The 121,896-nt window shown below is 38.5% G+C and overlaps 5 protein-coding genes across 7 annotated transcripts; 1 reads left to right on the plus strand and 4 right to left on the minus strand.

Moving 5' to 3' along the window:
* Nucleotides 1-28,506: 28,506 nt before the first annotated feature.
* Nucleotides 28,507-68,284, minus strand: LRRC49 (leucine rich repeat containing 49). Of its 3 annotated transcripts, none has more exons than XM_030228290.2 (16): nt 68,046-68,284; nt 67,507-67,569; nt 67,070-67,157; nt 64,956-65,055; nt 64,181-64,384; nt 62,823-62,889; nt 59,879-60,022; nt 55,935-55,996; nt 49,991-50,138; nt 43,103-43,186; nt 40,221-40,372; nt 38,038-38,275; nt 36,634-36,819; nt 32,664-32,773; nt 31,846-31,999; nt 28,507-29,864 (listed from the first exon to the last, which is right to left on the minus strand). In XM_030228290.2, the coding sequence occupies exons 1-16, from the start codon at nt 68,097-68,099 to the stop codon at nt 29,658-29,660; spliced, it is 2,061 nt and encodes a 686-aa protein (XP_030084150.1). In that variant the 5' UTR covers nt 68,100-68,284; the 3' UTR covers nt 28,507-29,657. The 3 variants fall into 3 exon arrangements, with proteins under 3 accessions (XP_030084150.1, XP_018769328.1, XP_050834417.1); XM_018913783.3 differs by lacking the exon at nt 68,046-68,284 and adding an exon at nt 66,571-66,659 and having other exon boundaries at nt 67,507-68,015; XM_050978460.1 differs by lacking the exon at nt 68,046-68,284 and adding an exon at nt 66,571-66,663 and having other exon boundaries at nt 67,507-68,015.
* A 2,605-nt stretch (nt 68,285-70,889) lies between these two features.
* Nucleotides 70,890-78,259, plus strand: LARP6 (La ribonucleoprotein 6, translational regulator). Its single transcript, XM_009090116.4, has 3 exons — nt 70,890-71,089; nt 75,020-75,212; nt 76,270-78,259. Exons 1-3 carry the CDS (start codon nt 70,890-70,892, stop codon nt 77,335-77,337), a joined length of 1,461 nt encoding a protein of 486 aa, XP_009088364.1. The 3' UTR covers nt 77,338-78,259.
* Nucleotides 78,260-79,107: 848 nt separating this feature from the next.
* On the minus strand, nt 79,108-87,184 carry ADAL (adenosine deaminase like). Its single transcript, XM_009089872.4, has 10 exons — nt 87,031-87,184; nt 85,469-85,599; nt 84,893-84,953; nt 84,453-84,540; nt 83,783-83,864; nt 82,951-83,077; nt 82,206-82,286; nt 81,469-81,607; nt 80,928-81,028; nt 79,108-80,032 (listed from the first exon to the last, which is right to left on the minus strand). The coding sequence occupies exons 1-10, from the start codon at nt 87,088-87,090 to the stop codon at nt 79,841-79,843; spliced, it is 1,062 nt and encodes a 353-aa protein (XP_009088120.1). The 5' UTR covers nt 87,091-87,184; the 3' UTR covers nt 79,108-79,840.
* An 850-nt stretch (nt 87,185-88,034) lies between these two features.
* TM2D3 (TM2 domain containing 3) lies at nt 88,035-92,105 on the minus strand. Its single transcript, XM_009089870.4, has 6 exons — nt 91,972-92,105; nt 90,959-91,057; nt 90,025-90,182; nt 89,332-89,506; nt 88,667-88,742; nt 88,035-88,388 (listed from the first exon to the last, which is right to left on the minus strand). The coding sequence occupies exons 1-6, from the start codon at nt 92,057-92,059 to the stop codon at nt 88,223-88,225; spliced, it is 762 nt and encodes a 253-aa protein (XP_009088118.1). The 5' UTR covers nt 92,060-92,105; the 3' UTR covers nt 88,035-88,222.
* A 744-nt stretch (nt 92,106-92,849) lies between these two features.
* Nucleotides 92,850-107,669, minus strand: LOC103816167 (threonine--tRNA ligase 1, cytoplasmic-like). Its single transcript, XM_030228523.2, has 19 exons — nt 107,384-107,669; nt 106,601-106,693; nt 105,640-105,830; nt 104,988-105,111; nt 103,757-103,878; nt 102,827-102,944; nt 102,166-102,230; nt 101,394-101,472; nt 100,023-100,169; nt 99,317-99,415; nt 98,814-98,980; nt 98,191-98,353; nt 97,433-97,570; nt 96,923-97,000; nt 96,723-96,823; nt 95,499-95,603; nt 94,662-94,734; nt 93,831-93,945; nt 92,850-93,715 (listed from the first exon to the last, which is right to left on the minus strand). The coding sequence occupies exons 1-19, from the start codon at nt 107,636-107,638 to the stop codon at nt 93,567-93,569; spliced, it is 2,382 nt and encodes a 793-aa protein (XP_030084383.2). The 5' UTR covers nt 107,639-107,669; the 3' UTR covers nt 92,850-93,566.
* Nucleotides 107,670-121,896: the final 14,227 nt, after the last annotated feature.

Consider the following 121,896-nt stretch of genomic DNA (forward strand, 5'->3'; position numbering starts at 1 on the left):
AAAGCTTCTAACAATATTCTGGTTGAGTTGGTGGTTTTTTTCTTTCTTATCCCTCCCAAGTGGGTTCCCAGAGTTAATTTACTTAAGGCAACATACATGACACAAGAATAAGCCCTTTGAATAGTGATGCAATTGCTTGGTCATGAAATTAAAAAAATCTGGATTTTGATTGATAGTTGAATTCATGCTGTTTGTTTGATTTACTCCAGATTCTTTGTCACCTCAGTGCTATTCCTGCCAACACATGTCAGAACACAACTGATTATGAGCTGAAATGATGTTTTAAAGGTTTTTTTGTAATTTCAGACTTATCAGTTTTCCTTCCCCTTTCCTTAGGAGCAATGTAAATTTAGCCATGATTTTTTTTCTTCAAGAAATCTCAGCTGCAATTAGCCTCATGCAATACCTCCTTCTTTTCTCATCTGCAGCAGTACAAAAATTAAAACAGCATAATTTAGTTCTGTAAAGTCATTCCTCTGCAGTACATTAGAAGTAGGTCTAATATACTTTAGGCAAGTACTATTATTTTTCTCTCTGTGGCATGACTGCAATTGCTCTAATACACTGCTGTGCCAGTTGGCAGTCAGAACTGTCACCAAATGAGCACCAGCACACATTTCTCTTAGAGCTATGCACAGGAAAGCCCTGATCCAGTACAAAAGTGTAAGGATGCTACCTGTCAGTGAAGGTAAGTACATGGAGGAAGTGATTGTTTCCTTGCTTTGGAGAAAAAATCAGACAATTCTTCCACTAGAAAAGCTCTTCAATGTTAAATACTCCAATGTGCTAGCCTGAATCAGGCCCCAGTTTGTATCTTTTATTCTCAACAGAACAGGGTGGGAGAAGAACCAAGAAAATAGTGAGGGTAGACTGTAACTACCTCTGAGAAGACAGGAGCTTAAAGACAGTTTAATGCACTTTGCTATACTCTCCCTTGGCAGTGGCAGGTAGAGCTTGGTAGACTCCAGCAATATTTCCAGGAATGAAAGTCAAGTATTTATATCTAAGTTTTATTCATTATTTCTTGCCCCTTTACTCCAGTTTGCACCACTGCCCCTATGTCAGACATCCATGCACAGACTGAACTCACACATATAGCTTGGAATAGAGGTGGTTTCCAGACAGCTTTTCTCTTTAACATTACCTTCTTTCCTGATTTACTGATTCTTGGCTGAACTTAAAATTACCTGAAAACCACTGCCCCTGAGAAAATCTTTACTCAAGTACTTGCTGAAAGTGTAACCTGAAGAACAACATGCAGAGATCCAGACTCTGTGCTATGGCTCTGATCAGACACTTGAAAGCAAGTCATTGGCAGGAACACTCCTATCAGCTTCTTGTCATGCTGTCTGCTGGCAACTTGATGTTAATAGCTTAACATTTGTATCAGCAACTCAATCAGGATATTAATTTGAAGCAGAAGAGTGTTGTTTACCAAAAAAAAAAAAAAAAATAAAAGGCCTATGGATTATCTAAGTACTGAGCTATGAGGTTTCTCTTTTTGTGCAGCAAACATGCCTAGATGCTTTTCCCCTGATTCATGGAAACAGTTGGATCACAGGCAACCTGTATGCTGATCTGCAGGCAAATCTTGTTTCAGAACATTGGTCTACACTGAGAACATTTCCAATGCATGTGGAACAGCATGAAAAAAACCCATTGTGGTGGCTCCCTCTCCTGCACCCCCTGAAAATTATTAGATCTGCATCATCGTTACTCTCCCTGGAGGATGTGAGTCCTATAGAGTAAAGATTTCCATTCTGCACTGAAAAGAATAAAAATACATTTGAACATCACGTACTGACTGAATTATTAGGTTATTAATGAGAGAAAAAGACAGGACAGTGGAAAATGAACGTGTTCAATTCCCCTTTCTGAAAAGAAGGGTTTTTAGGATGAGGCACACAGTATTTCAGGAGGAGTATGTATAAGTTAGCCTTTTACATAAATGGTCATGGCCAAGACTATCCAGCTGCTCTGTAACACACTTTCTACACCATGAAAAGTCATCTTTACAGCCAACCCCCTATGAGTACAACCCGAGCAGGATTTCACCCTGTCTTCCACAGAAACAAGGAGTTATTCTGGGGCAAGAAACTAAGACATATTCAACATAAGTCAGAAACAATTCCCTCATCTAATAAGCCTAGCCTAAGGCTTCTTCTTGAAAAGTTTATCAGCAGAGAATTTGGAAAAAAATCCTAACAGATTTGAATATCATTTCTATGCTAGATATTCACACTATAAATTCAGCATTATATAATCTAACAGCTACAAGAGGCACAATTTCTAACTGTCTAATATTCAACAGTTTAATTTGGTCTGATTAACCACAACTGCCAGACTTACTGTAAAAAACCCACACTCTTCCTTTTATTTCACTATGGGCTCATAAAAAGCATTAAGATGCAGTGAATGTTTTAAATCCTGTCTTTTCCCCCCTCTTTATTTACCCCTACTTAAAGTTATAAAATAGATTGTCAGAATAGCCTTCTTCCTGACTTCCTCCAAACACCTGACACAAGCAACAGGTATTTCACAGCAGGAAGAGTCTTTTCCCCGGGGTGATCCAGCACTGAGAATTGCTGAGCTGCATTAAGAGTGTCGGGTGGCACAGCCCATGCAGCCTTCCTCTGTTTCTCTCCCCAGGCTATGCAGAGCCAACTCTCTCCTGGCTGCTCCCTGGCCAGGCTCAGCACAAGGGCTGCTGTCAGCAGGAAGCCTGGCCCAGGCTTCCTGCTGACAGCCACGGCCAAATCCCCACAGCCAAAGGCTTAGTCCCAGTGTAATCCCTCCCACCAGGCACTTGTGCTGCAGCAGCTGCCTGTTCTCTACCTGCCCTCTGAAGTAGCACATTCTGGCCTCTCAAAAAAGCTGTTGATTCTAAAACTTGAATCAAATTTAACTTATTTGTCACAGTGAAATAAAGGGAGGAACAAAGCTGGTAGAGAGAAGTGGTAGGATGCTCTATTTAATTTAGAGATTAACATGAGGATAGTATTGTAAACTAGATTTCATATGTTGCCTTTCTTTGTGCATGATGTAAGCAGAGCTCAGTTCACTTCAAGCAGATGGTCCACAGACTCCAAGCACGTAAAATAAGGGACAAGCACAGGCAAGCACAAAAGGATGTAGAGGATCAGGGTTTTTGAAATATCCCAGTATAGACTTCCTCTAAAGCACACACATACTGTATAGCAAGACCCAAACTCTGCTTCACTGATCTACCTTCCATAAAACGTAATCTGCATAATATCAGCATCTGCCCAGAAGGACAATTAGACATGTCATGGTGTATTATAGTTACATGCACACACACAGAACCTCAGATTGGGTAGTTTATCACATTCTATAAGGTAAATAGAAGTATGGCATGGAAAGCACTTTTCTCAAGTCAGCAAAGCAATCTAGAGACATTTAAAGAGTGAATGCAGTGCTCCTCACTATCTAAATATCTCTAATTCCCAAATTCTTTGAAGTAGGCACTGCTAATTTTTTTTCATGAAAAATATTCCCTTATGCCTTTCAGCTGCACAGAAAAGTGTTGAACAGATGTGTTTACAGGCACAAAAGAACAAAACCATAACTTTATAGCTCTGTAGTAATTTTTCTATCTGCAGTGTTTCTGGATATTCACTTTAAAATTCCTGTAGTTTATTGCAGTTCTGTGGGGTTAATTAAAATCCTTCTACAAAATCAGATAAACAAGAGCAATGGGGGAGGGAAAGTGTGTATTTTATGTACTGTCTATTCATCTCTAATGAAGCCTGCCCCATGTGTACAATCAAACATCTGGGGAAAGCCTGCACTTCAACCAGAACAATCACTGCTCACATTCCAGCTTGAGTGGCTGGCTCTTTCTTGAATTTTGTGTGTATGTATCCATGCACACATACATGGCTTCAGCACATGTTTCACCAATGAAAGAAAAAAGTGAGAATTTACATGGTTTTTTATTAAGGTAAAAGCTCAAACCATCTTCAGGCCTTAAATTGTAAACAGATGACATCTTAAAACTTCTTCTCTGAGATTTTCTGGGAATGAAGAAGTAGCCTTTTTAAGTCATATGTAACAGTCACATATTGATGTGAGAGCAATCAATATAATCAAATAAATCAATCTAGATAACATTTACCCTCTGTGCATGTATAGGATCTTTCGATCCATGAGATGATCTAAGCTGGAATGAAATCAATGATGAAACACCATGTGGGTTTCAGGCAGCTGGGTCAGACCCTTACACTGCAAGCCAGAAATAGCTTATATTCAACTCTTGAGTAGTCCTTTTATGCAGAAAAAATGGGCTTGTGATTGTATAAGAACTCCTATTCCCCAGGGCTCAAAAGAGCACGGTTTGTTTCCTGGTTCTGGTATCTCCACCTGTCAAGTCATTCATTTTGGTAACTAAATGTTTCTCCTCCTGATGGAATCTGGAATTTTGCTCTTCTCAGATAAGCTCTGAATGAAATTTCTTTAGTCACACCAACAGCCTTGCCTCGGGACCTTGGGAGCTGAGAGACAGCATTGTATGCCAATGTCACCACTGAGTTAAGAGAATGATACCAACAGGGAAGGCACGTGGACTTCTGTCTGAAGAAAAAGAATCTGCCCAGTTCTCCCTACCCCTTTAAGAGACCAATGCAAGGAGCTGTAATGAAGGCTGCCTGCTCTGATCTAATCTGTCAAGTCTGAGCTGCATCCATGGGAGCCAAGAGTTCTGCATCCATGGAACATCACTGAGCTGTGGTTAACACAAAACACAGGGAAACTTATTATTGAAATAGCATTGGTGGCACATCAGCTGTGCAGGTTAAAAGGCAGGCAGTATGTAAAGGAACAAAAAAATATGGTCACATAAAAGCAGCTCTTTGCACAAGAGATTATTGGATACTTTTACCTGAAGTCAAAATAGGTTTCTCATGTCATGCAATTTTTGAGGACTACTTTTGATAAATCATTCTGTGGTAAGATGCTGCAATTCCCTTGATGCAGTTGGATACTGCCATATTCTAAAATGACACAACCACCAGTAGGAGTTGTCTCTGCTTAATGCCTGTGCTAACAATCTCTGTTTCTACAAAGCAAGAATTCTTCAGTCCAGTATCTCAGATAATACACAGTGGGTTTGGTGCTTACATAACTAACAGGCAGGTTGAAGCAAAACAGATCTTTTCCTATGGGCTATCAAAATTGTTACAGGTCACTTGGTCATTATTTTCCGTATTTTAATGTTGTTTATTTCTAGTATTTCTTTAGCAATCCCTGCAAAAGAAATTTTGCAGCAATTTTGCAGCTCAGATCCAGAGACAACCAACTTCCTAAATTCCATCTTGAACACTGAAGCACTTGGACATCTTGCCTACCCTATGTCATATTTGCCCTGGGTTCAATATACATATTTTTAAAAAAATTATCATTTCAATTATCTTCTTTCAATGGCCTTCCTCCTGAAAGTTTAGCTTAATATTCTCTTGGAATTAGGGATGTAATTTCAACTCTGAGGAAACTGGAAAGAAACCACCTCTTTATGTTATACAGACACTGTACAGTCAGAGTCTAAGCAAAGTTTGTCAGCACAAGTACTGAGAGCCAAATCACAACCTCCATTTGAAGGTGTGGACTAGATGAAAGAAATAGAAAATGCATTACAATGTCCAGAAATCTGCCAGAGGCTGAGAGAGATTTTAAATCTTAACTAGCACAATGCTCTGCTTGCCATCTCCCAGGACACTGTGTGTTTGGGGATCTCAGGTTACAATGGATGCTGCTGCCTGGAGAGGCAGGGAAGGCAGAGCAGCCTGGCTCTGCACAGCTGAGGCTTCTGCCACATCCTCCAGGTGAGCTGCAGAAGGAACTCTGAGTCAGCTACAGCAGTTGTTTTTCTACCTGCACCAACTCAGAATTCCCCAGTATGTGCAATGAAGAATATGAAGCTGTTCAGCCAGGGCATTTGGGTTTGGATGAGACAATCCTCTGCATACTTGGAGATCTAGAGAATTTCCTGACAGATTATGAAATAATTAGTTGGCCAGAGATCCACTTCTGGGCCCATTCAGTAGAAAGACAAATTTTATTCCCTTACAATCTCTGACTGAAGCTGGACAGAAAAGCTGAAGGTTTTAATCCCTGGGGCAAAGTTGATAGGCTTGAGATAATGGATTTTCCAAAGAAGTTAAAGTTACAGTGAAAAATTGTAAGTTTCCTGTTTGGTTTTTGTTCTATACTTTCTTGGTTTTCTCACTTTTGTCCTGCTATTTCCTCTAAAAAGAAATGAGTTGGGGGTAAAGAAGGTTGGGGAAGGAAGAGAGAATGAAAGTGATCCTCTCTTTCTCTAGTTTTCATACATTTAATACAATCTGTTTAATAGAAGATAGTGATTATTAAGAAAATAAGTAAGTGCAAAGCCAGACTTTTTCTAATTGCTAAGATAACCCAAACATAACCCAGAGGAGTATTGAGAATCAAACAGCAGAGTACAATTCATCAAAGTAATGAAATGAAAATAATCAGAGGTTTTAGAATTCCAAGATTACTGTTGGCACAAAGTAAAACCAAGCTCTAAAAGAACTCCTTCAGCAGCAGGCAGAAGAAAACTTATCACAAACTTTTGATAACCCAAAAAATAATGAGGCCATTTGAACTTTGCTGACATCAGATAGAAATATCTGGGGGAAAAAAAGAAAAAGAAAGAAAAAACCAAACCTAAACAAAACCTAAATACACATGATGTAGAAACATTTCTGCTTGATAGTCACAGTAGAGTGATGTACACCAAATGAAGGAGTTCAGTGCTCTTCATTTGCCAAGAAACCTACAGCCTCCTCACTTGTTTCACTGTGAAGATACAGGACAACCCAGTAAAGATCACCTGTGGAGCATTGCACAGGGCAGAGCAAGATCAATGGTCATGTGCAGAAATCTTCCTGAGATATTGCTTAGCTGACTAGAACAAAAACACAACCCAGAACTCAAGCTGCTCTAACAGACTCTGCAGCAGCAGAGATGTTCTCTGTGTAACCTAGAATAGCTCCCAAAATACACACTCCTGACAAATTTACTGGCCATACTTTATCAGACAAGATCTGGAATATGTATTACTTAGAAGCTATGTCATTTCCCAAGGACAGCTTTTCACCCAAGGTCTGATGCTGTCTAAAAGCTTCTGCCAGCTCAGCTTGAACAACCACTACTCTGATTGAAATAGGAAAGAAAAAAAAATAGAAGGTCCTAGTTGAAAGCTTTCCAGGGTACCAACATCATCTGCCAGCTCTTGTTTAGCATTCCCCATTATTTACTCCTGTGATGCTTTTTCCTTTTTCACAACCTACTCTCTCACATAAGGGCAAATGCTCAAAGAAACATTAAACAGACACATAAATACACACACATATACACAGACACAGAGCCTGTTCCTAATCTTGATGTTGCTGCAACCCTTGAAGGGAGAAAGGAGCCCAGACATATTTTAATCACGAAAAGCTGATTAGATAAATTTGGCCTGACTTGTTGTTTATATGATAAATTGTTCTAACAGTTTCACCTACTATGCACATGGCCAGTACTGGCCCAGAGTGGATGAGAGTATCACCTCTAGTTTGATCATGCTCCCTCCTCAGTATTTATTCCAACAGTTATTGCTTCACTCTCCCTGTTCTCCCAGGACTGTGGATACTCAGTCACAGGATCATAAACACATAAATGTTTGAGGCTTGAATTTTTGTTCTTTTGCAGTGTTACTGTTGATCTTTGTTTTGTGGTCAGTCCATACATTTCAGCAGGTTTGTTTCTAACTCCCACACATGGCTTGATGCCAGTGCATTGCTTTAGGAGTCAATAACATGCTCATTTACCCCTAAAGAAAGGTCACAGAAATGTTCAGCAATCAAGGGGGAAATAGCAGCACTTATCCCCTCCTCACAATTGCCAAGCCAGAGATGTGGAGCTTGTTGTCAGGTCACACTGCTCTAATAAGGCTTTCAAAACCAAACCTCTGCTCAGCACTGGCCAAGTAAGCATCTGACCCATTTCTCCTGTACTCTGACTTGTTATCAAAGTTATGATGTGTGAAGATAAAGCTGATCAAAAATTAGCATGGACTTTATGTTCAAGCCAGAAATGATTTCTCAAGCCCTGTAGTAAAAAAATAATGCTAAATATCAGTTGAAGATTATTATATAATAATCTACCTTCTGAAATATTACTTGAAAATTTTGATACATATTTTGCAATATGTATACATAAAGAAATATACACTATAGGAGCTTAAGTCATCAAGTCAGCCCCTCAGTACCTTTATAAATTGTGCAGCATTATGCCCTACTCAGACATATCATAAAAGCCACTGACAGAAAACACTGATGGAGATGAGCCATTTCTCTGCCCACCTGAATTGTTCCTACACTACATTATTGGTAGTACATTTTAGCTTTTAAGTCTCAAGGAACAGGAGCAGCGGTAAAACTTTTCCCAGTAAAACTACCCTACATTTTAGGCTAACTCTTTTCCTTGTCTTCAACAGATATTAAATTCACTTCCAAATTATCCCCTCTCCTGGAACTGGCCTAGATGTCATTAATCTAAGGAGAGAATTTTGTCACAGCTGGACTTAGTAAGTACCTGCTATGGACAGCAAAAAGAAGTAATTCCTAAAAGCTCATGTGCAGACATTCTGGCACCTAATTGCAGACTAAACTACTTCTATACTGTCCTTTCAATCTCACTATTTCTTCTATTTCATCAAAATAGCTATAATTTTCTTAATCTCTTGATTTGTAGGACTACTTGTATCTCTAATGTCTTAATTTGTGTCTATGTTATTAAGTTGCCCAATAATTCTACCTCAAAGGATAACCAAACCCAGAGAGGCTGTGAATCCTGTAATCACAAAACTAGAGGAAATGCTCATGCCAGGGACTCTAAGGACTTCTCTTCTGTCCCACAACAGGATCAGATCTACCTGGAAATTTTCTGTTACAGTTGTACTTAAAAGCCCAAGAGACAGAGATATTACACACTTCCAAAGAAATAGTACATGATCCCTAACTAAGCATTAAGCAAAGCTAAGTAGAATCTACCTTATGGCCATTCAAGCTCTTTATTTCTTTTCATACCGAAACTTGAAACCACACACATTATTCTTCCTACTTTGCAGTAGTTTTCTAGCTATTAAGGAAGGAATTTAGCTTTTAAAAGAGCACTGTCACTACTGGAAGATGAAAGGAACATATTTGGACCTTCTGGAGCTCTGAAATACTGGTTTCTTTCCTAGCTTATTTGACACAGCTGTTTCTACAGCAAGCCTTGTGTAGTGACCAAGTACAAATGACATAATTCATCTTGACCATGCCAGAATTCCAGAAGTGAATCACTGGCCCTTTTCCTTCTATGCTATTTAGAAATTAATGTCTTCTAGTTTGTTCTGAGTTGGGGTTACTTGTGTGCTGGTCCTTTGGCACAAGTCAGAAAAGCATATTGTATGACAGCACTGCAGGGTTCTGAGGAGCAGCTGGAACACCTACAAGCTGCAGTTATATCTTCTCTCATTTAACTCCTACTCTTTTTTATTCTGGTCAATATAGGATCAGGACAGAGAAATCAGGGATATCAGAGAACTTTATGCTGGCCATCAGAGCACAAAAAAAAACTGTTTGGGGAAAGCATAGGTACAACAATGTATTTGTACATCCTGCAGTTGAAATTACATGTACATGAGAGAATCCCTCTAATTTTCCTATGTCATGATTTATGATACATGTCATCCTGAGAATGTTAATGATTTCAAGCCTTTCAAGAACCTAAACAACAAAGAATCATGACCCTGACTGTTTGTAATTCAACCCAACAGATGACAACTTCCTGACAATAAAATGCTCTCTTTGTAGCTATGAGTACATACAGCATACAAGGAGAAAACTGCTCTCAAACCCTGTCCAGAGTTGAAACAAGCCAAAATCACAAACAATATCCTGCAAGACCCAAATCACTGCCTTCCATTCCACTCAAGCAAGAATAAACATGTAGTGTTGTTCACACGGAAATAATACAAGAATTAAAACTCAACTGCATCTCAAGAACTTGCAACAAAGCACCCACATTGGTCAGTAGATAGCAATAGAACCAGAGAATCAAATTCACTTGCCCTGAAATTAGTGGCAGTTACTCACTGCAGAGCCAGGTTGCAATCCTTATTTATAATCTATTAAAAACTGAGCATTTATAACTTGCTGCCCTAAAATATTGTAAAGATTCAGTGTGTTAATAAGATTTATAGTAACCTGGAGTTTGAAAGAATAATTGCTCTGTGGAGTTTAAAGGACTACTGTTTAAAGGAAGATACCTGCTTTTAAAAGTCAAACATTTTGGTATTATGGTCTTTTATACTAACTGGCAGTATATTGAATGGGCTAGGAAATGCCCTTAAATAAATGCTTGATATGTGCACTAAATTTAGGGAAGTTTGACCAGGAGTACTATTAGTATATAGCATTAATAGAAATACCAGCATGTTGCACTTCAAATGGGATTTTGAAATACAGGAACTGCTATTGTAAATCAGGCCATCAGTCCAGATCTGCTATTATTTTTCCTCCTACTGTGACTAATGCTTTGGAGAGGAGCACAAGAATCCAGCAGCTCTTTTAGCCTCACTGACATCTGACAGTGACAAGTTTTACTATTCAGTGCTTTATTGCTCTGGCACAAAAAAACAAAACAAACAAACAAAAAAAAAAAAAAAAAAAAAAAAAAAAAAAAAAAAAAAAAAAAAAAAAAAAAAGGAAAAAAGCCATTCCAGAAGCAATTCTTTCCAATCTACAAGAATGCTCTTGCCTGTGTGTTATAGAAAAAGTGAAAAGAAACACAGGTGGGCTATTTCAGAGCACACCAGTGTGTAATCACACCAGTCAGGCCTTTTTTCCCCAGCTATCACAGTCCTACTTCCCTCTTACCTGTGTCTTTCTAAGACTTGAGGTCTCTTTGGTCCCTTTTCATTTCTTCATAATGTATGGGTGGGGCTGCAGCAAACTTAAAACATTACAAGCCCAGTATTACTTCCTGGCCCTTTCTTTAAACTCCTACACAGGTAGGAGTTTTGTTTCTCTAATTGCTGCTTAATACTGAACAAATAATGTCATTATTTTCATTGAGTCAATGATACTTCATCTTTTTCCTGTTTTACAGCCAATTTACACAATTGGCTAAAATTATTTCTTCTACTGCATTTTATTGAGCATTTGACAATTGTTCCATGTGTTATCATGGTGCCTGTACTTCATTTTCTATGTGCAAGTCTTGTGCAGTTTTCTCTAGTGCTGTGCATTTCACAAAGCATTTTGAAACTTCTACCCCAGCCTTCTGCCCCATTCCACTTTCTTCCTTGAGTTTCTTCAAAATGTCAAATTTACCAGAGCCATCTACACTAATTCTGAGACAGTTCTTTAAACACCAGTTTCAATTCACTGCCAGCTGTCTGCATCCTTTTCCCTAGAGGATCTTCATTCTGTTATTCATACTATGCAGCATTTATGGAAAATGTAATATGCTGTGCAATGATTTGTATTCAAATTGCCAAAATATAGCACTATTCCCTACAACTTGAAAACTCAGAGGAAGTTTGAATATGACCATTTTAACAGCTCAGAAAACTACACAGTGATATTTTATCCACAGTCCTTCACAGTGTGTGGAGGTGTCTGCAGACTCCCAGAAAGCTCTGTGAGGGCAATCACTACCTCTTGGCAGCTGCTTCACTGCTGTGTTATTAAGCAACTGGACTCTGCATCAACACTTCTCCTGCTTTACTCCTAAAACTTCAGGTTTTTTCTTCTCTTTATCCTTGTTTACATCAGAGAAATTACTTACTGTTGGTTGAGATGGATGCGACTGCAAGCTAAGTGCAGCCTGTGCCAGATTGATGCCAGTTCCCAAAAAGGTTCTGAACATTTTGTCCTTGTATATGCTGGCAGCAAACCCACATTCATCTGGGATTCTGCTGCAATACTGCTGACATGTAATATCAGCAAGAGATAATTTTCCTAGTATAAACATATCTTTTTTTTCTTGCCAGATATGAAACTTGTGTCATTCATAATACTAGCAAAAGCCACTTTGCCACAGAACCCATGGGAATGTTTTTGATTTGAAATCACTTTGCCTCCCACTGTTGAAAGGCTTGAAAAGAAGTCAATGAAATAGAAGGCCAAATTTCTCAATGGTTTAAATCTGTGCATTTCTGTTGATGGTGTTGATAAGACCACACTTGAGCATGGAACATATTTTAAATTCACATTTCTCCTTTTCTTTTACTAATGCAATATGCTATGGTCCTCTTAATTCTAAAATCATACAAAAATTCCTTTGGATTAGAAGCCAAAGCCCTATGAGTGTGCAAAACCTCTGCAAATGCACTTGGATGTAAAAGCCAATCCATGTTCACATTCTCAACCACAGAAATTTTCCAACAAAACCCCTACACTTTTAAGAGTTGTGTTGTGATTCTTCCAGCAAAACTGAAATCACCATTGCAGACAATGATTCTACAACTACAGCAATTATTAATTCCATCTCACTTGTCCGAGTAGGTGCTAAACAGGTTGGAAAGCAGCTACTGCCTTGCTTCTTAGGTTCAGAGCACTGATGTGGGCATAGTTTGAGCAGAATCAGGCAATATCATGTGAAGATAAGGTTGTAATTTGCATCTGAAATGAATGTGCTGCTGTGTCCCAAACTCCCATAGTTATGCTCCTCCTCCTCTGATATTTTAACTCAGCATTTATTATATTATTATACTGCTTGACATTTATCAAGAAATCACTACTTTGCACCAGTCTGAAATCTATGAGCAACCCTAAGTAATCAGTGGAAGGCCTGTATGCAGTAGCCAGAAAACCTGAAGCCCATCAAGCTTTGACCTTGATCTGGAAATTCTCTTATAAACCTACCTTTCTTTCTTTCTTTTTTCAGTACATAGCATTTTATTAGGAAAAGCATGACAGATTAAAAAAAACTGAGTTAAAACACCAAAACCAACACACAGTTAAAACATGCAAAGGAAAACAAAGAAATGTTAATTTCCTCACCCAAATTTGCCACAGCTGCTTGGCTATTTTCAACCACAAATAACAATAATAAATAATCATGGTGAAATTAATGAAACTGAGTTAATGATGACTCATACATTTTCAAAATCCATTACTAATAGATAAGTAAGTGTTATTTCAGGGAAAGACAGACAAAAAGATCAAAGACCAAAAAAAAAAAAAAAAAAGCTTAGAACTGCTTAAACACTTTAAAATTTTGAAAATTATTTTTTGTTGAAGAGGGCTAATGAGAGGAATTATAAGACAGGACAATACAACTGGAAATCTAATTCTGCTCCTATTAACTATGGAAAATAACAGATCTCAGGACTTCCCCGGGTGCAACACTTGTTCAAAGCCAGCTGACTGACACCAGATCAGGTTACTCAGGGACCTGTTCCCCAGGTGACAGAAAACAACCAGTATCCCCTGATCAAGTGAGCCTGGGCAATGAGCTGAGTTCAAGGGAGTTCTTTCCAGCTTTATTACCACACATGAATGACTGCTTCCCCAGAATGGGAAAACTACCATCATCTAGCTGATCTGGATTGGAAATACAATGAATTTTTTTAATATATATATTATTCTAAAATTATTATCTTCTTCCAACAAAGTATCATCAAATCCTTGGGAACTGCACCAACAATACCAAATACTGGTATCTCTATAAGAGATCTCTAAGTATAATTCTACTTGAGGAACAGGTAGATAAGTATGATAAATATGAAGATTTGGCAATTATTAATAGAAGTGGCAAGTGTAAATATTAGAGTGGGTTAATGAGCCAAAATACTCAGCTCTCCTCCAGTCTTGGCCAGGTAATTAGTGTGTAATGCTAGTCAAGATATTGGAATACTTAAGAGTAATTCACTGATTTTGGAATTAAAAGTCTAAATCCTCTGAAACTTCAGGTGTGGAACAACTGGCAATGTAGGAGAAGGAAGCACAACTGATATTGCCTCACAGCCAAGCCCCAAATATGTCATTAATAGAGTTTCTGGAATGCCTCATACCAGTACCTGCAAGAGTCAAGAATGTTGGTATGTTCATAAGAGTTTACTCCTACCTTCAGTCTCCACATGTCCACTTCACAGTTATTCCTTTAAAACTTCTGGGAGACTATCAAGAATATCATAGTTATTTATAGAAAAGTTTCACCATTATGGATTTGGCTCTTAATCTCTAGGATACTTGAAATGGAAGAAAAAAATTCTTTACCTTCATGTGGATCACTTTGAGGGGAATGCCAGAGAGAATTAAATAATTATTTTTGTCTCTCTCCGTTTCTTCTCTAAGGCTTGTCCAGTCTGATCCTGTCTAAGCAGCAATAGAAGCAGTTGCAAAAGGACTGTTGGTGTTATGAACAACTGTCACTATGCTTGAGAATAACAATAATAACCTACTACTCAATGCCAAGAAAAATGCTCTATAAATCTTTAGCAGTTACCTGAACGACTGCTTGGCTCTAAGAACAATGTTTTGTTGAAAAAAAAAATTACCACTAAAATTTTAATTACACATTAGTCTCCCACATAATTTATTTTCAATTTCCTTGATTCTTACTGAGATTGGTGCTCTGAGTCATATTTCATCCACAAGTCTAGCATTTGGAGTAAGCAAGCCCTTCCAAGGGAGAGTTCCAAAAGCTTGCTGATGTTTTGGTCCTACGTGCTGTGCTCACTGGCTGCCTTTAGTGCTGCTCCCAGTGCTCTTGGACAGCTTCCTCCTGAACAGAATCAGGATTCTCAGAATACCTGCCATTGCCCAGGCAGCAGATAGTGAAATCACACAGACGTGCCTGATGTTGGACAAAATGTTCCAAGTGTAACAAAAAACCCCAACCAGCATCTAGCATGCTTTTCATTCTGCTTCTTACTCCCCCCAGCCTGTAAAATATCTTGAGTTTTATAAGATAGCAGAACTTATGGAAGGACATGGAAAAGACATTAATATACAGTATTAAACAGAGCAGTGTCCATGCACACGTATTTATGCTTTTAAAGAAAAATGCCAAAAGAATACTTTGAGAGTTAAGAGGAAAACATTTCTAACTTCTTAAAAATAGATTCCACTTTTCTTCTTTCACATCTTTCCTTCTTTTTTAAGTTCAGTAAAAGAAACCAAGCAAATCAAACCAAATCAAACCAAAAAAAAAAAAACCCAACCACAACCACAGAACCCCAAAGAACTCTCTCAAGAAGCAAACAGAACAAACTTTTTCTTGAAACCCTGAAAGGTAAGAGGAAGTGAATCTTTGTTCTTTGTAAGTGACAGCAATCACATTAGCAATTTTTAAAAGGGGGGGAAATAAATAAGTAGGTTTATCTATATTGTTTATATAGTGATTTTCATGTCCTGTAAGAGAGAGAAATGCAACACAGTGTCTCTGAAACTTTCTATTGTATGTAGAAAGAAAACTAACAAACAGAATTTCAAAAATCTGTGGAACCAGCCTCAGAATTTCAGGACTCACTTTGCCTTTTTTTGTTCATTGCACTTCCAATATCCATTCCTCCTGTCTTTGGAAAATAAAGGTAAGTCTAAGTCTGTTAGTTTTGGGACAGGACCCTTATGAAGATTACAGGTTCTCACACATACATTCAGATGGGCTTTAGGGTTACTGTGATGCTACTTTACCTTTTCCTGATCTCCTGGAACTGGCACAATTTACTCATTTACCTGTTGTCCAAATGGGACAATAAATCTTTCTCATTCATTTCTTGAAGCCTTCTGAGAAGCTCTCTATAAGTATTCAACAGTTCTTGAAACTTTGCTTGGAAATTTTCAGGTAGAAGCTCTGGAATGAAGAATTTGGAAACAGTTGAAAATCGGGAGTAAACTCAGGGGAAGCAAATCATCCTCAAGAAAAAAGCTGCACTCCTGCCTTTTCCATCCAGTTGCTAGGCTCAAACAACTATTGCATGAGAACTGCAGTTTTTAGGTGTGTAAACGTAAACTTAAGCTTTTTTCCTGTCCTCATCAGCTATTTCACTGAAGATGTAGCTTCAGATCTGGTTATGGATTAGAGAAAAAAAAGAAGATATTTATAAATTACATTGAGGTAAAAAGAGAAGGCAAACAGAATGGTTTATAATCCAATTAAAGAACTGTAAAATGGGGGAAGTCTATGCACCAGAGTCCTCCTACTTGCCTAAAAGAAAATTGCAATGGCTTCCAAGGGATGTGTCACAGTCATTTCCTTGCCTATTGTGTGGTCTAAGGTCCCCTTGCAAAACTAGTTTTCCTCTTTCTTTCCCTAGGTTTTCTGGGTTTGTTCCAGTGTCCTACATGGCCTATATGTCTGTTTAATAACCCTGTCTTGGGTTATAAACTCTGCAACTGCTTGGCCCCTGCTTCTAAACAAAACAAATCATTTTCTCAAGCACTGTCAGTAAATTTAAGGAAACAAACTGCTTTCCAATCCCACCAAAGAAGAGAATATTCTCTCTCTTGTGGTTTCAAATCTGAAAAGGAGTAGAATAAATCTGTATCACCCATGTTTATCATCTATATCAAAAAGTAGTTCTGCTTTGCTTTTTTGTTTCTTATTCTTGCAAAGACAAGTCTGCCAGCTGGATTGGTTTTGGGTTTTAATAAAGTACTTAACAGCCATTCTACAGTTGAAATTTCTTTGCTGAATGTCAAGCTCTGCTTTGGGTAATCAGCTTTATGGAACACTTACCTGATGTCTGCATACAACATAGTAGTACCCTAACCTGCTGAAAGCCCCCTTTTTTTCATTTTTGTAAAGGAATATCAGCAGGAAAGAACTTTTTCAGCATTGAAAATTGAATAATGTAAAACAAATGAACAATTGCATTGAGTTATCCAGTGAGCCATTAACTTAATTAAGCCAAAGAATCAACTGCAGCACAGGACCCAAACAAGGGAAAGTGGATGCAATTTTTTCCTTCCTCACCTTTCACATCCACAGATTCATACATATAGATGGTCCTGTTTGATCAGGTTTAAGACAGTTTATTAAAGCAAAAAGGATTGCAAATGATAGGCACCAGAGTGAAAAAAACCTCAACCCCAGCAAACAGTCCAGAACTCAGGACTCCTGGAAGAAGTGTCTCATTTCAGACTTGGAAATGTTTTCATGCTTTTCTGTTTAATGTTAGAGTAGGAATGTGGATGAAGTGTGACAGGTTTTCTACCTACAGGATAAACTATACCTCAGAGATACTAAAAATCTAAAATCCCCACTCTTTGTTTCCTCTCTTGATGAAGTTTAGTGTTGGACTTCTTTATAACACCAACAACCAAAAACAATTTTCAAATGCCACTAGCTTGAGGCATCACCATAACATGCCTTCCACCACACATCAAGCTCTGCTGTCTCGAGTATTCTCATTCATTGTAAGGAATTAAATACTTCAAATACACAATTAGACAACTCTGCTCAATATCTGAGCTAACATTCAGTAGAGGTAAAGGCAGAAGTTCACATCTCCCACTGCTGTTACAAGCTCTGTGCAAACTTCTGGCTGCATCACCTACATCCAACTTCACATATTTGAGGTTTTCTTTGATACTAAAACAGCTATGGTCTAATTTTCTTTAAAGAAAGAATATCAAAGCTGAGACTGAGGGGAACGTAGAAATCTCAAAGATTTATATGGAAACCTCCTGGCCTTTTTCAATTCCAGATATAGATCAAGCAAATGAGACACAGACAGAAAGGAGCTCTCTGCAGCATTGTCTGTGCTTAGATTCTCATGAAAGCAAGACATATTTTTAGCACTTGCACCTCCACTAATAATAAAAACAGAGCACTAGCAGTGCTGTATTTTTATCACACGGTGTCCAAAGGCCTGGATGTTGCTGCAGAGTCAGCCAAATTTCAGCAATGCTAAAACCAGCTGCATTCTCCAGCTGTACAGTTATAAGGACAAAGTTATGGAGTATCAAACCCAGCAGCAACATGCTTTAAGTAACTGCATGTTATCCCACATTAAGATTGCTTCATTTTGGTCATTGATTTTAGTTGCAGCTCCAGAGAAAAGGAGTTCAAACTGACCTCAATGCCAATGAAGTAGCATTTCAATACTTATTTAGAAACTTCTGAAAATCTTGAGACAAAACCCCTGTACCATATTGCAAGGACAAGCCCCCGCTTCAGGATGAAAATTTATCTTCCTTACCAGCTTGGTTAAACAAGACTGAAGATTTTTGTCTCTGTATCAAGACTGTTGGCCAGACCACACCGAAATGCAACATGAGTAGATGTTGATGAAAATACAAAGAAATCAACCAAAAAATATTTAGGAAAAAAAGGAGTCCAGAAAAATGTATCAACCTGTTTGATCTATAGCCTAAAGCTCAAGTTCTGCCAGAGAAAATACCTTTTTATTTTTAATATTTGGATGAGGCCTAATGGAGTAACAGCAATATTTTCTATAAAGTAAATGGTCTGTTTAAGAAACATTAAGGCCAGTTTGAAGATTCTTTGCCCGTATGGCCCTGATTTTACAAGCCACCACATCACTCAGTCTTTTCAGATAGGATGCCTTTGATTTGCACAGGTTTGGCATAAGGTCAGCAATGTAACAATCCTGAAATAAGAGACCATCCTCTGAAATCTCATGTATGAGGAAGACCCTGAGCAATGCTGGCAGATTAGGAATCATCTCTAAGTCAACATTAAGAGATGAGTAGTCCTGTTCTGTCCCTGGACACCAATACAGGCCAGCACAGACCATTAACTTTCCCACCAAGGAGGAATAGGTGTCTCAGCTGGACCCTTCCCTGCCACATGTCTGGAAAGGGAAGAGTGGAGCAGATTTACATGTGCCTGGCATTTACCAATAGAACATTTGCTGCTGTATCTGCAGAGTACCAAGGAAAGATGTCTGTTGACAGCCAGCTGCTGTCACTCACAACTTCTCAGCCACTTGCACTGCTTTTCAAATTAGGGCTGGGGGGACTCTATCCAGCTATGCCACCTTTTATCTCTGCAGAAAAGGTCTGCCAACTTTTCAGCAAAAGCAGCAGATGGGAACAAGCTGCTGCTGCAACAGAACAATTGATCTAGCCTGAATTTCTCTTGAGCTTACCCACTCCAACACAGAACAGAACTATGAAAACACTTTTCAAGAAATGTATAACCCTTAAAAAGCAGTGAGAAAATAATTACTCCTCTAGAAAATACAAAGATGATGAGTGCCACAGACTTGCATGAAAGTTTGAACAGTTACTGGTTTTCATAAGAGGCAGTGCTGGGCATGTCTGAGAATTTCTCTGGTGGAAGACCAGGAAAGAGACCTCACATTGCAAGATTATCAGCACTGTTCATAAACGGTCTGTAAAGGGCCTACACTTTTTATACTGAGACAGGTATTCATGTGATCTAGCTATTCTGTGTCCTTTTATACAGTGGTCACTGGGCATCCTAAAGTAAATAAAGAAGTACCAAATACTCAATAGTGATGTAAATCCCTGAGCTGACACAGGCCAGAGGCATCCTCTTTTAACACAGCCTGCAGAAAACTGCCTTCTGGAATGCACTGGGAGAGCAACCAAAGAGAACAGTTAAAGAATGTTATGAGAAAAAGACAAATGTTCACTGAGGTTGGGGTGCACATATTTCTCACTCAAAATTACAGAGACCTGCCAAGCTCTACAGACTTGACATCAAAGTTGCAATCCTGGCTCCCAGCTCACTCATGCTTGTGTCTAGCTCTCCTTCACTCCTTGCAGCACTGTAGTCCTCCCTCCACTCCACAGCACAGTGCACTAGAGTCTGCTGGTTTGACAAATTCCCCTTCAACAAAGCTTATTTCTGAATTTCAGACTGTCATTACAGTCCCTCCCTATCTCATTGCCCAAACTCCTCTAGTCTTGCCACCCACCCATTCTTCCTCCCCTTCTCAACAGTCTCAGAGAGGTAAAAATAGGAAGACCAAAATGACAAATTTTGAGCTAGTTTGCTCCTTATCTCCATTGCAGTCACAAAAATAACAAGTTCCTTCACCTCTGTATGATAAGAATGCATCTAAACTTCTAAAAGCAGCTGCAAGAATCCATGGCCTTTCCAAGCTCATTCTAGGCAAGAAATAATACAATTTGCTACCAATGCAGGCAATAATTTCTCAGACCTGAAAGAAGATGCAAATTTTCCAAGAATCACAAATTTTCCAAGAATCATTTCCAGGAGATCACTTTGGAGTCTGCCCTTGCCAAAATCTTGATCCCAGTATCACAAGTCCTGCCAAGAACGTGTTGTACCACTAAGCTCTAATTGTCTCTGATGTGGAGACTGATGTCATCACACAATGCTTGAACAAAGCAAAGTCCACCAGCATCTGACATCATACTGCTTTCATCCAGAATTAAAGCAAGAGAAACAGTTACAGTCACCAAGTTAATCTCTAGAACATTCTGTAAATACTTCTGAAAAAATGTACTTCATGGAAGAAGTAGTCTTGAGCACACCACAAAACTGCCTTTTGAACAGTTAAGGAAATAAACCTCTGAAAGCTTTCTCCTTTCCTTTCTAAGACATGATAAATTTCATACAAAATTCTGAAATAACTTCTATTTGAGGTGCTAAAGAAAATTTCCAAGAACCTACTTAAAGTTTTGCAAGGTTTTTAACTGTACTATAAATTGTCTTTTAAAAAAAAATAACATGTTGCAAAACCAAAAGCCAAACTTGGCAAACTTGTAGATTCCTAAATGTTTCTGATTAGGAATCACTGAATTGATAACATTCTGAAATGAATGTGTATGAAGAAATTAAGAATATGAGACTCCTCTATATCAATAAATATTTCTAAGAGATATTAAATATTTAGCACATAGGCTCACAGAAAAATACCTATTTCAGTGCATTTTATCTATCACAAATTCCACACCTGCTATAGGTGTAGTGAGCAATAAAAAAGATCCCCAAACAGTGGCCTGGTTTCTCCCTAGGACATAAGACAAACTAGTTTAAAAAATAAAAGAAAATAAACATGACCTGTGATGGTCACAGGTGAATGTGCTGGTTAAGGGATTCTCTCATCTGCTGGCTCCTTTGAAATGAGAGCAATAAAAATTATTTTAAAAGAGCCAAGAAAAAAAAAATCCCACTGAATTTCCCATTCCATGTGCTACAATTATTTTTCTCCAGACTGACAGGTGCCTGTACCTCCAGCACTCCTCTCAACCTCCCCACAAAACACAGCTATGCCACTTCAACACCAACAACTAATGGCACTTAAGCAACAGCTTCCCTCTGGCTCTTCCCCACTGCAGAGGCTGGGAAAAGGAAAAAGCTGCCTGTGCCTGCCTTCTGTGGGCCAACCACTGAAGCCACGAGCAATGGTGACAGTGTTTTCCTTAAATAACAACAGAATACACTGCAGCTTGGAAACAAAGGGTGGGTAAAGTGAGAGTCTCTTAAGTGGAGTATGGGAGGGGAACTTAAGAAGTATTTGGCTTCTCATAACAGTTCTCACACCTCTAAAAATACACAAGACTGCTCACTCTGTGTAGCTGCCCAACACTTACTACACAGTACAGATGAGATAAACAGCACCTGGCTGCCCTAACACCTTTGTCAGCTCATTACCAGCTATCTAATGCAACCAAGTGTCTTTCTTTCACTTTTGCTTCTGTTAAAATGTAGGTCGTGAGGGGATGATCCTCTTTGAGGCATGGCTTTTTATCTTACAGTCTCCTCTGAATACCAGTTTGAAGGAATTTGACCAGAGTAGTTTATAAGGAGTCTCTGGAATAAAAACTGAGAACTAGTCAGTAGTAAAGGTCCACAGATGTCTTACACTAAATATGAGAATCTTTACAATTGACACTAATCTGCTCCACAGAAAGACATCAAACACATTCATAGATCACATATTGAGATGCACATTATCAAAAAGCTAGTTTTTCCCCACAACAGGACAAAGTTTGTTGAAGTGAGGTGCTGACGGAAGGTGTGAAAATATGAAAAATTACTAATCTTAAATTGCAACATATGTTGACTGTATTTGGAAACTGCCCTGAGCACACCTCCATCTATTAAAGTACCTTTCTGACACAGACTATAGTTCATCCCTGAGTGAGCTACAGCCAGCATCATCAAACAAGGGCAAAAGTTCAGTACCAACAAAGAAGAAAGAGCAAATAATACAATTTTGTCAGAACACCTGTGGTTTGTTTTTGGTTTCTACTTCTCTTCTTCAATGACACACACACTTGTGCAATTTAAAAAACAATCTTAAAAACAAAGCTAAAGGATGCATCACATCTCTGAAGCAATTTTTCTTCTAAATAAATCTGAAAATACTGAGAATGATACCCTGCAGAATGTATCAGAAGAATCTGCTCAACAACTTGAACACCCGTATTATCTGCAAATGACCTACTTTCTTCACAGTTGCCCAGCACGTAACAATCTCTGTACAAGAGACAGCAGCTGCCTTGCAACCAGTGAGCTCAGCACCAGAGAAATGGCTGTGCCTTACAAATGAGATATCTTGGTTATTTTGACATGTTTAACACATGTATTTCTGGCTTGTCACCAAAAACATTTAACATATTTTGCAACACTTTACTACTCACAGCCATATGCTATTGCACTGCTTTGAGTGAAAAAGCAGTTATCTACTGCCTAACAATGTCTGCTCCAATTCAGTCTCCCACCCTATCCACACAGCACTCTCCCCTTTGGCAATAAATGCATTCAAATCAGCAAAGGAGAGCACCTGTGTGCCAGCCCTCAAGGTCTCTTCAAATGTGACAAAAGGATTTACTGAGCTAGATTTCACTGAAGTCTAGCATGACTTGAGGCATGCAGTTCTCATTTTGGAAGTCTAGGACACTCAGATTCTACCCCCCAATCCAGCTAGAACACATCTGCTCATGCTGAAGTGGGCTCTGCCTTAGAAGAACATGCCGGTTTGATTCACAAGAGAGGGAAGCACACAACACGTGGGAAGGATGGAACTGGTCAGCACAAGGCCAAGCTTTTGCAGACATCAATATCTGGAAGACTGTCTCCACAACTTTAACAGGGAAAGAAAAAAAAAGCAAGAACAACTCCACTTCATTGAAATAAATCAGATGTTTTACACTGTAGAAGTCTCTATTTTCCTCCAGGCAATTCAGAATCTAGATGAGTTTCTAATCTAGATGAGATTCTAATCTGAGATCCAAGACACAACTGTCATCACCATATATATAAAAAAATTCTCACTCAGATCACTGGGAATCTTGTAACAACATCATCAAGGTTTCAACAGCATCAAGGTTTTAGCTCACATAGGTTATCTAGTTTGGATTTTCTTGTTTTGATTATGCATCATAACAAAGAGCATGAATCAATGCAAATACCTTTGAGAATCTTCAGCAGCATGTCAGCTTGAATCTAAACTTTGCATTACAGAGGGGACTACACTCAGCTTCAGTCAGATGACTCTGAGAGCTCTAACATGAGTATTTTATCCAGGATACAAGAGTTGTATGAAGCCTAATATACTTTATTGTCAGTGCAGAGTTAGAAACTGAGAAAAGCTGTATTCTGTGTTTCTTTCATCACTCTTCAGAATTATTCTTTTATGAGGAAGCATAGATCATTTAAGCTTAATGCAAATAGGCAGCAAATGTGCTACATATCCAACTAGAACACAAACCACAGCACATATTGTATCCCAGTATAATTTCTAAGTGTCACATAATATCTAATCAATGAACTCAGCATTTTTTATCACTGTAAAGTCACAGCTTCTCTACATATTGCAATGATTTATTTTATTGATTGTGACCACTGTTATGTGCATGACCAAGTAAGATGTCTAGACGATGTGAGCATGTAGGAAAAACATCACATTCACAGCCACAATTTCCTCACCACTGTAATCAGAATAAACTTTACAATCTCTTGTCTAATGATACATTTATAAATAGATGGAAGCCATTATCATTCTGGGACATCTCCTGTGCTGAAGTGTCATGTGCTCAATACTACATACAGAAAGGCTTTGCATTATTACCTGTACTCTTGAAAGCTATCATTCTTGCTGTTTTGAAAAGGTTAATGCTGTTTATGTTATCCAAGTCTAGAATTACAGAAGGAGTGCACTTTTCTATGATCTGCTCAGTGTTCATTAAAAGTTCCAGTTTTTTAAGTGTAGAATGGAATATTGCTAATTGCAGCTTTTAACCACTAGAATACCCATATTACTCAAACACAAGTGAAAGGAATAATTTGAAAGAGGAAAATGTCCAAGTTATAGATGCAGTAATACACCACATGCCATGCACTATATAAGAATGAAGATTGCACACAAGATTTTCTTTAGTATACAAGTACCTACCTAATTGGGAAGATTGCAACAAAAGATGGGATCAAGCATTGTCATGCCATTAACCAACACAATTCATCCCCAAGAAATGTCATTCTGCTGTCTTGATCACATTATTTTATAGTGCACCAATCAACTAAAGTCCACAGCAATCAGGAAGCCATCAGTCTGGATTTTCCAAAAAGCTGGATATTACTACATCCCACAAGGGCCTCCTCAAGCCACTGTATCAGTAGTAAGGACAATGGGGTCGGTCACCTTGTATAAACCCATTTCCTGAGCATTCTGGACACTTCTAACCCTGGATTTGGTATAAATTCTGACTTTCAATTTTCTACTTTTTCATACACTCAGTGTACTTACGTCAAATTTGTTTCTGCTTTTAACACATCTATTCATAACTGAAAAAAAACCCCACCAAAACCATTCAATTTAAATTTGAGAAGAGTCACTTTTTCCCCCATTAAGACTTCTCAGCTCTTCACAGTGTTTCCTGATGTTTGATACAATAAGCAGAAATGTCTGTTTACTCCATCTGTACAGAAGTATGGCATATAAGGCTCAACACACAGCCTGTAAAGAAATGCTGTTTTCACCACAGCAAACAGAGACAAGAGCTCCTCCAGATGAGCTTCTTCTTCTTCCCCCAAGAGCAGAAACACAGCAAAGCTTGCCAACAAAGTTAATACTTTGGTTGAATAAACAGTCCCTTAGATTCAATTTTTTAGCCCATGCTCAAGAAAATCCAGCTCTGAGGTGATGTGTGTAAGCAGATACCTCTCAGCTTTCTGTAGGATTGTCTCAAGTAGGCATAGCCCATACTAACTCCTACTTGCATGCAAAAAATAAATCAATTTATATTCACTTTGGAGTAAAAGCCACCTTATCAGACAGTAGAATGAAGTGATAGCCAGTCTCTTCCTTCCCACTCCTAGTTCTATACATATGTAGCAAAACACCAGGACATAACAAATCTCTGATGCCTCCAACTTAAAAATAATTTCACTGGAACTGGGCTCCAAGATAGCAGAGTTTGTGTGATATGGAAACAGAAAAACATCCAAGCAGTCTGTTTCCTCAATCAAACCAAATAGCTGCTATTGTGATTTTGACCTCCCAATCTAAATCACAAATTTATGACTATTACATAAAAAGAAGAAATAGCAAATATTTGCCTTAGCTTCTTTAAATAAAGCAGCTAACAAAACCCAATTCATCCTGATGTGTTGTTGTGATAAAAAGCAGAAACTGGAAACATCATTGTCACTTATACAGCCCATAGCTCTGGTTAAAAAAGCATCCACTTGTCCTGAAATGATGGAATGTATACATAGATTGTGGATTGTTTCCACAGTAGCCTAACTTCACGTGCAGATCTGTTTTAATAGGTTAACCTTTTTATTATTGTCATTATTTTATGTAGTTTATGTAAAAAAAATACATTTGTAGCAGTGGAAGAAGATAATTCACTTTTTTATAATGGAAAACACTTTTCAGCTGTTTCTGGATTCAGATGCATCCCCTGGTCCCAGGCAGTGTGGCAGTGTCACTTCTATGCTCAGTTAAAACCTTTTCCCAGTACCTTTTTCCTCCTGACAGCATCAGCTTTTGGTTTACATCAAGTGAATTTGTCCTCCCTGCTCCACTGTGGCAGCAAATATGCAGCTCTATTACTTTTTCAGATTCTGTATTCAAAGGAATGTATGAAATACAGCTCCTCATCAGTCTCCTTACTGGAGATCAAATTTCAGTTGTGTAACAAACAGTGACTCTGCATGTCATAATGGGGCCTTCGTGTGTGAAACAGCTAAACTGAAACTGAACAAAATATCCTACATCATTATCTGCTTTTGGCTGGACACAGAAGATATTTGTCTCAGGAAAGAAGTAAATTGCATAAATAATCCAAAAATCAACCCAAAAAGTTTCAAAAGGACTTTAAACAATATCTTTTTAACCCTAAAGGTGATTTCTAGTTAATATACAGATATTTTACAGTAATAGTTCCTGTCTTGTGCAGAAGCCAGCTACAGGAGAGGATCACAGTTTACTTTGGATGGGATATCAGTGAAATATTAACATCAAAATTTGGTTTTATGCAGCATTTAAGGCTTTTGAAGAAGAAATAAATAACTGCTTTCAGACTGAAAAGTTTTATTAAAAGTTTCCCTAGCTTCAATATAAATTGCTATTTTAACTCACCAGTTTGCATCTAGCCATAGAAAGTTCCTATTTGTGGCACTTAAGTTTCACTTTAAGAACATCTAAGAATTTGCTGCTTATATGACCTTCAAATTTTTAGGTACTTGGGAACTCCTTAATAAGCAACTACAGGAATGTATTTCATGAGTCTGTATGAATTAAGAAATTATTTGGGTAACCACAAGAACAACATATAACATGCTAGCTATTTTAAGATCCTCCATCTGCTGAAAATTCTATGTATTCTCAGGCCTAACATTACTTGTATCTATCACTTGTTTCCTAAAAAGAATTAGTGAAAATGTAAGTTCCGTTTTTTCCCTACTGGTTTTATGTGAAAAGAACATATGAGCCCAACATTAATCTTTTCTTCATTTATAATAGCTGCCTACCTACCCTCACTTCAGCCATTTAGCAATCCTGTTATGAAACAGCTGCTGTTAGTGAAAAAAGTCCCAACTGGCAGCATTCACAGACCACTCGGAATGCAGAGCATTTTAAGATGTTTCTACAATTCCCCATCAATACCCTCTGATTCATTTTTTCACCTCCCTACCTTAAAGTCTCAAACCAGGATTATGCTTCTAAAGACTCAATATCAGAAAGTCTGGCTTTTCTCTTGATTTTCTCATGGAGGACTTCCTGTTCCTCTAGACCAATACAACCTTCTTAAAACATTTTTTTCCACTCTTTTACTGCTGCTGAATGTGATTCAAAAGGGGCCCATCTGTTCCAGCTACATCATCAGGAGAGCTCTGCACTTCCACACAGCTGCTGAGCTTTCTGTCCCCATGCAGAAGCTGGAATTGCTTCATGCACCCTCTTGGCACAGAAATTATGTAAATGATAGATCCAAAAACCTATTGCATGATCATTTCTACACTGGCTGCTTCTCTAATGTAAACTCTCCTTTTCTCACATTTTGAAGAGCCCCAATTTGTTCCTTTAATAAAATGCACTATAAAACTTGAGAATGCAATTTTCCAATGGAAAGGAAACAAAAATCCCACCAAATAAACTAATCTTATTATAAATTCCATGAAGCAGTTCAAAAAGCCCAGATAGGTGATTGTTTCTATTAAAGTCTATCAACTGCTGGAACAGTTTCTCCAGGAATTCTAACACTCCCTTAGAATTTAAATGACTTAACCTCCACTATATTTTGCAGACTGAAAAGCAACTACCTGCAAAAGCAACTTGAACCAAATGGAAATGGCATTTAACAGTGCTGTACCCATATCACTGCTAACCTGTCACATGCTCTGAAACAGGATTCCCTCAGACAACACAGCAGCACCAGCTTGCCCTGAATGCAAGCAGACTGTCCTCTCCAAGACACCTGTGACTACTTAATTCCTGTACTCATCCAAGGCTCAGGGAGCTTGGTCTGTTCAGCCTGGACAAGAGTCAAGGGAGACCTTAAAGCACTTTCCAGTGCCAGTGAGGGCTCCAGGAGAGCTGGAGAGGGTGTTGGAACAAGGGCACGTGGTGACAGAACAAGGGGGAATGGCCTGAAATGAAAGAGGGAAGATTTAGATTGGATATATGGAAGAAATTCTTACAGTGGGCGGGGGGAGGCCCTGGCACAAGTTACCCAAAAAAGCTGTGGCTGCCCCATCCCTGGAAGTGTTCAAGGCCAGGCTGCACATGGCTTTGGCCAATCTGGTCTAGTGGAAAATGTCCCTGCCTCAGGCAGAGCACTGGAACTAGATAGTCTTTAAAGTCCATTCCAACCCAAACCTTCCATGATTTTCTGGGCATAAAAACTCATTAAACTGTATCTGCATCTCTACTTTGACAGAAAATACCTTCAAGATACAGTTTAAAAATAAACTTACCTTTGAGTCATAGAAATCTTGGCAGGAAGTTTTCTTTAGTTTCTTTTTTATAAATGAGCCCAAGTAAAATAAGAACAGTTTTAATTAAGTAAAAAATGCACAAAGGTTTTGGATTGTTTTAGTTAAGATACAACGGAACTAAAAAATTAAATTTAAATGGCACAACTTTCTACCTGCATCTGAATGCCATCCATGGCAATAGGCTGCACTTGCTAACACTTCCTAGATTCAATTTCTGGACAGAAGCTGGCAAGCTGTTTATTGTGGTAGTTACTGTACTATGGAATGGGGTTTTTTTCTACCCCTTCAGATGATTTTGGGGCAAGTGCTGTCTCGTCTCTTCATGCAGCATTAAGTCTTTTCTTTGCACACAGTACTTCTTTATAGTATCTGTGAAAGGTAAAAGTGAAGAATTTATTTTTATTGATACTATGAAATTTTCACAGAGTCACAGAAATGAATTACAACTGAATAGTAGTTATCAGTCTCCCTACCAAATGTAATGCATGCATTTTAGCTCATTTGATCTTGGCAAACCTCAGAAGTTAATAAGTTAGTAAGCAAGAAACAAAATAAATTACACTAACATATTTTAACAAAATAAAAATAAAGCTCAAGTGAGCATAACCTGGAATCATATTTTACCTCAAACAATTTACACAACCTTGGTAACATTAACAAAAAACATTTGAAATTAAGTTTGGGCGATTTTTCCAGTTGACAATTAGGCTAATTACATGTCAATATTCTGAGCACTCTCATGTGCAAAAGTATTCTATAATCTGACAAATTAAACAACAAAAATAAGTCTTCATCGAGTTCAGGGTGTAAAATAATTTATTAGGTTCTGGTCATAAAAAATTTAGCTACTATTCTTGGGTTTTTTAAACAGCAGCAGTCAAAAATGTGACAATTGAAAAGTGTTCAATAAAAATAACGCAAGTTTTGTAAATTTGTTCCTTAAAAATCAATGCTGTAGCACTACAGAATTCAGGGTAGCAGAAAAAAAATAAACAAGAACTTAGTAAAACAATCACCAAGTCATTTCTTTGCTATCACTTTAGATAGCAAGTAAGCATTGGTAAAGCACTATGAAAATAAATGTTATTTCAAAACTAATAAGAGTCAAGATTTAAAGGCATCCCTTTGGGGGGAGGAAGCGAGGTATGCCTTAGTGATGATAATTTTCTATTCTATTGGTTTATGTTTGTAAAACATGAGAGAACAGTGAACCAAAAGCCTGGACTCTACTGTTTCTGCTCAGTGATCCTCTGGAGGCAGAGTTTCATGTAGGAGTTTTTATTGCGTATTTCCAGCACTGCATCTCGGACAAGTTCAATGAACAGCTGAGGCCAGAGCTTCTGCAAGGATTCATTCTTCATATTGATGTCAGCTGCTTCTTTCACTAAGCTCTCAACGTATGTCTGGCAAAATGTTTTTCTCTCTTTGATTTCCTGCAGGAGAGAAAAATTACACAATGTATTGAAAAAAGGAAAAAAGGTTAATCAAGAGCAAATCCACAAAAACCCTCTCAAAAATGGAATGAATTAAAGAACACAGCAATTAGCTGGCAAATGCTGTTGTGTACTTTCTCCCCCTGGTTTTAAGTTGCATGGCCCAGGGTATATGTCCAGGCTTTTATGAGTGTGACAGAACCTTAATGTATTCAAAATATTCATACTATATTAAGTAATTAATGTATCTGAAATTAACTTTCAAGTAATTATATAAATATCTGTTAACAGCATTACAATTTGTGTTGCTTTCTGGCATAGCAGTGAAAATTTACAGAAATTATTAAATACTAAACTACTTTTCCTTTTCTCCCTTCCCAGAATTTCATCTTTATAGTACAGCAGTTGAAAAGTAGATATTTCTCTACCTGCCCTAACAAGAACATGGTCATAGAAAAACATGCCAGTACTCATCCTTTTCCACAGTCACTGGCAAGTGCTGGTTCCTAATGTGTATTACATTAGATACTGAAGCAAGCTGAACCTTTAAAAATAATAAAAAGATACTATGCTTTGTGTAACTACTAGCTCTGCATTTTAATAACTCAAACTGTATTAATGCCTGCTTCTGCAAACTTTCTATAAAATGCCTTAAGCTTTCAACAGTAAGTTAGATTGGAGATAAATATCTAACTAGTTTGAATGGCAGCATTGTTAGAAATGTTAGATCATGCTTCAGGCCACCAAAACAAAAGTTTTTAGTGACTAATAAAGGTGACAAAATGCTTTCCAGCAGTTTCAGCTAAAAACCCAAATTATTAATCAAAGATCCAAGACTGACATCTTTAGCAATACACTTCTTCAGCCACATTTGTGATGTTAGTTTACTGCTGCTGGGGACCTGGAAGGAGTCCTTTTGGCCAGAATGTACTCTTGTGACACCCTGCAGTACCTGCTGCCACATGCACAATGCTACAGCAAAGGACAAGGTGGGAATTGCTGCACTGGGAAGAGAAAACAACACATTTATTTAACGGACTGTACAAACACTAAGCTTACTTTCTTTTATTATAGGGCTGGTTCAGTGGTAAAGTACAACAGGAGTATTTCACTGTCTTACTCCATGCCATTCAAAGATTTAAGAGCTATCACAATTTTTGAGACTAAAATGTTTTCTTAATTTAAACTCTCCACATATGCAGTCACCATTTCCTTTTTATGCTGTGGATCTGAGATAATAAAACCACAGTGGAATAAAAGATTCAGTGATTACTGAATTTGATTTAATTTCTTACACTACAGGATTTACATATTTCCACATAATCAAAAAGCAAACAATGGGACAAATGTGGAAAGCAGAGTGCCTACAGTTAGAACTCATGATGATTGCTCAGAAGGGAGATTGTGGCTGAAAAAATCATATTCTCCCGAGCAAAAGAGTTAGTAGATCAAAAATGCAAACTAAAACAAGCGTGACTGATGCCCTTGTCTGAAACAAGCCAGCTTGCAATTTTATTAATAATTAAACCTAGTACTTTGCCTATATATTTATTTTCCTGTAGCTCACTTAAAAGCTAGGAAGCAGCTTTTTATTACTGCAGTCTGCACTATCTCATGTGTAGTCTGAAGGTGTTCTTAACCAATTCATTCAGGGAAAATCTAACATGGACAATACACATTTTTCTTCCTAAAAAAAATTATGTTCATTCCATATGGCTTGTAATTGAGAATGGATTTCTGAGACTGTGGCATTGTTTAGGAATCACTTCACCAAGGACAGAAACTGAACATTTTCCAGTATTGTGAGGAAAAGATCAGGTAGATAAAATGTTTGATCAGATATGTAAATACATTTAGCAGGGATCTTTTAAAACCACCATTCTCAATAGCACAACTGAAACTTGACACAGATAAATTCAAAGATCAGTAGCCTACAGTTACCTAACAGAAAATGTAAATATTTTGTAATGATATATTATACCTCAAGCTTTTCCATATGAAAATCTTTTGTCATGTAATTCAGCGTTGCTCGAGCTGTGCTTTCCCCTCCACTACTTCTGTTATCACTATTTTCCTCACTCCCAACTCCAGATTTCTTTCCTTTTCCCTCCAGCAAATAATGGAATTGCTTCCTCCTGTGAAACAAGATTTACAATTCTAATTATTCAAAACTTTTAAGTGCAGATGTTTCTAGCTATTGTGAGGGGGGGTTCTCCTTTTGAACATACATTTTTGAGCTTTAAAGTACTTTGCATCCTCAAGTTATTCAATTACGTATGACTCTAGATGTCCCTTCATAAATTTGTCTCTAAACAATTGACTCTGATATTTACCACATAGCATCTCCTAAATAGGAAGTCTTGCAGCTTTAACTTTTACTAAGTATTTGCCTATAGAAGACTAAAAATAGGGGGGTTTGGCACCCTTTTTTATAACTCTTAAATCTGTTAACAGTTAATTACCCACTATAAAATACCCACTAAAAATAACCAGTTCTCATCATGAAGGTCCACAAGTCTTCAGCAATCCCAGTACAAATGCAGAATTGAACATGCAGTTCATTTGTGTGCACATTCCTTTTCACCTCCTCAGCAGACTTCATACAGGTTCTGGGAAAACCTCTGGCTACACAGACCAGGAGATGGTAACACCTGTGCATTATGCAGAGCACCTATCTTCTAGAAGATGGAATTTGTGAATTTTTCATCTCTTTACCTAAAATGAATTTATTATAACAGTGTGCAAAAGAGTTAAACAACACGTTCTGGACAAACTGCAGTCCTGTTGCTTGTATTTTACCTGGATTCTCCAAATAATGAAAGCATGCGGTAATGAGGCAGCTCTGAGGATGCCACATATGCCAGAATGCCAAAGAGCCTTTCTGCCTTTACAATGTCACTTTCAGTAACCTGTGAGAGAGTAGGAAGGGGAGAAAAAGAAGAAAAACTAGATTTCAAAATTAGCACATTCATATTTCATTACATATGTACATTGAGAATTGACTGAAATTTGTTATATAGAACACTGCACACAGATCTGTTGCAGGCACATCTTCAAAACATAGACTTGCTTCTACTGGCACTTTAAATGTATTTTAGAAGAAACCAGATGAGGTACTGGTGCTTGGTTTATTTCCTGTCATTCTGGATATTTTAATGGATATACATGCTGCCTGTGCTTCATGATAGTCTGTGTGAAGTGAGGTATTTTAAAAAGGTTTCTTACATTTATTTTCTGAAGGCCAGACATATTAATTCTGCTCCATACTGCATGCACTTACAAAAGGTCTACTGGAAAATTTCTGATTAAGTTATGCTGGAGAAACAGAAAGATTCTGGGCATGCACATGTGAAAAGATAACTTACAGACTCTCTTATTTTGGCAGCATCATGGAAAAGGTTTTATAAAAGAGAGGCTTTAGAGGAAAAATATTTCTCTGTATTTTTCAGCTCCTGAAAATAAGTGTTCACTCATTATATTTCTCTAAATGTCTACCATACTGTTGTTTCAATATTAAGTTCCAGCTGCTCTTTAAACTAACTTTCAGCGGTTGAAAACTTTTTAGGATTCATTTTATACAAAATTGAAAAGTGTAAAGAAAGTGGAAAAGATTCATTCTTTGGTGGTGGTGGTTACCATTTTTTGTTTGTCTTGGCTTGTAATCTCTGGAGACCGTGGCCTGTGTTTCTCCCTGATGGCCAGACTATGAACTGACTTCAACTGCCAAAAGTTTGTTGGCACAGTTTCTGGACTCCTGGCTTTGTACTGAGTGCAAAAGCAATCTTTATGATCACGAAATCTGACCTGGATAACACTGGACAATGAAACTTACTCATTGACTTCTTAACTTCTGGATGAAATTTAATTTCCATTCATCCTATAACATACTTTGAGAGAGCAACCCATTATTAAATACACTTCAATACTCACAATATTTACTAAGCACTTCCAGACAAACTTTGTATTCTGTGTTATTGAAATGTGAGCATAAAATGGAATTTTGATCCACATTAACAGATTTTTATTGTATGCTTGTGTAATGTTCAGAGACTATACAATCTACACTTGCCTGAAGTATACTGCAATAGCATAATGCAGGGGTAAATTCAGTCAAAACACAGATCAGGAAATTAGAAATGTAAAGTCAATTCCATTTTTACAGTGGAGTTGTTAATTTTCACTTAAAAATTAAGTAAGTCTTACTTAGTAGCCTAGGAGTAGATGACCTTGCTGAACAGTCAGTAACAGAAGCAAGGTCTAAAACAAAGAGCACAGAAGGCAGCAAGGGAAACAAAGCCCAGTGTAGGCAGAAATGCCTGCTGGAGAAATAAGTGATTTTAATGTATTTATTTATGTTAAGAGAAGCATAAGGACCAGGTCAACAGAGACAGCAATGCTGAATACAGTCTCCAGCTCACAGAAACTCATGGTCTCTATCTTAGTGCAGGGCATTGTTTGCTCCATTAATCACAAAAAGATTATAACGGTAGTATCACATAAATGTAAGGCTTTATGCCTGCTCCTTGCCAAGTGCACAGAACAGGCCCTGACTGTGCCAGCAGGCCCTGCTCAGGCTAAGGGATGCATCTGTCACACTCTATTCCTTACCACTGGGTGGACAGCAGTTTGGAGGGCTTGGTAACTTCAAACCTTGACAATTTAGAATTAATCTGAGTTTAGAATTAATCTGAGATTACTATCACTGGAAGAATTTCAAGTAGTATCTCAATAAAGACAATTTTCTTCTTCACAGTTAGTAAATGTAACAATTGGGCAAGAGCACAGAATCAGTTGTTAGGGGGAGACCAACACTCAGCTTCTAGCCTGGAATATTAACTGGAATGATGGGGGAAGGATGGGGAGAAAATAAAAGGTTTTTTAAAGAGGTTTTTTAACAGTTTAATAGTGCTAGAGTGATGCAATTTATTTAGTCAATTCAGTTAGTACATATTGCTTTTACTTTGCAACTCTGCGTACCTCAGAGCTGACAACACAATATTGTTTCCACAAACACTGCACACAAATGGCAATCAGAACAGCAGAATCTGCACATTTCCCTTTCTGTCATCTGGAACTGTTATTTAGGGCTGATCTAAGGTCTGAGAATCACTTCAGGGGTTGTGTTCTTTACATTGAAATAGAATTTTTTATTACTCATGTTAATCCAATAGGTAATACACATCTGCAAAGCTGAATATCATGACTTTTGCTGTAGGGTAATGAAAAACAGCAATCAGAGCTCATCTCTTTCTTCTGCTTAGCTAAGACACTTTTCAAATGATTAATGACACTAGAAAAAAACTCTATATGCACATCTTCATGTAGTATGGTCTGGCTGAAAAAGTTTGTGGAAGACAAAAATGTTCTTGTCATACATTTTTAAGATCTGATATATGTCCTACATAAAATCATGCTGTGCTACATGTGCTCCGTTTACTAAATTAATCCCCAAGAACTATTAAATACAAAGTTTTCCCTCAGAGTCTGAAGTTGTTGACCTTGAGATTGTAACAAAAAGTCTACTCAAACAGTTGCGTTACTTTCTCTCAATGAAGACCAAACACAGGAATTATCTATTTGCTTTTCATCTGAATCACAAGCAGATTTTGAAAATATGATGTAGTAAAAAAAGAAATAAACTTTCTATTTTTTAAATAAAATTTGAAGAGCATTTTTCCAGCAAAGTACTAAATTTGCAGTTATTCTATATTTGCATGGAATTATTATCATTATATTTTCTTCCTTTTCAAGACACTGCTGTTGGAGTGAGCCCTATTTCCATCCTTTCCTTGCTAGTTAATTCATTTAAGCTCTTTACCCACTCTTACTCTTCTGAGCAACCAATCTATATTTTATACAACTAAAACCAAGTAAACCTCAACACCCAGCCTTGGCTGGATCAGATAACAAGTATATCTAATCCAAAACATATGTTGATGGCCAAATTAAAATACCAGATCTAAATGCTAAAGCTGTGTATTATTTTTGCTCTAATTAACTTCCATAACATCTCTTAAACTTATTTAGCATTTAAAATTGAATGTGCATTCATACATTGTGTTGCATTGTAACTATTTTCAACCCCTTTATGATCAAAGCCCAAGTATAAAATAGCTGGTTTATATGCTTGAATAAATTTAATTTCAATTGATGTAAAGGGGAATACAAAGTATACAAAGAACAGCAATATTAGTGTCCTAACTTTCTATTTATTTAAACATAAAATGGTCACTCAACAACAAAAAATACACCCTAAAGATCTTGTACATAGCAAGCAGAAAAAAATTTTTAAAAATCTATTTGACAGACTTTTCCTGTAACAGTCTTAAAGCAGAAAATATGATTCTATGGTATTTTTTGGTAATTGTATGGCAATTGTAATTAAAAAATAGAATCATATACCATACTGTATATGAAAAATAGAATCATATATAGTAAACTACCAAGGAGTCTGTCGAACACATTTTTGCCTAAGTATTCAATGTCAGTGCTGTAATTTTCTCAAAAACAATAAAAAAGTGGCTTCTTAAAATCAAGCAATTTTGTGCAGTTCTTTAATAATATTTTCACATATTTTTATTAAATAATATTAATTTTAATATTAATTGCACAAGAAATTACATGGTGAAGTGTACTTAAATCTTTTCCCCCTTAATACTGAGAAGACACTGACAGGGATGTGCTCATTTCAGTAGGAATTTATCTGCTCTTTTAAAAGTAACACTAATTTATCCTGTAAGAGCAATTATAAGAAGCAACACCATCCTACCTTCACTCCATTTATCTTCTGCAGATTAAAATGGTTCAGTCTGAAGAGAACATAGTATTTCCACAAAGTGAAGTTGACAACTGGATTTCCCTGAGGATCAACTGTCAACTGTTCCATGCGATGCATCTCAGCCAAGGCATTGAACTGCTGCAGCGCCACAAGATTTGTCTCCTTAAACTTCAGGTGCTAAAAGAAGTTCAAACCCCAATAAAATAAATAGGGAAAGAATAAAGAGTGAACACAGTGATTCTACTCTGTGCCACTCCATTTTCAAACTGTAACACTCGTGTCTGATGAAGCAACAGAGCTCATTTCATTTGAGGTCTCTGTAGCAAAACACATCAGTGTAGCAACCAAGGGTTGTATTACTTTTACTAGAGAGGTCAACGTTACAAGCCCCAAGCAATTTGTAAATTCTTTACTTAAAGCAGGAATATTTCCAATGTTACATAAAGCAATGATACTACTTAAACAATGTCTAATTTAATTCTACAAGTAAAGCACCTGCAATGTCTACTGATAAAAGTAAGAACAATACATGCTTTTAAAATATTCTGCCCTTTTCAGGCACAGGGTTCTGGCCTAAATCATAGCCTGCCCTACACTAACGTTCCTATGGGCATGGTGTGTGCCGCACAGCAGCATTAATGTGGGAAAAGCAAGGGGGAAAAGTTGATGGTGAAGATAAATATTTAGTTATGATTCTGCTATTGCCCACAAATTGTCCCCCACACACAGTGAAACAATGTTTTCATTAAAACAGATAATTTTGACTTGAGCTCCCCACAAATGTATCAGTCTCAATTAAACTATTAAGTTTTGTTAGACTCAAAATCTTCAGAAGCAGCACGGAGCTGCAGAGCCAATCAATCTGAGCTACAAGTTGCTTATGTTTGTTATCTCTATTGTACCATTTGCATCAAAATGACTGAGTTGAATGACTAAGGAAAAAAGAGAAACTGAAGAGACTTCTCATTCATGTTGCTTTTCTCCATCAAGAACTGAGGAATTTCAGATTTAGTCAGCTATTCCTTCTAATCTTCATCTTTTTATCCTATCAGCAATTTGCTCTTGGAGCTCACTACACAAATGAAGTCTTCCTGATACCATGGATCCATAACAATATACAGAACAACACTGTATTGACACACAAGTTTTGCAACTTAAAAATACTTAGGTAGATCAAAGGAATTAAAAGAAACATAAATAAGTCTGAAAATAAATCTAAATTTAAATGATTAATTTTTAAGTATCAAGGTTACCATTATAACAGAAGGAAATATGCAATTCTTAACTGTATCTATTCACATGAAAGCACTTAGTGGGGGGCTATGCCAAAGTAAGGGTCTATTAGACAAACCATATTCCATAGCTGTTCAGAGCTGAAACATGAGGCATGCTCACCACACAATTAGGAAATTTCGTCTTCAGTTTTGCCAACACTTGAACAATTTCATCAAATTCTATGAACATAAAGGAGACTGTGGCAATAATGCCAGCAGTTTGAACACTCCAGTTTCGATCCAGGCACTCCAGTGCCCCAGCACCATACAAGCCAAGGGTGTCTCCTTCAACCTCCACTAAATGAGACTCCAGAACAGACAAGCCTTGTACTGCACTGCTCAGGATTGTGTCGAGAGATCTGTAGAGGAAATAAAAATACAGTGATATAAATGAGATGATTTTGAAATAATATCATCACTCTACCAAATAACAGTCCTTTCTTTTACCTAAACTCAACTGTCAAATGCAATGGCATTTCTCAGCATTCATTCATTTTCAGTACCCCATCTGGTTCAAATACACTAAAGGCTGGAAAACCCTTCTTCCATCAAGTAACACTGTATTTGTTCTACTTCTTCAGCAGAAAGGGTCTGGGTGTATTTGAGTTGGTGGTGGGGTTGAATTAAATAAAAAGTCCATTAATATTTAAAAACTGGCTTTAAAATTTTAGCTCAGAATGCTAACTTGGCATGTTTTGTGTTGCTTTAGATATCTAAATTAAGCTTCAATCAATGTATTTATTTAAGCAACGTCCCCTTCACATTCTGTTTGCTATGTGCAGTGTAAAAGTGGACATAAGCAATAACTCAAACGTTTCTTTCAAATAATGTGATCTTTCCAATTCACAAGAGCAATTTTAAAATTAAGCAATAAATACTATCTCTTTTTGTCCTACTTCAAACATGATGCACTCATCTGGCTGGACCTAAAGTATACATAGACCTCAGGATAAGCACAAATTACAGGTTTAGAAAGTTATGTGATGATTGTTATTACTTTATTCTTTACGACATGTTTAGTCTTATTAATGTATTATGACTAATAGCAATCATTTGACTGATGTTCTCTTGACAATAAGAATCAGAACTCTAAAATTTCACTCAGCTGAAAATGTTGATCCCACCACTTCATATGAGAGGCTCTAATTACTTTCTATTCTGAATTTCACCTGCAATTTTATTGCCTAGTAGCTCATCTTGCAATTCTTCACTATGATAAAACACATACATCAAAACAGCATCCTTTCTCAAGCAATGGGAATTTCTTCATTAATAGTTCATTAACTGTCAAACTACCACGGTCATGGGGGAGGGATTACCAACACTGAATTAAATGGCAAAGAAACCAAGCAGGCAAGAAAGCAGTGGGTAAATGCATTCAGGGGAAAGCTTTGGAAGCACAAGAATAGAAAAGATGATGGCAATTTAAAAATGCAAAGGAAAAAGGGGTTCAAAAGATGCAGCACTTGACTGGAGATAAGAACCGGTTCCAGCTATAAAAGACTGAAACTCAGATGGGTTCTGCTTGCAAGAGAAAAAGACATCCTGAGCATCCCTGACATGTACAGCATTGACCAGGGACAGCAGGAAGCTGTACTTGCTATTGAATTTGTGCAGACAATTTTTTCAGGCATTTGCCCGAGCTAGCCAAGGTTGAAGTGCTACTTTGGTTTTAGCCAATCCAAGGCACACACTGCTCATTAAGTTCTGCAGTGGTTTCTGGCTACATTGCCTTTTTTTTAGATGCAAATAAGCAAAAATAATATCCTTTAAACCAAAAAACACTAAAATTATCTTGAGAATAAAACTAAGTCTGGTAACTGCTACTGTTATTGCATGGGTGTGAAAGCAGTCCAATAAAAGATGCTGCAGTTCAAACTAAGAGCCTGAATTCAACTACAAAATTTCTTGATACACAGAGAGATTACAAATCTTCATAATTCTCATACAACTTCATTTTGTTAATTTAAACTGAAGGCAACAACCTAAGCTATTAAGGAAATGAACAGCCTCAAGAAGGCTCAGGAATTCACATTTAACATTTCTTGTAAACATGAAGTTGTTCTTTATTTAGCAAAATCACATAATAATTTAACTTGCACTTCCTTAGGCAATGAGTTGCTGCTCTATTTCTTTCTAAACATGTTACTTATTACTAATGGTCAAAAGCAAAGTAAACCATCTTTTCAGGGTTGCTGTGCATATATTGTACTTTTGATAATGAAACAGCGAGATCTCAGTGGTGAGAGGTTGAAACCTGGAACTGAAGACTTGAACAGGTAAAAGCATCACCAAATAAAATACCTGCTTTCTTCAGGAAATACATATGCAGCACTGCCATTGATCTGGCAGGGCTCATTTTCTTTATCTTTGTTTAAAGAAGCCTCAAGAGCAATTTGGTTCTGCTGGATCTCCCACTGCCGAGCGATGTTACCAATCGTTAACCGCTTCTTCTCCTGAAACGAGATACACAAGGCACTATAAGGCAGGGCAGAGCAGGACCAGCACATTTGTTTGTTCTGAAATGTGCTGCTCAAGCAAAACATTCAAAGTGGTTTCAAATAGAAGAAACTGTACTAGTGGTTGGTGGTTATGCACTAAAATCGATGCATTGCTCTAGTGTTATTTTGCATAAGTGCCACCACATAATTTCACAAAATTTGCAATAAAGAAACAAGAAAAGTATCATAATGAATCCACAGCTTATGAAAGCAGGAAGTTACTTAAGATGTGGAAACTGCTACTTCTGCAAGTTTTTCCATTTTAAAGAGCTCAAAACTCTAGCTCATGTTCCACTTGCCCAGGGAGTTCTGATGCTCTGGTTAGAGAGTACTGGCTGCTCAGCACTTACAAACTTCCACAATGACTGAGCTCCATGTCACAGAAAGGGAGGGAAGTTGGAATCATCAGTGTTTTTTATCACATTAATCTTCAGAAAATTCTGTTGGTTCTCAAAGCTGAGGGTCTCAACTTCAATTACTGTACAGCTCTACCTCTTTGTTAGCCCTCAGATGTGGGCTGCTGGATTCCTACAGAACTTCAAAAATTTCACTGTATTCCTTTTACATAAAGCAAATTTTACAAGTGTGAAGATTCTGCTAGCAGTAACTTTCTCTTGTTCCAGTAAATATTAAGTTCAACCACTGTTGGAAAAGAATGACATTCTCTATACATTTCAAAGCACATCTCAAGCTTTCCCAGAAGAGTGGGTTGGAAGCAATAAAAAAGAAGTCTGGAAAAAGAGATGAAAAAATTCTGGGCAGACAAGTATCAGCAAGGGAAAAAGAAGAGATAACATTGGTGAAATAAACATTTTCAAAGCAGTGCATACAAGAAAACAGCAATTGTTTGCTACTGAATGAGTGCCTATAATTTCATTTACACTTCATATACCATAAGAAATGTTGGAGAAATGAAATGGTAAAAGAAAATTGCAGAACGTAGTTCTCTAAATATTTTTTTCAGATTTAACTGTGAAGAAACCTATAGTTGAGAATTTTCTTTGCTGGACATTTTATCTATGAGCATATTTGTTCCTTCAATTCAAATGTGTGGAACAGGAAAAAAGCCTGAAAAAAGCCATTGACAAAGGAAAATCTACAAAATCATCAAATCATATGAAAAATATTGGTATTTGACTGTTATGCCACTTAACTGTTTGAAGTTAGGAAATATACTTTGATAAAATTAAAGTCTAAAATGTAATGTTGAAATTGATTAATGATGATACTAGGTGTTAAAAATATTTTTTCTTTTAAGGAAATTTTCCACTAGCAAAAAGCACCTCAAAATGTAGGCCACCAAGAGAAACAATCTCTCTGCTACAAGGAAACATTACATCAATGGTTAAGAACATGAACTACAAATAAATACCTAATGTTTTTTCTTCTAGTCAGAGAGACATTTTCAACATCATGAGACAATGTCATGTGTGAAAATTCTTTACTAATTTTCCATTTCTTGATGCTACTAAGATCTACCACCAACACTTCAGATCTGAAGATACTTTAAATACATCAGTATCTTGCAGGGAAAGAAGAAATACCAAAACCAAAGAAACACACTGCTTAAAAACCCAAAATCACCCCTCAAACCATAGCTAAGCCTTATTTTATTATACCAATATTTTTAAATTAAATAGAAATATACAAGGATACAAATATACAAGAAATCAAAACATATTCTTATTCACTGGCCACAAATATTCCCCCACCCATTCATATGTTTAGGTTCTTGGGGGGTTTTGGTACACTTAAAACAACTTTTAACATACCGTTAACATTTGTGTCTTTTTATTATTCAGTTATGTATGTTTGCTCTACTTCTTATGGCCTCCTGCAACTAATCCAGTCTAATTCCCTTCATGAAATATGATTTTACCTAGGGAACTTAATATGGACATGAACATTTCTTATTTATTTGACTTCCAAATTGAAAGAGACTGCATAGGCATTACTGGCTGACAAAAAAAAAAAAAAAAAAAAAAAAAAAGTAGGCACTTTTTTTTCTCTAAAAAAGGGATTTGGAGCCAAATGGTGATATTCACACAGCAAATGGAATGAAGACACTCTTAGATTCTGGATCTTTGGTCTCCTATTAGGAGCACAGCTCATGCAGTCAGCAGCCCCATGAAGAGTGTTCCAGAGGGCACCAGGGTGTTCCCTGGTGGGGCACTGCTGTCTCGTGTGTGTCAGCACCAAGCAGGACAGCTGGCCTGGGAGATAAGACAGAGCAGAGTTCTGATGACAGAGACACAGCTGGAGTCTGCCTGTGCCCTCAGGGCCCCTTCACTCCATCCACAGAAAGGAATAAATTCAACAGGAAAAAAACAAAGGAAAAACTACTGCAGAACACCCTGCATGGCTGCAGCCAGAGTGTTCACCTGGAAAGGGGAGACCAAGGAATGTGAAATCCCTGGAGAAGTTCTTTACTTTAGCCTGGATTTAGGAAAACGACGTTTGCCATCCACTGACATGTATCACACTCGTGTTCAACATGGCTTTCTGCTAAACTGTACCTTGCATATTTGACTGAACAGAGTTTCAATCATGGAGTGCAGTGCTGAAGCTGTGAAAATAGACAGAGGCATATTGGGATATATAATATAATATCTGCAACAAAAAATTGGGATATAAATTATGGCTGTGAACTGGTTTACAGTAACCTTAGAACAGCCATGACAATACCTTAAGCAAGGTCTGTCTATGGCTTTCACGCTTCCTTTCTTCCTCTTTCCTTGCTGCAATAGATGCCATACGTCTTTCTTCCTCCTGAAGGAAAAAAAGGAAAACAAATTCCTAAAGGGAGGAACTAAGCCAGTTCTGAAAAGTATTACTGATAAATTATGTTCTTGTGTTGGTATTTGAAACATAAATTTTCATTTTAACACAATTTTAGAATTTTTATCATCCTAATGTTTCTAAATACTATTAAAACCAATCAAATTGTTAATTATAAGTAAGTCAAGATAAACAGAATGAATAACTACTCAGATAAAAATGCTGAAGATAAAGCTAGTTAAAAGTAATATATGTAAGAGTCTTTGAAAAAGTATAAAGCATATGATGACCATGAAAAATATTTTTAGATATGACATTGCAATACATCTTCATATTTTTGTAGTAGTTTTTGCAATTAGCAAGATTTTTTTTTTTTTTTGTAAAAAAACACACAGAGAAATAAAGCTGGGTTCTAGTTATGCTTGAATCATAATCCAGGATTAATTTTCACCATTATAATCTGTTTCCAGGACCTGGCTTTTTTCAATCAGCAACAGAACTTGAGAAGAACAGAACATTTTCTAAGTTAGCTATTCCATGACCATTATGCCTCATCAACATTATTGTCTAATCACGAAGTCTCAAGAAGAAAGCCATTGATTTCTAAACAATGAAAGTGAAGCTGCTCCATTTCCCTGGTACAGCAATTTGATACTGCAATATACCCATATTAGGTTGGATGCCCCTTGTCTAAACATTCTCACAGCACAGTATTTTTAGAACATATATTTTCCAAGTAACAAAAGAAATGTTCACTATGAAGTAAAAAGTGTAGAGTGTTTCCAACACAAATATTTGGGAAGCATACTTTAACTTATTTTGATTTACTTCACATGCCATTTGGGCGTTTCTATTGAAGCCTCTTCCCGGAACATATGAAAAGTGTTTTCATTTCCTCAAAATAGAAAGCTCCTGTCCAAACCTTTTCATTTTCTGGAAAAGTTATATGTTAACAAAATTAACAAACACAAATCAACAGAAAGCACCATCAACCAGTAAGACAAATTAACATGTCAAAATTTCTACATAAATACAACATGCTATGTTTAGAGCACTGTAAGAGCCCCTAAGCACATGGGTGAGTGCTTACTGGAAGATAAAATAAAACAGGAACTTCACACTTAGCATGGCCATTACATTTTTAAGAAAACAATTTCCAAAGCGTAAGAAGTTCAGTGCATGTAGCAGACTGGTTCTGATCTGTGTACAGTCCCCCTGAAACCCACTGACACACCATGGAATTTGGCATCAGTCTGAAAAGGGGCTAAAGAACAGATTTTCAGACTGCTCCTCCATGACTTTATCCCAATATCCTACATTAAACAAGAGGAGCACCTCAATGGACAGTAAGGCATGAGGCTTTGGACAGAGTAAGCTTCTCTAACACAATTGTATGCAAGAATTTCCTTGGAACACTAACTGGAAAGCTCCTAATTTTTTTTTAAATTTATTTATTCTCAAAGTAACTTGTCTTTTATTGGTGAAGTTCTTACTGTTGGCAGCCTCCTCTGCTACTGGGCTTTTAAGCTATTCCTAAACAGGGTATTTCCAAGGGGCTACTGCCATGGAGTTATAGCATAATGCTGGTTAGAAGGGCTTCTGTAGGTCACCAGGGCATGTTAAAGGAGACCACCAATAACTGAACAACAAAATAAAAGCACACATGGATACAGAAGGCCTTCTAGATGCCACTGCAACAAAATACCACACAATGAAATCCAGCATTGAATGGGAGGGTTCAGGGACAGGCTGTGAAATCATGAACTAAACCCCATGCAGACAACATGTGAAAAATATGAATGCATCATTAATAATGCAAATAAAATGTACTGTTCCTCAAGATGACTCAGAATTTTAAGAACCACAAACATTATTGTCCCAATTATGTATTACATTATTCTGATAGTGTTTTGTGTAAAAAACCCCAAGTCTTAAAAATAAAAGATAAACACTAGCAAACCACATTAGTGATATCTTTCTTTAGAGAGCAGGTTAGATTTGTTTCAGGGATTTTTTTTTTAATTAAATTGCTTCATTTGACTGTGTATTTATGCTTTTAAACTAGGCTCCCTAAAGAAACAGGCTTTATATAATTTTTTGGTCTTCATCTTCTCAAATTACTTTTCAACACATTGATCATATCAAATTGACTTCTCAACACATTGATCATATCAAATAACAATGTTTAGAAGTCTTAAAATAAGGGACTTCTCTTGTTACCCAGAAGTTTGATTATATTAAATTGGTATGTAGAAAGAAGAGAAATGTAAGCTAGTTTTACCACCAAGGAAGAGGAAGAGAAACTATCCATTCTACTTGGCAGAAAACATCTGGCCATTCATCAGACTCAGTTTCAAACTAACTGAGCTGGTGTTGTGTTTCACACTGGTGGAGGTGAGAGCTAGATAATAAAATTCCATTAATAGAAAATTAGCCTTCATTAAATTTATTCGTTTCAAAACAACTTGCTGTTGTTTTTTCCCAAGGTTTAAAGCAAAAGTTCCCTAATCAGTTTTCTCTCAGCTTCTACAAATCTCTTCTTACTCTATCTTCCTTCCCAAAGCTTTCCCCTAATCCAGCCCAGATGTGCACCTTAGGACTGTTTCCCATGCAGGAGGCTCTGCTGCCCCCACTGAAGTCAGTCCTGGGCCTTCCCTGCCAACCCAGTCTCCATACAAAGATCAAAATCAACGAATGAAACTACATTCTAATAAGAGTATTAACTGAATAAGACTTTTTTCCTTGACCAAGAGTTTATCCTAATTACAGACATTTTAAAAAACACGCATCCTTTTCTAAAAGAAGCTAGCTTAGCCAAAAAAATGAAATACATCCTTAGCTTTACTCAGCATTCATAAAGGCAGAGTGATAGAGAAACTCTCTGAATACAGATCAAGGGCCACATCTACATATGCATTCTTGATTAGTCTTACACATTCTTGATTAATCTTACACAACACATGCAAGCCATCTCAAAAAACACCTTCCCCAGGAACCCACAACAGACCCCCCAGAGTACCGAAGGCGGTATGAAACAAACTGCAGCACAGCCTTGCCACAATTCATTTTTACTGTCATCCATTCTCTTTAAGAAAGGATTCCGGAAGAGCTGTGTCACTCGTTTCCCCTCGCTGTCCTGCTGGTTGTGTCCATGTCCGTGTCTGTGGGTCCCTGTCCGGCCGGACGAGACGCGGGCCCTTTCCCGGCCGCTCCCGCCGCTGCCCGTGAGGGCTGTGCCGTGCCCATGGCGCCCCCTGCCGCCCCCTGCGCTCCGCGCAGCGCCCGTCCCTGTCCGCCCGCCAGGGGAAGGAGTCCCAGGAGTCGGACAGGATCCGAACAGACCGCAGCGAATGCCCGCGCTCCTCTTCACTACCGCCTTGCTAGTTTTCAAGCAAGTTCCTTTCAACAAATGACACGATTTAAGTCACACTTAAGTATCTTATTTCCCAGTGGAAAGAAAAAAAAAAAAAAGTTAGGGAACCCTCCCTAAAAAAAACCCTCAGAACACTTTAGGGTAGTGATGGAATACAGTAATGAAATCTATTCTGGATAGAGCAGTAGAACCTACTCCCTGATCAGCAATGAAAGGTCTAAGCAAATAATCAAAAGCAAACAGCTCTCTGGCTTTAAGCTCCTAAAACATATAAAACCTCAATGAAAAATCCAAAGCTTTACTTCTAAAATGACACAGTTTGTGTTTCAATCTGGAAACATTTTTAAAAATTTGCATTATATAGCATATTTACACACACATCTAGGAATACATACACACTCAGAAAATTCTCTTGAGGAAGTCTGTTGGAAGTGATGGATATCAAGTGTTCCTGGTTATGTAACTCCTTAGTAAGGAATATGTACACATTTCAATCATATTTAAATGCTTTATTACATATCTGCAGACAATCTCTGCTTACTATTACAAAAGAGTGGAAGAAAATAAATAGGTCCCAATCAAACTATAGGCACCACTGGACAGGCCCACTTTTGAAAAAGTTCAAACTACAAAGCAGGGTGAAAAAGCTTCAGTGCCCAGAAAAACAACCATTATGCCAGGTTAACCAAGGTAAATAATCACACATGCAACCTGAGCCGGCTCTGACTGCTCGGCTCTGCACAAGCCCGTTCCATTCACCCAGTCCCATCACCTGGCAGCTAAAGTGAGGTGAAGGTGTAACTGAGTTACTGACAGGAGCACAAGTGAACAGGAGTCCATCCAGCTACAATAATCCAGCCTCCTGTCCAGTCTTTAAGCCTTTAGATTGAGCTACCAAAGGTCAAGAAAGCAAAAGATTTCCATTGAGCTGATGTTTTAGATACACACCACCAACAGGTTGGGTTTTCAGCTGAAAAGCACCTTGAGTGGACAATGAACAAGTGAAGGGCATTACAGGTGCTAATCTCCACTGATTTAATCACAGCTGGGTCTGTGCTTCAGTGCTTCAAGAGCTTGAACCTTACACTCAAAAAGGGCTTAGGAATGAGATGGCCCAAGGAAACATCAGCTTCCACACAGGTCAGGGTTTAAGAGTTGTCATAATTCAACACAATCCCTTGCCTGAAGGCAAATCTACTCCAACTTGAACAGTATTAGAATAATTACAGTGCATGAATGTTTTATTCCAAGCACAGTGTCTTTGGTTTCCATGGTTCCTCTATGTTTCTGAACAGTGCCCTAAGGCAGAGACAGTTGTCATTAAATTTTTGCACCAGGGCTCCTTTCTCCAGGGAATACTGTGCAAAAAGCCTGGCATCAAAGTGTGTATATTAAAACCAAGCATGAATGAAACTTCCAAGTCTCATAAAAACTTTTGACAATATCCTTCAGTAAAAGAAAAGTTAAAATCAGAACTAACAATTGTGTAAAACAGTTCTTCAGCAGAAAACTTCTGAATGAGTTAGTGAAGAATTCCTAGTCAGAATAAAGCCCAATAATCATCCAACTCTCAGTTTGTTACAAGAGAAAGCAATGCTAAAGTTCAAAATGCCTAAATGTTCTTCAGGCTGATGAAGAGAAGATCCTATAAATGTAATTAAAGTTTAGTTTTGTTTCTTACACTAATCAAGAGTGTAAATCACATACTCAGCGCTGCCAGTCCATTCCCCCACCAGGTAAGATCTACCCTTACAGCAACAGCATAGTGCAGTGCTAGGCAGAATAGCTGGATTTGGGATTGCCAGCTCTTTAATTTTACCACAGATCCCATGATACTTGTTATTTTTCTTTAAATCCCAGTTTCTTAAGTCATATGATTATCTGGGTAGCAGTTTTTATTGGAGAAAATATATAGCACCCTCTACATGGAGAGAAATGTTAAAAGGCACAAAAAGCAGAAGGCAAATAAAGAGTGTAAAACACATTATTTTTACAAGTAGGTTTATGAGCAGCACAACTGGTGAAGCCTGGTTTTCTATGGCTTTGTGTCTTTGTGGTTGATTCTCTGATGTTTAACAAGGTGCAAACCCAGATTAAGTTCTTCCCATGGCTGTGAGTTTCTGACAATTTTCCCCCATACAGATCTCATAGAATCTAAGAAGGAGTTTGAGTCCTTTCTACAGTTTTCCCCATCACTGATATTTCCACCAGGATCCATCTCTTCTTGACAAGGGTTAAAATGGGGAGATGGAGAAATATTTTCTTTATGCAACTCAAGTTTCTGAAATAATACTGATAAAACAAGTTTTTAAAAGCAAAGTGATTAGCAATTATTAAGTCAGTATAAAGTCATAATAAAAGTTATTTTTAAGTCATTATTAAAGTCAGTATAAAATATAAAAACCCCTGAAGCTTAGAATATCTGTGAACAAACAAGTATTTAGTATTTTCAATTACATAAGCAAAACTCTCATGTCCCACAGCACTTTCTTTTTAACATTTATGTTTTCCACACACACCTTCTATTTTTCAGCCTAACTGGCTCTATGAAAAAGCATCAGCTGCAGTTCACAATGCAGTACAGCCTTTCTACAAAGCAAATGAGCATTTAAAAGAAGGTGTATATGTCAGCACCTGGTCCAAAAAGTTACCAGTGCATCACTGTTGCTTGCTGCTGGACAGATTTCTCTGGTAAGAAATCATGCTTACACATCACTTTTGAGTAGGCACAGAAGAATTAGCAGGACTATTCCTATATTAAAAGACAAAATAGGTCACATTATGGTAAGACCCTGGTGAGTGTCCTTCATCCCCTGGAGTGGATTTTCAAGAAACCTGTAGGAAACTGAGTCCTCTGTCCCTTATAAAAGTTACTTGAACTTGAGCAGCAGAAAGAGAAATTATCAGGGAGAGTAGGTTAGGAAGAGAGAAATAGAGACAGACACACAGTGTGATCACCAGATCTCCCTAGGGAGGCTGATTAAAGAAACCAACAAAATTCTTAAATAAAAGAGACCAATTACAGCAGTTTTAGGGCAAACAGACCACTCCTTTGGAAGAAATGTGCTGTTCCTTCTCAGCTATACAACAAATCAGCAAAGTCTGTTAGGAAAATTCTAACCAAAAGCTTTGCAGGCTCTCTCGTGTCACGTAGCAGCTGAACACACAGCATTTGTTGCTGGAGTTTAACCACTTCAAAATAAACATGTTAAAGAAAGTAAAAATGCAAACCCTTACTTTATACTGAACTAAAGAAAATGGTTAAAGTTTTAAATACTATAATGTCTATTAACCATTCAATTCCATACCAAATCAATAAAAAAAGTTGGTATTTTTAATATACACAGACACACAGAAAACCCCTGCATTTTACTTCTGGTTTGAAGTATGTATTAAATTTGATGAAAACAGAAATTTCTTACTGTGATTCTCTTCATATCTAGCTGTCGGAGCTGCATCATATGATGGAGAACAGTGTGTTTGTACCATGTCTCCTGAGCTATTGGATTGCCATCAAGGGTGATATCTGACAAGGATGAGGAATCAGCAAGGCACAGAATATCCTCAAAACTGTAACCAAAAGAGTTTAAAGTTTTAATGTCATGGAGTAGGAATAACTTTGAGGTGGAAGATTTTATTTCTTAAGGACAGAACATAAATATTTAACTGTACTGAAACACTTCCACCCATCAATACTGCATATGACAAATATAAGTATTCTGAAATACCAGAAGCTGCTGCTGGCAAACTTTTTATTCCATTCACATACAGGTAAAAAGAGATGCAGAATAAGGAGAACTATAGGAGTATTTAAATCAAATCCCCTGCTAAAATATGATACATATAAATTCATATTCAGAAACATAATAGGTGTACTTGCCATAAAAGGCAGCATGAAAAATCTGGAAAGTACAAGGAGAGAAAGCCAACCACAAATATCACAGAATGATTCTAGGTGTTTGAATCATCATTAATAGTGGAAGTAGAACAACTACAAAAGCATCATAATCTTCAAAAACAGATTAGTCCATTAGCTGGAGTTCAGTCTACAAACTCTAACCAGCTGGCTTCTTAGAACACATCAGATTTGTTTACCTGCCAAAAAATAACTGACCTGTGTAAAATGCATTTAGAGATGTATAACCTTTGTAGTGTTCCTTCCATTGAAAATGAAATGTGGAAAGAAAGCAGCTCAGATATTTCGTATTTTTAAACAACAGAGAACTATTTGACTGGATTTCAATAAAAAAAGCTGAACAATTATGGTAATAAATAAGACTCCCTAACACGTTTACAATGAAGGTAGGACATTGCACCATCCTTATGTTCTTTGGCCTTCCAAAGTCAAGTCTGCCTTAAGTCAAACCTTAAATTTGACCTGAGCTTAGTGATCAGAAAACACATGCAGTACAGATGTTCATTTCAAAGACAGTCACTGAATAAAGCTGCAATAGCTATTCTGCTGCAATTGGTGCAGCATGCAAGGAGCTCCTGCACTATACACTCAAAGGGCACACCAGAAAAGTGACAGTAACGAGGAAGATGTCACTGCCTTTGTGCTTGGTGCATGAAAACAACCTAAAAACCAAAGGAAAATGAACTGTGGGTAGATTGTGACAGGCAGTGAAAGTTCTTAAGATATCTGAAGAACTGGCTGGTTTGTACATGTATTTAAAGCTTGATTATCATTTTCTGTTTCTTTTTATGATCCTGTTTCCTTTCCAGAAAACACCTTATGGAAGTGCATTTTTGGAACCTCAGTCTGACACATTACATAAAATATCTACTCAATATGTCCTAAAGATAAAAGACAATCTTCCCAAATAACACAGAATTTAGTAAGGCAAACTCAAACACGTTAGAACGAAAAAACCCCATAGTCTGAATTTCCATTGAGCTAGAACATATTTTGCTTAAAAAATACTAAAATTTTTGGTCTTCAAAATTATTTTAAATTCTATTTAAAAGCATTAAATATATTTATTCCGAGTACTTACCCTAAGCATTTAACCAAACAGTACTTCTTTCATTTCATCTGATTTACAGATTTTTAATAAAAACAATTTCTTCAGGAAATGACAGAAAAGTTGAAAGCTTGCTAGTGTGTTTTCAAGACCTTCCACTTACACATACTGCTGTGCTTTGAAATTCTCACTGCTTCAGCATGCCAGAACATTCACTCTGGCCCTAAAACCAGATGTGCTTGCTTTATCCTGCTTTTAGCTGCCCTGTTAGCAGATCACTTTTAGAAAGACACAGTAGTGCAAAAAACTGTTTTCACATCTTTCTATATGCATACAAAAAAAACTGAGCTTTAGAAAGTCCTTATAGAAAAGTTCATATACTGTGCTTCTCACACTGGTACCCTAATCCTAAACTAATTAAAGCTTTAATGTGCTACATTCCCAAACAGATTGCACAGTTTACAACCAAGCTTCTGCTGGATTCCCAGCACACAGACTGCTGGGACAGAGCCCCATGGTGAGCACCCAACAGAAATCAGAGGCCACATCTCGAAGGCTCTCTCTCTCCAGCCTATGCTCACCACAAAGGAGCCTTTAACCTGCTCGGGAAATACAAAGCAGCTCTGGATGGTGCTGTGTCAGACTGTCTCAGTCAATCTTCTTGGGTGGAATGTCTGATCCTCTTTCCAAAAGACCTTCTCCTGCAGGACACAACAACCTCTCATTCCTGTTTTTCTTCTTACATAAATTATCTTTGCTTAAATTGTAATGTCGGCAATGCAGAAAAAGGGCACAAATTTGGGCTAAATTATCAGAAAGTGTTTTCTGGGAATCTTTTGAGAATAGATCTGTTTTCCATCTCGTGTGCATGCTCCTAGTCCTGCATCCAGGTCTCCACTCTGCCAGAGGGACTCAAACCTCTTCTCCTTCTCATATCAGAATACAGCAATTACCTAACAGCAGAGCACTCTGGAGTTCAACCTGCACCAGTGAGACATTCACAGGACACAGGAATATTTCTCTTCTGTTTTAACCTCTTTGTTTAGGGAGTCAGTTTCTCCTTCTCTACTCATTTGCATCAATTTTTAAAAGCCCATTGCACAAAGGGGAAAAGCGCTGGAACAGAGAAGGAAGGCAACATACTTATTATGGTCTGAAAGAACACCTGAGAGGGAACTAAATGTTCAAAAACACTCCAAGAAGAAAACTTGTGCTCTTCCATGTCTCTAACTACTAAACTACCTATGAAAACAGATGTAACTACCATCAACATTTCATTCCCTTTTACCTGCTTTTGTTCAAGCATTTAACAATGCATTTATAAATTTATCTTGCTGAGTAAAAAGGTACTTTCTTGTTTTTATTAGGCTAAGAACATTGCTTCTCTCAGGTTTCCAATTCAGCAACCAAATGAAGAACAAAAATTACATGAGCTTGTATCCAACTCATTCCATATGCCTAGACTAAATGAAAAAGCCAACATAATGCTGACCTGGACAGCAGTGCAACACTGAAAATATGTATTTTGTTTCCAAGATAAAAAATGGTCTTCCCTGGTTTCACATGTTCAAACATGAGCAATAACTTTCTTTCTGATTCTCTGTGGCAAATCTTTCCTGCAAATGTAACTGCAATCTCTTCCCTTTGCCACATGACAAATTAAAAATGGGATTTCTCCCATTTCTTTATAACCAGTTCTATATATAGCTATAGCCTTCAGCCATCAGGTATAAACACCTTCAGCATGTAACTGCTAAAATTGTTTGGGCTGAAGCCAAAACAAGGACTTCCTTTGTTTCCTGTCAGCATCAAGTTCAGTTTTACCTTACATTATCTTGCCAATATAACCTTCTTTACTAAAAGTTCTGCAGAGAAGCAGCAGCATTCTGAGCCCTTCTCTGAAGTATGAGGTAAAAGGAACATAGTGATTAAACGCATGGTATACCCTCATGCCTAAAACAGTGACAGTTTCAATGGCATTCCTGAGTCTTCTACTGAAATATTAATTCAATATGTCGGTATGTGTCAATTTAAGACTCAAGTATTTTCACTGACACAAAAATAGAAACAGGAAAATCTTTCCATGGAAGCATTGCTTCAAAAATGCTATTTAAAAAAAATGAACATTAATAAAATATTGCAATGAAATGGTAACAAATGTATTCAAGTTCTGGCCATTTTGTTGTTTGTTTTCATTTGCGGAGTTTTGGGTTTTTTTATGCATCTGCAGATAAATTAATTAGAGTATTTGTGCACCAATTCACTTGTCCAACAAAATTCAGTTGTATAGACAGAGTCATTTTTAGGAAAAATAATTTTTCAAATTACCCTATGGCCCAGAGTAAATGAGGTAAGTAATTCCAAAGCATACAGAACCATTTAAAAGGGTGTAAGAATGGTCAGATACAGCACAGCAGTTCACTGGTTGGTTGCAAAGAACTTCCTCAGTCAGTTCAAAGAGTATCAAGCCAAGCATCAGATCACAGATAGTCAAGGAATATACTTACACACATAATATTTAATAACTTCCCTGGTAGAAAACATATCTACTAAATAAGTCTAAATAAGGAATTACAGAGGGTTTTAGCCTTCAGAACTGCTATCTGTAGTAAAAGCTTATTATTTAAAAAAACTCCAAGCTGAATGTGATTAAAAGAAATTTTTCATTTGTGTGGTTTAAAATAATGACTGGTAAATAGAGAGTTAAAGACATCCATCCATCTGTCTACCTACATGCATATAACATTTATAGAAGAGCAATATCTTTCGTTTAACATTAAGATTTTTTATACCTATTCCAACCGCAGACTCAAACTAAATTATGTATTTCCATATATTCTCCAGATAAGTATTTGTAGCTTACAAGAAACCTAAGACTAGATCCAGTAACAGACCAACTAAAGCCCCCATAGATAAAGGACAAAATTTTTTATATAGTACCAAGAAGCAAGCTACTGATCACAAACTTTGAGAAATCTATCAAAACCTCACAGGAAATTTCAAACATTTTTCCTACTTTGAACACTGTAAAAATAATATGAATTTGCATAAAACAATATGAGAAAGCAGTCAGAAAGCTACAACAAAAGACATCAAGTCCATGAAAAGAAAGGGCAATTTCCCTGACTGCAGTGATGCTCCCTGACAGTGAGGGAGCCAAGCTGCTGCAGTCTCCTTGCTCCTGCCAACCTGAGATTTTTTTAGAAAGCCAGAAACAAAGACAAGTCTCAATTCTGGAAATGATTCAAAAGCAGCAAAATGGTAACCCCCTCTCTTCACTATGCCAAATTAAAATGTAAAATAAAAAGACTAGCAAATTAACTCAGGGAAGAGCATAAGAAAGAGTCCTGCAGTTCACCTCTGAATTGTTTCTAAGTGTTTAACAGCCATGAGTATTTAAGATGTACTGCATTTGTACTTTAAGAACCTAAGAAACGCAGACAAGTAGGTTGGAGCTGCAAGACACATAATGCAGGTCAATATAAAATGTTTGAGTAGCTCCTACAATAAAAGCTCCTACTAAGTACATTTTACAGAGAAAGCAGATACCACAAGAATAGCATGGCACATCCAGTAATTAGAACATGCAGCATCTTCCCCTACCCCACATTTAATTATTCGATTCTAAACAAAGAAAGCTGCTGGTGATCAAGGGATTAGAAAAAGGACATACCAAACTGAAGATAATGCAGGCACTTAGGGTTTTTCTCAAATACTGGCATGAGTATAAAGGCAGAGTTCAAAAATGCATTAATATGAAAAGGCACAGAAGACAAACATTTCTATTTATAACAAAATGCTCTTAGTTACTTGAAACTATTGAAGCCCAGCTTTGTGAGTTGAGCTATTTTGCTTCTGCCATCTGGTCTGAAAGGGAATCATGAATATACCTTTCAGACTTTATTAATACATGGACAAGTAAAATACAAGCATAAAATAATTTACCCATAGCAAGCAGAATCTGACTCAGCAATTTGCGTAACTCCAGAAATACAGTGATGGAATGTTAAAAATAACTTGTACCATGCATCATGCTGCCTTAACAGACAACTAGGTTAACAGCAAAACAATGTATTTACAAACCCACTTTTAATTTTGACTACTACAAACAGTATGATAATCAATTAAAAACAGGTTTCTAGGTAGAATACTCACAGTACAACTACATTTAAATGCCAAGGGTTTCAAGAATTTTTAATCTTAAAGTAGAATATACACAATGGCTTGATTTTTTTTTTTTAATCTGATATGTTAGGGAAGAAAAAAAGGATCTGTACTCTGATATGTTAGGGAAGAAAAAAAGGATCTGTACTCACAGTGTTTGAATTCAAATTTTCATTAAATACAGCTCCAGTAGGATACTTCAAATTACTGATAGGAAGCAAACTACTATACCCCTTACCTAGATATATTGTTGAAGCTGAGGAAGAGACGCTGGAGACAGGGCAAAGTATCCACATCTTTCTAGAAAGAAAAGATAGGCATAAATTCAGCAGATGAAAATGGCTTTTGAGCCTCTTTACTTGGCCTGATGAAATGCTTTCATTTCTAAATGCTGTAACCTTGCTGCAACATTGATTTCTGTTGAACGTGCAGCTCCATCTCTCCCTAATGCAGACTGCAAGGGAGTGTTTCAGTGCAGATCCTACTCTGCAGAACACGCTGCATCACTTGCAAAGCAAATCATGTTAAAGAAAAGGAGGATACTGCTGCTGCTTTCTGAACAGGCTTTTGGGAAATAAGCCAAGGTGCTCTCTCAGCATTTAAGCTGCAGGATAAACATGCTTTAAAAAAAAAAAAAAAAAGTAGCTTGCTGAAATAAGGTTTTTGAGGTGCAATACAGCAATTCAGCAGTGCAATTAGCACTGCCAAACAGCAGTGACTCTCCAATCAGAGAATTATCTGAAGGACTCTGTCACCCTTACAACCTTCACAATTAACATTTAGAAAAAGGTATGAGTTTACAGAATAAGAAACTCTAAATTTAATATTGCCACTAAATGCCTTTGCAGAAAACCTCTAAATAGCAAATAGCTGAAATATTAGTAAGATGAAACATATTAAGTAAGATCAAACTTCATTTATGAAATATACATCCATATCAGACAGCACAGTCTGCAGGGACTCACAAGCCATTCACATCTAACCCTCAGTTCTAAGTCTGCATCCCCTTACCCTAACAATGGCCACACTCCTACTTGAAACCAGAGGACACAAACCTGGGAAAGGGAAAGGAGCATCAGAGCTCAGTGTCTTGATTTTAGCCTACAACTCTTCCTCCTTCATCAGATTTCTGACATGACTACATAGCAGTCCAGAACAGTTAAACCAAGGCAGCTCTAACAAACCTTGCAGATCCTATTAATGAAACACTGCATTTAAGCTAGCAGAGCTGCTGAGAGTCACCGATGAGCAAGGCTTAGGGGATCAAGTATGCAGGTACAAAACTTCTGGGTCAGAGCTGTCCTGAGTCCTCCCAGATCAGACCATGGAAAGATTGAGTTCACAACAGGTTCATTTGGGTATCTCCTCTGTCCCCTACTTGGTGTTCATGCCTGAAAGGGTGGGCACACATATGAGCACAGGCATTACAGGGTTGTCCACTGTAATGCTTAAGCAGCAATGATTTCAACTAATCACTGGGGAACACAAAGTAATTACCCCTCAAGGCAAATTTCCTAGCATGATGTGTTGCTATCTTGTACAACAAGTTCCAAATCTCATAGGTGTGGCAGCAAAATCCCAAAAACCTCCAGCCACTTTAATTTTGATACAAAGTCTTATAGTGAGGTGGACAGGGGGCAAGAGTTCCTTCTTTAAGAAATGGTGAGCACCTTGACCAGTCCTTCTTCCAGTGTAAGATCAAGCTGCAGATCACAAAACCCAAAATTCGAAATTTTTAGTACCTCAAATTAAACAAGCAGGTCAATCTTACAAAGACTGAATATAGATAATCTTCCCAACAGGGGCCCCAGCTCAGAACTGGATGGGAAGTAAGTAGATATTTCATAACTCGTGGTATGCATAGATCTGTGTTTTTGATGCCACATGAGACTCTTTGTCATCATTTATTCTGTTTGCTATTCTCCTGACAAGTCAGACTCTCTGAATGCACTTCAATCTTGTAAGATGCTTCTGCTGTAAACCAAGCCCCAGGACTGCTTCTGCAAATCCTACAGCTTTGAACCAACTACAGTTTGTCCTTACAAAAATAACTACTTATGATTCATGGATTTTCAGTCTACAGTGAAAAGCTCAAAAACAGTCTCTTAACTGGTAGTCCAAGGCCAGTGGATTGTGAAGGATGATGGCAGATTTAATTCCTCAAACCAACTACAACCCAGCTGGATAACTTTGGTTATTCAATACAGCAAACTGCAATGGGCAGAGAAGGTCAGTATGGAACCTTATTTTTGTTTGACAAATGAGATCATCATTTTTCCTACATGAGAATAATACACTTAGGGCAGGTCAAAGGGAGGTATGTGAAAAATAAGGAAGGTTCACCAAACAAATGCAAAGTTATTTAAATCAGATTAATTGTAAAAATTATTTTAGAACAGCTATTTATTTTAAAATTGAGTTTAGATTCTTTCATTTGAAGGAATAATAAAGTTTAAAAAGCTTGATTCATAATGAACATTGTCACTGTTAGTAACTCAAGCCAAGTAACCAAATTCTTTTCATGAGCTTAGGAATGAATATTTGCAGCTAAGTGCTACAGCATAACAACATCATGATTAAAATATCTCCTCCACCTGCACAGTCAACCACATGAACTTCAACTTCATCTTAAATAAAACATAACCCCCCTCCCTCAGCTACTTGAGTGCTCCAGAAATAAACTATCATGGGTATTCTTTCCATAGAATGAGATATTTCTTTCCATATTTCTGCATTTTAGTAATTTCCTATTGCAGCAGAATCTGAATTTCTATGCAAAAGGAATGTAGTTTTCATTAAAAAAAAAAAAACAACAAACAAATAAAAGAAAAACATGCACATTATTGTACACACAGAAAAAGACAACAGCTATCATTAACATATAAAAAATATTTTATTTTAGGAGCCATATTTACTTAGAGTTTTAGACAGTATAATGTGTCCAAAACTTAAACACAGAGTTAGTGCCATACTTGCTAAAATTAACATTCATGAAAAACAAAACAATCCACACTCACAAAACTGTATTTCATTAGAGTTTAATCAGAGTAAAAACCCAAAAATACCAACAACAACAACAGTTTAAAAACCTCACAAGCCAACAAGTAAAATAAATATTTCCCTGAAGAGAACATCATCTTCTGAAACACTGCCTCTGCCAGGAAACACTAAAACATTGAGATACAGCACAGATTCCAAGTCTGTAAGTCACTAATTTAAATTTCATGCTGACTCTCCTCTTATGACAGCAGAAAGAAATCAGAAAGTACAAGGAAGACTTGTACTGGAAAGGCAGAATCTACAAGCAAAGAGAATTCTAGGTAACATCACTGACACAGGGAAAGGTGCAGTGACAGAGTCAGCAATGAGCAGAAATTTCTCATTTTTGAGATGTAAAAACAAATCCTATTTGGCAAACAGCAGCAACTGAAGAAAAGAAAGGCTCAGCAGCAACAGGGGACCAGGAACTAATATAATTATGCAGGCCAGAGAAAGGTAGCTATCTAAGTAATCTGTTTTAATTTAAAAGCTCTTGTTTGAATAATCCACTTGCCATACTTGAACTACAACTCAAATTGCAAAGTGAAAATCTTAATTTTTAGAATACGAAGACTTAAAATGCTGGGTTAAAGCTTCTATTAGAAAACTCTGCTCTTACAATCAATACCTTTTTTCTCTGCATTTGCTCCAGAAACACTCTTAAGGTTAAATTTAACATGGTCTTATGGCTTAGCTAACCTACAAAAATTGAGATTATTTGTTTCTAGAACATGAATTTATATGGAAGAAGAGTATCTAAATTTGCATGTTAGAACCACAAAATCTCTTCCTCCCTCACCAAGGAACATCATGAGTTTTCAAGATTTGAAAGACTACAAGTCATCATAGAACCACAGCACAGTTTGGGTTGGAAAGGACCTTTAAAGGTCCTTTAAGTCCAGTCTCCCTGAACACATTCAAAGAAAATAACACCAAAATGAACATGTTTGTTTCACCTTTATGTTGTACAATTAAGTATTGCAGCAGAACAATATAAACAACAAAACATGAGGAAACACCAGATGTCAAAAATGTGAAACACTGATATGGTTTAAAGAAGTTACAGTTAACATTTATTTTGTCAAAAACAAAGAAAAGGAAATTAAAAAGAAAAAAGAGAAGGACAAGAGTTTTGCTCCTTACTATAGCAGAGACTTGATTATGACGGAGGTTGAGCTCTGTGAGCGAATCCAGTCCATTCAGGTTTTCTACAACAGTGAGGAGGTTTCTGGCAAGGTTTAACACCCTCAGTTCACTTAAATGACTGATGTTTTCTATTTTAGCAATCTGTCAGAGACATGATAAACATGCATACCGTGTTTTATATAGATATAAAATATAGGTGTATATATGTGACACATTTTCTAAAAGCATACATGAACTATCAGCTTCATACAACAGTGTGCCTGTGTTTCTCTACACCATGATACTCAGAGATCAGAACAAGTATTCACCCACATTTTTCTTGACATCCTGCAGTTCAGTTCAGTCAACATTTCCTTCTATCCCATCAGAAATCAGGTTATTTCAGCTGTGCTGCTCTGTAGCAGCAACCTTGAAGACACAAAACCAAGACAACACTGATGGTATTGTGGTATGCCAAAATGGGGGAATTTTGTGCATGGTTGTCTGCAAAGACAAACACTTATCTTCCTGTGATTAGAAAAGGGAGGGACCTAACAAAGTCTGAATTAGAGTAAACTGGCAGATGTTTGTTTTTATATTTACTAAATTATTTTAAAGACTCGGGTGATAATGACAAAGAAAAAAAAAAGGAGGCATAAAAACAGCAATAATAGCTAATGATCTTTAATTTTACTTTTAATTTCTAGAAATACCATTGTATTTTACAGAGGCATTGATTATTGCTCTGATGACTCAGTATGGGTTTGTTTCTGCTGTTAGTATTTCCCAGTGACCCACACAAGGCTCTCTATCCAGACAGGTATTTCTCATGGCAGTGTGGGATCTGTCCTCCAGCACCTATGCAGAATTTATGCCTGACTTGCACACAGGGAGAAGGACAGCAGGGTACTGTCAGTGAAACCCATGCTGGGTGGCAGAAAGAAGCCAGCAGGTTTTCCCATGGAAAATACTTTAGCAGCCCCAAGGTTTTGGCAGTGCAAAGAGCTAGCAACGTGTTAGAATTAGCCTCTCTGTACCACTGTAAGCCCCCTTTAGCACCCAGTGCCCAGGCACAGCATCCCTCCTCCAAGAGGCCAACAGGGCCAAGGTGCAGAGCAGTAAAGAATGCCTGCTGTCACTGACATGGAACTTCTGCTGCTTTACAGCAGTGCAAGTGTGGCCATGCCATTTTGCAGAAAGTGTCTATCTAGCAGCTCCTGGCACAGAAGAGGTAAGGTGGCCATAATTTAACAGTTTGGTAACATCCCATTTTGTTGGTAATTTCCAAATATCCATACATATATATGTGTACATGTAAGTCTGTGATTGGAACATGCTGCTGTAAGAAATATTTCAACAATTTCTCAGTTAAAAAGCATACAAAAGCAGATAGCAAGGCCAAAATTAAATAGCATCTTAATCCTTTGATTAAAGGTGCTTAACTTTTGATTCAATTGCTAATTAAAGTGTCAATTTATGTGTATTTTATACAAAAATATCACAGCAAGAGGAAAAGAAAATACCACCATTTAAAAGATATTTATCCAGAGAGACTTTTAAAAGTAACCCCAAGAGCAGACAGTTGGCATGAAGAGCACAGACCTCTGCTGATGTCTGCCCAGCTAGAATGCCACAGTCTAGAATACTAATCCTGGTATTTCACTGCTATTGCAAAGATAATGATTTCATCAGCAACATATAGAAATACTCTTGACCATTTTGCTAAGCTTTAAGATTAGCTCTACTGAATTGCCTGTTTCAATTATGCATGCACACATGAAGGTACACCAGCTTTTCATATGGGCTATTAGGTAAGAAATAATAAAAGCTATTATGACTTCTTTTTGGATGCTTCAAATAATACTTGTATAATATCAAAAAGAAATTAGTACACAAGTCAAAGTCTACTTGTAAATACTGAATAAAAATACTATTTATTTTCTCATTTGCTTCTATCTCTGAATACCTCACCATGAAATAGAATTCAGAAAAAGTTTTTATGCACCAAATAATCACCCATCAATAATTAAACATTTTGGAAAGCAAAATAGCTTGCTAAACTCCAAGATTTAATCTTAATTCCTGACATAGGGTAATTTGTTACATTCTCTGTATCAAAGCAAGCCTCTCATTATGAAGGTGATCTACCAACAATCAGCCTAAAACTCCTAGTAAAGTCACAGTTAATGTAAATACTTATATAGATACTTGAAGAAAAAAAAGTCAGATCTACATCACTTTTAAGAATTGTGCATTATGTGTTTCATTTTCACTAGTGATTTCTTCATTTGTGCTGGGAAAGTTGTGACTGCCATAGCTGCAGTGTTAGACTGTAAGTATTTTAATTAAAAACATAACCCCCCCATCAAATTTCCAACAGCAATCCAAAAAGGATTGTGGGATCAAGCAAACACTTGTGAATGAATATATTTGGAGATGGCCAAGACTCCAAGGGCAATGCCATCCCCTGGTCCTAGACTGCCTCTGCTCATTCTTTGACTAATGGGACAGAGGAGCCACAAACCTATTGCATGACCTATAGTCCCTACAGTGCTAACTTGTCTTTTTCTTCTCTTTTACATGTATGTAGGGAATCTGGTTTTGTCAGACCAGCAACAGTAGAAACAGCAATCAAACATACCAAAAAATTTTATAGCAGTTCTTTAGCTACACCACAACTGCTTGTGGTAGGTTACTGTTGCGTAGGTAGGAGTGCCATCACACCCAGCTAACTCAGCACTTTAATCACTGTAACCTGCCTGAAGTACAACACTGAAAGTACAAGTGTTCTTAAAAGACTGGTACAAAGATTCAAAATCAAGACACCTTTTATTAACTTACTGACATCTGTGACCTCAAGAGCTGCAAAACTTGCCACCAGGTCCTTTTAATGAAACAATACTTTTATAAAAGACACAGCAAATACACAACAAACGTAAGCAACCAAGTTATTGTACTGTACCTGATTTCCATGAAGATCTAAAACATCAAGGTTTTTTAGGTTCTCCAGATTTGAGATCTTCTTTATTCTGCAAAATTTCAATTATGACAATTACTTTTAATTTGAGATTAAAAGAATCATTAATCTTCCAGCTAATACAAAATAAAGCCTTTTTTTCCTGACTAACAAGAGTAAAAGAAATTTAACATTTTGAACCGTGAAAAAAAAATTATAAATGAGTATGACTTTAAGACTACCACCTTCTTTTCTGACTATTAATAATTCAATAGCAGAAGAATTTATGTGACTCTTCTAGAAAGAAAAGGATGTAATGCTTGCTCTACTGGAAACCAAAGTCAACAAATTAATTGTCCTAAAACTTCTCTGTCCTGTCTTATTTTGTCAGATTCCAAACCTAGGCTATTACACACCCAACAGCATCACCTACTGGCTGAGGACATTAAACACATGTATCAAGCACTTGCTTTGAGAGTGATCAAAGATCACACACAGGCCAAGCTGAAACAAGTTAGTAACAACTCTGTCTGATGTGTAACCACTCACTCACTAGTAGGCCAACTCCTAACTACCTCAACACCACACTTCTAAGGTAAATTGCACCCAGGGTGGTTATCATGAGGAAAATAATTCCTCAAAGCACTTGAAAATTGTAGTACCCACAACCCCAACATTTTACTATAAACAAAATTGATTTCTACAGGTGAGATTTTAACACAAAAGTTCTTAGATCTAGCAACATGTGGCACTATTGAAACTTATCAGTTTTGAACACAGGCTGAATTAGGAGGCACATTCTCTATAACCTGCACATAACTGAAATCTGGTCACTAGTTCTCACTGAATATAAGAAACTGAGGAAAATTTTTAAAGTCAGAGCACAACCTTTAGGTGTGTGAGCAATTCCACAGATACATTTATTGAATTATTAAAATTAAAGGCTACAGGACTAAAATCCATGACTCATCTGTCTGGTATGTTTGCCAAATAAATACATCAGGCAGAAACATTTTTTATAAATAATCAATGAATACTACATTTGATCTGAAAAGACATTCCACAATATGCCACACAAATCTAAAAACATATATTTAATAATCAATCAGAATAGAAGATTATATGGGAACATGTGAAGTACTTTGGAAATGTTGCTTAAATTTACTAAGAAAGGAAGTTTGGACATGAAACACAAAATCTGTGTGCTTTCTCAATGGGATCCCTGATACTCAGCTAATCTTAGGGCAGGTCTCACTGGTATGGCAGCAACATCACAAACTGACAACTGTATCAGAAGCAATGGGAAATCACAGTTGGTACACCATAGGAGGTAGAGTGCCCTAGTTAGGTTTTATTATTTTTACCTGTTCTTTCCCAACAGAAGGACTCTCAGGGATCTCAAAGTTGAAACCCCACTTATCTCTTCAATTTGATTATCATATAAATCTAAGAAAACAAGATGGTGAAGATTAGAAATATTTTGGATACGAGTTATAAAGTTATGCTGGAAATTCAAAAGACGAAGGTGATCTTCCCCATCAATAATTGGGCACACTGTCAGTTTTTGCCTGGAAGAAAAAAAAAAAAACAGAATACACAAGTAAGTAACAAATCAGTAATCCACCTTCTGCTCACCCACTCTGAACAGAGAAAGTACATTATCTTGGTTAAGACAGCATTAATTAGGTTTGTTAATTAAATTTTGTAGATAAAGCAGAAAATCCTGCCTGTTAAAAAATTAGACTGAAAACACAGCTGAAATACTTCCAAAATTTTCTGAACCCCTCTCCTCTCAGAGATTTGCTTGTTACATGGAAACTACATGGAAGTTTTGTATTGTAACCACACCAAAATTCCAACAGATGGGGCCTCACACTCTGTTAAGTTTTTCTCCAGCTATGACATGAACAGCCTGTTCAGATCAAAAATCTGCCTGCCTCAGGTGACTGCTGTATGGATCTATTCATCACAAGGACAGTCTCAGAGAATTTCTCCATGGGACACAGTTCTTCTCTCAGGAAGACACACACAAAACCCAACAACCCAATCCCAGCTCTGACTGCAGCCATTAGTGGGGCACTCTGGTCACTTTAGACCAGGAGCTGAGGCTCTGGGGCATGTGCTCTGTCACCCTCTCACCTTTCCAGGGTAAGTCTGTCTGAATTCAGAATTTTTTCTTCAGCAGTACGTTGCAATACAGGAAATGTTAATGATGAACTGCTCCCAAAATTCGTGTTATCTATTGGAAAATCATACAGAGGAGATATGAACTACAAATCTGTAGATGCATGCCTTGAACTACAGGTGATAAAAGCAAAATTTTCTTTCTTATAAAAAGTAAAGCATGAAAGTGCTTTTTGCCTCCATTCAGTACTATGATTTATCAGTTTTCTTTCCTGATATTATGACTCTATCCCGTTACATACTCTTTCCAAAGTACATCTATTTCTTTACTTTGAGACTTTTTCAACAATTTGTTGTAAGCAGATATTTTGTAAATACCTTTACTGTGATTAGAATTACCCAATGATATTTTAACATAAGATTGTAAAATTGTTTCAGTTTCAGTATTTGAACTTAAAGAAGAACTTCAGATAAATTTAAAGACACAGATCAAATAGATGTTGATAGAACTAGAAAAATAAAGTATTTTGAATATTGAAACATTCCCACTGAGCCACAAATAAATGCCAAGTCTTTCAAAGGTAAGTGCACACAATACCTAGTGATCATTGGTATTTCACTCCATTATCAAGAAATAGGCAACCCTTGAAAACATATTTATAAATTCATCCTTATGCATTTCATTAATGTACGAGGAAAAAAGGGAGGATGTCTAAAAATGCCTACAAAATTAATCAACAAATGTGTTCTGTGAGCTTTGGCTTATTTAGAAAATGATCCACTGAAAAATATTGGTCAAAAATAGATCATTGTGCATGCACACTACTGCAAAACATAGGCTTGACTTCTGAGTGTTTGCCCTCTTTTTTTCCCCTTCCTTCAAATAAATCAATTATGTTAACAGGAAAAACATCAAATCTGCAATAAACAAGACAACTGTTTTACTACTGTAGCAATGTGCCCATTGATGTCTGAAATATACTATTAGGTATCTGTTTGAGTAAAACAATTTGTCAGTCAATTTAGAATCTATTCAGTGCTGCTCTTGAATTTTATCATTAGTTACTCATGTAAAACATCCCTATTGCAGCTCTTTCATTAAAGAAAGATTTATAAAAAGCATTCATTTAAATGCCTGTATTATATTTTTGAAAAAGATTTCTAGTGGTTTCTGACAATGGTCTATGGACCTCTCTTAACACCCAAAGGGAGCACTAGGAAATACCTTTGGTAAGGCTCCCAGTAAAAGAGAGACTAATGAGATTTCTCTGTTACCTGAAGCATGTGAACTAAAAAATGAGGCTCTTTCGTCATGCTCTGAATTTTGTAGGGGTGTGAATAGAATTCTCCCAAAGTCCTGATAAAGGCTCTGTACTCTGCTTCAACACCAAACCAGAAAATTCTGTCAGACTGGGTGGTGCTGGGAGATAGAGCTGCTTATTACACACCAAAGGACTTAATACTCTTTGGTCTCCTGCACAGAGAACAAAACCAAACTGCAGACCTACATTTACTCCATAGGTTGTACAGTATCCCTAAAAGTCAACCCATTCCCAATGGCTGCTGGCCTTCATTTTTTACCAGACTGAATAAAGAGTTGCCATAATAACTAAATGGATCTTCTACTCACACCAATCATAGGTAAGCAGCAACATGGCAGAAGTGTTGTTTCAAGTCTCTTCCAGTCCTCACCACAGTTAGCAGTGATAGCACCAATATCTTGCTTTGCAAAGCCAAGAGCATGCAAGCACAATAGAAAAACTATCTCTCAATATCACAGTTCTAAATTAGAAACAAATTTTGTCTAAACATATTAAAATGTTAAACACCCAGTAAAATGTTACTTTAGACAATTGTGTGGTTATTGATGGAATATACAGTGGGGCACTTGATAGGTTGTGGCTTGGAAGGTAGAAGAAAAAATGCTTTTCCATAAGGGGGAAAAAAAAGGATGAAAAAAGTCAGGCAGTGGGTTCAGGACATGAGGCAACAGTAATTACATTGTATTACTGTGGCCAGGTAGGAAACTGGCAGTCTCATATTTTCTAATAATGATACAATCTTTCTTTATTTTTTAAAGACTAAAACAGATACAAAAGACAAACAAACCAAGCTCAGTTGAATATTACCTTGTCTTCCTGAGTAGTTTTTTTCCAGATCATGCTGCAGAAGCCTATTGTGGAAAGATGACTGCTCTTTATTTATTCTGAATTCAAACTGTAACACAATATTGTAGGCAAATGTTAAGAGTTTTCAAATGCAAATAATGACTTCACATAAACACAACCTCAGTACTAACAGCTCTCAGGAATTGCAGGAGAGAGGTATAGAGAGAAGATCAAGAAATCATCTGTACGTATCCATATAAAGCTTATGGCAGGCTATAGTACAAGCCCATGTTTTTAATAGGATGAAATAAATTAACAAAATACTATCAGATACATTAGATATTGTAAGTCAACAGATAAGTATTGAAAAGGTAATTCCTATTTGAAAGCATACAAATTTGCCTGTATTATACAATTACATTTGTTAATACAACTATCCATGAAAAGGTAATAATTACTGGTTTGGTTTTTTCTGGTATTGATGAGGTCTGGATGACCAGCTGGAGACCACAATTATTAACCTGCAAAGATAGAGGAAAATTAAATTAAATGCTACATTTCTCAGAAATATCAACACAATTGTCAATTGCAATATTGATATTGCACGTCAATAGAACTGCTTTTTAAACAATAAAGCTATTTTCAACCAAGAAAGGAATTATTTTGCAAAATACTATGAAGACTACATCACAGCTCTAAGTAACACGAAATTTTTAGTTTACAAAAATCACACTGGTTTACTTTTAAAAATACACTGAAAGCATGACTTCCACAGGGACACAACTCTCAGTATGAAGAAAACAAGCATTTACATTTTAACACGCCTTGTATTTCCAAAAGACAAAACATGCTGGTCTTCGAGCTAGATTTATGCGACACAACCGAGACATCTCCCAGGAGCACAACACCGAGCGGCTCCACCGCGCACCTCCCAGCGCAGCACAAATGATGTCGGGGCGCTGCCGCCCGCCCGGCGCCCCAGCCCCGCAGCACCTACCGCAGCGGGCGCGGCCCGCGGGCCCCGGCCGGGCCGCCCCTTGCTGGGCACCATGGCCCGCTGCCCCTCGGCCCCGCACGGACCCGCGCAGCTCCTCCGCTCCAGGCGGCCCCTCAGGGCCTCGCAGCCTCAAGCAGCCTGCCAGAGCTCCGCGGTCCCAAACGAGCCCGCAGCTCCGCACAGCCCCGCGCCGCCGCCCTCCTGTCGGAAATGGCTCCGCCGTTACCGCGGACACCGCGGCTTCCGCCCCGCCCGCCGTCCGGGGCGGCACCGAGGGCGGGAAACCGTGAGGGGTGGGAAACGGGGGGGGAGGGGGCCGGGGGGGACCCTGAGGGGCGGGAAACCGTGAGGGTTGGGAAAACCGTGAGGGGCGGGGGGGGGGGGGAACCCTGAGGGGCGGGAAACCGTGAGGGGTTGGAAACCATGATGGATGGGAAACCGTGAGGGGACGGACGGACGGATGGATGGACGGATGGATGGGGCACTCTGTGGTTATCCTGCTGTGCACGGTGTCACCCCCACCCCGCTGTCCCACAGTAAAAAGCCGCTATTATGATTGTATTTTTCTGAATTCTACAAGCAAGTGGCTGTGTGTGAAAACCCGTAACACGGCGAGAAGTTGGATGGTTCCTGTGGTGCCTCAGGAAGTTGTCTTCTGTGGGCACAGACTGGTCACAAAGTGTGACAATCACAAATTGTGACAGGCAACCTGTGCGAGCTCCTGGTGCTGATGCCACAGCAGCTTCTGGAGCCCAGTAGCTCCTCTGATGCGTAGTGGGTGCTTTTAAATACACTCATCAAGAAATTTAAATACACTCATCAAGAAATTAGTGGTAGGAGAAGTTACGATGTGGCTGTCAGTGTGCGGAAGGGCTGTGAATTGCCTCATGGTCTCTTTCGCAATCAGAATCATGGAATCATCAGGGTTGGAAGAGATCTTTAAAACCATCAAGTCCAAATGTCAATCCAGCACAGCAACTGTAGCCCCTAAACTACAAACCACAGGCTCCAGTGCAGATCCAGACACTCTTAAACACCTCCCTGGGCAACCTATTCCAATGCCTGGCCACACAAACAAATAAATATTCCAGGTTTGACTTCTTGTATTGCCATCTTAGTTTCCATCTGCTGGAAGATGCGCCATAAGAAATCTGTGGAGATTTTGGTTGTGCAGTTGAGGTTCATGGGTTTATGATGTTTACTGGGTACCAGTGAGCCATGGGTTTCTCTCTAAGGGACTTCTCTACATTAATACATTCAGTTCTAAGTTCTGCTATGTTTACAAATATTGCTTTATCTCTACCTGAAGTTGAGCATTATAGAGCATTGTTACATTAAAAGGAAAAGAAAAGAAAACAAACAAACCCAAAAAACATCAATCTGGCAATTTCAATGGAAATCTAATCAACAGTGTTTGAAATTACATCAGTCTTTATGTGGCCAAAAGCCAGTTCTGTGCTGTGACCACTGGTAGAACAAATAAACCCATCTAGTGTCCTTTGCTATAAAATCAAGTTCTCTTAACCTTGACAGAAAGATATATCAGATAAACTGAAAGGTCTTTCTCAAACATCATTTGGGTTAGCTATTTGGGTAGCATAAAATAGTTCTTTGTTCATACTCCTGACCTTGTCTGTGCCCAGGGAGGCAAACAACTTCCATGAACTCATACAAAATCTGACCCACAGCCCCTGTTCATATTCTTGCCTAGAATGTGTATTCGTGTTTGTATTTCTCTGTCCACTGAGAAAAAAAAATGCAAAGTGATGCATTACCCAAGACATAATACAGAATGTTCCATCAGCAGAGAACTAGAGATTTGGTTAGTGGTGCTTGTAAGCATATTTCATAAACAAAATACTTTATTGCTTAAGGCACATTTAAAAATCAGCCAAAGCCTGAGGCAGGGCAGTCTCAGAATGTGTCCATGCCAGCAAACCTGACTCATGAGGACTGTTTGCCACAGTAATGAGAAGAACTGGACATGAGTGCAGTCTCACTCTTTGTCCATCCAAATTTTTAAGAAGAAAATATTGAAGCAATGCAAACATAAACAAGGATGCCACAAATGAAGCTGTGACTTAAAGATCATTTAACAGTTTGGGTACAGACAGTATTGGAAAAAAAAATCTTCCTTGAGTGAAGAATGAGTATTTACATGGTAAATTGAAAAGCTTTTGATTCTAATATTTAGCACATGAACGTTAATTTCACTTTTGTAGCTGAAACAGTCCACTGAAATATAGTGCAATAGTCTTAATTTCAAAATAATCACTGCCTAAGTGTTTCAGAAAGAGGGCCTCTATTTTAAATAGTTCTTAAGGGGGAATGTTTTTATTCTGTGTAAGTGCCATGCAGAAGGATAGAGGAGACTCCTCTGCAAAACCAGCACGTATCCAATCATGTCCTTGTTCACTCGTGTATCTTATTTCCAAATCTCACCCTCGGCATTAAAACCACACTTACCCCAGTGAAACCTTTCTGACTTTGACAAAACGCAACGCTCCGATCAGGGAGCGGCGGCCCCAAGGCTGAGCCAGGAGAAGAGAAGCTGAAACGCTGCTTTCCGGCGAGCAAAAGCTCGTTGTTTTCTGATGAAACAAAAGCAGTCCCTGTTCAGCCGTCAAGGAAAGGACTCCTCAGCTGCCCGGCGGGCCCGGGGGCGGCATGGCTGGAGGAGGGTCGGACCCTCCCGCTGCCTTGCGGGCGCGCCGGGGGAGTGGAGCTGGGAGCGCCGCCCCAGCGGGAGGGGACGGGGGGGACAGCAGGGGAGGCGGCCGGGCGGCTGTCGCAACCCGGGGCATCGCGGGTGTCGCGGCGGCCTGAGCCCGGCCGGGGAGCTCCATGGCCCAGCCGCAGCCGGCCGAGGCCGGGGCCGCGCCCGCCGGGCCGGAGATGCCGGCGGGAAGCGGCCCCGTGCAGATCCGAGTAGCCGTCCAGGCGGCTGCCGAGGAGGACGAGGAGGACGAAGAGGAGGAGAGGGGCGGAGGAGCCCAGTGCCCCAGCTGCAGCGAGGAGGACTCGGGGCGGTGCGGGCGTTCCAGGTGAGCCCCCGGGCAGGGGCTCCGGCGGCGGGGACGCGGCGCGGGCGGGGCTGTGCGGGGCGAGCAGAGGGGCCGCCGCCGACACCCCCGGAACGGAGCGGGCCCGGCTGATGCAACGCCGAGGGGCGGGTGGGAGACGCTGGAAACCCTCCAGCACGGACACCCGGCGGCCGGGAGGGAGCTGCCCGCCGCACCGGTGCCTCTGCCAGGGCTGCGCCCACCTGCCTCCGACGGGACTGCCGGGGCCGGGGGTCCCCACAGCGAGAAACGCCGGGCTGTGATGTCCCCGACATTTCCAATTCACTGCTGTTTACAGAAAGATTTTGGGGGTTAGGGTTAGCTGTAGCTGTGTTTTGGAGTTTCGTTTTGGTGTTTGATGTTTTGGTTTTTTCTCTCTTTTTGCCCGTTTTGGCTGGGTGGCCTGAAATAGCTTTGATGCTTACCAGAATCTCTTACTAGTAAAACGAACATCCTGGATTTTTGTGCCAGCAAACTGCAGGAAGACAAAGATCTACTAGTTGTAGTTCATCCTGTGGTCTGCAGTAAAGCTGAAGATTAAGTCATAAATTGTCACATAAAAATTTCGGTACAGTAGCAAGAAATTCAGTATCCTGTTTGAACACTTATTGTTTCTAATTGATTTTCTAACTTCATACCTAGCACTGACTCAGAATGAACTGCAATGTAGTATTTTAAATTACAGAGGGGTTGTAGGGGAGTGAGAAATTTTCTGTAGCTGCCAAAATTGTCAACTATGGACTACAGAAACAGGAGGTGAACAGAGCTAGGTACAGTGCAGTTAAGGTATTTAAACTGAGTCAGCTTAGTTATTCCAAAATGATATGTGACTATTGTATTTTTATAAAAATGTACAGCAGCCTACAATATTGCATTCCATTTACTGATTTCCTAAAATCAGGATATTATTTACATTTGTTATCTATGATAGTATTACTTGAGAAGAGTTTCTAGCCCTGGCCTAGACTAGAAAAAAAAAAAAAGGTTATTTTTTCAAGCTTTGAAAAACAATAGCTCTTAAATATTCTTAAATATCACTTATTTAATTCTCTGCAGTAGGTGTTGTCTGAAATGTTTGCTGACAGTGTTGATTTATATTCAGCTCTTGTAGAGGTTGCCTTTTTGTAAATAGCCTCTTCCTGATCCAGGAAAGGCCAGAGGTATTGCCATGGAGAGAACTCTAAAGACTCTGCATCAAAAGTAGGCGAATGGAGTTTACACATGCTCCTGCCATTTACATATAACCTTACCTAAGGAATTCCTTTTTTAGGAATGCAGCATCTGATAAGAAATTATTTACAAACATTTGGAAAATTATTAGGGATGATCTAAAACTGCTGGGAATGAGCCATCTCAGTTGCCAGCTGAAGCTTGCAGACAGCTTGCCATCAATAGGCACCCAGTACTGTATTCATGTTTTTGTTGACAAATGTGGACTGCCCTTGAGTGACCGTACTCTTGGAACTTATAAATTAGATTGCCACATAGTGTTTATTAATGCAATACTTCATTCATTTGGAGACTCAGCTAAAACTTTTCAGAAGGTTAGATGCTATCCAAACAATTTAATATATCGTGAGATATTTAAAATTCCAAATCTGCTCTCTCTGTAGATATGTTTAGTTTCTTGTGTGACTAATGACCAGATGAGTCACCATGTTGAAAGACTATTTTTCATTCTGTTTTACAAGCATATCATCACAAAGCTCTGAATAAAAAAATAAAGCTGTGAATAACTACTAGGCTTTGGTTCTTTGTCAATGTTGACTGAAATTATTTATCAACTGCTTTTGTAATACAGTTGATACCCTAGAGGTGCTACCAATTGATCATTATCACAAATTTACTTGGAGATACTTACAAATTTCTGCATTTATAGTAGGTGCTATTTCCATGCAGCATTTAGTGAGGGCCATTGAAAGAGCCCATAAGATTTTGTAAAAACTGACGTGTCTGCCAAACCTAGAAATAGTGTATAGGTCAAACTGTGACCAATATTTGAGAGGTGAGATGTTTCATCCTGATTCAGTGTGTCAGTGCTGTAGGTCTCTGCAAACATGCAATTCATTTTTGTTGTTTTCCAAAGCACAACACCCCATTTTGTGCCTAAACAAACACCTGCAAATATCTATGCTAATCAATCCCTGAAGTAAATGCAAGCCTGATCCAGAACTAACGGCAAGCTTTTCCTAGCAGAGTTTGGATTTGCAAAAAGGCTGAAATGTTCCCAGCTTCTTGTACCCAGACTAATTCTGAATCAGTAGTAAATGAAGTAGTGGGAAGGGATTATCATGAATGGAAAATAAACACCATTGGTTTTTGCTTTCTTCTGAAACCAGCACCCACAGCTGGGCATTAGACATTTTTTACTATCCTAATCGTAACTTCATCTATTATCCTCCACTTCTGGCTTTGCCAAATAACAGAAATTCTTGGTCTTGGTTTCTCATTCTTGTCATTCCTTTGAACTGTACCCTATTAAAGGCTAGGGAGATTTTTAACAGGGAGACTTCCAGGATTGTGCAAGTGAATATCCACATATCAGATGTGCTGCCCTATGATCAGAAGAACATAACAACTAAATGTACTGTAAGCTTCAAAAAGCCAAGGTGCCAGAGAACTGCTGTAACTGGTGCCAGCAGCAGGCAGAGTTCCTGTGCAGAGCCCACTGACCTCCCCACTCTCTCCAGACAGCAGCGCAGCCACAGCACTGTGGTCACTGCCTCTGTCATCCCTGCACAGACCTGTCCAGGGCTGGGGATCCAGCAGGCTGCATCCTCCCTGCCAGACTGGCCTCACAGCACTCCAGTCTGCTCCTTTTCCTAAGGATTTCAAAGCCTGCAAACGGCTACTTAGGGCAATTTTGGGGAAATGCATGGCTACTTCTTTTCATTACTAATATACCTGGGAGACCAAAGTAATACATGATTTATGGGGTACTTAGTGGATGATTTTATTTTTTTAACAGAAACTTTCATGATGATCCCACAACAAAACTAGACCACTAACAGATTGAAAAAATTACTCTGACTTAAGACAGACTTGCCCATTATAGTCACCTGTAAATGGAAATTTCTATTTCAGCAACAAATACGTTGCTGTAACTGCACGTAGCAAGATGTTTATCTTGAATCCATGGCTGCAGTATTTTCTGAGGAACAGAATGCTCAACAGTGCTCTATTTTGCCCAGGTATCCAGACAATATGATGGGAGGTGAAGACAAGAAATGAAAATGACCTCATGAGGTCATTCCTCATGAGGAACCTGCATGTGTGCACATAAATCTGTTCCTGATGTACATGAGCTAGCAGGTTTAGCCCCTGTGCTAAACTGCTGGTTATGTTACTCTGTCACTCTGGAAGTGACCTATAAAACGTGCAGCAGTCCTGTCAGTCCTCCTTACTCCCTGGATATCAGCTCCTGCATCCATGCAGTGAAGAGGCTTAAGAAATCATGACTACATCCAGTTGGAATATTCTTTCTCTGGTATGTGACACTACTCATGAAGCACATAAAGGACAGGCCTATGTTTAATGGCTTCATACTGAAAAATGTAACTGTAACTGGAGGAACTTTGTATAGTACCAAGTGCTAGGGCACCTTCATTTCATGTTTTGGTGGAGGATTTGAGTTGTCAGTGCTTTCAAGCCATTAGTGTAGATGTCTCATTGTTCTGCACTGAGATCAGCTTTTGGAATGAGCTCAGGAACTCGACTCCTTTTGCTGACTGGAAAGCTTCATCCTCTGAACTAGCCTGCTGGCTCAGCCGGGTGGGTGATACCTGTCCAGTGCCCACACCTAAAGTCAGTTGGACCCAGCATAATGGTTGTATCCTTTCATTTTGAAAGGCTATTTGAATCCACTAATAGAAGATGAAAATTGGTTGATAAAATGATTTAACTGTTTTCCAGTGGTGGAGAAAATGATGATGACTCTGATCAGAACTGGAAACCACCAGAAAATGACCTGATCCAGAAGTTAATAGCACAGATTGAATATTACTTCTCAGATGAGAACCTTGAGAAAGATGCCTTCCTTCTGAAGCATGTGAGAAGAAATAAGATGGGCTATGTCAGTGTAAAACTCCTCACTTCATTTAAGAAGGTAAGCTAACTTTTTAAGACTTGAAGTGCCTCACGCAAGCCTGATGAATCTAAAAACAGTAGAAGAGATTAAAGTAACATTTTATACAGGCAACTTTGTAGTCTTTATCTGTCTGGTTTTTCTATGATGGTTAGGTTTGTACCCATCCAGAACTTTCACTGCTGAGCTCATTGATGATTGGCTAGGGAAATCATTGGCTTAAAAGCCTGTATGCTTTTAAATTATCATTCTTGGAGACAGGAGGACATTAGATAAAATTAATTTCCATGGCAACTACACATGAACAGCAGGGTAGTCCTGGTAAAGTTACGTTCAAGACTCTGAGAAGGGACAGCGAATCTGACTTTTGGACAGAGGACCAAAAATAAAGAGTAGTATAAAGCATCTGGTAACCAATATCCCTTAGACTTGAAGTGAGTTTTTTTTTTTTTTCTCCTTAGATTAGAAAGACCTACATAAATCTGTACATAACTGATTTCTAGAACTACACTAGAAACACTTTGTCAAGATTCTAAATCTCATTGTTTTGCAGAGTTATTCAGTCTAGAAGTTAAGGCACTCTCAATTTCCTCAAACCACTTCAGATTATATTGGTAATAGATAAACTCTTTATAAACATTCAATGAAAATGGAAAAGTTTGGGGTGTTTTTGAGATTTTTGAGGGAGGAAAGATCAGTTCAATACAAAGAAGACTTAAACTTAACAAAACTTCTTGTTAAGCAAATGTAACCTCCATAGAACATACATTTTGATCATGGTTCAGGCCTAGATGTGGAATGACCAAGCACTACTTTAGCAGGCTCTCAGTAATGATCTCCAGTTGGAGCTTTAGTGCCAGTTCCTGTTTTAATCTGATTCAACAGGACATGAGCTTTCCAGGAGCTCACTGATGCCCATTATAGTATGAAAACTGTATACTTTCTCACTAAGTCTGCTACATGAACCTAAATTCCAGGGTTCTGCTTGTAGACTGAAGCCTGCATCTGCCTTAAAATTCAGCGACTAGTTTGACTGGGTTTGCTCAGTTGTGGTGCTTAACCTGTATCTGTCCCAAAGGTGAAACACCTTACCCGTGACTGGAGAACCACAGCCTATGCACTGAAGTACTCCAGCACTCTGGAGCTCAATGATGATAACAAAAAGGTTCGAAGAAATACTCCAGTTCCAGTGTTTCCAAGTGAAAATGTCCCTACTAGGATGCTACTGGTGTATGACATCCACATGATTTCTGAGCTGCAGGCCCACAACAAAGAAGAAAACGGATGCATGCAAGAAAGGATAATGGAGCATCTCCTCAAAGCCTTTGTAACTTTTGGTGTAATTTCATCAGTTCGTATTCTCAAGCCTGGCAGGGATCTCCCACCTGATATCAGGAGGGTCAGCAATCGGTACACCCAGCTGGGAACCCAGGAGTGTGCAATTGTAGAATTTGAAGAAGTAGAAGCAGCCGTACGTGCTCATGATTTCATGTGTGCTGGAAACAAAGAGATTGGCATGAAAGTTGTCCAAATAGGCATGAAACCACCAAAGAAAAAAGTTCCTAAAGACAAGAACCGTGATGAAGATACCAGCAAGGGCCTTAAGAAGGCTCGATCCCTTAACAAGAGAGTTGAGGAACTTCAGTTTGCTGGTGATGAATCTTCAGCAAACAGCTCTTCTGACCCAGAGAGCAATCCTACATCACCACAGTCAGGACGCAAACGTACCACAACAAACACCATGAATAATTTGAGCCCCACCATCCACCCAAACAACCATTTGAGTCCTAACATGTCACCCAGATCAAGTCCTTGGAACAGTCCATCTTCACTAAGAAAAATAACCAAAAAATCTCCGCTGGCTGAAGACAGCAAGATTAATGCAAGCACTAGCCCTGAAATTCCAAGGAAATACATGGATTATTCTTCAGATAGCAGCATCACTCCTTCTGGGAGCCCCTGGGTGCAGAGGAGAAAAGCCCAAACTCTGACCCAAGAGAAGAGTCCTGTCAGCAGTCCCATGATGGCTCGGAAAATACAAAATGCAGACGGTCTCCCTGTAGGGGTGCTGAGGCTGCCTAAAGGTCCTGATGGCACCAAAGGATTCCACAACAGCTGTGAAAGGAAGGCTATGAAGGGTGAATAGACTATTCTTTAAAAACAGTTTCACATATCAGCCAACTGCTGGTGACCAAGCCTGGTGAAAAACTGTCACTTGAGTAACTCAGTTAAGTCAGTATTTAATTTTAAAAGCTTTTGTATTTATATAGAGACTTTATCATTTGTATATTTGTATATTTTCTTCACAGAACAGATGAGGCTGGAAGGCATCTCTGGAGATTGCCCAGTCCACCTCCTTTGCTGAAGCTACAAGTCACTGATAGGTTTGGGTACCTGCAAGGACAGACTCCCCAGCCTGTCTGGGTGAGCATTCCCATGTTCAACCACCCACACAGAACCAGTCTGTGCCCCTTTTCCTGTTACTGGGTATTGCTGAGAAGTGCCTGGCTCCATCTTCTTTACTTCTTCTCATCAGATATTTAAAAACCTTGATGAGATCCTCCCCCAGAGCCCTCTCCACTCCAATCTTACCAGTGCCCACTCTCTAGAGCTCTCAGGAGGGACGTGCTAGCCTTTTAATCAGCTGAATCACTTAGCTAATGCAGGGCCCCTACCTGCATCCATTCTTTTTAATGTACTATTCTGAAACACCTAAATATTCAAGCAGCCATATAAATCATTGATGTAAGTACATTATTTGCCAAGCTAGGATCCTGAGGAGCAGTGTGTACTTATGCTTCAGTGGCTATATTATGAAAAGCTATGGAATGTTACCAGTCTCATCACAGGGAGCTGAGGATTAGAAGACTGCCTGTGTTTGCCTCAGAAGGACCAGAGAAACCAATGCCACAGGGAGCAGTTGTTCTCACACACATCACCAAAGCAGTATTGTTCAAGACTGTTTGTCTTGAACCAGTGTGCATTTTCATGAGTAAAGACTGAGCACTGGAGACTGCTCTGTAAGTGTTCTCTTGTATAATCAGATGGAAATAAAAATATTAACTTTAGATCTATTTTGTTTACTTTAAAAATAAGTTGAGCTGCACATGAATAGATAACTTAAACCTCATCTTATACCTCATGAAATTCCAGTAGCAGTTACTCAAAATTTCCATTGCATTCAGGGAAAAAAATCTTCTGTGCCCCATTACTGATGGTTAATTCTGTGATGATGCCTCACTCTGTGTGTCACAGTCATTTTTATACAATGTTATAAGCTAAACAGTAGTTTATAGAATTTGAAAAGCAGGCTCAGCAAGAAGTGCTTAAATTAAAATTAGCTATAATGCTACATGAAGTCCTTTGACTTTGTGAGGAAACTGCAGTTTTACTTTCAAAAGTTAAACTAGAAAACTAGCCAAGGGACAGTAAGAACATTTCAAGTTACAATGGTCACCTTGGAAACTGTGCATGACAAAAGTCTCATCAGATGGTGATCCTTCATTCCAAATGTTACAGCTTCCTAAGTGTAACATTTCTGCTGTGTAAATAACTGCAGTAACTCACAGTTAGACTCCTATACACAGAAATCCCAGCTCTGTGTGTTGCTCTTTAGCCACCCACGTACATTCCTGGTTCTTTCACTGCACACAGATGGAATCCTCCAGGTGACCTCCTGACTCCCACTGCACAAACTGCAGCATGGGCACATTCACAGACTTTGTGAGCTCTCAGCACCAGAACACACAGGCAGATGCTTGGAGAGTGAAGCCTGTGGCTGCTTAGGACAGGGAGAGCCAGGGGCTGCCACAGCAGCAGGGAGAGGCTGGCAGGCAGCACGGTGCTCCAGGGACTCACCCCACAGAATCCTCCTCTTCTGTAGAGCTCAAACACACACATGCACACCTTGAAGTGGTGATTTCAAAAACATGGAGTTTGAGGCTATTTTTATTCCTTTTTTTACACAACAAACAGCAATTCTAAAAAGCATTTTAAGGATGAGACCACTTTGCCAAGTAGCTCAGTTACTGAAGGCATTCAAAATTCTTAAGTGCTTACACACCACCAGTGCCCAGGGCACCAGCAGAGACCCCCTTGTGCCATTCAATCCACAGCAGCTTTAGTCATACATGCACAGCAATAAAAACAGATCAACATTAATTCCTTGGTATAAATATTTAGTCCTCCCTGAGTTTGTTTCTGTCTTCACATTCAATCAAGAGCTCAAAACTTGAAAATAATACAAACCCCAAAAATACACACCACACATTCAAACTACTTGGCTGAATGCTGCCAACAGATACGTTTTAAACACCAATAGCTCTGCCTTTATTTTGTCCCAGCTCTTCAGTGTTTATATTATGATGACATATTTCAACTGAGTATTTTTTAAAATGTCATATCAACTCAAGAGAAACAAAGTGCAACACATCTGGCATTTTAGTCACTGGTTGAGAGCCCTTCTCACCTACCAAAAGAACATTTACTTCTGTCCCCTGTTACAGGGATGCATTCCAGTTGCCTTCATTTCACACAGGCAGTTTATGGCTGGGTTTAAAACCTTGAGGTCTGAAAAAAGCCAGTGACTTGAGTAAAACAAGCTTATTAACTCAGCTAATCCACCCGAGCTATTTAGGACAACAGTTTGATTAATCAAATAGAGCTGGCTTCACCTTACACCATTGCTCCCTCAGCTTGGATTTTACTGCATTTGAAGCAAAAATATAGTTAATTGATTCAAAGGAAAGATCCCACATCTGTGCTCGGGTCAGATTAAATGTTTGTGCAACCAGCTCATATTCTTGCGATAGGTCAGTGGCGAAGACACCTTTATCATCCGTCTGGAGTTAAATTGAAAGGAAAGAAATAAAAAAGTTTAAATTAGTTCCTCTGCATCAAAATGGTTTTTTTCTATACATACAACCAGTTTTATCTTGCTGTCTCACATTTTATTCCACTGTTCTTTCATCTGTGCATGGTTATTTAATTCTTTATTTGCCCTATTTTCATTTTATTTACTAAAAATGAATAAATTATTCAAACATATAAGAAAACTTCTTATAATGATGCCACAATTTATCAAGAAAATAGGATTTTCTACAAAAACTGCTAGAAGATGGCTATCAAATGATGCATATATTCAAGGTATGTAACTATGTGCAGGTCTCCTTATTCCTCTTTTCTCTTTCCCCAGATAAGCTATAAGGTGCTATAAAATATACATATATGTATACAGACACACTTGAACAATGCTATGGATTATGGGGGTTAAACTAACAGGATAATACTGAAACCCTGCCAATGGCAGCACAAGTACTGGGCACCTGCAATGCTTAAAGACCCTAATGAGCCATCACCAGAACCATCAAGAGCAGGAGCTCTCACCCAGCACAATGAACACCAGGTAAGCACAGGTGCATATGCAAGCACTGCAGCCATGGGTTTTAAGAGAAATCTGCCATTGTGCAAAGAGCTATGAAGTTCACTGCTTGTATAGCTGATCATTTTATCGCACAGAAAAAAGTCCTGGCTTTACAACAGAACCAAGACAAATGCTAGCAATTCCCATTTGAATTAAAAGCATTTCTCAAACAGGACATCACTATTTCCTAAAAGCAAACAATTTGCTACAAGCTCAGAAATTTTAAGTCAGTTCTGATCCATAAACAGAGAAAGACTTCTTCAACTTCACTTAGCCCTTTGCTTAAATACATGCTTAAAAATAAAAAAACTCACACAAAGCACTGCAGGATGGCCCAAGTTGTACCAGTATCCAAAATGGTGTTTGTCACAGGAAGGCACTGTCTGAGATTTTATGTTTGATGTCATGCAAAATTCTAAGGGAAAAAACAGAAAAAGAAATGAGGACATATATTAAAAGAGACATGTTAATTGACTTAGAGAGGTCCTGAATAAAAATTAAAATCATCTACTGTTGATTTTCTATGCTTTTGTAATTTCTTTCGAGAGAAGTTTGCTAATTGATTTCTTTGGGGTATAAAATTTAGGGAGCTTGCAAACCTGGTAGAGAACCACCATACAGTCTTGTGCAGTAATGACAAATTATGATTTGGGATTTGGTTTTGCTTCCATCTGAGACATCAGTTGTTGTCTGCTGCCACAAAGGTGCCAAAACCCCCAGAAGTGTCAAGAGTGTACCTTTGTGGGCAAGTCCAAGTCACCTCTGGTCAGAGACAAACTGGTGTCACTAGATCAGCAGCACATATCCTGGTCTGATATCCAGAGATGAAGTCATAGTAAATATTTTTTTCCTTACCAATAGGTATATGATTCTGTTGAACCAGTGACACTATCTCTTCAGAACCTGCTGCTGTGGAGTTGAGAAATGTTCCATGTCCAATTCTGTCAGGAGGGAGGCCCAGGAGAATCTTGGTCTCCTCTTCTTGATTTGGAATCTAGAGAGGATATATTCACATTCTGTCAAGGCAGCATAAAACAGCACATTATATAATTACAGTGGACTTTCAGTTCTACTTTCACAGCATCTCTTACCCAAAAGAAAGTATTAGTGAAATAGAAACAAGTATAAATATGCTGATGACATCATATGTCCTGGGTAATTTCCTGGAAAAAAAAACTATCTTCAGTAATTATTGGGCTTCTTGGAGCCAATTCCAGCCACCATTTGAACAAAAGCTCAACTCTTTCTACTGATCCCAGTGGAACTAACAGAATTCACTGCTCACAAAACTGTGTGGATTTCACTACACATGATTGCTGAAATAATACCAGTAAGAAATCAGTGGATCTCCTAGAAATCTCCTAATTTCACACCTAAACCCACAATTTATATAATACAGGAAGCAAAAATCTGGCTGTTCAGATTTAGAACAAAAGGTTGAAGATTTCTCCTTGTTGTCTCTTGTCAACTGCTCCAGACCATTAATACTTTGGCCTGAGAAGCCCAAAATGAACAGAGGGTAATTTTAGCTTCATTGAGATTGTCACAAAATGACAATTACAGAGAAGCAGCAAAATAAAAAAAACCTTTACCTCACAAAGATGCAGTGCCAGCTTCAGACCTGCCTTTTTTGCTTCAGAGAGCGGTTCCAAAAAGTCTTGACCATGTCCTGCCTGGAAAACAGGAACACATCACTATTCTACAGCTTATTTGACAAAATCCCTGTCATTACCATAATTAAGAAGTCTAGCAATATCCAAAACTACATTCAAACACAGTTACATTTAAATGATTCCACTTTTCCCATTACTTCAGTGTGGAATACAGCAAGTCAAATGAGCCTCTGCCATATGGTTTAGACCAATGGATCAAACACCAGTGGCTCAGATAATGCCTAAGACTTAAGCCAATTGTCTTGATTTTGATGCCTTTTACACAGCTACCACCTTGAGCTATTTCACTTCAGCTTGACAGCTGTCTTCAAACATTTTTGCTTTCTTAATATGAAATGAGCATTTGGTGCAGCTAAACAAAATGTAAACTACTGACAACTTGCCTCCACCCAGTTATCTGATGGGGACAATTGAGACACACACACTTCCCAGATAAACACTGCACTTCAATGGTTCTTTTCCAGTCACATATTGATCTAAGGATTCTTTGTTAGAGTATCTGGCCCTTACAGCAACAGGGATTAACCCAGTATCAATCCATTCCAGCTAGGCACAAAAATTGGAAAAAAAACTTGTGAGCAAAAACTTTGATCAGAACCACCTGCTGTTGTACAACATTATACATTTATCTTTGAGAACAGACTAAAATAAACCAAAAACTTACAGTGGGATCACCACTGAGGTCAAGTCCTACTACAACCCCATCACTGGAAAGCAGGAACTCTTCAGCAAGTTTAACAGTCTGCTTAGCAACTGCTGGGCCATCTCTTCTGTTTATTGCTATTAACAGCCTGGGACAGAAATTTATTAAATGATTAAAATAAATTATTATTAAATTATATACAAGCTATAATATCAGGAGCTCAACAGATCTGATATCAACAAAAATGGCAATTCATATCCTTCATGGCTGAGTATAAAGAGTATTTGTATAGGAAACTGTTCTAGGAAGGAAGGTACCAAAGTGCAGAGGGACACAGACAAATAAGTTGGCCCATGATATGCAACAACACCCATGAAGAATGAAAATTCTTCAGCTTTCACAAACAATCTAGTAAGGCTTGTTACAGAGGCTATAAAAGACAGGAGAGCAAACTGTCTCCAAACAGCCATTGACACCTTCTCAAACTTCTCTGCTGGTCAGGACCAGTTCTTCTTTTCAGCAGGCTGCTTGTACAGCTAATCAAACTAAATCTGTGCAATGAAGCTAAGCTGTGAAAAGGGAGCCAATTCCATGAAAACTGGTTCTTTTCCTGAAAATGTTGCAAAGAATGGACAGTCTTAAAGATGAGAGGTTTTACCCGGTTTTCTTCTTCACCAATAAAAAAGAAGATAAAAAGTCAGGTTTCCATATTAATTACCTGTCTCCACTCTATGTAATCTGGTTTAAAAACAGTTTCCTTTCCTATACTGATAGCTTGTAAACTTCTTTTCAAGCATGACCAAGCATCAGACACAAAAGCTTGAAACAGAAATGTTCCACATACTTTATTTACCTTACATCTATATCCAAGCCTTCTTCTTGACACTGTTTTATACCCTCAAGTACAGTTTCAACATACATCCTTTTGGTCATACCTGCAAACACAGGCACACATTTGGAACAAACATATTTGAAATTATTTTTATTACATTGCAGACCCAACTCTCCAGTCTCCTAAGTTTCATGTTGCACCTCTGATTTTAGATGATATAGTCTTCTAACCCATGTAATTCTAATTCTGTCTGTAAATATAGCTTTACTGCGAAGAACATATTTGAATTAAACCTCTTCCTAAGCATGTGGAAAAATTAAAATTACTTTGTGTGAACCAGAGAATCACAACAGGACTTCTATTATGTGTTTCTACTAAACTACACCTAGAAGAAAAACTGAAAACAACAAAAGTAAAATATATCAGCTATTAAAAATATTAGCAGACTCAGATGCCATACTCAAGTGAATAACCCAATCTCATGGGTCATAGACTTATAACCAACCCCTTTTTTTCCTCAAAAATCTAACAGGAAAGTGGCATGCTTTTACATGGTTAAATCTTAGCTTTCAGACTTAAAGTATATTTTTATTGACCCAAATAAATTTGGCTTTACTTGTTATTAACATAGTCTTCAACTAAGTTTTCTAGTGCAAGAAAATCACAAATTAAAAACTAGAAAAGACTGTACCTGTGGAATTTTCTTCTCTTGGAGTGCTTCTCAATTCCAGATACTTAACACCATCATCAGCAAATTCTTTAATGACATCTTTAGTTATCTGATTAAGTAAAAGTGCATTCAACATCATAAAAGTGGTACTTATAATTAGTTATATTTTTATTTACAACTAAAAGACCAAGTTCTTTTTTGTTGTGAAACACTTGCAATGTTTTCAGACCCAATGTGTTTTTAATGGTCCCCATATCTGTGGAAATACCACCACACAGAAGGCACATTTGATTCCTTCAGGGATACTGAAGAGAGTTCAAGAATTTTACAAGAATTATTCTGACCTTCAATTGAAAAAGATAATTTTTGATATTGTTACTCAGAACCCAATGCTCTTAATCCAACTGGCTGTGACTGTGTGTACTGCTTGCTTGTTTCAAGTGAACTTTTAATTAATTTACCAGTAAAATATCTTCAGTCCTCGTGGTAACCTGATAGATGATCTGAAACATCTGAAAACATCTAAAATAAAATTTAAAAAAATAAGTGGAAAGACACTGAATGAGTATGTAGGAAAAAAAAAATCTACATTTTAAAAACACCTACCCACTGGAGTCAACTAAGCAGACTGTAGCTTGAAATACAAAGAAACATCTGAAGGCAGTTTCTGATTTTAGATACTAACAAAGTATTAGAAACAAAAGCTGTAACTATCACAAAGCTTTTTGAAGGAAAAGGAAAACATGAACTTTCCGAAAAAGGAAACTATGTGAGTCAATTTTCTTTGAAAAGCAGATGATTTAAGTGAAAAATTTCAACCCTTTAAAGAGGGAATTAATCAACAAGAGTTTTCCTTTCAGTCTGCAAGCACTGAAGAAATTACTTTGTAGATACAAATATCAAAAAAATCTATGAGATTATGCTGTAAAACTTAAAAGCATATTTTCTGCACTTAGTGTGTAAGGCCACACACTTCTGTTTCCAACTTAAATAAAAAACTTTTGGTAAATGTTCATCACACACATGCATATACTCACTCATCTAAGGTTCTTTTGTTTCCTTTGTCAATCACAGTCATTCCATTCTGGATCTGAAGGTTTGGCTTCTGGGCCATGAGTTTCTTCATAGTAGCAATACTGATACAGCCATTCAAATGAGCATGGAGTTCCTACAGAAATAAAAATCCTTTGGACTTATGAAAAGGATGGTGTCTGCACCCTGTTTGTACTACTGTTCTTGTATCCTACATCAGTGTTTCGCTCTGAGTTTGAAAAGAACAGTTATCTGCATTTTGGCTAATAACTTCCTTAGGTTTTTGCAAGCACTGGTTCAACTGAGAACTGCCCTGTTTCTTTCATGGCTGTTGTTGGCTCTGGTGTCCGTGGCAGCATAGCTGGCTCAGCAAAGAGCTCTCCAGACAATTCTTGGGCTGGTGTGATCCAAGGTGAGGAGGAAGCCAATAGCTGCCCCAGTATTACAAAAAGTACACTAAGGATTAAAGAACTCTCCCCACCCACTGCAAGTTAAATGTACATGTCCATCATTCAAATACAGCAACAGGTGTCTACCCACTCCCCTTGCTTTTGTTCATACTCTGAAGTTTAACCTCACTCCAGAAATGCAGCAAGACTCTGCCATGAACAGCAACTGCAGTAACTGCACTCCTTTGCCTGAGGCCTCTTTCTGCCTGACTTTCTATTGACATCCTGACTTTGGGCTCCAAACTTAAGATCCTCAGCTCCTCTCAATCACTTCACCTTTGCTCCTTCTTATCTCCTGGCTCCTGACTTAAGGAATAGGTCTCTAGCGCCCTCCCAGCTCGTTCAAAATGTATTTACAAAGTATCTACTTTGTTACCTACCTCTCATCTCCCTGAACACATCCACTCTCAATAGAAAGATTCAATAAATACTTCTCTTCAAGCTTTACATTGGAAAACATGTTGAAATTGTAAGCATCAGAAGCTGTGGCTGCTTACAGATCCGGGTGACTGAGCCAGATATACAGGGCTACAACTGTGTTGTATTTTCACAAACTTAAAACTACCTCACAGAATTCTGTCAGACATTAAACGTACACCCTGAAAAGCAACTTAGTGAAAAGGAGCACTGGAATGCAAGGATGGTGTGGTCCGAAGTGGGTGTGCTGGTTCCCCGTGCACTGCCTGTACAGAGCTCTGTGCTGGAGTACGCGCCCTCGGGGTTTGGTGAGTGCGGCACACGAGCTCCGATAAATCCACACACACCCCTACGGAAGGTTTGCACTGATATGCCAGAAGTAAGGCACACCCTCGGGACATGGAGAAAAAGCGTTATCTAAGCCAGACTACTTGGCTAGGCTGAGGGGAAATAGAACAAAAAGAGAAAATGAAGATCGCGCTCAACTGATTTAATTGCAATTAGATTAGTAAGGGCTGTAAACAAACGGGACAGGCAAACACCCCCTGCATTTTGCGGTGGGATAAGGCCCTCAGAAACCGCGCGTTTGGGAAGAACTCCGAGACAGCAGCAGCGTCTGTCGCTCTGACTGTCTGTCCGTCTGCAGCCCGAGCCCGGTGCCGCCGGAGGAGGGTCCGGGCCCGCCGCCCCCCGCCGCTCACCGCTTTGGGCAGCCGTCGGTAGAAGCGCAGCTCCCGCTCGCGGTCCCGCTCTGCCGCCATGGTGGCTCCTGTGCCGGCGGGGCGGGACGAGCCGGGGCCCGGCGGCGGCCCCGCCCCCAGCCCCGCCCCTGTCCCAGCCCCGCCCAGCGCGGGGCCGCGCCCGCCGCTCCGCCCGCCGCTGTAGCGGGACCGAGCCGAGACCGCGACAAACAGTGTCAGCATTAACGCCGTGAAAGCTTCAAGGAGCAGTTTATTGAAGCGATAGCATTTCCAGCCCGACGGCACCGTAGGGCTACAGCGGCGGCCGTTCCAGCCCCGGGCCAGAGGCACGCACGCACGGCCGGGCATCCACCGCGACTGCACAAAGTTGCCCTGCAATGACACTAGTCCGCTACATTATCGCGTCACAAAGTCCTAAGTGGATAAACTTGATTATATTGCCAACATTTTTTTGAAGTAATTTGGCAAGCTTGCTAGCACAAGAATAGGAGCTGTAACTTTCACAGATATGCTGGTCAAACCCAACCAAAACCGAGGTATTCCAGAACAATCAAAAAAATCTATTTCAATCATTTCATATTTAGTATTTAGTGATACTGCAGTCTAATTCTAGACTCCCCCACAATTTAAAGTCGAGTCCCTAAGCAGATATTGGCTCTTGCTATGCCCCAAACCAAGAAGATAATGTAATTAACATCATAAAACATGGTGATTTACATACCACCCACATAACTCAGGCAAATAAATTATCCTCCCACAAATACAAAAAAAAAAAAAAAACCAAACAAAAAAACCCTGACATATTTAGGGAAGTTAGATTTAGAGTTAAATTCAAGCATAGAAATATGAAGTAAACAATTCAGTATTCAAGTTAGTTCATAGCTCTTTGGGGGCCTGACAGATCATCCAAGCTCAAGCACAGTGGAGAATTTGGTTAGCTGCTCAACTTTTTTTCATAGAAAAATACCATGTCCATAGAAGAAATGAAATTAATTTCAACTTACTCAGTGATCCACTCTTTTATTTGACCTTAGTTAAAGGCAAACCAAGTACAGATACTGTACATTAAAATGTATGCACATAGAACAAACAGTTGTTCTCCATTCTACCTTAAAGGCTCAAACCTCCACAATTGTTTATTTAGAGCCCTTTGCAGGCTATGACTCCTCTCAGAAACACAATGCACCCACATTTAAATATAGAGAGATCCATCTGCAGGTCCCACATAGCCAACACCTATTAGCAGCACATCAATTAGTGTCCATATCCCAAGTCCACCGAAGCTGAAGAGTTTTCCCAGACCTTCCCGCCACTGACCCAAATAGAAACGATCGGCACCAAATCCACCAAGGGTGATGCTATAAGAAAAAAATATGATTAATTATCATTTTTCTTAGAGGAACTGAGCTTTGGTACCCAAGTGTTTTTCCTCCAGCTATTTTTGCTGAAGACAGCCAACACTGCTGCATGTGAACCCCTCATGCCATTGTATGTCCACCATTTCAAGCTAGACTATCTGAAATACTGGTTATCCAGAACACTTTTTAAAAATACCAAGCAGGAAAACACAGAACCTTAAGATTTTAAAGAAAACTACTCTATTTCAGCTTGACATTATCCAATAGTTCAGGCTTACCTTAGTGCCAAGGCAGTAGACCACTTATAACCTCCAGTCCAGTTGCAATAGAGCATCTTAGGAAAGACACGGTTACCTAAACATTAGAAAATATTAAAACCTTAATGCAATAAACAAAGACCATATTATAAGGAAGAAAAGGGCAAGGAAGAAGATACTATATTTTTCCAAAAGGAGTCTCAAAGGGCTGTCACTAACTGAGAAATAACTGTCAACACACAAGTTCATTTATACCCTGCAGTTCTCTGTTCCATCAATCTTGGTCCCATATCAGAAAAGTTAATGAACAAACACAGGGAAAATTAAGCCTAGTTGGATGGAATCAGCATAATTTTTAAAATTGGCTTATGGAGACATTTGATATTTATTCTATTAGTGGTCTGAGAATCAGACCACTAATAGGTTCAAGTAATTTTAATTCACAGAAGTTGACAAAAATAAAAAGAACTGTTTTGTCTGGTGTGACAGCATACAACAATACAATAAGTCAAAGTCTGCAGTTGGATGTCACTACTATGCTAAAAAATGAAATGCAACAATAAAAAATTCAGTAGATTGATCAAGGAGCAGGCTGTTATTGCAAAAGGACATAAACAATCTTTGTATTCACCCATAACAAAATATGTGGGAAATTCTTTAGAGAACTCCAGCTTTGCCCACCTTACCTAGACAATGAATGTGATCCCGGACTGTGCAAGTTGCATTGTATCGCTGTCGGGGGCAGGAAACTGTCATGCAGTTTGTGGAATTGGTACAGACATAATCACTTGTGGCCAGCTGCCAGCAAAACTGGCACGTCATGTTAATTGTAAAGTTCTCCTGCTCGTGGTTATTCTCATCCTGTAATAGGACAGCACTATTATTTCAATAGTATTAAAACCAAAAATCAATGTGCAGTATCAAATTAGATTTCATGAGTAGACATTTTGGGCAAAAGAACAATTGTTCTGTTTGCTACTTTTTACAGAGCAGAATAGAAAACCACCAAAGAGGTATCAAAGTCACATTAAACATTTCTTATTCCTCCAATCTAAGGCTGCTGCCAAAGGAGGACTCATTTAGTTTCACCTGTAAGGTCAGTTTGTAGCTCTGAGAGACACTTAGCCTCTCCACTCTCAAAGTGTTTGGAGTGCTTTAACTCAAAAGGCATGGCCAGGTAACAAAAAGATCCAAGGCAAGAAAGGCAAACCAGTGAAGGGCAGGCCTGCCTCTTCAACAGCCCACAGTAAATGATCAAACTTATCACAGAACTGCAAACCTGCCTACATCAGAACCTGGAAATCAATATTTTGCATTTTAATACAAGATGCCCCAGTTTAATTACCTAAATCTGGGGTTAAGAGTAACAGGTTACTTACAACACAATGAACATACGGCTTGACTTTGCAATCAAAAGTTGCTGTCTTCCCATATACACAGGAATAGTTTGTATTACATGTCATGCAGTCTGGTGGCAGCCTACTGCAAAGCCCGTTGCTGGGACAATTAGTCAGGTAAGGTGGAATTTCTGTACTTTCTGAAAGGTGCAATAAGTGAATTAAGAACATGAGTAAAATAAGCTAAATAGTCTGAAGTACTTATATATATTATTTTATACATATACATAGACAAACACATGCACTGAGGGTGTATAAAGGGCTTTCCTCACTATACATGGAGCAGCATTCCCAGCCTGTGCTGTGAGAGTCAGAGGAGCCACAGGGCTCTGTGCAGGACAGCAGCCAACACTCCAGCACAGCACCAGGACTGAGCTGATGGGGATTAGTGCCGCCTCAGCCAGCGCTCCTCAGCAGAAGTAATCAGTTCAGGAATAGCAGCGAGTGACATGGGTAACCTACTTTGAGTTGAGCTCTAATTAGCTACCTCAGCCATTTGCTGTTTGCACGTGTACAGAATCACCTCCTAAACTGCCAGCAAGAACAGCATTTCTGTCAGTCCTGGTGCACCCTCAGTGAGCTACAAAGCTGTACTGATGGTGGACAGAGAGCAAGTTCTTGCAGGATGGTGGAGTCTTGGAAGAACTTCCACCATTCTGAAGGGTATAAACCACATATACCACAATGGCACTTTAATCTACCATTTTCTAGTTCTTATATGGACTAGTTGTCTAATTAGGTAACCCAAAGTAATTGTTGTGATCATTGAAGAGTAATTCATATTGTGTTACACTGCAATGCTTCTTACCACTGTGAAATCATGTACAGGTTTCTAAGACCAAGTTCAAGAACTTTTGGATTCAAGACTGAGAAGGATCCACAAATAACAAACAAAAGAAACAACGTAATAACTTACCAAATGCTTTAAAATAGGGAGCACTTGTACTTGTTGAAGTTAGGCTTTTTGCCAGTGTAGACGGTGGCTGTGAAAGCTTTGTCGTCACCAAAGATCCTGCTACAAGACAAAAAAACGGAGAAAGTGAAATTTCTAAAACAAATTTCATCTTCAGAAACAGTTTGATTTCAGCACTCTGATATGAAAATGCAAGTGGAAAGTGTAACAAGATTAGAAAAAAAATCTGTTTTCCTGTTCTACTAATAGTGGGATATTTATGTTAAATATTAGAAAGAGCATTAGAATGGAATTGTTCCTTTAAGACAAAGAACTAGATTTATTTCCATTCAATCTTATTTTCTGATTCATGAGAATTAAAAGAACTGCTCAGAAAGCAGATTTTACACAGGGTTTTCTACGGAACAAAAGCATTTAATGAAGCAATGCAAGTTCTTTGACAGAAAGGTGGAGCAGAGGAACGGTCCGGGAGGCACGGCTGTGTCCGTGCGGGCGCTGCGGGAACCGCCGGCTGAGGGCTGGGACAGCCGCGATGTGCCAGCTGCTGCCGAGCCCTCACGGCAGCCACCGGCCACGGGTGGAGGAAGGAGAGGCAGCTTTGCCACACCACCCACCCTGACCGTGCCGAGGAGCCCCAGGACGCTCTGAATCACACACGTTCGCCACAGAGAGCAGGTATAAAAGGTGCTGTGTAATAGAGCAGCACACGAGCCGGCGAGCGGGGCCTGGCCCGTCTTCTGCCCTGACACCGAGCACCTCAGCCGCAACCCCGCACAGCCGGCACAAAGAAATGAGGCCGTGCCCCAGGCACCCGCTTCGCCCCCGGTCAGGGGAGCGGCAGCGCATCCTCACCCCGCCGCGGGCACCGCCACCCCCGCAGCCGGACCCGCGCTCTGCCCTGGCCGCGGTAGCGGCCGCTGCCGTTCGGGGCGGCCGCCCCCACCCCCGGCCTAGCCGGAGCCCCTGCCCCTTCTCCCAGCCCTGCCGCCCTGTCTCGGCCCAGTGGCCGCGCTCACCGCGGCCCGAGAGGACGGAGAGCTGTGACAGGAACAGCGCGGCCCCGCAGAGCCCGCGCAGGGTGCGCCGCCACCACCGCGCCGCCATCTTGGTGCGGCGGGCGGGCCTGGCGCCGCCGCCAGGGGGCGGGCAGGGGGCGGGGCCGGGCCGGCTGAGGGGAACGGCGGCGCCAGGGCGGCCCCACACGGGAGCGGACAACGGCACGGCCCCAAATCCGCTGTGAAACACCCGAAACATCCTCAGAACCTCAATGCTGCAGGCTCAGTGCATGGCACATGGAGCACGACAGCGATCGTCCGTAAAAACTGTACGTATGGATAAAATATAGAAATAAAAAGCGCCCGCCCCTGCCCCTGATAATTCTGTCAAGTGGTACAGAAAGCTTTCCCATTGCTCCTTCACTGTTTTTTTTTGCCCCTTTTCTTTTAGAAACATGAGATAAAAACATATCCACAAACCCAAACGAATACAAAACCAAACACAGACCTATTAAACACAGGTCTGTACGAGTGTGAGGCATAAGTAAATCATAAGTTTTGTATTTGTTAATATTTAGTAGTTTCTGCGTGATAGGTGTGATATTTAAATCACAACTGGAGCTGTATAGCTTAGGTAACTGAGCAATACACTTAACAGTATCTAAGCTTGAGAACTAAGTAACAGTATATTAAAGTGAAAAAATGGTAAAAATTAATCTCTTAAAAAATCCAGCTCAATTGCCTACAACAGCAGCTTTAAAAATCATTTCTAAGCATAAACAAAACAGAAATATGGCCAGCTTCAAGTCCAACATACTGTTCTAAAATGAAAGTTGTCCTCTGTTCCTTTTCAGCATTGTAACTACTTCTAGAAAATAAAGCAATAAAATACACACAGAAACGTTTTTCAAAGTTTTTTTTTTGTTTTAGTAAAAAGCCAAAACAACAGCAAACAGAGGAAAAAATTAAACACTTCACACACAGTTATAGTTATTGGACTGCATTCTTGGCAACCACCATCACAGCAACCAGTCATTGCACCAACTCCATGAGTACCTTGTTACACTGAGACTTCCAACTAAGACTCCAGTGCATTAATATCCTGTGAACACACATTCTGAAACAACCAAGATGTTCACATTCCTCCCCCAGTCCCCCTATTTTTGTTATCAGCTGGAGCTAGAAAAAAACCTAATGCAAACTGCTCCTGAGGCACCTGTGTACTGCCAAGCCCAGGATGCCAGGTCACAGTCAGGTACCTGCTCCATGACTGAGTGAGCTCAGCACTCCCAGAATCTCCCCTGTCCTTCCCAGCCTCCTGATCCCCACCCTGGTACAGCCCTGACTTATTTCCACAGCAAACCCACCACATCAGAGGTGTAGGACTCTCTAAATAAGCATTCTGCAGTTCAGGCAGATTGGAAACCCATGCGATTGATAAAGGATTTGACAGGTGCATCTGTCCTCTCATGCCTTTCCTGGAGCACCAACAATGCTCCATTTGCTTAGTTTGTGTATCCATTAACTGAAAATTCTCTCACATGAGCATCACTGCTGTGCAGGAAGAAAGAAACATTTCACATAGGCAGCTAATATTTTTTTTCCTAGCAGTAACATCAGAATTCTTCTTCTGCATTTGCAGTTTGTGAAGTCTTAAATTTCTTGAGTTTTTCAATAGTAGAAGATACTGAAATCTCTCCGTGAACTTTGTTGTCTCTGGTTCTCACATTGACAGCATTATTTGCTTTCTCCTTTTCTCCAACCACTGCAAGACATAGCACAAAATATTACACAATCTACATTAGAAAATGAAGCTAGAACAAACTTTGTCCAACATTAGAACTTAAATGATATTCAGAAATATAAGATGCTGCAATTACCTAAAATGAAGTTATACTGAGCCAGCTGTGCATTTCTAATTTTCTTGTTTAATGTGCAACTTTGATCTAGATCCACATCTGACATAAATCCTGCTTCAAAAAACTGGTTGCAAACCTAAAAAAACCCCAAAGAAACCAAAACCCTCTTAGTATTACTACATAGTTTACAACATACATTTGTACATGCTTCAATTATCAATCTCTCTCAATAATTAATTCATGCATATGCATAATTTTATTCTTGTGGATGATCACAAGGACTTCAATGAAGTTATCTGAAGAAACCTGCACACACAGCAGCACCCCAGCTGGGAGACAATACAAGATAACATCTATATCAAACATGTGCTGCTCTGCTACTGCATGTCAAAAAAATGTCCTCAGTCTGAGAAAGGAGTAAGAGGAGTAGGAACAAACACACTTATTCTTGCATTGAAAGGAGAACATGGGACAGGGGTAAAAACAACCACGGTTCAAAAGGGATGTAGTCAAGAATACACATGGTGGGAAATGGAAGAAACTAGCTCTGCCTACTTAAGAGCTGAGAGTGCTGGAATGAAGCATTAGTTATATAAGGTTTGTCATCCAGGATGCTTTGTCCTTGAATAATTACAGAAGAATGTACATAATTAAAGAACCCAAAATACCTACAGTTGCATACCCCTTACTCAGACAGATACAAATTTTGGACAGAAACTTTTATATTGAAAAATCTACCTCTCCCCCAAACATATCTCCAGAGTTATCAAGCATTAATTCCCTGTTCTAGGACAAGCCCTAAGGATCTCTGAAATCTGCCTGCTGCCATTAAGAGACAAGCTGTCCTCTCACCTGCTGGGCGTATTGTTCCGAGGTGGGGCCCACAGGCACAACCATGACCTGCCGTGGAGACAGCCAGAATGGCCTGGCCAGCACAGGACAGACAGGAAACAAAGGTGCATTTTACATTTCCATAGTCATGTTCCAAAAGAATAATTTCTGTATAGAATTATTTACATTAGCTAAGGATGTTGGGTAGTGTATTATCTCCCTCTTTTCAAGCTCACACAAAATAGCAACTAGACTGATTCCAGTAAAATGACATATGGGGAAGTAGGACCTTCTGTTTCCTTTCCAGATGACTTCACAATTTTAAACAGAATTTTTTCTGCATAATTTTCACTTTTATCTATTACTTTACAGTGAAGATGGACAGTCAGGTGACTGAAAATAAGAATTAACTCTTCCTTAGTAATTTAAATACATTCATGATGAAATATTTCCAGATCTTATCCAAGACAAAATGATCAATCTTACAAGTACAAAAATATTTCACATATTATGATTACTTAATGCCTGTGTATGCACAAATAATTGCTTTACATATCTCTGACATCCTGCTGGTACAAAAGCACAATTTTGAAGAAAAAAGGAACAAGAATAATGCAGGAATTACAAATTCAATTACAATTCTTATTTTTGCATTATTTTTCTTTTTTTCTGCAGTCTCATGAAATTGTATGGATATCATACAACTCAGACCAGAAAAGCAGACTTTTCTTGTAATCTTACTTATTTTGAGAAAATTTTAGGGATATTATTTTTGCATTATAATATAGGGGACAATAGGAACGATATGCAGTTTCTATGTTGTTAAAGTTTTCTTAAAATTCCATTTGTGCCACATACCATTTTCCTCCATAATTTTCTGCTAGAATAGCTATCATTCTCTCCACAGATCCCAAAATAGCTCTGTGAATAATCACTGGCCTTTTCATGTCATCACCATCCTTACTGGAAAAAAAAAAAAAAAAAAAATCAAAGTTTTTCCTTAAAAAATAAAGTTATCTTAGCTCATACACATGTAATCTAATATTTTTGATGCTACTTTAAACAGAAAGACAAAATTTAGTTAGTTATACTTATGAAAAGTCTACTGGTTTTATAAAAATGTACTTCAAGTCAGCCGGGCTTTTAAAGAAATTCTAATTTAAAACAATCATGCCTGTAGCTAGTGGCAGAGACACACTCTTAAATATGAGAAGACACTTGACTGACTCAGCACCATTTTTGTGCATTTTAATATTTTATGTACTTCCTTACACTCTCTTTCCATTAGGACTTGCTTTTATTTTGTTGCACAGGAACTTACCTGCCCTTACTTTTCATTACTTCACTAAATTACAATCCTGAAATTTAAAAAACTGGCTTTTTTAAAAAAAATCCTGTTCATAATAATACTATCACCTATCATAAAAACTGTAACATCTACTGTATAATAAATATACCAGAGGACCAAAAAATTACAGATTCTTATCTATCTTCCCCATCTTCATAATATTCAAAATCAAACACAGCAAGAAATACAACCCAGAAAATGAGTATTCAAGTCAATGTGGTACTAAAATTAATTTGATCAGTGGGCCTAGCCGGAAACCAGCCACATTTTCACTAAAAGCTGTTTGTACTTGGTAATGTTCAAAGTTAACTAAATTAATCTGATAAAAATGAAGAACCACTTAGTACAAACATACTTGCTCCTTAGGGCATGTTTGAATTTGTGTGCCATGTCTTCCAAGGAGACACAATGACTAAGCTGAAAAACAAAACTGACTCAGCTGAGGAGTTTTTAGCATTACTTATGATCAGTTGCCTTCAAAACTGGCAGAGAAGAAAGATAATGAGATTTTTCTGCATTTACAATTAAAGTGAGCTATCATTACTTTGAAAAAACATCTTCAAGTTCATGACTCGCTCCTCTAGCCACTGGGGGTGTTTGCTCTGCCTACCAGCTGAGTGATTTACAAGCTAATAATTTGTTAAATGGGCAATATAGCACAATGGGAATTCCATATAATGACAGCTATTGTTCAATTTCATTTGAAAAAGGAAGATATTCAGCTGAACACTCACCCAACATAAGTAAGATTAAACCGAATGGGTAGCTGGAAGTCAAGCTGGATGGTAGCACATTGATGGTACCTACCAATTGCATCTTTGATTTTAATATCAATCTGTGAAGCAAAAGCACACAGTTACTAAATATAGTTTGTCTGCAGTACATCTGCATTTCTATCCATCCCAAAGTTATACTGAAATGCTGAGTCACTAACCTTAGGACCATAAAATGCTCCATCTCCTGGATTCAAACTCCATTGCTCTCCAAAGTTATTCAAGCTGTTCTGAAGTTGCTGATCATAATAATGAGAGAGTAATTAAAAAAGGTCTATAAGGGCCTCTCATTACTGGAAGCCAAAGCAATTTCCTTTGAAATTCAAAAGGAGTGAAAAGGCAGCACAACCTCTATTGTTCAAGCATTTGCTCATTTATGATAAATAATCTGAAAATAGTAGTTCCTTGTATAAATATAATGACTTATCAGAAAAAAAAAATTAATAGAGATTTAACTAGTTCAAGGTAAGGGGCTAAGTAAGAATCTGAAAGTTCTGATTTTCTATAGAAACTTCAGATGTAATGTGATGTTTCCCTACAAGAATTTCTACCAAGGGCAGTATTTAGCATGTGATTTAAGCAATTTCAGCACGCAGCATGGAAGAACTCAGTAAAATATCTCTGCAAGTACAAATATTAAGGGGTTTGTTTGTTTGCTTTTAAATTTTTACCTTTTCTGCATGATCCCAGATCTCTAAATCTCCAAGATAATTTTCTGGTCTTGTAGAAAGATGCAGTTGAAAGGTAAAGCCAAAGACAGCATACACTGACTTCAAGAAATCAAGACAGTCCTTAATTTCTTCTTCAATCTTAAACGTAAAACATATTAAATAGGTTAAAATTAACTTACATAAAAAAGCAATTGAATCTACTGAATTCCTCATAACAAGAACATAGGAGTCCATTAAATAAGAAAGAATTAAAAATCACTCAAAAATTACATCCAAGGAACCCAAATCCATTTAATGGGCAAAGGAAGATCTGGGGTGTTGTGGCTTCAAAGCATGGAATGAAAAGTGGTATTTTTCTTAAGCATGAGGTTCTGGAGACAAATTGCATCCTGAATTAAAGTATTTCAATTTTTACATGTAGTTCCACTAAAATCTATGGCATTACTGACAAAATTAAGGTTTTATTCAGCATTACTATAGAAAACAATACGATCAACTGCTTTTTTTTTTGCAGAGGGAGATGGAAAGTGCAAGAAATTTTACTATCTGGGGTTTAGCTGCCCAATGCATCTTTCTAAATAAAATGAAGCACCTAGAAAAAAAATGACCAAAAGCAGCTTCATGCTATAAATGGAAGAATCAAGAGCTGAAATACTTTGGCATTTTTGTCTTGTTTACTGTTAGTTAGCACTAGGAGAGAGAAGGGTTTTTTTGGTTGACTGGTGTGGATGTGGAAGGTGCCTTTTTTTTTTTTTTACCTGTTCCATTGTACAAAAGATGTGAGCATCATCTTGTTGGAAGCGCCTTACACGAGTCAAGCCACTCAAAGTGCCCGAGAGCTCATTTCGGTGAAGAACTCCAAAATCTGCAAGTCTAAGAGGCAATTCCCTCCAGGATCGGGGTCGATGGGCAAACATCAAGCTAAAACCAACATGGAAGAACCTTCCTTTTATCCTTCTTACAGGAGATTTAAGACAACACAGAAATAAACAAAGCTCAGTACCGACTGGCAAACACAAGAAGCACACCACTCAATGTACTGCTAAAGATCACTGTAAAAAAAAAAACTCTGCAAGAGTAAATCAAGACAGGTTAATCCATACCCTTCTTGGAACATCTCATCTGATGCCCACCTGTATCCAACAGAATTGGTATTTACTAGTGGTACAGACTAGTACTAGCATGCACAAACCCAGCTCAGTGCAGACTTACTGCAAAGGTCTGCTTTGGGGCACTGTCAGAGAAGCTCTCTGGACACACTGGCTTAGCAGTCTATCATACACATACATGACACTGTGTATTAACACTCCTTTTATTTCTCCTCAGCCCCAAAAAGGATAAATTATGTAAAATAAGATGTTTTCCAGTTGAGAGTACAAACCAATGTCCTGGACAATTCATGGGTTTAAGGGCAAAGGTTTCCTTCTCAATCTCAAACGAGAACATATTTTCACTGTAGTGCTGCCAGTGTCCTGAAGCTTCCCAGAGTTTACTGTTGAAGACGTTTGGAGATACAACTTCAGTAAAATTACGCCTGCGATATTCCCCCTATAGAACAAATGCAACATTTAAAAGGTGAGAAAGATTTTGACAAGCAAAAGCTTGATTCTTTTCAACTGTGGTATTTTGATGGCAATTTACAGGGACACAATAGGACTACTGCACATGTAGACCTTACACAGTTGGAAAAACACAGCTTCATTCTGCCTTATTTTCAAAAAGATGAAATTTGTATAATTATTGTAAAAATCTTGTGTATGTTTACATACATAGATACTTCTCTTTCTGTGGAGAGCTCAGCACTATGAATGGCCTATCATTTAAGATCAACAAATAATAATCAAATTGTTAGGACTTGCATCAGTAACATCAGTATGTACTCACCCGTATGAAATCCACGAGTGTGTTATAAAGAAAGGCACCTCTAGGGAGGAAAAAGCAGCTTCCAGGACTCAAATCATGAAAGAAGAAGAGTTCTTGCTCCTAGGTAAATCAAAACCAGAATGCTCTTAACAGCAATTCAGAGAGAATTGCAGATATAAGTACTTCACACACTTCAAAACACTGCTTGCAAAGATGGACTCTTACAGCAACAAAATGATCTACAAATTCTCAGCAAGACCACTTACTTGATCTGCAGTTCTTACTCTTAGAGATTTGTAAGAACACCAAATTCCATTTGATTCTTTGACCACATAAACACACATTTCCCCAAATTTACACCTATTATAAAGAAGAACCAAACCATGCTATTTACACAATTTCTAAATAAATTCTCTTCTGAGAAAACCAGAGTGGTTTAGGTAGGACCTGCAAAGACTCTACATTAATAGGTTTAAGGTTTATATCCCTAAACTAAGGGACTAAAGCCATTAACTTCTTCCCAACATTAGTTTAACAAGCATATTCAAGTGACGAGTTTGTAGAACTAAAATTTTCAAATCTAAGTGACACCAAGAAGCACATAGAACCGGCTCCCCTTAAAACTGTCAAAAAACAACAACAAAAAAATTAAACCAAAACTAAAATAGAAGGGGAGAGAATAAATTCTATAACAGAAGTATAAAAAGTAGACAGTGGAATAGTATACCTTTCCAATTTTCCTATGATCCCGGTTTTTGGCTTCTTCCTGGACTTTTTCCCATTCCTTCATCATTTTGTTATCAGGAAAGGATATTCCATATATTCTCTGCAGAGTTTCCATGTCAGATTTTCCTTCCCAATATGTAGAGGAACTCTGATACACAAAAAACATACTTTAGGATAATATTACATAATATCAGGGAAAGAGGGATAAACATTTGAACATTATTGTATTTTTCCTTGGGAAAAGAATTATATGCAGTCCTTTAGCTTTTGTTTGTAATATAAGGAGACTTGCAATGCCTTTTAGTCAGTATACTAACACAGAAGAGAAGCAGAAGTGACAGGTCAAATTGTATTTCATTCTGCTTAGATACCTTGTTTTAACTCACATCATGGCATATTTTATTATTTCTTGTTATGGCTTTTAAAAAGGCAGGAGTTGTTTACATTGAAAACATAATGTAGCAGGAAAACAAGAAAGGCAAAACAAACCTAACACTCACAGTTAAATCTGAGCAGTTTTAACCCTCTACCCACTCAATCCATGGAACTCAAGAGTTCCATACACTTCAGTTTGGAAGCCAGGAAAAGCCACAAGGATGAATGTTTCAAAGAGCTCAGACTAATAAGGTTACCAAAATTAGGATCTGCGAGTAACTTAACACCATACATTCAGAGGCCTCTGCAAACACTGTCTCTGGCTTCCCTAGAAGCAATGCCTTTCTTTAACAGCAGCACTTGCAGACTTGCTAAGGTCCACTTTATCTCCTGTACCTGAAAATCTCCTGTACCTGACAAGGTCAAAATACTATTTTCTGATCCAGTGAGTATCTTAATGTGAACTTACTGCAGAACAGAGCATGTATACCCCCTTGCAGTCAGAAGTGACAGAGCATGTATACCCCCTTGCAGTACAGACTAACCAGGACACTTGTCCTGTGAAGTGCAGTGCTGATGGGAGATAGTGGCACAGTCCTGCCACAGGGGCTTAGGCTGCTCGTCTCTCCTGTGCACAGCAGAACTGGCTCCACAGGTCATCTGGTCACCACTAGCTAGAGTGGTTTTTAGAGTAGACTCTTCAGTCTAAATGAGCAAGTTACTCCACTAATACTCTGATACAAAACATGCTGGTAACATGCACTGAGGTACTACTGTCTTAGCCAAGAATCAGTAAATGTCAGACACAGATCAGCAATTCAAGTCAGTAGCTCTACTTGTACAATGGGAACTGGGAAAGAAATGAAGAACTATTGTACAGTAAGCAAAGAAAACAATACAAAGGACCAATCCTAGTACAGTCAGCTCAGGAAAAAAAATATAAATAAATTAATGGACAATTTATTTCAGTTTTGATGCACAGTTAATTTAAACTTACCTTAACTATTTTAAGGGCCTTAATTTTTCCAGTGTGTCTCACATGTGGCCCCTTGCAGAGATCAATCAACGGACCACATCTATATGCCAAAACAAAAAGAGTGTTCATTTCCAAGCAACCCAACATTTTTCAATACATTCACTAACGGCACACAAGTTCATGTTTGATATACTCAAACATGCCAGTAAATATAAATATGCACCATGCAGCAAATTCAGTGCACCTTAAATGTAACTGTGCTTTCTACCTGAAGTGGAATATTTACTCAGTAAATGCTCAGCACACTGGATCCATTTTCAAGAGCATCATAACTCATTTGCCAATTCATATAGTTCCATGTGTGAACTTGCTCAAGATGGCCAGGAAATTTAAAAGTATGCACATCTAACAGAAAATTATGTTGCCATTTTCCAAACAACTAACAAGTAACTGAATGAGCAGGTTCCTCACCCCACACTGAGCTAGAGTTAGCTTTACCCATTATGCAGCAAGACAATGTAAGAGATGGCAACTTATTTTAATCAGTCTACTGAAACCAGAGGGAATAAATAAAAACTGAATTTGACATTTCTCCACAAATTGAGACCTAATCTGTCCCAGCAGAGAAAGAAAATCTCACTCTACTTAAGTAGCAATATTACAAACTGAACTTCCAATCACACAAGAATTCAGTACTTGGGGGAAAAAAAAAAAAACCAACAAATTTTTCTCTCAAATTAAATTAATTAGCTATAAAAATTCCTAATAATACCATTCAAGTATATTTCTTTACCTGTATACTGTGGTAGTTGGTGTCTTCACCTTCTCATTAAGGATACGACACTTAAACTTGTTATACTGTGTATGGAAGCATGAAAAGCCAGAAACAACAATAAAATGGATAATAAAATTATCTTCAAAAATTACACTTTAATATTACAAGTGCACTAGTAAAAGACACTTCTAACCAACAAATACAAAAAAACCCCTATACCTATTTCTCAGAAGAGTTGCAAAAGCAGTGAGGAAAGAGACATAACATGTTAACTCCTCTGAGGGTGTGCTGAGGATTGTGATCACCAGCTGAACTCCCCAAAGCACTTGTGAAAAGCAATCACACAGTACAGGGAGACTGGTGATAGTCACTGAATAAAACAGGATTAGAGCTAAAGCCTTTTCTGACCCATCTTCACAAGTGAGCCAGAAGAAATGTATGCCTTTCATTTACTTATTTGTTATTTCATTGAGCTGCAGGTGTGTTTTTGTGGAATACAGAATTGTTATAAGTGCTTGAAAGCATCCTGAACACTTGGGAGGGCATATGGAGACGGGGAAAAGGATGGTATTGTTTTTCTTTGTTTTACTTTGTTGAACTATTCTGATGAGTCAGTCACATGCAGCATTTCATAAAAGTTACATTTTAAAAGATCATTGTAGCAGATAAACAGATTTACCTTAAACATGTCTAACAGGATCTCCTTTTTAATTTCCAGCCTTTCAAAAGCCTGTTTCTCTTTTATGATATTTCTACAACGGTCCTCTAATAGTGGGAATTCACTACTAGATACACTTCTAGATAAAAAGACACAGGCAAAAGAAATATAAATTAATCATTGATACTCCCATTTTTCTAATGGTCTAATTTGAAAAACATGGAATGGCTTGTGATTTGTCACTGTATTTTTTTCCTTAGTTACTTACAATCAGCTGTATTCTCAGACACTAAACCTAGAAACACAGACAGTACCACCCTGAAAAAACCCATTGCAATAATTCATTTGAATGTCTGGAGCAGTCTTTGACATGATTAAATATCTGGAAGACCTATAGCTCAAAATATACATATGATTTAAGAAAAAAAAAAAAAAAAACCAACAAAAAAACAAGGGGGAAAAAGGCTCAACCCAGCCACAAGAGCCAGTTTATCAGCTCATGCAGATTGAGTATTCTCCCTGCCTACAGAAGGATAAACAAGGAAAACACAGAATTGTAAAGCTGTGCACAATGATTAGAAAAGTAGTAAACACCTAGACAAGTTACATGCATTTGTGCCTTTTCTACAAGACTATGGCCCCTGGAAACCAAACTTGCTTGACTCTTCAAGGAAACCATCCCCTTTGCCTCACAGGAACTTCAGAAATTTCAACCCAAATGCTCTGCATTTTTTCCCACAGAACAGCTTCAGCTCTTATAGAGCAGGTGTCTGAACATTGCTTCTGAATTTAAATATATACACACACTCAGTTGAAGTGTATATACAGAAGACTATCTTTCAAATCATATTAGAGTCAGAATTATACTTTTAACATGCAGAAACAAACAAAATAATTCTAGTACTGATCTTTAATAGGGACTATTAAAGTTCTAAGCCACTGTAATTTTACCTGTCTTCCATATACATGTCATAATGAAATCCATTCTCAATTGGTGGTCCATAGCATAAGCAGCCTCCAAAATATTCTTCCATGGCCTCTCCAAGAATGTGAGCACTTGAATGCCAATAAACCTGTAAATGAAGTCAGCTGAGCAAACCATGAGGTCAATGGCAATGTGTAACTAAAAAGAAAAAACAAACTAGAGATATCTGCAGATAGGACACAGACTGGAAGCAATGTTGCTCAAATTTTGAGAGAAGTAAACAACTTTATATTACTCATTTAGAGTACTTCAAAATGAAAAGATAATGGCAGATGTAGCACTACTTCAGGCATGTAGCACATGCTTCAGTCTGAAAGAGGATGTCTATACCTCTGCACAATTCCTTCAACTTAATTACTGTACCTTGTTTATTTAGAAGTTAATTTCAGTTGAAGTCTATGCACCACTAATCACATCTAAAGCAATGTAGCCGATTAGTCTGCCAATGCTCACATTCAGTACATTTATTAATGGGTCTGTAAACTACATTACCTGAAATGTCAGAAGAGGGAAGCCAACAACAGAGTAGATCAATACCAGTCTGATGTTCTGACTTCTTATTAATTGAGACTATTTCAGAGCTACTGCTACAAGATAAAGCCTTGACAGGCTTCTGAAATGTCTCCAACAAGCTTAATCACATGAATAATCATTTGACAAAACTGAAGTCCAATCCCAAGTTATGTTATCCCAAAGATAACATAAGCTTCAGACTGAATACCATTAAAGAAAAATCTCAGTCATACATATAGTTTAATTGACTAAGAAATGTCTACTTAAGGATCTAATAACAGTGCCAGTACAAAGGGGTGTAGATTTTATTTATTACTAAAGTCTAATATTGGACACTTTTTAGAAAACAGTAGAGACTGCCTCACTTTGCTTTTACCATCTGATCTGCAAATGCACTGAGCCAAACCACAGACTGTTTCAAGTTAACATACAAATCAAGGTTTACTGTGCAAACTCCTTTGAGAAGCAACTTGTTTATGTAAAAGAGAAGGATGAAAAGAACACAAAGATTTTACTCATTCAGACTGCACGCACTTAGTATCTAATCTTTGTTGAATCATAGGAAATACATTACTTGAATAGTTTTGTGGGTATTTTTAATGTAAGATTTTTACAGCTTAATGCTGCAATCAATTTTATGCCATTAGTTTTTTTAATCAAGCAGAAACCAGAGTGTTTACTCACAGCTTTGGCTTCTTCATTATCAAAGGTGAGCAGCTCTAGAGTACAATCTCCCTCCAGCGGACGGTCCAGATCCCAGAGTTCACCATTCACTTTGGCTATGATTGCATTTGAAGCCAACACTTGACTAAAGAAACAAAAGAGACAAGAGACAAGAATATTTAGGTTCAGATTTGTAAAAGACTAGATTTTTAAACCCCATGAGACCACATCCACATCTTATAGCACCTGAAGAATGTAAACTTTTGCTTCTGTGGCCTTCTTAAACACTTGCCTACTGTTAAGGTATAGAACCTTAAGGTCTTGAGAGGCTTTGTTCAACACTTTTCAGTGCTGGGGATCTGGAGGACAGGCTGCTCCTTACAACAGATTCTACTAATTCTAACTCACAAAACTTCCAATGTTTCTTAATTCCCAGCAGTGTCACAGATTTAATTGGAAATATTATGATGCCAGTACAGAATCCCAAGTATCAGAACTGTAACCAGCTGTTTCTACCACATGAAGCTGAAGTGCCAATGCTTTCCAAGCAAACCAATTTAAAGGAGCCACCACCCACTGACTGCGACATTTATTTTATATAACAAGGTAAGAGAGAAATGATAGTAATCATTTTATCACTACAAAAGTACAACTTCTTGAATGTGCAGGTTACCTAATTCCTACAGCTAATTGATATGGCGTGGTTTTCCAAGATTCCCCTTCAACTGTCTCCCCATCTGTCAGAGTAATTTTGATAGATTTGCTCTGGTTGGCTGCTCTGTAAGCTAGCAAAGCATCATGTTCTTTTTTCAGTGCTTCATAAAGCTTCAGTCTGTCTTCTATGAAGGTTGGCACACACTGGAGCTGTAAGACATAAATTTGATCATGCACATATATTTGTGAAACAGAGAGAATAAAAGGATTCACAGTGTTGGTGCATCCCCAGAGGTTCCAACTTGTGCAGATTTAATTGTACTAGAATTTACATTAAAATTCAGTAAAGCATTTCTAAGTAATAATATACAGGATAGTCCCATCCAACTCACTGACTATTTTAGAGTGATTTTCCCATTTTCCATGCACTTTCATCAATCTGGACCTAAATGGGTCTGTGAGCTGGACCTCAGAAAGCAGCTTATATTCCTGACCCAAAATTTGCATTTGGCAGATGTCCTGAAGAAATTTGGATTACTCCAACAAGCCCTTGCTTCTGCCACTACATCCAAAGCATAAGATTCAAGCCAGACAGTTCACAGGAAGGCCCCTGTATTTTAGCTTAAGGTGAGTTATTAAGCTCTATTGTACTACAGCAGTGCTGCCAATATCCCTTCAGCCATCATGAATGCTCATGAACCATCACCCTCCTTAGGCACCACAAACCCATGACCTTTATTTTCCAATAACCCAAATCCTTTCGTTACATAAACTGTAGAGATTTAATAACGTATCAGTAACCCTACTAATGCAAGATTAAGCTCTTGAATAATGTGAGGGTATTTTCTCTGTGCTATAGTGAGATTTCTTCCCAAAAGCTGGGATTGCAAAATACAGCAAAGTATTCTAGATTTGAGAGCCTTTTCTGAACCTGGCTGTAAACCACTCCTGTTACTATGTGGTATTAAAGAACCACTTACATCATTCTGGTGTTGGTTCACAGCTTCATTTTCCTTTTTCTTTTCCTCTTTAATTTGATTCACTGCATCAGCTGGACTTGCACTGGAGACTTTCTGAAAACAGTGAGAATACAAAGTATACCCTTACTATACCTTTTTTTTTCAGCAGTCATCAAAACAAACCAAACCAGTATAATATAGGGCTAAAAAGGAAATTACAAGGAATAAGGTATGTCCTCAGTACAAAGATTTCTCATGGTACAGCTAAACTGCATCCTTTTGATGTTCTGCAGACACAGCAATGCTGCTCACCAAGAAAAGTCCTCTCAATACAATTTCCCAAATTTTACTACTGCAACTATCACCAGCAAAATCGCTCCAGAGAGGCCATTGGAGATCAGGCCGGAGCAGTGAGCAGTCACAGCAACTTTCAATCGTATGAATGCTCGAACAGGTTGCCCAGTGATGCCCCATCCCTAGCAGCGTTCAAGGCCAGGCTGGATGGGGCTCTGATCAATCTGGTCTAGTGGAAGATGGCCCTGCCCATGGCAAGGAGCTTGGAACGAGATGATCTTTAGGGTCCTTCCCAACCCAAACTATTCTATGATTCTATGAACCCTTGGCACAAAGGCAGAGACCACTGCCCAGTGCTGCGGGGAGATACCGCGACAGGCTTATGCTCCCGGGGCCTGGGCACAGACGGCTCGGCTCCGTGAGTGTTTCTGTCCCGTCCCTTCCCGCCCGCGGAGGCCCGGCCCGCCCGGGGTCACCGTCCCGCCCCGCTCCGAGCGGCCCCGGCGCTACCTCTCCGTCGGCCGGGGGCTGCGCCGGCGCCGCCCGGCCCAGCTCGGCCGCCAGGCTGCGGCGCAGGTGCAGCAGGCGGTAGCGCAGCTTCTCGTTCTCAGCCCGCAGCCGCTGCAGCTCCGGGCTGGCGCTGCCGGGGCAGCGCAGCTCCTGCGGCTCCTTCAGCCGGCCGACCTCGGCCGCCAGCCAGCGCAGCTCCCGCTCCTGCCGCGACAACCGCAGCTCCACAGCCTCGGCGGGGGCCGCCGCCGCCATGCTGGCCCCGGCGCGCTGCGCTGCGCTCCGCCCCGCCCCGCCCGCTGCCGCCAGACCCCGCCCGCTGCCGCCAGACCCCGCCCGGGCGCGGCGGCGGGGCCGTTCCTGTTCCCATCGCTCCTTCTAATTCAGCAAACGGCGATTTGGAGCCGCTGCTGCTGTGCTGGTGATTTATCAATCTACCCGAGGCCGGTGAGCAATTGGGAAGTGTGGATATCCACAGAATCAGTTGGGGTGGAAAAGGCCTCTGAGATCATCGAGTCCAAGCCATGACCAAGGACCACCGCGTCAACTGGGCCATGGCTCCATGTGCAACATTCAGTCTTTCCTTAAACGCTTTATGAAACAATGTCATTGTTAAAACAATTTGTGTTGATCAGATTGCATTCTTATTTGACTTCAATGTCAAATAAACACTGTCAGAGCTTATTTGTAGTGGATGCTTCCTGGCTGACACCATTTCTTATGAAATCAGGCTGATTGAAACTATTCAGCATCTTAGAACAAACTGCAGAACTTAGCAGGAAGGTAAATAATTTGAAGAGGTTTGAGTTGCCAGGTGTTAGGACTCAGAGCTTGGGAGGATTGTACAATTCCTATTGCACAGCCCGACAGTCTGCTGCATCATTTACAGGTCATTGCAGTTAAATACCTCAGACCCCTGAACGTGGGAAAAGAATAGCTTTCCATCACAAACATTTTATATCCACCATGTACTTCCATGTAATCTTTTGTCTTAAACACTTCCTTGGCATCTTCAATTTATCTTGTTTCCTCCCTTGATTGCACTTCACACTCACTTTTCTGTGTTCTTTCTCAACACACACTTAGAAATTTCCTTTAACCTATACTCAGACTTTAAACGGTGTGGGGTTTTATTACCAAATTGGCAATTACCAAATCAGAATTTTAGCATTTTTTTCTTCTATTTACACAGTGAGAAATAACTATATGGTTTGTGAGAAGGCAGAGAGATAAATTTTGTAATTGTTCGCAACTTGATACATTTCTTATATCATCTACTCTTCTTTGTGATTTTAAGATACCACATTTGAAGTTATAAGAATATATTATTTTACCAACAAAAATAATGGGGAGATTTCTGGCTCCAAACACTGTACTCCTTTAGAAGAAAAAAGTCAATTATTCAGTGCATCAAGCCCAAAGACACTCCTATAGTGTATACTAACAAATTTTAGGTTAATACACCTCAGCAAACTGATACCAATGCACTTTTTTCATTTGCACCAATTCTTTCTTCCTTTCCTGAAGAGGTGCAAATTGACAAGACCTATGTCTATCCCTCCCTAGAGCAAGGTTGTATATCTTTGAGGTTGGATTGGCAGGTGTGAAAGTAAAACATTGTCTATAGCTTCCTTTAGAAATCCATTTCATTATTAATTTGATAGGTTACCTGTTCTTTTAATTTTTAAATTGACTACCATGCAGAATTTATTACAGTGCTTAGGATACTGATGACAAGCATTGTTGTCAGCACAATAAAATAAACACAGATTTGTTTTTTAAATTAAACTCTGAGAAATGTATTCAGGTTATATCATCTATATCTCATCTTTGGGTAGTGCCTTTTAAACTCAAAAACATGTAACTGAGCTTGCTCTAGCATTTGGTGAAGGAATGGAAGAACTTCCCCCTCCAAAGCTGTGGAGGCTGAGAAGGCTGATTCAGAGGATGCTGTCTAACATATGGGGAGTACCAGTACCCTCTATCAGGATCTTTTATCTGCTGAGATATTGTGGTGTTACTTAGTAGAACTTCTGAGACAGAAACAATTAGAAGAGAGAAAAAAACCTACCTCTATGGATGTTCCAAACCAGAGGGAATTTTGAGAATTAAAGAGCCCCTGCTTTCAAAGGCTACCTAGAAGACAGGCTGGCTACTTCCTCTGCCCTCTGCAGATGACCCTGGTGTCATTAGGCTAGCTGTGCTCCCTGGCTCATGGTTAGGATGGCTCATGGTTGGGACAGCAGCTGCTTTGTACCATTCCTGTCCCCCCAGAGGGTCCTCTCTGGTGGGTGATGTCGTGCAGAGCACAGGGAGCTCCACCTGAGATGATCACAGGGGCATGAGAATCTCACTGCTATGGCAAATAAGCCATAACATTGTAAACTGGGACCGTTAATATTGCTTCAAATAAAACACAATCCCGTAGTCCTTGCTCCACATGATGTGTCACACAGAGGCTTGTTGTATCTGCAAACAACCACAAGGTGACAGGCAATGCTGCCAAACAATTCTGTGAAGCCTCGTTGGCTGACTGGATGCTCACATAGCCAATAAAATTCCTGCATTATGATTTGGTCAGTGGTCAACTTTAATATTAACTGATAAGTACTTGAAATTTTGGAAACAGAAGAAGCCTGACAGGAGGATACAGTGGTTGCAACTTAAGATCACAAGAACAGAAAATATTCTAAAACTTGTTGGACTAAAAGCTTGGCAACATATTTTTGTTTGCTCCACAACAGATAAACTACCCTTTAGAAAAGTGCAGGTAAGGCCACACAAGCAAGGCCATGGATGCATTATCAGTTGGCAGCAATAGAAACAGAAAAAATAGACTAAGAGGAGGAGGAGGAGGCAGAAAGTATTCATAGCTTTTCTATACAGGGAATTTATGTTGACAGAAAGTATGAAAACAAGACTGAGCAGTCCACGTACTAAGGAGCATTTGCATAAGGGAGGTTATGTAATGTGTGATCCTCAATGAATGATTATCAGTGGCAGAACACCTCCACTGGGATTGCAGTAATCTCCACTGTTAAACCTGGCTCAGGAAATGGACGCTACATGAATTATTTTGCTTGGACATGACATAAAAATCTGGACATGCAGAAATGTTATTCTTAGTAGTTATATATTTACCTTCACAAAAAAGGTCTTATTCTGTAACTTTTTTTTACCTTTTGCATATAGGTTTACAAAATATATATAGAAACATGCTTTCTAAATGTGTTATTCCTTTGCATATTAAAGCTAATATTTTATGGAAGAACAAGAAGTGGAGGGCATTAGTACTGTAGTTTGGGTATGTCCTCTGAGGAATATAAAATCAAAGTGTACAGAGGATGCTTTATTTTATGTCCTGTACCAGCTTGTACAGATTATTTCAGTTTGATCAGCTGTCTTCTAGAATGAATTATTTTTTGCAAAGGGATATCTTTGAAGATCAGTTACAGAATTAAAAAGTAACAGTAACTAAGCAATTCTCAGTCTCATCATTACGGTTCAGAAGCTGTTAACAGTTGTAAAGGGCTAATTAGTGTAATGTAATCCTCTTAGGAGGCTGCAGGCATTGAGCTAGATTTCTTTATAATTTGTATGTAGGCCTTCTTTATTCCATTGGAATTACAATAATCACAGCAGTATGTATTTGCATTCTATCCATCCACATTATGTTTATTTTGCATACTGAATACTGCACAATAAATGCAGGAGCAGAATTTTCTATTTTCTATTTAAATATCAAAATGTTTGGAAGAACAGCCAAGTCTTGGTTCTACAACTGTGCAAAATCTACCAGAAGAGAAAATGAAAACAGGAGTAAGTGGCTTTCTGAAATCCCAAGCAATCAGAGAGAGAAAATACTGGAAGAGCTGGATGTGAACAAAGTGCTGTCATATTTGGTTTACAAGAGAGTCTTTTCCTTGGAGGAATACAAAGACATTTGGTCCCAGGAGAGCTACAAGAAGAGAACTGAATATTTTCTAGATAAACTGTATTTAAAAGGCCCAGGTGCTTTCTCTGCCTTTTGTTCCATTTTGGAGGAGGTCTCTCCTAAGTTGCTGACATGCTTTCTCCTTGGCTATGAAGGTAAGGTCACTGTCTGCTCTGAAATGCTTAAGTGTATATTGGTAATGTCTTGCAATCCTTTGACACTAATAGTTATTTGCTATAATTAGTGTTTACTTTCTCTCTTGCACTAAATCAGAGATAGTATTTGCTGCTTTTATGGTTCTTTGTTATGAAAGAGAAAATAATCGGGAGAAAAAAAATATATTTTATTGTTATACTTAGAATATTTACCCTGATAAAATGCTGAATACTCTAATTGCTGCTACTAATAAATGAAAGTGAAGATAGGGAAAAGGATTTCTAGGTATTGCTGATAACGCTCAGATAAGAAATGTAACACTGATCATTTACATTCCTTCCGCTTTCCGAAATATTTAAAAATAGATTGAGAAGTTCTGTAGGCAAAAGCCCGAGCAAGTGATCCCGTTCACATTTTTCTTGTTAGTTACTGTATCTGTCTGTAAACAATTGTGTGAAAAAGGATTGAATTTCTAAATATCAACAATACAAGTGAAGTGAATCAAATGGTTATTTGGACATCAGGCACCAGCCGTACTGATTTGCGGAATGATATTTTGCAAGATATTAGCAAAGATAACGCGGAAACGAGCAGAGCGCTCACAATTATATCTTACTGACCTATTTTTATTTTTTGTGTCTGTTATATTCTAAATTTCAGTCTATCAAGTCAGCTAGAGTTTTTCTCAGCAATGACTGCAGGGTTGTGCTCAAAGGTTACATAGAGAATGTCCTTTTAGAATGTAATTAAAATAGTCACATCTTTCACCAATCTATTCAGTACCAGGTTTAAACATCTTAAAATTACAACTATTTATAAATAAAAGAAGTAAGTCTGAGTCCTGTAAAAATATTAATAAACTAAATATGAAAAAATTGAAAAATAAAACCATTTTGACCTTTAAAATAACTAGATTGCGCCCTCTCTTGACAACCTGATTACTTTTAAAATTGACAGTTGGAGTTCTAATTACATGAGAAAGCAACAGACATTTTACCCTAATTTAATTATGAAGGATGCCCATTTAATGTAACTTTTCAAGATCAATTTACCGTAAGGTTTTATGGCAGTAACAAGAAAATCAAAGGAGGTTCACAAATGTTGTTGGGGAATTTAATACATGTACAATGTACTTCACGGACTACAATGTTATAAAAAGGCTACCTAGGGCCTCTTTATGCTATCTTTTTTTTTTTTAAAGCATATAAATATAAATACAATTGATTATAAATACATTATAAAGCCAGGTCTTTTGGAATACACTTTTTGGAATGAAGTTTGGGCTTCCTCTGAATTAACTGAAGAGACAGCGCAGGGAGGTTTTTATTCTGTGCCACCTAAACAGATCATGCAGGGGCCTGGAACAGAACAGATTTCAATCTTCCAGTGGGTACAAGGTCTGGGGGTAGTACTGCTCTAAAGGGGGATGGCCTCAGCAGCAGGGTGCAAGTCAAGGACTCTGTCTCCCTGGCAACATCACAGGAGATACAGAGAAAAAGAAGAAAACAAATGCCACACATTTCCAAAAGAGTAAAGGATACTGTTGGAACAGCGTCCCCAATCCATTCTGTCTGTCTGTGCCTTGTGCAGGCAGAAAAATGCCTCAGGCTGACTTAGCTCAGCCACTATTACACTCTTTCTTCTTTCCCCTCCCCCAGCAGTGCTTATCAAATGTGCAAAGCTAGTTTTAGAATCCGTTTTTGCTAGTAATAATTGACTGGATAACATGCAAAGAAAACCACATGCTATATATTCACATTAATTCATGCAAAAAATCTGTTTAAATTCATGCATATATATATTGCAGTTTCAATTAAAATGCATTATGTGTTATGGCATTGTGGATTTTTATAGATGGATTTTGATAAACCATGTTACAAGGTGCACAGAAAGATATGATGAAAAAGAACATTGTTCATTATTTCCATTACAATAATTTTCTTCTCCACCCTCTAAAATCTGACTGATAGGGCAAAGGAATCAAAAGGAGGGAATGCAGTCTAGATGCATGACGAGAAGCTGCTATGCCTGTTCTATGTGGCATCAGCACCCAGCTACCAGAGCAGTGCCATCCTGCCCACTGCTCTTGTTAAAGACACTCTTTATGGCAGGCTGACTGAGCACACAATAGAATCAATCCCTGTTATTGATCAGCTGCATGTACAGTGGGGCCAATTTCTGTTCTCTGGACCTGCCCCTGTTGGCAGATATGGTTATTTTAATGGGTTTCCATTGTCTGCATGCCCTACAGAAAGAACCATTTGACAGGTGCTGGAAATGTGGCATGACTCCAAGAGGTCACTCAGGCTGTGGACTAATGTGGCTCACTGTAAAAACTGTGAACTGTGCTAGTGAGATGTGGACACTGAAGGATGTACTGTTGCTTGCCCATAATTGTTTTAACACTGCTTTGAACTCTTCCATTTCATTATTTCAAAGAATTACCCTCACAGTAACTTAAGGGGTGTTACAGCACCTCTGATGCATCAAGATTAGTGACTTGATTAGTTTACTTACAATTCCTCCTATAAAATAAAACAAAGCCCCTAGTGATTTCATGAGGAGAAACAGTTGGTTACTAATTGCCCATATGATACAATAGAAAGTCAGTTCCTCGTTGGCCAGACAGAATTTTATATGGAGTAAGACTTTTTATTATTTCCAAATTTCTATAAATTGTCTGACCTGTATATCTCTGGCTATTGGAAATATGAATAGTAAAACAACTTTATGAATGAGGTCAAAAGACATTGTGTTTACCTAAACCAGCCACTTATCCAAGTGTAACATCACTGACAGAATTACATCAAACTGTAGATGTTATTTTGAATTATGCATCACCTATTAGAGAAATTTCTTTGTTATCCAGACCGTATGCATTTCCCAACGTTATCAGAGCAAACAAAACTGAGAGCTGTATCAGAGATGGAGCTTCATGAAACCTGTCAGATGAGTGACCAAGAAGGAAGCCTTTCTGCTGAGGAGCAACTGAACCAGTCGTTCAACAAATACAGGTTAAAATTATCACTGTCCTGATGTCTTTAATCACATTTCCCATGAGTTAATTTCTGTATAAGTGAAGTACCACTGAAGCTTTAACTGCATTTGATTTTACCTGGCATTTGTAAAGTACAATTCTGCTTTGTATAAAGAACATTTTTGGATTTTGTTTTTTGGATGCTGTTGAATGCTTGGAATCATCCCTGGTCTCTACTACAGGTATTCAGTAGTGATGTAAATGCATTGATGACACTGCCAGTTTTCAGTGTTAAGGGTGAAGTACATATATAGCAGAATATTTTACTCATACCTTTTCTTGGAGTGTGGCAGACAGCCTAAGTTAGTATCACAGTTTCTGTTATTTTTATTTATTTACTTTCAGATGAATAGAAACTGAGGAGGACCTATGTAAGAACAGCATGTAACCTGATACATGCTGTGATACTGGGATTAAGTCCTTTCTTCAGGGATTTGAATATAAAAACAGGAGAAATAAAACCTTGGAAACTCTTAAAATGCTTCATTTTCTGTAGTTAGCATTCAGTTCCATCACTTGCAGTTGTGTTCCAGTGTTTGGAGTCCTGCTTTGCCTAAGTTGATAAGGAATCTGGCTGAGAATGGACTACAGCTCACAGTAGCTCAGTTGGTTACAATAAGGTGCTAATAACCCAACCAAGGCTGTTGGTTCAATCCCTGTATGTGATTGCCTTAAGTCACTTGAGAGTTGGACTTTATGATCCTTGTGGGTCCCTTTTAACTCAGAATATTCTGGAATCTGTCATTTGGAAATCAACATTTTGCACAGGGAAACAAAACTTACGCATGTCAAAACTTCCCTGCTAATTATAAGTTCTATTGTAAAAGTGACAGTCTTTGCCTTGCTTTAAATAACAAAAAATAATGTGTACAAAGCACGTAAACAGCATTTATTCAGAAAGAAGTGCAGAGTTAAGCCACAGGAATAGATTTTTATGATTTTTTTGGACAGCCATATATTGGCATCTGACACCTCTAAACATCATTACTAATTTAGGTAGTAGAGTGTTTATGTCATTTTTTGCATGTGTTTTGTATTCCTCCAGAAACTTAATAACAATAAAAAGCATCACCAAGTGCAGCATTTGGCAGTTAACACTGAACAGCAGTACTTGTCTTCAATAAAGCCCTGTTCAATGGGGCCACTAGATGGTACTGCACCACAGTACAATTCCTTGGCTGCCTGTTTGAAATTAGAACTGTGAATGATTATTTAGAATTGCAACAATAGCCTAATGACTTGTTTGCCCAGTTTTCCTAGGTACAATACACACACAGAGAGATGCAGAGGATACACATAGGACTTTTAGAAGCATTTCTTGGTTTGATTTGCTAGCATCAATAACGAGCCCATGTTCCTTATCAGCCCATACAAATGTAACTTTGATGTTTCAAAGACATAGGGGCAAATACTTCCTTTCCTTCATTGAATGTGGCAAACAAAATTCAGAGGCTGTCTTCCCTGAGAGGAATAAATGGCACCCAGACACAAACCAGGGAAGAGTATGAGCCCAAATTCAAAGATGTGATAATTCTCACACTTCAGGAATTTTGAATTCCTTGCTATTTGGAGACCTTCATACCCACGTTCCATATGCAAACAGCAAAGTTAAGTGCACTGTAGTGGTAAATCAAACCTGTGAAGTCCAAACCAAGTGAAAAAGCCACAGCTACTCAAACATCTAGGTTTTATTTTTCTGGCTATTTTCATTCACCTCCAATACATGAGGTGAGATTAATACATGATTTCTTTTTTTGCATGTTTATGAAAAGGAATCATATTACCACAGACTTTCTACTCATCTTCTCCAGTTTCCCTACTGAACTGCTGTATTGGGTCCCGAGTGCTGGGTCACAAGGCTGTGTATTATTAAGTTATTTGTGCTCTAAAACACTTTTTCTATGCCCCAAAACATTCCTTTAGCAAAGGCTATTAGTGTCCTACCTTCTGTGTGAAGTCAGACTTCTGAAGTTCATTCTTTCTTACATGTGTCTGATCATGGGGGTCAAATCACATGACAAAGAACCTAAGTCTGGACTGCATAAAGAAAAAATCCCTTTGGAGAAGACCTCAGTTAATGTAGAATCTTGATGGAAACCACACAGTCCTCCACTGCTGGAAATTCCAAATAATCCCCACACTTGCTGCCCAGTGTGCCAGGCACAGAGGAAGGCACACTTCAGGTTGGTCAGCTCTTGCTGGAGTGCAGATCCCAGTGCAAGGGATGGAGCAGAGCACAGAACTGCAGATGATTCTTACACAGGAAATCCCTGACAAGGGACCTCACAGCTCCCCAGCACCTTTACAGACCCATGCTGAATGCCACAGTGCCCAGCACCAAGGCTTCAACCACGTGAGCACTGGGACAATACAGAGAGAAATCACCAGTAGAATTCTGCAGGGGATTGATTTTTCCTAACAAACTCAAAAATTGATTGGAAGATCTTTGCAGTGAAGTGGAAAAACTTGCTGAGGATATACACTTACTCAAAGTAGATAGTGTGAGAGCTGTGCACAGAACTGTAAATGGGCCTTAAGATTAAGTGACTGGTTAATAAAATGGTAAAGGAGATTTAGTGTAGATAAATGTGAAATTATATATTTGGGCTAGAGTTCTTGGCTTTATAAATAAAGTGATGTACTCTGAGTTGCCTGTTACCACTCAAAGTGAAAGTTTCACATTGTGACAGACATTTTCATAAAAAGATCAACCTAGTGCATGGTACCAATCCAAAAATACAAATGTTTGTTAGGAAAGGAAAAAGAACAAAACAGGAAATAAAATTATGCCAGTTGATAAAGCCACAATTTGCCCACACCTGGAATACTGTGTGCTGCTCTGGTGCTTGCACCTCCTATTTTCCTACTTCCAGTAGAGAAGTAGTTAGTCCTCAAAGAGGTTTTAGGATGTGCTTGGAATACAGAGCTCCTTAATGAAGGTCATGCTTTTCTCCACATCTGAATGATTTGAAGGGACATTGGGAATAGGAAAAAATCCTGCTGTCCTAATGAAATTTATGTGGGAAAAATCTATAAGAGAAAATTCTCATGGATTATGCACCTCCTCATGAATGGTATTCTGCAAGAGAGGATGCACTGAGCCAAGGCAACCAAGGATCAAGAAAAACAGCCATTTCTTGCCAGCAAATACTGAGACAAAACCTTAACTGGTTTCCTCCAAACACCTGCTACTTGGCATGCCCAAGTCATGGCCAGTATTCCTGCTTTGAGGGTGCCATCCCTAGTTTTGCATGTATTTTCAGAGCAAATGTGTTTTGCAGAGTGGGAGGTAAAACCACAGGTAATATACACGTGGAAAGGTTTTATTCAGACTGTGCCTGACACAACTGTTCAGTGAGGTTCAAGAGGTTAGATTTTGACGAACCAAGGGACTGCACTCCTTTGTGTCTTTACCACCTGGTATTTTTATGACATGCATCAACACTACAAATCAGGTGACAATATGTAACAATTGTCACCATTGGCTTGGGGCTTTTGGCATCACAGCAGTCATGTCAAGGTCAATTCATCCAGCAGCATTGGCTTATTTGACAGGAAGCTGCTTATCTCAGTTTGGAACCTGGAACAGATTAGCCATGGCTATGGACAGCAGGAGAAAGAAGTGTAAAAGAGAAGTGAAGGAAGAGAAGAGAAAAGGAAATAAAGACACTGAGAACAAGTGTCTTTCCCAAGTATTATGGGTATTTCCACTTTAGAAATACCATTTTAAGTACTCTTCTGTTTCTTACTTTAATTTCTTGCATCTGTTGACACATTAGCAGCTATCAGACTCTGTAGTTAATGGTACTGAAAGTACAGATGTTGTAAGAAAGACCAGACTCTCTCTTTAGTAACCTGCTCACCTCAGGGAAATCTACATTTCCTTTCTATAAATTGCCACACCAGTAAACTGCTCCCCTTGCTACAAGAAATATAAAGTATGAGAAGTTCTATGATATTATAGATAACTCAATGGCTCTTGTGACTGAAGTAGCAGTTGCTTATGTAACTACACTTTTACAGAATTTATTTTTTTTTCTCCACAAAAGATACCAACTGTGGCAACCATTACCATAGCAATGCATTATGTATGCTTCCTCACACAATATCCCATGTCTCAAAATATCCAGACCTCACTTGTCTATTCACCCTGAATTTTGCTTTCAACAAAACCTAAAAGCAAGCTTTTGGCCTCGAAAACATTTTTTCTGATCTTTGAATTTCCCTAATTTTTGGCTTTTACATTTAATTACTGCAGACTCTAAATAATTTTTGGCTATTCTTGGCAAGGAATGCCCAAAAGATTATTCTTTGCAACAGAAAACATCAGAGTACAGTGATATTCCAGCTAAATCCCACACTCTGGGAGCTGTGATGGGGCTTCTATTTGCATCTTAAGTCATTCTCTTCAGTATCCAGGGGAGCCTTTTTCAATTTCTTGTGCATCCCAGGTACAGCTGGCATTTTTAGAGCAGACCAGACACAGTCATCTGCATTTCCAGCCACCCAACCGTCTTGTTTTAAGACTACTCCTCCCTGCTCTAATGGTTTCCTAAAGGTTTTGATGCAGGCTAATGACATGGAAGTGTTGGGTTTAGGAAGGGTTGTGGGAGGGATGAGCTGGAGCTGGCAGTGTGCATTCCCACTGTCACTGTGCTCATCCATCACTTGAGGGATGTCCATATTCTTGCTGTAATCTAATTTCCATTTAAACCAGTCTTTGAGTAAGAAATCATAACACAGTGACTGCATCTTAGTAAGATTTTCTCACAGAAGCTTTCTGTCTTAAGACTTGGCTATGGTTAGGAGGATTCCCTCTGTAATATTAATAACACATTCTTTGCTACTGCCCAGCCCCAACAGCACTGCATCACAAAATTGCCATTAAAATATTTCTTCTATGAGTGCTTTTGGCATATGCTCTGCTTGCACAGTGAGGAAAAAATGCATTAAACTATATGTAATAACATAATTTTGACCTTTTTGTCATAGCAATACTTTCATAAAGACATACTTAGATTGTAAACACTTCTAGTCCAGAATAAATCTCCATCAGTGTCACCTGGGAACTCCAGGCATTGAAATCCTGAAGTAACAACAGCACCAAGAAACAGATTCTCAGTTTATGAGGGGGGACTAAAAAAGTCATTGTTGCTTTTTGTATAATTTCCAATATATGTATTTAGTACAGTGCTCGGGAAAATTTGTGTTGTATACAGCATGAATTGCCTTACAAAGGTCAGCACAAAGCTTTTAGAGTTCCTGCAGTAAGAGTCTATGTAGCTGTTTGCTGTGCAAGCTAATGATTTCTCAAGAGGGAGAGAGCTATTTACACAATCACTTAAAGCAGCATTTCAATTAATCAAATTACTTTTCTTTTCCCATGTCTTTTAAGACTGATCTGGGAATAAAGCAGCACTATAAAAATGAGAACACTTTTATAGAAGTATATTGACCCCGATGGCCATTTTTCACCTTGTTTTTAAACCTAAGTGGAATGTTGAACAAACATCCACAAAACTGCAGTACAGGCACTGCAATCTTCAGGATGCTTCATAATGCCAGAAGAAAACTGATAAATACGGATACAGAATAATGAACTGGTTTCAGAAGGAATAATAATCATTTGTAACCAGTGTCCAATTTCATGATGCATTTAATGATTTTTGAGACAGCTATACATTAGTCTGTATTGGCAATGCAACACTTGTACAGAAATGGCCCAAATAAATCTTCATTAATAGCTCAAAAATGCTATTATTTCTACTTAACACATTTTTTATGGTGTATATGTCACAGCCAAAGAAATGATCTTAAATGCTTAGATTCAAGATGGTTTCTTTCCACAATAAAGTTTGCATCATAGCTTGGTTCACTGGTGTACACTGAAGAAGATTTTCACCTCCTGTTTAGCCTCATTTACAGACATAAGTAAACACTTGGAAAAAAGTTCTAGGGTAGTAACACTCAAGTTTGGGGTTTTTATTAAGGACTTTAGAATCAAATGTACTGTTTGTATTTTAAGAGTCTTACTTTACTGGAGTAGTAACCATGATGGTTTTATTCATTGGTTTGCATCTTCATTTATGGGCACAGTAATAAATGAGATTAATGGAATTGCCTGCAAGTTAATTTGGCCTATTATTTTTATTTCTAAATTTATAGGTACCATGGGAGGGAAAAAAGAAAAGTTCTTGCCAGTAATACAGAAAGTTTAGCAAGAATGGGATTCAGAACTGGATTTTATTTTTGCATGAGTAACAGACACTTCTATAATCTTGCTAACAGTAATTTTCATTTCCCTACCATATTGTAAATGCACATTTATCAGAAGAGTGTTTAGAAAAAAACATCTTCTAGAAAGAGTTTACTCTTACTAAAGTCTGAACTAAGGCAGCTGTGCTAAAACACCCCACCAATTCTACAGGGCTGATGCAGGAAAATAAAATCTGTGCTACTCTGCAACATCTCCACTGCTTTACAAGATGACTAAAACCAAAAATGCAGATTAAAATGACAGCATATGAATGACCATAGCCTAAACCACATTTGCCAACATAACCCTGCAGCATTACCTGAAAAATTCCAGAATTCAGTGAATCCTTGTCCACTGGTTCTGCTTTCTATCAAGATTTATGTTCCACTGTGCCAACTGCTCCCATGGCTTTAGAAAGACACAATCAATCAGCTGTTCCAGGAGCCATTTGGTTCTTTATGTGCACTGAGTCTTATCTCTTCTCTTATTCTCAAGGCTACTTTCTCAACTCTAAATTCAAGGAGTAAAGTAAAAACACTGATTGGAAGTTTATGTATGTTTCTTAAATTTATCATGTCCCTAGAAACAAATTTTGTGATTTTGCATAGAAAATGAAAATACTTTGACTTTTCACCAGATTATATTTCTAAATAATATAGTAAAGTTTAAATTAGTTATTTAATGTTAAAAATTAAACACTTTTTGTCCTAGTATTACTGAATAAGTTTTTTTTTTTATGATTTAAATACCACAGAATATCTTAAATATGTTTTCTGATAGATCTGGGGCAGCAAAGCCCTTCTGGACATTTATCTCTGGAATTACATTGAGAGGAATAAACAGCTGTCGGGAATATAAATGCTAACTCATCAGAATGCTGACTCAGTGCTGTAGAAATCAAAATATGTTCATCTACTGCAGAGGTAACATGTCATATACCAACTAGTCATATTTTATCTTGGCTAACTATAAAACCAGTTGAATAAAAATGCTGGAACAGGGGAGTGGAAATCAAATTACAAATGGGAATAATTTAAAGTTCTTTCTAAAGATCTGCCATATGATGGTAAAAACAGAATTATAGGATAGTTAGGGTTGGAAGGGAACTTTTAAAGGTCATCTGATCCAAA

Source organism: Serinus canaria, chromosome 10 (genome assembly GCF_022539315.1).
Source record: "Serinus canaria isolate serCan28SL12 chromosome 10, serCan2020, whole genome shotgun sequence".
NCBI classification, from domain to species: Eukaryota; Metazoa; Chordata; class Aves; order Passeriformes; family Fringillidae; genus Serinus; species Serinus canaria.

Coding starts and splice junctions, on each gene's coding strand:
- LRRC49 (XM_030228290.2), bottom strand. CDS start 68,099: ATGGTGCCCAGCAAGGGGCGGCCCGGCCGGGGCCCGCGGGCCGCGCCC. Junction 67,158..67,506: donor TACCAGAAAAAACCAAACCA/GTAATTATTACC, acceptor ATTGTGTTACAG/TTTGAATTCAGAATAAATAA. Junction 55,997..59,878: donor ATAATCAAGTCTCTGCTATA/GTAAGGAGCAAA, acceptor TTTTCTTTCTAG/AAAGATGTGGATACTTTGCC.
- ADAL (XM_009089872.4), bottom strand. CDS start 87,090: ATGGCGGCAGAGCGGGACCGCGAGCGGGAGCTGCGCTTCTACCGACGG. Junction 85,600..87,030: donor ACCGACGGCTGCCCAAAGCG/GTGAGCGGCGGG, acceptor TTATTTCTGTAG/GAACTCCATGCTCATTTGAA. Junction 83,078..83,782: donor GGCTTGGATATAGATGTAAG/GTAAATAAAGTA, acceptor TTTCTGTCCCAG/GCTGTTAATAGCAATAAACA.
- TM2D3 (XM_009089870.4), bottom strand. CDS start 92,059: ATGGCGGCGCGGTGGTGGCGGCGCACCCTGCGCGGGCTCTGCGGGGCC. Junction 90,183..90,958: donor TCCCTATTTTAAAGCATTTG/GTAAGTTATTAC, acceptor TGCACCTTTCAG/AAAGTACAGAAATTCCACCT. Junction 89,507..90,024: donor AGCCGTATGTTCATTGTGTT/GTAAGTAACCTG, acceptor GTCCTATTACAG/GATGAGAATAACCACGAGCA.
- LARP6 (XM_009090116.4), top strand. CDS start 70,890: ATGGCCCAGCCGCAGCCGGCCGAGGCCGGGGCCGCGCCCGCCGGGCCG. Junction 71,090..75,019: donor GGGCGGTGCGGGCGTTCCAG/GTGAGCCCCCGG, acceptor ACTGTTTTCCAG/TGGTGGAGAAAATGATGATG. Junction 75,213..76,269: donor TCCTCACTTCATTTAAGAAG/GTAAGCTAACTT, acceptor TCTGTCCCAAAG/GTGAAACACCTTACCCGTGA.
- LOC103816167 (XM_030228523.2), bottom strand. CDS start 107,638: ATGGCGGCGGCGGCCCCCGCCGAGGCTGTGGAGCTGCGGTTGTCGCGG. Junction 98,981..99,316: donor CACTCGTGGATTTCATACGG/GTGAGTACATAC, acceptor TTTGTTCTATAG/GGGGAATATCGCAGGCGTAA. Junction 96,824..96,922: donor GAGCATTTTATGGTCCTAAG/GTTAGTGACTCA, acceptor TTTGCTTCACAG/ATTGATATTAAAATCAAAGA.